The 112,007-nt window shown below is 41.2% G+C and overlaps 6 protein-coding genes, 1 long non-coding RNA gene and 2 pseudogenes across 8 annotated transcripts; 2 read left to right on the top strand and 7 right to left on the bottom strand.

Moving 5' to 3' along the window:
* Nucleotides 1-4,128: 4,128 nt before the first annotated feature.
* On the top strand, nt 4,129-9,478 carry LOC139783970 (uncharacterized; annotated as a pseudogene).
* A 3,667-nt stretch (nt 9,479-13,145) lies between these two features.
* LOC139783969 (uncharacterized) lies at nt 13,146-15,691 on the bottom strand. The gene is made up of 3 exons (XM_071723133.1): nt 15,498-15,691; nt 15,181-15,421; nt 13,146-15,077 (listed from the first exon to the last, which is right to left on the bottom strand). The coding sequence occupies exons 2-3, from the start codon at nt 15,394-15,396 to the stop codon at nt 13,146-13,148; spliced, it is 2,148 nt and encodes a 715-aa protein (XP_071579234.1). The 5' UTR covers nt 15,397-15,421; nt 15,498-15,691.
* An 8,919-nt stretch (nt 15,692-24,610) lies between these two features.
* On the bottom strand, nt 24,611-25,207 carry LOC139783968 (uncharacterized). Its single transcript, XM_071723132.1, has one exon. The coding sequence runs from the start codon at nt 25,205-25,207 to the stop codon at nt 24,611-24,613; it is 597 nt and encodes a 198-aa protein (XP_071579233.1).
* Nucleotides 25,208-26,712: 1,505 nt separating this feature from the next.
* Nucleotides 26,713-28,767, bottom strand: LOC139783967 (uncharacterized). The gene has a single exon (XM_071723131.1). The coding sequence runs from the start codon at nt 28,765-28,767 to the stop codon at nt 26,713-26,715; it is 2,055 nt and encodes a 684-aa protein (XP_071579232.1).
* An 805-nt stretch (nt 28,768-29,572) lies between these two features.
* Nucleotides 29,573-59,871, bottom strand: LOC139783966 (tectonic-1). The gene is made up of 3 exons (XM_071723130.1): nt 59,717-59,871; nt 34,393-34,583; nt 29,573-32,831 (listed from the first exon to the last, which is right to left on the bottom strand). The coding sequence occupies exons 1-3, from the start codon at nt 59,844-59,846 to the stop codon at nt 31,752-31,754; spliced, it is 1,401 nt and encodes a 466-aa protein (XP_071579231.1). The 5' UTR covers nt 59,847-59,871; the 3' UTR covers nt 29,573-31,751.
* Nucleotides 59,872-62,101: 2,230 nt separating this feature from the next.
* On the bottom strand, nt 62,102-64,765 carry LOC139783971 (uncharacterized). Of its 2 annotated transcripts, XM_071723134.1 has the most exons (3): nt 64,572-64,765; nt 64,255-64,495; nt 62,102-64,150 (listed from the first exon to the last, which is right to left on the bottom strand). In XM_071723134.1, the coding sequence occupies exons 2-3, from the start codon at nt 64,468-64,470 to the stop codon at nt 62,282-62,284; spliced, it is 2,085 nt and encodes a 694-aa protein (XP_071579235.1). In that variant the 5' UTR covers nt 64,471-64,495; nt 64,572-64,765; the 3' UTR covers nt 62,102-62,281. The 2 variants fall into 2 exon arrangements, with proteins under 2 accessions (XP_071579235.1, XP_071579236.1); XM_071723135.1 differs by having other exon boundaries at nt 64,255-64,765.
* A 14,694-nt stretch (nt 64,766-79,459) lies between these two features.
* Nucleotides 79,460-82,578, top strand: LOC139783965 (uncharacterized). Its single transcript, XM_071723128.1, has 2 exons — nt 79,460-81,622; nt 81,753-82,578. The coding sequence occupies exons 1-2, from the start codon at nt 81,237-81,239 to the stop codon at nt 82,300-82,302; spliced, it is 936 nt and encodes a 311-aa protein (XP_071579229.1). The 5' UTR covers nt 79,460-81,236; the 3' UTR covers nt 82,303-82,578.
* A 1,581-nt stretch (nt 82,579-84,159) lies between these two features.
* LOC139783973 (uncharacterized) lies at nt 84,160-85,566 on the bottom strand (annotated as a pseudogene).
* An 11,715-nt stretch (nt 85,567-97,281) lies between these two features.
* Nucleotides 97,282-98,152, bottom strand: LOC139783964 (uncharacterized). Its single transcript, XR_011721436.1, has 3 exons — nt 98,093-98,152; nt 97,748-98,033; nt 97,282-97,663 (listed from the first exon to the last, which is right to left on the bottom strand). It is a non-coding gene; the product is annotated as an uncharacterized lncRNA (long non-coding RNA).
* Between the last annotated feature and the right edge of the window lie 13,855 nt (nt 98,153-112,007).

Raw genomic sequence — 112,007 nt, 5'->3', positions numbered from 1 at the left:
TTTGAAATGTGAATGGATTTCAATAGGACTCACTTCTTCCACGGTAAAAAATTCAATCATCGCCTTTGTCTGCTACGCATATCTTATATACACACCAGTTTGAAATGCTCGTATGACACACTCAACTGATCACAACATCATTCAATATAATGCAACTAGAGACTTCAAGTAACAACTTAGTGAGACGCAAAATTTTTTATGACGTCAGATTTGAAAGAAAAAAATTAGGAGGAATTACTTTCGTTCCGATCCTCGTACTATTATAAACATGTCAGTTTTCGCGAATTATTTTCTCTATATTTTATAAAATATTTATGGTTTGCTTCCTGAGCATCTTCAGATAATTGTCCTATTGGTACGATAGCATTTTTTATAATATCACTGCCATAAATCAATAATTTGTGGACTGAGACTGGCATGTAGTACCATGGGTATAATGATACAAATAATTCGGGAGTTTTAAAAGCATAGGAAGAACGAACGTGTCAATTCTTAATGAGCTGAACATCACCGACCGACTGTCCACTATTTGCCGCAGACGAGCTCTCCAATACTTTGGTCACAACACACGTAGAAACCTGGACAATCTTGAAAAACTGATTGTACAGGGGAAAGTTGAGGGGAAGAGACCAAGAGGCCGGTCTCCATAGCGTTGGCTGGATCAAATAAAGGATATCACAGGCCAACCACTACAAAAGAACCTCCGAGAAGCGGAAGACCGCCATTGTTGGAAGACGGTGGTTCGCCACTGTACATGACCATAATGTCACGACTCTTCAGACATGAAGATACGACGAGAAAGAAGAAAAGCATAGGATTCGAATTCCAACACGTTAATCCTATTACCGCTAACGATTACTTGCAACAAAACTGCTCGGGGGGGGGGGGGGGTGTGAATCGCCCCGGATTCGCAAATTGGTCTAGAAATCTCGAAGGACCAGAGGGGGGTATCGGCCCCTCACTAAAGCGATAATTAGCTATTGGTGCACTATGCACTTTAACGAGCAAACGAAAGCGTGAAAGCGACTCACCGTGTCGGTGCCCCGGCGCCCTCCTGGGGATGCGCTCCGTTGATCTCGTCTCTCCTCGTGGCGGGCCTCCGTGATGCGGGAGGAGCAGGCAGCAGGCAAGGTGGAGCAAGGCAAAGCGTGCAACAGGCAGAGACAGGCAAGCAAGCGAAGCAGGCAGGCAAGGCACGACACGCTGGTTATACTCGTCGAAGGCGACTTAATGAAGAGTGTTAACTTGACGACATCCGAATGACGCGTCTGAACTTGACCGCATCCGAGTGATGAGTGCGTGCTCCGTACTCATCCGCTCGCGCACCTGTGGAAGTACGGCGCGAGCGAGTACCAATTTCTCCATAATTAGGCGTGCCACCCGCGGGCGGGCAGTACGAGTCGGGTGAGTCGCGCGAATATTGACAATACATTGATCGCGATCCGCCAACGTTTCGCGCGAGTCGTCCACGAATTCGGAGTTACCGACGGTAACATCGATCGTAATCCTATTTTACTGGCTAAGGCAAACAATTAAGCGAACAATTAGACGAACTATTAACGCAAGCGAACTTAAACTAATATTTACATGTGAGCGCCAAACAAAAACTCCAAATCGAGTTATTAAATTCTTATCTAAACCTGTAATGGCAGGTGATAATTTTGGATTAGCAAAAAATTTTCTGGCCCTGTTGCCATCATTGGATGTACCTTTTCCTTGAGTAGAGAGTATATGAGAGAGCTGGGCCGGGTGCTCCGAGGGGGGAGCGGGGCGGGGAGGACTCGAGGGCGAGGGGGGCAGGGGAGGGGGGGTTTGTCAGGGCGGCCAGCGCGTCGGGACGCGTTCTATAAACATTTATCATATCGATGTTCGGCCGATAGTATTTATAAACATTTATAAACATTTATAAACATTGAATAAACATTTATAAACATTTATAAACATTTATAAATACTTCAGATGCGAGCGCCTATGACAGGTTTTCTTTTTAGGAAAAGTCATCACGTGGGGAAGGGGGGGTTTACGTTTTAGGGCGAGGGATCCGCGGGGGAGGGGTTGTCATGTTACCAAAGCGAGCGCCGATGTCCGGCTGCTGTAAGTTTATCGACAAATGTAAACGTGATAAAATTTCTCGTCGTTGACGAATTAACCGTCGCGGTGCTTTCATCATGTTTTCTTCTAGGAAGAGACGGTGTCGTTGACGATTTAACCGTCGCGGAGTCCTCTTCATGTTTTTATCCAGGAAGAGACGGTGTCGATAACGATTTAACCGTCGCGGACTCCTCTTCATGTTTTTTTTTCTAGGAAGAGACGGTGTCGATGACGATTTAACCGTCGCGGCGCGGAATATCCCGGCTGTGCGCGGAGTGGCGCGGCATATTGTAAAAGCGAGCGCCGATGTCCGGCTGCTAGAATGTATAAACAATATTTTTTCTAACGGTAATTATACAAATGCATCGTCGCCAGGATGATTGATCAGTCTTCGGCTAGCTTTCGCGACGCGAACGTTCATATTCGAGGGTGAAGGTTTTTGTGTCAAGTGGGCGGTAATATAAAGGAAAAAAGTTTTTTTTCGTAACAGTGAGCATGAAAAAAATATGGAGATAGACAATAATTTCGATATGGATGTAGATTCATCCGACGAGGATCGGCCGATGTCACCGGACACTTATAACAGCGATGAAGACGATAACCGTAAAGAAGTTATCAATAAAACAGTGTCGCGTCCGGAAATTTTAGCGCTAAATAGACGCACGAAGTGTTGCGCCATTTATTTCTATTATATTGACAGTTCATATATCGTGTGTGCTTCGTGTATGATTGCTTATGCAGACACTGAATCTGAGCACATGTATGCTATTCGAAAAGATGTAACCGAGCCGTACGATATAATAAATGGTCGATTTTGCAAAAATTGTAGTACTCCATTATACCAAATATTGCCGTGCAATATGTGCCTGATTTGCACGAAGTGAAAAAAACATTAGCTTTCGCGACGTGAACGTTTTTCATAACAGTGAGCAAAAATGTCATCGGACAGTGATTACTTCAGCGATGAAGACGATGGTCATAAAGAAGTCATCGATAAAATAGTGTCGCGTTCGGAAATCGTTGCACTAAATTTACGTACGAAAGAGTGCGTAATATACTTTTATTATTCAACGGGTGGTGCATTTGCACTATGTCCTTCGTGCATGATAGCTGTATCGGACCTTGATATCGAGTACATGTACGCTGTCAGAAAACACTTCGTTGATTTACGCGATACGATGCATTACCGCGCCTGCTCAAAGTGTCGAGAATCATTGTACTTGACATTTTCATGCAACATGTGCCCAATTTGCACGAAGTGAAAAAAACATTATCGCAAGCGGGACATTATATATATAACGTGCGCAACATGGAATGGACAAGTAACGATAGCTCTACAGAGTTTCCAGATTCTGAGGATGAGTATATAATGGAAGATGTCACCGATGCTTTGCGTGAAGAAGATCAAGGAGTAAAATTGACGGATGTGCGACGAATATCACCGGTACAGTTTCTTCGCGATCGCGAACTAGGTATACGCGGGACCGGTCAACGCATCGTTAGACAAGGAGTCGTTATTAACGACGATCTTCCTTATAACTGGAGGTCTAACGTAAGACGGAAAGTGTATCGATGGCTGCGGGACAAGTGCGTTAGCGAGAAAGAATCACGTGCAGCTCGCTGTGCTAACGTTGTGCCACATTATATTAAGCCTATTGTTGACTATCACTATTGGGCGACTAAAATTTATGAGAAGCTCAAGTATGAGTGTGAAGTTGTATACATTAAGATTCATACAGGTATTGGGAAGTACGTCGAATTGGCGGTGATGAACAACTCGGCACATCTGTCAATGTACCCTAACCCTATCAATGATCCTAGCCGTACATTGATGCTTCAAAGAACTGGTGAACGTGAATTTTATGATTTTATTAATAATTGGCACTTTGGTGTCTCCTTCTTCAGTCTTCATCGTTTTATGCTTAAGCACTATTGCGTTCAACATTGCGAACGATATTGTTCAGCGTGTGATCGAGTCACGTGTAAGTGCTCTTCCGAAAAATGTGACGTGATATAAAAATAGTGCGTGAAAAAAAAACAGTATAAAAAAATGGAACATCCCGATGAAACGGAACGCGACCTGTTGGAACAATCCAACCAAATCGCTACCTTGAGCGAATATTTTGCATGGGAACAGCGATGTGAGGAATTTATTGAGCAGCTCGAAGAAGGCTGTCGTTTCAAGCGTCCGCGGCTCTCAATCGGACACAGACAATCTTTAGTGGCAATAATCGCGCGACTCGAAGGTGCAAAGACTCGATTACAGAGACGTTTCGTACATATCGGTGGTGAGTACGCGGCGGGCAGTAGTAGTGACGATAACGCGGAAAGACTCGTTTGGCGAGAGATCGATACCGCGTTCGAAAGCCGTGTATTGACCGGTGCGGTGATAAATATCAATCACATCGAACCGCGACAATTTCTCAAAGATGCTGGAGTCATCGTGCTCGATCGTGTGCGGAATGTCAAGCAAAGACACGCAAGTGTAAAGATAAACACTGTGTTCAACGGTGAGTTTGTGACGGGTGACAAACGTGCGAATAAATGTATCAACACGAGAAACTGCGAACTCTTTCGTTCGTCCGATCGGTCCGATCTGCGCGAGTGGTACAAGCGACACGTTATCGAGCCTACTTTATCATCTCTGGAGGAATTTCAGGAACGTGACAGCGGGGTGGGCGTTGTCGCGTATACTCAATTTGACAGTGAACGTGAACAAGTACAATCCTTTGCGCGCGGGATGTTACATCAATTTACCGCAAGAAATTAAATTGAAGAAAGCGGTGATCAACGTGCAATCTATGGACAATGCGTGCTTCGCGTGGTCTGTGGTCGCCGCGCTGTATCCTGTCAAGGACCATACATATCGGGAATCTTCATACCCTCATTACACAACAGTATTAAACTTACAAGACATTGAGTTTCCAATGACTTTGAAACAGATTAAACGGTTCGAACGACTCAACGACGTGTCGATCAACGTATATACTGTTGAGGGAGAGAAGACGCCAAACGTTCTCCCGATACGGTTCACCGACCGGAAGAGAGAAAAGCATGTCAATTTGTTGTACGTGCAGGACCCGCGAGATGACAACGTGGGACATTTCGCGTGGATAAAATATCTATCGCGTCTCGTTAGCTCGCAATTGAGCAGGCATTATGATCGAAAATACTTTTGCGATCGGTGAGTACTTATACTCCTTTTAATAAAATTATAAAATATTTTTTTAATATAAAAATTTACAAAAAATTGTGTTTTTCTTTTTGCAGTTGTTTACATTATTTTATTTCGAGCGAGAAATTGAAAGCCCACGGAGTAGACTGCCGAGAGATAAACAATTGTGCCATCCGACTACCGAGCGAGGATGACAAGTGGCTGAGTTTTAAGAATCACAGCAGGAAGGAACGAGTTCCGTTCGTCGTGTACGCCGACCTGGAATGTACACTCGAGAAGACGGATGCGGATCCGAGAACGTCCACGTTCAGGTTTCAACATCATCGGGTATCTAGCATAGGATACTACGTGCGGTGCTCGTACGACGACTCGTTATCCGCGTATCGGTTTCGTCGCGATAAAGATTGCATCGCGTGGTTCGCCGAGGAACTAAGACGTTTAGCACACGACGTAAAGACTATCTTGTCAGGTAATGTTCGCATGACAGAATTAACGCGAGACGAGCGGCAGATATTTCACAGCGCGACGCACTGTCACATTTGCGAAAAACCGTTCGAGCCAGACGACGTGCGAGTACGCGATTATTGTCATCTGACCGGTCGTTGTAGAGGTCCCGCGCATTCCAACTGTAATCTAAATTATAAAGATTCGCATTGCATTCCAATAATTTTTCACAATTTATCAGGCAACGACGCGTATTTTATTATCACGGAAATAGCTACAGCGTACGAAGGACACGTAGACTTACTTCCAATCACGAAAGAAAAATACATATCGTTCACGAAACACGTTAAAGATACCGCCGAAGAATCAGATTCGCGAAGCGACATAAAATTACGGTTTATCGATTCGTATAAATTTATGAGTAGCAGCCTCGATAAATTAGCATCTTTTCTATGCAAAGATAAGTTAAAAATTGTACGTTCTCAATTTTCAGACCGAATTATCGACCGAGGATTTTGATCTTTTGACGCAAAAAGGTGTCTTTCCGTACGAATACGTGGATTGCGTGGACAAGCTGGAGGACAGAAATAATGTAATAGATATTAATATTCTTTATTATGGTGGATATTAATCAGAATAGCTCGCATAAAATTCTTGGTGGTACGTGTTGTCCCACAACTACCATGATTTCAGGGTAAATTTTAAGAGAAAATTCTGTCCGTGTAGAATTATCTTTATCTTAAATAAGCAAGTTACATGAGATAAGAATCGGTGACATCTTCCATTATATACTCATCCTCAGAGTCTGGAAACTCTGTAGAGCTCTCGTCACTTGTCCATTCCATGTTGCGCACGTTATATATATAATGTCCCACTCGCGATATTGTTTTTTTCACTTCGTGCAAATTGGGCACATGTTGCATGGAAATGTCATGTACAATGATTCTCGACACTTTGAGCAGGCGCGGTAATGCATCGTATCGCGTAAATCAACGAAGTGTTTTCTGACAGCGTACATGTACTCGATATCAAGGTCCGATACAGCTATCATGCACGAAGGACATAGTGCAAATGCACCACCCGTTGAATAATAAAAGTATATTACGCACTCTTTTGTACGTAAATTTAGTGCAACGATTTCCGAACGCGACACTATTTTATCGATGACTTCTTTATGACCATAGTCTTCATCGCTGAAGTAATCACTGTCCGATGACATTTTTGCTCACTGTTATGAAAAACGTTCACGTCGCGAAAGCTAATGTTTTTTTCACTTCGTGCAAATCGGGCACATATTGCACGGCAATATTTGGTATAATGGAGTACTAAAATTTTTGCAAAATCGACCATTTATTATATCGTACGGCTCGGTTACATGTTTTCAAATAGCATACATGTGCTCAGATTCAGTGTCTGCATAAGCAATCATACACGAAGCACACACGATATATGAACCGTCAATATAATAAAAATAAATGGCGCAACACTTCGTACGTCCATTTAGCGCTAAAATTTCCGGACGCGACACTGTTTTATTGATAACTTCTTTATGGTTATCGTCTTCATCGCTGTTATAAGTGCTGTCCGGTGACATCGGCCGATCCTCGTCGGATGAATCTACATCCATATCGAAATTATTGTCTATCTCCATATTTTTTTCATGCTCACTGTTACGAAAAAAAACTTTTTTCCTTTATATTACCGCCCACTTGACACAAAAAACCTTCACCCTCGAATATGAACGTTCGCGTCGCGAAAGCTAGCCGAAGACTGATCAATCATCCTGGCGACGATGCATTTGTATAATTACCGTTAGAAAAAATATTGTTTATACATTCTAGCAGCCGGACATCGGCGCTCGCTTTTACAATATGCCGCGCCACCCCGCGCACAGCCGGGATATTCCGCGCCGCGGCGGTTAAATCGTCATCGACACCGTCTCTTCCTAGAAAAAAAACATGAAGAGGAGTCCGCGACGGTTAAATCGTTATCGACACCGTCTCTTCCTAGAAGAAAACATGATGAAACCACCGCGACGGTTAATTCGTCAACGACGAGAAATTTTATCACGTTTACATTTGTCGATAAACTTATAGCAGCCGGACATCGGCGCTCGCTTTGGTAACATGACAACCCCTCCCCCGCGGACCCCGCCACCTTCCCCATGGACCCCACGCCTTAAAACGTGGACCCCCCCTTCCCCTCGTGATGACTTTTCCTAGAAAGAAAACCTGTCATAGGCGCTCGTATCTGAAGTATTTATAAATGTTTATAAATGTTTATAAATGTTTATTCAATGTTTATAAATACTATCGGCCGAACATCGATATGATAAATGTTTATAGAACGTGTCCCGACGCGCTGGCCGCTCCACAGTGAGGCAAAATAGCACCTTTTCGTTCAAAATAACTTTTAGCCGAAAGTATACAACCGATTTTAATGATCAGGGTCTTAAATTAAAGCTTATAAAATTCCTCAGAAATCTGTCATGGCCGATTTTTGATAAACGTTTTTTCTTTCTTTTTATTTACGTGTAAATATGAGAAAACGGAAATGTCGTAGTTTCAAGATCGCGATATACATATAAACTTTGAACAATCACTCGGACTTTCAAACAATTTGCTACAAATTGATATTTTATATAAATTTACAAAAAGAAGTTAATCGAATGCACCAATGTGTGTGCAGAACATATATTACTCTGCGATTAACAAGTCCTGGGCTTCTTTATCGATAATGCTATCCTTAGTTTTCTAATTTTTATTTTGTCTGATGCTACCTATAAATGGATCAGAAGAAATCAATAATTTATGTATTATGTCAGCATTAGTAGCACCTCGATTACACTTCCGGGTATTATATTCGCGAAAGCGTTTGAAGTCCTTGTTTCTCGCTTCTTGAGCTTCTTCCGTCAATTGGCCAATAGGAAGAAGAGCCGATTTAATGACTTTTCCGCCATACACCAATATTTTATGCACAGATGAAGCCATATAATACCAAGGATATAGATCTACGTAAATCTTGGCTGTTTCTAGTGCATATGCGTCAAATTTACAAGAATCAATTTTTTTCCCGCAAGCCATTGTCTGGAGAATAATACTAAATCTCTTTATCAGTATTTGATTAATGCCTGTAATCATTGATGTTAATTGTGGATCTCGAAAAAATCTACGTGCAGTATTGCCGTCGTTCGATGTTCCAGAACCATGTTTCGGTACATTTACAATCAAACCCATATGCTCTTTAAAACCTCTTTGGATTTTTTGTTTTGCATTTTTTATTTGGTCTTTCTGTTCGGGTGTTTTTGCTGTCCATTCTTAAATTGTAGGCGATACGCTATATGAAGAAGGCATTCCATAAAACGTATCCACGCGTGTAAAGTGGAAAGACCAAATTGGAAATTGGCAACGATTTCATGTTTTTGTCTTACTTGATCCAAATTATTCATTTGAAAAGGATTGGCTCCGCATATATAGCACGTTGATGCCGATGCAGTATTAGAGAGAGCTTGGCAGACTTTGCCATCTACCATTGTGAGCAACATTTTATGATACACCAAAAAATTAACGCCATTTATTGTAATAGATGTTGGCTCAAGGTAATTAATTTCATCTTGTAAGGACCTCACTTCTGCCCTAGTTTTATCTGGCGATTCTTTCGCATATTCAAATTGTATTGGTCTACAATACCTAGGAAAAGCAGGATGAGGATTATTCCATAGTACCGAAGATTCAGATTCCAAACATATTGGAACCAGCGAAACCATAAAAATACTTTCATCCGATATACAATCATCAGCGAATTTCTGTTTATATTGTCCCTGATCAGAAGCCCCATCACATCCCCATTTTGTGATTAACGTTAAAGACACAGATTGCTCTTTTTCAAAATTGACAGGAACAACATTTTGCACTTGCAGTATTCGTGATCCTGTATGGTCTAATAAGGCTTGTAATTTAATTTTGACATCCGTTTCCGTGATACTAAATGCTGCTTCTGCAGGGTAGCACTGTTTTTTTGCGAAAGAAAGTTGTTTATATGGAACCAAAATATCTGCATTCCGCTGTTTTATTTGTGATCGAATTGTTTCATATTGATATTTTGTCAATTTTACGTCTTCTATTAGCGCTATAGCTTCAGTTTCTGAAAACGGAATAATTTTATTTTTTTTTAAGCTTTTAATGTCATCATCAGTTTTAAGTAACAGGTCGTTTATTATATTTGCTATTTCAGTCTTGCCACTATTGCGCAAGTTTTGCAAAAAGGCAAGTTCAATTTCAGTTTCTGAATATTTTTCGCGAATTAACTAGATTTTTCTTCCTTTTGTTGATGTAGAGCAGAGCTCGGCAAGAAATGCACATTTCGGCCGATTTTCATTTGACTCCGCCTCCCGCTCTCCTCTTACCGCGACGTCCCGCGCGCAGCCTACGAGCTTCGCGAGGCTCAGGACCGTGCCGTTTTGCGACCGCATCACCGTACCGGCACTCCGCGAATAGTTTTCCGCATCACCCATGGGGTACTATTATTGACGCGTTTTTTTTTAAGTGGTATCCCCTGTAGGCCTAATCCACTAAAGACAGACAACCCTTTCATAAATTTAATTAATTGGAACTTTAATTAATGAAGAAGCAGAATTATATGTGTATATATATATATATATATATATTTATATATAAATCTCTTAAGTGAAATAAAAAATACTCACATTCAGAATAACTATTTTCGGGATTTTTTACAAGCGACAGCAGGAACGTCGATCTGCATATTGCACGTAGCAAGACGCATAAGACGCGGTAAAGAATTGTCGCTTAAACAAGAACGTTTTTCATTTTTGATCAGTTTCATTTTTGAGAAAGAAGTCTCACACAAATATGTAGATCCGAACATAGAATAAATTCGGAGTCCAAAATCTCGAAGCTTGGGGTAGGATGATTTCGATAAAATTTTATAAAAATCTGCACCGGTTTCTTTAACCGTTTTAAAAGAAATATTATTTTGCAGATCACATAATTCATCCTGTAAATTAAGATGCTGTTCTTCGATTGGCGCTGTAAGAGGATTCTCAAAAAGAATTAATTCTGTTCGAAGTTTTTCGAAGCAGGTAAAACGCGTATCGAATTCTTCTATAACAGAATCTACGAAATGGATGTTTTCCTTGAAATTACAGCTACTGCCATGTTCTTCGAGAAGAATCTGGCAAGAAGGAAAGAAATGGAAAATGTTATTATTTAAATGAGATTTGAATAACTGTAATTTCCTTTGGAAAGAATCAACATGACTAACTAATTGGGAAATATTTTGATTTGGTTTTTGCAGCTTTAAATTGAGAAGCCTAAGTTGATTAGTCATGTCAGTAATAAAGGCAAGTTCGGAAAGAAATGTTATATCTTCTAAAACAGATATATATTCCTGAAATTTTGGATTGTTTATTTCTTGCAAGAAAAGGAGGATCTCTTTTCTTATTGCAAAAATATTTCCAAACATTTTGCAGCACTAAGCCAACGTACTGAACAATAAAGTGGGACATCTGTGTGGACAGCATTATGTTCTTGGAGAAATAATTGAAATTTTCGATGACTGAGGAACTTGTGTCCACCTTTAATTATATTAATGATTTTAGTAACAGTCTCCATAGCTGTTGACAATTTGATAACTTTGCCGCTTAGTGCTTCCTGATGAATTATACAATGTATAATAGGGATATTAAAATTTCGCTGCTTTAATTGGCCGGCAAATCCTATTTTTGAACCTACCATAGCTTTTGCGCCGTCAGTCGTAATCGAAGAACATTTATTGAAGTCTACGTCAAACTTTTTAAGCGAGTCTTCGACTGCTAAAAAAATATCAAGTCCGGTTGTTGTATCATGTAACGAGACAAAATCTAAGAGCTCCTCGACACATGAGAAATTGTCTTGCACGATTCGAATAAAAATACTCCACTGACTCGTATGTCGGATATCGGTGCTCTCATCCAAACACAAAGAAAAATACATACAGGACTTTAAAAGATTTTTTAATTTTTCTTCTATAGAATTACTGAAATCAGTAATTCTCGAAGTAATAGTTTTTGCACTGAGGGGAATACGCATTGCTTCGTCAAGCCTCAAGGAATTACCGAAAGCTTTTACTGCTTCGATGATACAGTTTTTCACGAAAGTACCTTCGGTAAATGGCTTCGAATTTTGTGCTATAAGCAAAGAAATAGCATAAGAGGCTAGTAGGGATTTTTGAGAGGAAGATTTAGAAGAAGATATTGCACCTTCTTCAAAAAATAACCATTCTTGATAAACTAATTTCAATCCTTCAATAATACTTAACTTTTCTGAATGTGAGTAATTCGAGTAATCGACTGAATGACTATTTATGAAATGCCTTTTTTACTGTAAATTTTTTTACTGCCGAAGGTTCAAAACCGCAAAGTAAACAAACCGTACGATTGGAAATGTAACTGAAGAAATAATTAACTTCCCAGGACTGATCAAATTCTTGAACATACCTTTTGTGATCCATCCTTAAGATAGATTTGTTAAAAGAAGAACAAAACCTATTTTTTTCCACTGCAAACGACAGCAACTTCTATCAGCCGATGTGTCCACTACGACCGAGAGAGTTTAAATGACTCTCAGGAAGCAAAATTTTTTAAACAATTGATGACGGCGACTGTTACGCGATCACGCCGGTTGCGTTGGGTTAAACTCTCTCGCGCCCACGTAACAGTCGCCGTCATCAATTGTTTAAAAAATTTTGCTTCCTGAGAGTCATTTAAACTCTCTCGGTCGTAGTGGACACATCGGCTGATAGAAGTTGCTGTCGTTTGCAGTGGAAAAAAATAGGTTTTGTTCTTCTTTTAACAAATCTATCTTAAGGATGGATCACAAAAGGTATGTTCAAGAATTTGATCAGTCCTGGGAAGTTAATTATTTCTTCAGTTACATTTCCAATCGTACGGTTTGTTTACTTTGCGGTTTTGAACCTTCGGCAGTAAAAAAATTTACAGTAGAGAGGCATTTCATAAATAGTAGGGTTCTAAAGCATGGAAAAATTTCCGGTAAAATTGGAAAAATTTCCGGTTTTTTTGGAAAAATTTCCCTTGTATTTTTTTCCAAGAAAAATATGAAAAAATATTTAATTTCTTTTTTTTGTATGTTTTGCTTCAAACCGTTACTTAAAAATCTTAAGAGACTGAAGAAAACTAATATTCTTCTTTACGTTGACATGAACTACATCCTACATCACATGCTATGCTATAATATTATTGTATATTGTATTACTTTTGATAAAATGAGGGGCTTTGTCAGAGAGAAAAAGTCATATATGTTATATGTATATCCAAATTCTCAAATTATATTTTTATTTTGAACAGACTTATATAAGTTTCAAAAATACATTAGTACTAATTACTAATGCATCACAATTGTCAATTGCACTTTGAACATCATCTCCTCTCGCTTATTTTACTTATTCTTATGTAATTGGCACATTTTGAGAAATTGAGACTCATGACTTCTGAGTAGTCTGAGTCACTTTCACTTTCAGTTTCAGACATGAAGTCTAGAGAATCACAGTCTAACTCAAAACTTAAACCTATATCGGCTATATCATTGGTGCTGTCAATAGGAACAGGTACATAAGAGGTATCATTACAACTACTATCACAAAAATCCTTATTTTTAGCTTTGGACGGCTTCTCAGGTAACGCATTTGCAGTGAAACGCAGGTTGGATTTGATTGCAACCTGCTTTTGAACTCGCTCATTAGTCAACCTGTTTCTTATCTTTGAATGAACAAAGCCATGGGTTGACCAGTTACGTTCACAAGCAGCTGAACTAGGTGGAACATTAAATAAACGCATAGCAATAGGATAAAGATTTTGATCTGAACAAAATCCTCCCCACCAAGTGGCAGGGCTCACATGAGCGGCAGCTTCCCAGATACTACTATCAGAGAAAAAACCAGTTTTTGTTCTAAATTCAGCTAAATTTGCCAAGACCAAACCTTTTTCCAAGTTCAGGAATTCACATTGCTTACTTATAAATTGAAAAGCTGATTGCTTTTCAACTAATTCTAAATCTTTACCCAATTTCTTTGGATCTAGTAAATTGGCTGCAAAATGAATTTCAGAGTTACAATTGTACAGTCTTTCAACAATAGCTTTATTCACTTTTATTTTCTCTTCACCGGTGAATATTGAAGAAGTATCGACTGCAAGAGAAACATTAGTACTAATCTGTTTTGTTAGTTGAGGCACCTCTGAAAGTACAGTTTTATCACTTTCTACTTTAGATATTGCTTTAGCGATTTCAATCAACATTTTGTATAATTCACTTATAAGTTCCCAAAAACCATCATTGTCCAAAACCATATCTCGTATTTCTCTTTTAACATCAAGATTTTCCTCAATTACTGTAGCCTGCATTGCTGCTTTGTTGGATCTGATTGAGTACAGAGAAATTACTAAGTAAAACCATCTGGTTTTTGGTGGCAGCTTGAGAGAAATAGCCTTAGACCCATATCTTTCTTTCTGCTCTGACTTGAAAACAGCATTAATAACATGATGATTCTTGAATTCTTTAATTACCTTTTTTACTTTTTTATTTATACACTGAACGCTTGGCTGTTTGATCATGTCATTCACAAGCAAATTTAATGAATGTGCACAGCAACCAATTGTTACAATGTGAGGATGTTTTTCATTTACCAGAGACCACGCTGCACGCATGTTAGCTGCATTATCAGTAACAATCAAAAATATACGTTTCACATCTACATCATCTTTGACAAGATCATCTATTATCTTAAGTATTTCACTAGATATAAACTTAGCTGTTTCTCGCTCTTTACCAGGTGCGACTGATTTCAAAAATATCGGTTCTGGAGTGGATATGACAAAGTTTATTAAATTCTCTCCCCTTATATTTGTCCATCCATCAGTTATAATACCCAAACACGGAGCAGCTTTAATCTTTGCTTTCACAGACTGCATAACCTGGTCATATTCAGAATTTAAAAGAGGGTTACTTATTTGGTATGCAGATGGAGGTTCATAGGAAGGACGCATGAGAGACATAGCAAACTTCCAGTATGGATTTTCAAAGATGGAAAAAGGAACACCAGTAATAAACACTGCTCTAGCCAAAGCATGATCAATTTTTGTCTTCATTTTATCCGTAGTCACTGAAACGAATTTCTCTAAGGTCTTATTAGATCTTGAGGATTTTGAAGTGCTTGAGCTTGACACTGAGGGCGTACTGGCTAGAGTTGATTCAAATGAAGGAGCAGCATTAGGTACGGACAAGGGCACGAGATTGTTATCCTCATCATCACTTGTATCGCTTTGAATTCTTAACCTCTTTGTACTTGAATGTTTCTAAAACATAAAAAGGAAAATGATTAAAATGAAATGTGTCACTGTTTTGGCCAATTTTTATAATTAATTTTTTTGATTAATTTTTTTTTAAGAAAAGACTAACCTGGATAGCTTTCTGAGTTTCTTTTCTTGCACTCTCCGGGCATTGTTTACAGTCTTTCGCAATGTGCTGAATCATCCGCGTAGCGTTGGCAAAGGAATACTTTAGGTTACAATAGCTACAAACTGCTATACAGGATAGGGAGGTTTTGGAAGAAGTTGATGGACCTTCTGATGTCACAAAATGTCGCCAAATACTAGCTTTCTTACGTCCCATCATGTATTTGAGTATTTCTGGCAAAAAACTGGGAAAAAATGCAGTTGTTATACGTAAAGTTCAGATTTAATTGGACAGATAATAATGTAGATAATTTTGCTTACCAAAGATTGTTTCTTTTGTCAACTAAAAATAAACTTCACCTCGCAGCGTCGTGGCCGCAGCTTCTTCCTTACATTTACACCCACTACGTCTCCACAGCCTCCTCCGCAGTCAAAACAACAGCTTCTTAGGTTATACCAGATGACAAATCGGTGGCCTTAGGCCCACTTCCACAAACGTCGGTTAACTTTTAACTTTTAACCTTAGGTTAACTTACTCTTTGTCTCTTTCCAACGTTCTCCTTAGAAAGAGACGACTTAGGTTAACTCACTCTTCGTCTCTTTCTAAGGAGAACGTTAGAAAGAGACAAAGAGTAAGTTAACCTAAGGTTAAAAGTTAACCGACGTTTGTGAAACTGGCCCTTCCTTACTCACACAAAAAATCTGTTTTCTATTGCTGCACTGCTGAACTAGTGCACACTGGTGCAGTAAATTAGAGTAAAACGTAAAACAAAATATAATTGTCCCACTACTACCACTCTAACTTACTGCACCAGTGTGCACTAGTTCAGCAGTGCAGCAATAGAAAACAGACCACAGACCTCTGGGGCTCGATTCTCTAACGAGAAACGTATGCGCAAACTCTGCTCTAACAGAAAGGCTGCAAATTGATTGGCTATCGCACAGTTTTTAGCCAATAAGCTTGCAACTTTTCTGTTAGAGCAGATTTTACGCATACGTTTGTCGTTAGAGAATCGGACCCCTGATGTATGTACGTATATACGAGCATACACTGCATACAGCTGGTTAGGCCGTAACTCGTAAGCGCGGCGCGCCGGCGCGCCAGATTCAAAACAATCAAAACAACCCGAAGACCCGAACTAATGACGTCAGAAAAAAATTCTACAGCTGTAGAAAGGTCAATTAAAAGCAAAATAAGAAAAAAAGTATTTTTCTAATTTTTCTTATTTTTCGGAAAAATATGAAAAATTTCACGGAAATTTTTCCCAAAAAATTTTTTTCCGGAAAATTTCGAACCCTAATAAATAGTCATTCAGTCGATTACTCGAATTACTCACATTCAGAAAAGTTAAGTATTATTGAAGGATTGAAATTAGTATATCAAGAATGGTTATTTTTTGAAGAAGGTGCAATATCTTCTTCTAAATCTTCCTCTCAAAAATCCCTACTAGCCTCTTATGCTATTTCTTTGCTTATAGCACAAAATTCGAAGCCATTTACCGAAGGTACTTTCGTGAAAAACTGTATCATCGAAGCAGTAAAAGCTTTCGGTAATTCCTTGAGGCTTGACGAAGCAATGCGTATTCCTCTCAGTGCAAAAACTATTACTTCGAGAATTACTGATTTCAGTAATTCTATAGAAGAAAAATTAAAAAATCTTATAAAGTCCTGTATGTATTTTTCTTTGTGTTTGGATGAGAGCACCGATATCCGACATACGAGTCAGTTGAGTATTTTTATTCGAATCGTGCAAGACGATTTCTCATGTGTCGAGGAGCTCTTAGATTTTGTCTCGTTACATGATACAACAACCGGACTTGATATTTTTTTAGCAGTCGAAGACTCGCTTAAAAAGTTTGACGTAGACTTCAATAAATGTTCTTCGATTACGACTGACGGCGCAAAAGCTATGGTAGGTTCAAAAATAGGATTTGCCGGCCAATTAAAGCAGCGAAATTTTAATATCCCTATTATACATTGTATAATTCATCAGGAAGCACTAAGCGGCAAAGTTATCAAATTGTCAACAGCTATGGAGACTGTTACTAAAATCATTAATATAATTAAAGGTGGACACAAGTTCCTCAGTCATCGAAAATTTCAATTATTTCTCCAAGAACATAATGCTGTCCACACAGATGTCCCACTTTATTGTTCAGTACGTTGGCTTAGTGCTGCAAAATGTTTGGAAATATTTTTTGCAATAAGAAAAGAGATCCTCCTTTTCTTGCAAGAAATAAACAATCCAAAATTTCAGGAATATATATCTGTTTTAGAAGATATAACATTTCTTTCCGAACTTGCCTTTATTACTGACATGACTAATCAACTTAGGCTTCTCAATTTAAAGCTGCAAAAACCAAATCAAAATATTTCCCAATTAGTTAGTCATGTTGATTCTTTCCGAAGGAAATTACAGTTATTCAAATCTCATTTAAATAATAACATTTTCCATTTCTTTCCTTCTTGCCAGATTCTTCTCGAAGAACATGGCAGTAGCTGTAATTTCAAGGAAAACATCCATTTCGTAGATTCTGTTATAGAAGAATTCGATACGCGTTTCACCTGCTTCGAAAAACTTCGAACAGAATTAATTCTTTTTGAGAATCCTCTTACAGCGCCAATCGAAGAACAGCATCTTAATTTACAGGATGAATTATGTGATCTGCAAAATAATATTTCTTTTAAAACGGTTAAAGAAACCGGTGCAGATTTTTATAAAATTTTATCGAAATCATCCTACCCCAAGCTTCGAGATTTTGGACTCCGAATTTATTCTATGTTCGGATCTACATATTTGTGTGAGACTTCTTTCTCAAAAATGAAACTGATCAAAAATGAAAAACGTTCTTGTTTAAGCGACAATTCTTTACCGCGTCTTATGCGTCTTGCTACGTGCAATATGCAGATCGACGTTCCTGCTGTCGCTTGTAAAAAATCCCGAAAATAGTTATTCTGAATGTGAGTATTTTTTATTTCACTTAAGAGATTTATATATAAATATATATATATATATATATATATATACACATATTCTGCTTCTTCATTAATTAAAGTTCCAATTAATTAAATTTATGAAAGGGTTGTCTGTCTTCAGTGGATTAGGCCTACAGGGGATACCACTTAAAAAAAAACGCGTCAATAATAGTACCCCATGGGTGATGCGGAAAACTATTCGCGGAGTGCCGGTACGGTGATGCGGTCGCAAAACGGCACGGTCCTGAGCCTCGCGAAGCTCGTAGGCTGCGCGCGGGACGTCGCGGTAAGAGGAGAGCGGGAGGCGGAGTCAAATGAAAATCGGCCGAAATGTGCATTTCTTGCCGAGCTCTGATGTAGAGCATTCGTCAAAATCGTCTCAAGATGGTCTTCCACATCTTCTGGTTTCCAAATTTACGGTAAAATAGGATTTTAACCAGGCTGTATTATTTTTTTCAAATATTTTGTCTCGATAAAATGCTGCCTTTCTTCTCTTTTCGAACGCAGGCATGAAATAACGACAAAGCTTGTCGCGTACGACATCGATTCCTTCATCATTTAGTTCAAACTTTGTACAAACATAATTTACTAATGAATCTACATTAGCTTCCTTGTCCCTGTAACCGTACGGAGGAGTGATGTCCCCCGCGATATTAACATAAGTGTCACCGACACGGTCGCCACTCGATTTTATCCCAAGAAACCGAGAAAGGATTATGAAATATATGGAGATTTTCCCAACCTTTCGACGCCCCGCTGATTCCTCTTTTCCCCTTCTGTTTCAGGTCGCCTTTTCGCCGTTGGATCTAGGATCGCCGCTGGACCAAGCTCTACGGACCTCTGGACTGCAGCTGTGCACCGCTGACTGGACGTCTCCGGATCGTCGCTGGACCACCTCAGGATCTCCCCGAACGGGCATAGGATCGCCAACAGGTAGGTATCGGGATCGGATAATTGTATCGGTAGGGTAAATTTACCGCACACGAGAGTTCAATAAAGGTATCTCTTTTGTTTAACAAAAACCAAAACTATATTTATTTTTCTATGTTGTAGATGATACAAGTGTTTGACTCGCGGATCTTATGATTTTACGCGTCTACCGCGGGATGTTCTACGCCGAGTACAAGTCCCTATCGCAAGGTGAATCGACCGTACTGTTCGGAGTCCGACGAAGAATTCCTCGAGTTATCGTCCCGGCTCCGGCTCCCGACTTTCGAGCTGCCGCCCTACTCCTGCCTGGGTACGCCCAGTCGCATGTACTTGACGCGTGATCGTCACGCGCCCGCATGTGGCGTTCGTCGCTTCCGCGTTCCTAGTCTATTGTTCGCCGTGCCAGATGTTACCGCGAACAAAAGGCCCATTGTACCGTTCAACCTGTTATTCACATACTCGTACACGTAAACAACTTTCTCCATACATGTGCGCGCATACCTTCTCGAATATTCTTTCGTACTTCCACGCAACGTTCCATTTCCCACAATTTATAGTTAATCTTGAATTAATTTATACATTAATTCCTCGGTTACAACTGTTGGAAAGAGAACTCTGCGTTTACATGTTCCATTCCTTACATCACCTACCCGGTAGATGCTTACCGCAATCTACGCCGTGATCCAATCCGCGCGCATCGACCGTGGATCGCGATCTTGCAATTCACGCGTTCAGCCTTTTGACCATTGGTCATTTCCCCTTAAACTCGATGCCTGGAACATGACTACGTCGCTGCCCCGCCGATCGGGCCGCTGGCTAGCCGAAATCGCTGACCGCTTCTCCGTGGCACCTCCATCTCGGACTTTACGCGTCCGCCCCGCCGTTTCACGGCGTTTCCCCGTTGGTCGCGACAACTACAACGATCCCACATCGGCGATATGCCGGTCGGGTATTTGGATCGCTCGATTCGCTTACCATGCACCATGGTACCTGTCTCTCGGGTTCTACGCCTCCGAACTGCCGACCGTTGGTGGCATTGTCTTACTTGCGGTGCCCGGAGTACTTGCATATCGATAACCCGTTGCCCGAGTCGATGGTTGGTTAGATTCGCCGACCACGCCCCGTGGTTACCCCATCTCGGGTTTTATGCCCCCGACAGATCGACTGCTGGCAGTATTGCCTTAATTGGGCTGCCGGTAATACCCTCACATCGATAAATCACCTACCATACCGGTGGTTTGCCTAAACTACTGACCATGTCTTATGGTCATCCCGTTTCGTGCGGTGGTTAGTTCGCTCGCGCGCTTGTCGCAAATTTTGCTAACGCCCGCCCCGCTAATACTTATACTGGGATAGGAATAGGTACACATATGCGAAATCACGTATTCGCTGTCCACGCCTACATCTTTACTACCCTTCTCCGCACGTGGATGTTCCATTCAACATTGCAGTCAGGTGTCGCTTCGCCTTGTCGGCACGCCTTTAACCCTACTTCATACGGCGCGATCCTACTGCCCGTTTTACGCCGCTCGCGCTACGATCTTTTCGGTCGTCCGCCCTTATGGCCGAGTTACTCGTGCGCCCGTACATTGCGAAACTTTTTTGGATTTACGTAATCCCTAAGTGGGCTCCGTTGGTCCTTACCCTTTTCCACCTTTGTTATACCTCTTACGCACACGGAAGTTCTTTCCGTTAAACCAAAACAAATCCCTTAGATTTCTTTGAATGAACAACAACACAAAATTCTTTAACTTTTAGCTTTGTTAAACTTAATCTTTTATTACAACAAACAAAAAAAACCAAGAAAAGGAAAAGGACGCAGGAAGCGAAGAAAAACTCAAACTTCTTTTCCATCACTTGGACTCGGTTAAATAAACTAATCACGCGCAACGCGTAAGATAATTCAATCTCCTTGGATTGTTGTGGGAACGAACACAAAAAAAACTAATGTTATTTATTTACACGCACGCATCTTACTATCTAAATATCCCTACTCGGCATCTTCCTTGATACGCCAGCCGTGTCGCGTATCGCCGCGTATATTCTTCTCCTTTGCGCCTGCTCCTCATCCGAGCTGGCTCTGCCGGTCGTGACCTCCGGCCGCTGGACTCCGGATTTCCTCTCTGTCTTGCCCCCTGGCGTGACGAGAGGCCTCGTGAGTATCCGGTCCTCCAGGATGGTTGGCCCCTTCTTCCGCATTGCTGTAGTAGGCACGACTGCAGCCGTCGGCTGCAGTCCCTAAGTAAAATGTCAGAAAAAATTTTATTTGTAACCTTAATGTTATTCATTATTTTTAATTTAATTATAGTATAATGAAACAAACTGTAATGAAGTGTAAACTATAAATGTTAAGCTATAAACTATAAGTGTAAACTATAAATATGTAAACTAAAAATAAACTAAGCTAAGACTAAATTGTACGTAAACTAAACAGTACCTAAACTATACTAAATTTATATGTAACTAAACTAAAATAGCTTAAGTAACTATAATATAGGAACAAAACTTAGAAGCTAAGATTTATAAACTAAATTGTCAATAACTGAATTTTCAACGGAAATGAATTACTTTTACGAAATGAGTAATAACTAAAATAAACGTATATATATATTTTTTTTTATTACGTAATAAGTACAAAAGTGGAACTTGTCACACAAACAGTTGTTTCTACATTGATTAGCTTAATAGAAATTCATTTGAAGCGATATTAGGTTGCAAGTCTATAATCAAGAGAAGCCTATGAAACATTCGTAAATAAGAAATCTCGCATGTATTAGTCAAGCTAAACGTAACGCATATGCGCGCATGTATATATTAAGCTGGGTATACACCTAGCGAACAAACACCGAACAAACAGGGAACGCGAACGTTCGTTGTTTACATTCGGTAAAGGCTACGTTTACACCACACGACCTGATCTATGACAATGGCTTGCGGGAAAAAAATTAATTCTTGTAAATTTGACGCATATACACTAGAAACAACCAAGACTTATATCCTTAGTATTATATGCCTTCATCTGTGCATAAAATATTGGTGCATGGCGGAAAAGTCATTAAATCGGCTCTTCTTCTTATTGACGGAAGAAGCTCATGAAGCAAAGAACAAGGACTTCAAACGCTTTCGCGAATATAATACCCGGAAGTGTAATCGAGGTGCTACTAATGCTGACATAATACATAAATTATTGATTTCTTCTGACCTATTTATTGGTAGCATTAGACAAAATAAAAATTGGAAAACTAAGGATAGCATTATCGATAAAGAAGCCCAGGACTTGTTAATCGCAGAGTAATATATGTTCTGCACACACATTGGTGCATTCGATTAACTTCTTTTTGTAAATTTATATCAAATATCAATTTGTAGCAAATTGTTTGAAATTCCGAGTGATTGTTCAAAGTTTATATGTATATCGCGATCTTGAAACTACGAACATTTCCGTTTTCTCATATTTACACGTAAATAAAAAGAAAGAAAAAACGTTTATCAAAAATCGGCCATGACAGATTTCTGAGGAATTTTATAAGCTTTAATTTAAGACCGTGATCATTAAAATCGGTTGTATACTTTCGGCTAAAAGTTATTTTGAACGAAAAGGTGCTATTTTGCCCCACTGTGCGCCCTGACAAACCCCCCTCCCCTGCCCCCCTCGCCCTCGAGTCCCCCCCGCCCGCTCCCCCCTCGGAGCACCCGGCCCAGATCTCTCATATACTTCCTACTTCCTTGTTTCACGAAGTCTATCAAGAGACCTGCTTTTGTTCTGAAGGCAGTCTGTATCTCTCTTTTTCTTTGCTCGACTTCTCGTTTATGACTCTCATTCCTCACTGACCAACATTTGATATTAATTTTATACGAAATATGTGATAAGCATTCGAAACAGCGAATACAGCAATGTAATGAAGAAGGTCCGAACGAAAAGTATTCATCTTTCACAATTTTTTGTTTCATTAAATTCAAATCGTTTATTTCACTTGGAGAAGCGCCACAAATATAACATTTCATTGATGATTTAGTATTTGTCATTATGTTACAGATTTTATTGTCGATCATAGTAAATAAAAGCGTATGCTGTATCGAAATACCTTCTTCGGAAACAGATGATATCAAAGAAGATATTTCTTCCTTAATTCTCTTAGTAATAGCTTTGACTTCAGTTTCTTCTTCCTTCACGAATTTGAATTCGATCGGTCTACAGAAACGAGTTGAGGAAGGGGTATCGTTTGACCACAATACTTCGCCATTTTCATTAGAATAAATTTTTATTGGTACAAAACTGCATATAAAAATACTAGAATCATCGTATAAGGGATGATCAAAATTCAACTTGTAACGCGATTGATCGGAAGCATCATCGCATCCCCATTTAGATATCATCGTTAAATTTGCAGATGCACTTAAACGAGGACGTAGCAGTTTAATGAATCTAAAAGCAGTATGATCCAAAAGACTTTGTAGAGAGACTTTAACACCTATTTCAGAAATTCTATCGTTTCTCGCTGTGGAAAACAATCTTTTTTCGATAATTGAGTTTGGTAATAACTAGGTAGTGCTCTAAATCTAAATTTGGTGACGTCACGAATAATATTATATTGATAGCGTGTTAATTTTGCAGAAATAAAAGTACTTAAGGATGTTTTACCTATAGCTATATGTAGTATAATTTTGTTTTCTTGATTGAAGACTTTGCATGTATGTCAAACAACTCAAAATTTTTTATATGTTAGAAGGGATTACCGTTAACAGTTTGCTTGGGGGGTTGTGAATCGCCCCGGATTCGCGAAAGGTCTAGGATATCTCGAAGGACCAGGGGGGGGTATCGGCCCCTCACGAAAGCAATAATCAGCGATTGGTGCACTATGCACTTTAACGAACAACGAAAGCGTGAAGCAATAAGCGACTCACCGTGTCGGTGCCCCGGCGCCCTCCTGGGGGATGCGCTTCCTTGATCTCGTCTCTCCTCGTGGCGGTCCTCCGTGTGGTGCGGGAGGAGCAGGCAGCAGGCAAGGCGGAGCAAGGCAAAGCGTGCAACAGGCAGAGACAGGCAAGCAAGCAGGCAGGCAAGGCACGACACGCTGATTGATACTCGTCGACGACTACTAATGCACTTGTCGAAGACGACTCTTGTATGTAACTTGACGACATCCGAAATGATGCGTCTGAACTTGACCACATCCGCATGATGAGTGAGTGCTCCGTACTCTTCCGCTCGCGCACCTGTGGAAGTACGGCGCGAGCGAGTACCAATTTCTCCATAATTAGGCGTGCCACCCGCGGGCGGGCAGCACGAGTCGGGTGAGTCGCGCGAATATTGACAATACATTGATCGCGATCCGCCAACGTTTCGCGCGAGTCGTCCACGAATCCGGAGTTACCGACGGTAACATCGGTCGTAATCCTATTTTACTGGCTAAGGCAAACAATTAAGCGAACAATTAGACGAACTATTAACGCAAGCGAACTTAAACTAATATTTACATGTGAGCGCCAAACATGCCGCCCACCAAAATACAACGCATTGTATTTTACTAATCCGAGTTCGCGGCCCGTGGTGGGGTGCCCATCGGCAAGGGGCACAATTTCACCAAGGGTCGCAAGATCGAGCCGTCCGCCACCCGAACCGTGGCGACACGCGGGACGCCATCGCTACCCAAATGTAGCGCCTCCACACGGCCGCGCTTCCAGCGCAAAGGGGACGCGTTATCGTCTTTGATAAGCACTAAAGAGCCCACGGTGAGCGGGTTGGCGGAGGTCCACCATTTGGGACACTGCTGCAGAGTATTAAGGTACTCCTTGTGCCAGCGCCGCCAAAAATCCTGTACTAGCTGCCATTGTCCTAAGCGATTCGTCGACAGCGGAGTCAGGTCGAGAGAAGGAACGGATACAAGAGGCTCCATGGTGAGGAAATGTCCCGGGGACAGGACCTCGAGATCCAGAGGATCTGTGCTTAGAGGGCAGAGGTGCCTGTAGTTCAGGACGGACTCGATCTGCGCGAGGACCGTCGTGAACTCCTCTATCGATAGAATTTGATCCCCTACCACCCGCCGAAGGTGTGTTTTAAACGACCTGACACCCGATTCCCAGAGGCCCCCGAAATGGGGCGCAGAGGGAGGATTGAACGACATTTGATCCTTTCTCGCTCCGCCGCGTGGCACATGTGCTGCTCGAGCTCTCGCGCTGCTCCCACAAAATTGGTGCCGCAGTCGCTGTACAAGAGAGAGCAGCGTCCGCGACGGGCGACGAAACGTCGCAGCGCAGCGAGAAAGGAGTCGGTGGACAACAAGAAAGCGACTTCTAAATGTATTGCCTTAACCGCGAAGCAAACGAATAGGCATACATAAGCCTTGAAGGAGGAGACTCCCCGAGCTCGACGAGGAACTATCGAGAACGGCCCCGCGAAATCTACACCGCTAATCGAAAATGGCTTGACTGCACTAACCCGTTCGACCGGGAGGTCTCCCATGGAGGGTTGAAGAGCGCGAGGATTCGCTCGGAAACATCTGTAGCAACCGGCAAGGACGCGTCGGATCGCGCGATGTACTCCGATTATCCAAACCCGATGGGCGAGCAAATACTGGAGCGTGCGTCTACCTGGGTGCAAATGTGTACGGTGTACCTGTTCTATAGCGAGCTCGGTAAGTCGATATTTATTTGGTAGCAGCACAGGGTGCTTGGCCTCGAAACTCAATCCCGAGTGGATGAGCCTGCCGCCCACCCTGAGAATGCCCGTTGGGTCAAGGAAAGGAGCGAGTTTGAGAAGAGGCTTGGGTAGTCTCTTCCTGTTTCGAATTCGATCGATTTCTTCGCGAAAGGATTCCGATTGAACAAGTTTTACTACAACTAATAATGCCGAATGCGCTTCGAGTTAATCCACGGCCAAGGTCGCGGGCACCGGCTTGGCCCTGGATCGACTTATAAATCTTCGGAGATACGCTACTATTCTACAAATCTTATCTAACGACGAAAACCTATCTAATAATGAATATATGGAATGAAGTGCATCGAGCGCGACGAAGGGTACGATCCGTTCCTCCTCGCGAGAAAGGGATTCCTCCGAAAGAACAGGCTCGGCGCGGGGCTCGAAATCCACCAGCCACTCTGGGCCTCTCCACCACATTGAATTAGCCACGAGTTCGCGAGGAAAAAGTCCACGTGAGCAGTGATCGGCTGGATTGAACTCGGTGGCAACATGACCCCAAGCCGATACCGAGATCTTCTCTTGTATCCGAGCAACGCGATTGCGAACGAAGGTCTTCCATCGGTGCGGGGAAGAACGGATCCAATATAGAGCAACCTTGGCATCGCATCAGGCGTACTCCTCATCAATTTCTATGTGTCCTCGCAGGACCAGACGGACGTAAGCGATCAGGTTAGCGAGAAGCAACGCAGCGCATAGTTCCAAGCGGGGTAGCGAAAGAGCGCGTAACGGAGCCACCTTAGATTTGGCACAAAGAATTATGATTTTAGTCCCCGAAGGAGTGACAATACGCAAGTACACTACGGCCTCATATCCCTTCTCACTCGCGTCGCAAAAACCGTGCAACTCGCGCCAAATGCTATCGCCCGCGAGAAAGGTACGAGGTATACGAAGGGAGGCCAGCGCGTCAAATTCCGCTTGATAGCGCTCCCACTAGCGACGAACATCTAACGGGGGTTCATCGTCCCACTCAAGCTTCAAGGTCCATAAGTGCTGTATCAATCGCTTCGCGGTAAATGTCAATGGAGCTAAGAACCCCAAGGGATCAAATATACGTGCTACCTCCGATAAAATCGTACGCTTAGTGCATTTTCGAGTCAGAGGGTTAAGCTGAAACCCGAAGCTATCTGACTGCGAATGCCAACGAAGGCCCAGAACCTTAAGTGCTTGATCCTCGGTCGATTCGAACGAAAGCATTTTTTGACTACATATTCCCGGGTCGAGGCCCTCCAACGCGGCGGGATGGCTGCTCGCCCATTTTCGCAACTCGAAGCCGGCGCTCTGAAATAATTCGAGTAATTGATCGCGAAGCGCGATCGCTCGTTCGACGTTGCGGACACTGGCTACGACGTCATCCACATACAGAGACTCGAGTAGCGCCCCGTACACCAACGGATACTTATCCCTATTGTCGTAAGCTAATTTAAGCAAGCAATAAATCGCTAGAAACGGGGAGGCCGTGTTACCGAATGTGACCGTCTTGAGTATGTAATCGAGGATAGGATCCGATTCCGAAAAACGCCAGACGATGCGCTGATAATTGCGATGCTCCGGGTTTATCCAGATCTGCCGGAACATTTGTTTCACGTCCGCGGTAATGGCCACGGGCTCAGCGCGAAAGAGAAGCAAGACTGTGACAATGTCAGGCTGCAATCTCGGGCCGCTGAGCAAGGTATCGTTTAACGATAGCCCATTCGGGCATTTCGACGAAGCGTCGAAGACGACGCGAAGTTTTGTGGTGGTGCTATCAAGCTTGTAGACGCCATGATGAGGCAAATAGTAAACGCGACCGTTCGCGGGAAGGGGGTCGCTCGCCAACTCCATATGGCCGCTCTCGAGATAATCTTGCATAAACGCATTATAGTTATCTCGAAATTCTTTGTTCGACTTAAATCGGCGTTTGAGTGCGCGAAGTCTATTGATCGCTATCGGCCGCGAGTCCACGAAGAAAGGAGAGTCCGACGCAAAAGGATACGAAACGACGAAGCGGCCCGAATGGTCGCGATATGTAGTTTGATTAAATATCTCCCTACAGCGTTTATCCTCCTCCGAATACGGACTATGCTCCGGAACTTCCTCCAACTTCCACAAATGCCCCACCGCGGCGTCGATCGACTCGAGCGTGGTAGCAAAGGAGTGCAGAGATTGCACCTTTAACGACGGAGAAACCGCGCCCATCAAAACCCATCCAAATACCGTATTGAAGGCGTCCGGTTCCCCCTTTTTTCCGGTACGACGGCCGTCACGCAGCACGGACACGAAAGATTCCGCTCCCAATAGAATATCGATAGAACCGGGCAAATGGTATTCCGGATCCGCGAGCGGAAGCCCCTTTAAATGGCTCCACGCTTCTGCGGCAATTCGGTTGGTAGGCAACGGCGAGGTTATGCGAAAAAGCACCGTGGCCTCGATGGGGAAGCAAATTTCATTGCGATTTTGCGCCCGAATCACAAAAGACGTGAGGCCCCTCGTGGTGGCGGCCTCCGTCTCGTTGACGCCTAATACAGTCACGCGGTGCTTCGTCCGAGCGAATCCGCCTCTTCGAAGGCAGCTCTCGGTAATGAAATTGACTTGACTCGCGCTATCCAACAGGATGCAAACCGGAAACAACCCGCCATGCACGTCGAAGGCCTCCGCGCGAACCGTTGACAGCAAGACTCCGCCATTTGAGACGCTAGCCATCGAGACGATAGGTTGATCGCCTGCATTCACAGGTGACGCGGTGTTGTTAACGACTGGAGTGACCGCCGGAGCGGTCGCGAGAGACGGGCCGCTAGCCTGCTCGAAATGCAGGAGTGAGTGGTGCTTCGCCCGACAAAACCGGCAGGTCCAAGAGCTAGGGCAATCCTTCAGGCCATGTCCGGCACGGAGACAATTTAGACACAGTCCCTTTTCGCGAGCAAGGTTATGCCGTTCCTTGGCTGAGAGCTGTAGGAAACCGGGGCATTTAGCCAACGGGTGCTGCTTCGTGCATTTAGCATTTAGCATGCGTGACCAGGGCACGTTGTCACATCAAATGTAATTGCATGCAAAATGTTATCCAAACTGTATTCAACGTAAATATCAATATATTATAGTGCGCTGCAATGTAAAAAAGTAATATCCTTTACAGAAACATTAATTTTATTTCAAAAAAGTACAAAAAGCACGAAGTTTTCGTCTTAATCTAAATACAAGAATTCCACTCGAATGCACAACTTATTGATCGTTAACATCAAGACGAATTACTTCTAGATCGACTACTGCGGCTCTCGCAGTTTTCCGTTTGTAGGAGCGCACCATATCCCAATTGCACCTATGACATTAAAATTCGTGACAACGTGCCCCGAGGGCATTTTTTTACTCCAAACAGCCTCATGGCCGACACGTTTGAGATATTCATAAGGTTAGGTATTGCACGCGGTAGGTAAAAGTACATACTTTAAGATAATATAAAGGTCTATTCTGAAAAAACATAAGCTTCATGTCCAGTACGTTGAATATTAGACAATAAAATTTTACTTACGGTCGCAAAAAACTTTCAAGTTGATTTTACGTCAACACGGCTGGAGCAATCTCAACACTGTAAACACACCAAAGATGGGCATACACTAACACGTTTTGGGAATGACGGGTGCTGCCCTCTGGTTATTAGTTTTTTAAATAAGGCCGATGTAACAACGTGCCCCGTGTGACAACGTGCCCCGGTCTACCCTAACCTATCGAATTACTGGAATTTCAGTATTCACGAAAATGTCATACTTTATCAGATTACTTTGAGGAAAGAACAAGGGATAAAATCAATTATTATAAAATCAATTAAGCACATTTATTTATAGTTTAGGATATATATTAACATAAAATCTCGTCGAAATTTGAATCATACGTTTTTAATTTTTTCGTCTAATATCCGGTTTCTGATAGATTCGCCCCACTGTGCGGCGGTCGTTCTCTATTAAAAAGTTATGAACAAAAAAGTTTAAAATATATAACAATTTGTGTTAGTGCTAAAGGAAGTAATTTGCTGATGTGTGTATAAACAGTACACATGTAGGCGGGGGAGTGGAGGGTGAACCTCCTTTCACGTGGAAAGTTGAAAACCTGAACCTCAATGATGCAATGATAAACCTCGTTTCGCCCTGTAAGCAGGAGTGAGGTGAGGTAGGGTAAACTTTGTTTTGCGTGAAAAGTACAATGCTGTCCAAACTTGACTTTCCTTTGTTTATATATGTACTATTTTCATATACATATTAGTTGTTTATGCCTTTCAAAACTCAAAATAACTGCTATATTTCTCAAACTTCTTTCATTAATAACTTTTTAATAAACAACGACCGCCGGCTAAAACCTTTCGAAGGTCACTCGGGATGATGACCTTGACAACATATGTCAAGGTCAAAGTCATCGGTCAGGTTTGACCTTTTATGCATATTAACCGTTATTTTATGTACACTTCCAACTAATAGGGGAACTGTGCCTAATATTGCACTCCATTTTCTAAAACCAGAATCTTGACTGAAAACTCCTATAAGAATATAACTAAACCTCATCATTTTATTCTATGATTATCGTAATATAATCTCCATGGCATGAATGTGTTCAAAATTTACTTCAACTATCTTTTCTGAAGGAAAACAGAAAAAGTAGCGTTTGACGACATCGAAAAGAAGTGTTCCTAATATCGCACCCTTACACATTTTTATTAAAAATACAATTATGACAAACAATATATGCTGGAAATAGAAACAACTCAAAATAAGGTACATAAGGTTCGTTCTTAGTACATACCTTTTTTGCTATATTAATAACGGAAGATATTTCTTGCGAAATTTCGAAACCTCGTTAAAATTATGAACTGTTACGCAACTTTTTATATCACAATTTCAATTGAAATAAAACAAAAGATCGTCCAAAGCAGTATTGTTCAACAGTTTCCACTGTTCACTGATAGAATGCAACACGTAACAGTCTCAATATCGTAGGTGCGGAATTAGAAACAAGGCGATATTAGGCACAGTTCCCCTATATTCGTATCAGCAGCAATAGCATGAATCGATGTATGTGGATTTACATGAAAATGAGCCAATACTATTGCATAACTATCATTATTTGTACATGACTTTAATTAGGACGTTTTCCATCAGAAAATTTTCCAGTTTCTCGCAACTGCTGTTCAATGTTTCTGAAAGTTTTCTCTGACGGATGATTTCTATCTGAATATTGCTCCCTGTACAAGACTGCAGTTTTACGAGAATTTCTTTTACATTCACCAAATATTAATAACATACACATATGTCACTTTTTCTGAATTAGAATAATGATTCATTGCTGCTATAGAAACAACGATTAATATCCACTTCAAAAGAAGACGAAGAATACTGATATTAAGTAGTTATAAGTTGTTTCCAGACAACTTTCAGTGTTTATGTTTACACTTTTAGTCAGAGCTTATAAGTACTGCTATTCACACAAGATAATGTTGCAAATTTAATATTAAATATAAATAGAAGTGACATTTCTGATAGTGTGTTGAATTTGTCTTAAACTCCCCTTAAATATTATGAAAAAAATAGTATGGTGCTATTTCAGAAGGTGATATTAATTTTTTTCTGAAAAATTTTTTTAATTTTTTTAATTGCGAGTTGTAGCTTGCATAAAGCAGATAAATGCTTATCTTACAATCTTTTTTTTTAATTGTCGAAAGCGTCTCAAAAATCGTGCGGGACTGTTACGCTAAACACCTTGTATATTATTTCCCTATTTAAAACTTTAAACCTTGTCTTCTATGAATTAATAATAATAGAGATACGGTTCTTTACCTCTAAGATGCAGATATATCATTCTAAATATGAGAATTCTAGAATACAATAAATATTTAGGTTAATGTTAATATTCGTAGTTTTAGATGTACATATTTTGTAATTTGCATATACAAAAATAAAATAACTAAAAATGAATAGAATTTAATCTTAAATTAATGAAATAAATATGCACTAAATTAAATACATATATAATATCCATAATACATATGTGATTAAAAAAATCGATATATTTGGTATTTCTATAATTCTTGAATCATTTAAGAAAGGATAGAAGAAATCATAAGGTAATGTGATATCTAAATTAGGCCCGCCAGCAAAATAGTATTTGGATGGCTTTGAAACATCATGAAAATTGACATAGGAAATAATATTGACATGGAGGACATCTGTACAATTCTTTAATGCACATTTGGTCCAGCTAACGTCTTCTTCCTTGCTGAATGCAATTCCAACACCCAATATTTTATAATTCGTCAATGTTTTGGGCTTTGACAACATAGAATAAAGGATATTCAAATGCATAGATGTAACTAATCCCGAACATAAGATTCGTTTTCCGATTGTATGCGCAGTTACTATATTTCGTGGTATCCTATCAAACACAACACGCAACCAATCAATAGCATTTTTGCTGGAAAAATTACCCAATTTTGAGACATAAGAACTATAATGTTGACTTATATTTAAGAAAGAGTCCTTTAGCAAAAGACTCATAGTCAGATTTTGTAGCTCCGCGCAAGATATTGTAGTAAAATTCTTGATAAATAATTTGACAGAGCATGTTAATCTAATATCTTCACCGAATACGATGATATGTCTATTAATTCGGTCACATTCTCCATTTTTTTCAGCCAAAGGCAATGTAAGAAATCCATCAGTTCTGTTGAAAAAAATATTATCGCTTTTATTAGCATGAGAAACGCCAACAATGATCGGCTTACCCATTACGTAGCCAGGATTTCCACTACGAATGAAAACTTTTGTATCATTTGAATCTATCCAATTGTATTCGATCTCGAAATATTGATAAAACGCATGAGAAGCATTTCCTATATTAAAATATGCATCAATAGTGTTGATACCAGCGGAACCATTGTGACCAATCACATATTTCAAACCCTTTACAATGTTGATACAAATCGAGTTCATGCAAAATCCCGATATGCTGGATATGTTGGTTCTGTTACATGCAGAAAATGACTTCAGACAGTAATGAGTTCTTACTGGCAAACAAATGTTGCTTTGACATATCTGAAAAATAATTTTTAGAATTAAGGCAAATAATAAATGTAAACAAGTAGAAGAATACCTCACATGAAGAAAAGTAAAAAGGTCTGGAACTATGGAAAAAAAATTAAGTACAAAAAGTTCAATTATATAGTATTCTTTATTGAATACCTAAATATAAAAATTATTTTATATAGTATTATCATATAATAAAATAACAATTTCACAATAATAATATAATATATAATAATATAATAATATAATAACAAATGTCGATTTTGCATATAATATATTATTAATATTTATGTTAATTTTAAGGATATAATTTTTGCAAAATAATATTATTAGTCCAGTCAAAATACGATTAGACCTAGAAAAAATTGCAACACAAGGTTTTATTACGTCATTGTGTTCAGAAAAATATACTGAACAACATATTCAAATTCCGCCATTTTCCGCTATCCCTAAGTATGTTTTTTATTAACAATTTATAAACAAATTTGTTTTTCTCCACAAATACGATGAATTTCGAAATTTTTGTAGAGATCAAAGTTGTAGAGCAGACAAATATCTACAAAAAATGTTCTTATGAATTTTTTGAAATATCTCATATTATTTGAGATATTTGCAACAAGAGCTACTAGGCTACGCGCGGAGCGGAGCGGAGAGTTCTAACAAGCACACGGCAGTCTCTACCGGTCGCTGCTAGTTATCTAGGTTCTACAAGGAACTTGAGTTGGTTCTCGATACTAGTATATGTGTCTATGTATACACACACATATATATGTATATATGTACATTCATATTATATATATATATATATATATATATATATATATATATATATGTGTGTATACATAGACACATATACTAGTATCGAGAACCAACTCAAGTTCCTTGTAGAACCTAGAGAACTAGCAGCGACCGGTAGAGACTATGTACATTCATATTATATATATATATATATAATATATACATATATATATATATATATGTATATGTGTGTATACATAGACACATATACTAGTATCGAGAACCAACTCAAGTTCCTTGTAGAACCTAGAGAACTAGCAGCGACCGGTAGAGACTGCCGTGTGCTTGTTAGAACTCTCCGCTCCGCTCCGCGCGTAGCCTAGTAGCTCTTGTTGCAAATATCTCAAATAATATGAGATATTTCAAAAAATTCATAAGAACATTTTTTGTAGATATTTGTCTGCTCTACAACTTTGATCTCTACAAAAATTTCGAAATTCATCGTATTTGTGGAGAAAAACAAATTTGTTTATAAATTGTTAATAAAAAACATACTTAGGGATAGCGGAAAATGGCGAAATTTGGATATGTTGTTCAGTATATTTTTCTGAACACAATGACGTAATAAAACCTTGTGTTGCAATTTTTTCTAGGTACCCCCCCTTTTTTCCGTATTTTGACTGGACTATATATATTATTGTTAATGTTGCTGTATTATATTTGCTTATTTTCTATTTTAATTTTTACAAAGAAATTTTATATTAATTCATGAAATTAATGTAGAATGTTATACAGAATAATATTCTTCATTATATTTTTACACAAAATTTACCTGTTTCATAGTAAATGTATTGTTGAATAACGGCAGAGATTTAATAACTGTGAAATTACTGTATGTCACAGTGAATAAAAATTGATTAACATTTGTTAATTCATTTTGTATGCATGTACCTTTCCAATTTTGTAAATATCTTAAAATCTTCTTAAACGTACATATTCCAGTAAATCCAGACTGTAGAAACTCTGAAATAATATTATTAAACATTTTTAATAATGATAATTATTATAAATCTGTAAGAGTTTGTTATTATTAAATTACTGTGTAATATTAATAGTAAAACTCCTATGTAGGGGAAGCAGCTCCTATTACCTTGACCTTGACATATATTATAGAGGTCATCCTTTAGAAGGTTTTAGCTGTCGCTTGTTTTTTTATTAAAAAGTTATTAACAAAAATAGTTTGAAAAATACAGCAGTTATTTTGAGTATTGAAAGACATAAACGACTAATATGTATATGGAAATAGTACATGTATGAACGAAGGAAAGTCTTTTAAAGCAGTGAATTGTTAATATGTTAAACAGTCTTTTTGTTCAAGCAGAGAATAATTGGCATAGAAAAGTATATATGTATACAATTTTATGTGTTAGAAAACATGAATACAAAGTATTTTCTGCTTTTACCATAATTGTATGATTATAATTGTAAACATTATTTATTGAATGCATGGGCGGAACAGGAGTTCCGCCCACACGTACATACACGGAATAGATCTATAAGGGAATTAATTTGCTAATATGTTTGTATAGACAGTATACATGTGGGCGGGGGAGGAACTGTCGTCCCTCCCCCGCAGACAGGAGTGAGTGGGGGTACACCTCGGTTTGCGTGGAAAGTTGGGGAAAACCCCAACCGTAAAATAATAGACCTAATTTCGCCTTTAAGCAGGCATAGGATAGAGTGGGATGGACCTCGCTTTGCGTGGAAAGTACAATGCTGTCCAGAGAACCATCCATGTGAAACGAGGTCCACCCCATCCCACCCCACCCCTACTTACAGAGCGAAACGAGGTCTATCATTGTACGATTCGGGTTTTCAACTTTCCACCTGAACTTAAGTCCAACCCCATCTACTCCCACCTACATGTGTACTGTCTATACATACATGTCAGCAAATTACATCCCTTAGTACTGACAAACTATTATATTTTTTAAACTTCCTTTATTAATAACTTTTTAACAAACAACGAGAGACGGCTAAACCTTTTGAATGTTGCTTAGGGTCATGACCTTGACAACATATGTCAAGGTTAAGGCCATTGGAGCTGCCTCCCCTAAACAGGAGTTTCACCATATTAATGAAATAACTTCTATGAATATATTTAGTTATACAATATAAAAATTATAATATACATTTTATTTATAATATACATTAATAATTTATATAAATTATATATATATTTAACTTAAAAAATAGATAAATTTGTAATTTTCTGTAATGTATTGGCATGTATTAGTAGTATGGAAAATTACGTGATTTCATATGTTGTGTTTCGTGTTTGCCTCGTGAATCACATAAACTCGTATTAAACAGCGTGACCAAGCGTGACGAGTCAGACAGTTGCTCCGTAACTGCCGACACGTTTAGGTGAGTGTAGCACCCATTTAACCACGTTTGACTATCGTCCCGGTTGGTCACGTTGATTTTGACCACTGAAGATGGGGGGGGAGGGGCAGTGTGGTCTAGTGGCAAAGGTGCCAGACTTATAACTGCGAGGACTTTGGTTCGAGTTTATCTGACCACAGTTGAAATATTTCATCTTTTAGAAGAAAGACATTAACCTACTGGTTTTCTTCCAGAGTTACACATGTGTACTACACACTACATTTCTTTCAAAATATTTAGTATTAGTACGAATACTAAAATTGTGTAAAACCACGAATGGCGAATGACCACGTCCCAATTGACCACGGTCCCGATTGACCACTGTCCCGACTGACCACAATCCCGATTGACCACGGTCCTGATTGACCACAGTCAATGCGCAGTAACGTAAAAGTGCGCGAAATTTAAAATATAGGGGAGACCGGGGCGAAGTCGTCACCGGGGCGGAGTCGTCACTACAATTATCTCGAAATCTGTATGTTGTGTGAACTTGTAAACGCTACTTATGGTGCCCATGTGACCAACGGAGTTTAGTGAGATTATATGCCATGTTGTGATTTTCATTAAGGCAAACGTGTTTTCGAAAGTTAAAAGTGAAATTTTTTGGGCGTCCAAAATTTTTAATATTTTAAATATTATTTTCTTTCCAAATCTCGAGATAAGTGATTCTGAAGAGAATGCATGCTAAACACGAATCCAGTGAAGTGTTTTTATTTTCGTTGATTTCTAATATTTCATGAGCGATCAAATTTAAAATCTGTGTCCGGGGCGAAGTCGTCACCAATCCACTGGGGCGGACTCGTCACTGTTTCGACTTTATCCCGGTGGTTTCACTCTATTTTTCGTCGCAAATGCGCGATTGTATTTCTCAATTGCAAGAAAATGGTACGCACATACCATCGCAAAATGACTCCCGTCGACAAGAAGCAAGAAGCAACTCAGGAAGGCAGTTCTCGCGGTGAAAGAAAATAAAATTAAGGGGGTATGCCACCTTTGGGCATGAAATTTAACCTTTTTTTTTTACGATTTTTTTTAACATATAAGGAATAGAGCAATCAAAAATCGGCTTTAAGGGGTCTTTTTATTATACATTGAAGATGTAAAAAAAAATTTTTTTGTATATAAAATTATTCGTATATAAAATATACACCCTGTCAAAAGAGGCCGTGTGCGTCCAACTGGTGTACACAATTTCGGCTGACTGGTATGACCTAGAACAGAAATCCAAAAAAATTCTTAATCTGTGATAGATTGGCTATGGAGGTACATAGGATTTTTGAAAAATACTGATTTTTGCGAAATTGACACTAATTTGAACAAAAGTGTCCAAATTTACACTGAAAAATCGTGTATAAAATTGGTTCCCAAAAAAAAACTAACAATCCAATTTAAAAACGGCTATGTACCTCCATAGCCAATCTATCACAGATTAAGAATTTTTTTGGATTTCTGTTCTAGGTCATACCAGTCAGCCGAAATCGTGTACACCAGCTGGACGCACACGGCCTCTTTTGACAGGGTGTATATTTTATATACGAATAATTTTATACACAAAAAAATTTTTTTTTACATCTTCAATGTATAATAAAAAGACCCCTTAAAGCCGATTTTCGATTGCTCTATTCCTTATATGTTAAAAAAAATCGTGAAAAAAAAGGTTAAATTTTATGCTCAAAGGTGGCATACCCCCTTAAGACAAAGTAAGATAAAGTAAGACAAAATTAAGACAAAAGATAAAATTAAGACAAAAAGTAGCCGCAATTTGGAGTCTCGAGAACTACGTTGAACGACTGGCTGAAGAAGAAAAATGATAAAATAGCACACGGACTTCCGGTTGAGTAAGAAAGGCGGGTGGTTGCTCGGAGAAGAGAAGGAGGAATTAGGGAGGGAATAAAGGAGTAAGAAACGAGGAATGTGACGAAAGAGAAGAGACGTATAAAGGAAGGACGGAGGAAGACGAGCACATGGAGGAGGAACCGGAGTCGTAAGAGAATCGGAGCAAGGCAGGATGGAGAATACGTGGAAAAGTGAGGTTAAGTCGGAGCGAGGCAAGGCCAGGAGAGAAGGCGAGAGAAGAGGGAGGAACACCAAGGAGAGGGACCGGAAACGCGTGTGGTGAGCGGAGAGGCGAGATGGCGCTGAACCGAGGGTCGAGACGGCGCTGGTGTTGGCGATGGGCTTGGGCTGGGGCCGAGACGGCGTGGGGTGCCGGCCCCTCCAAAAGAATGGGTTGGCGCCACTGCGGAGCGTCGAAGCGCAGCACTTGAGCTCGCGGTGCCTGCGCGCACGGAGAGGGCGCGCGGACAGGTAAGAGGAGAGGCGGACGAACAGCGGGTTGGCGCCACTGCGGAACGGCGAGACGGGGTTTGAGAACGCGCGGTGAGACTGACAGTTGAGAGGCAGTTGAGTAATAAGTAAGATAGCACGAGGGCTAAGAGAAGACGCAGAGGTTGAATTGAGAATGCGAAGGAGGAGAGACGTTGAGGAATACGCAGAGGAACGTAAGTGGCAGAGTAGGCTAGAAGTGTATGACAAAGAGAGGGACGAGAGTGATAGGAGGAAGGCAGAGGCAAGCACGAATGGACAGGTTAGAAGTACAGCACACTATAAGGCTCTATGATATAGTGACAAAAAAGGAGAGGATGTCGAGAGTAGGACAGAGGATGGAGGAGGCTGAATGGGCTAAGGAAATCGTGAAGGAATTAAGAGAGATAGGGCAAAGAATCATGGAGGAAACAAGACGAGAAGGAAAGGAGGTTAGAAAGGAAATGAAGGTGTTAAATGATGCAGATCAAGGAAAGCGAAGGACATAGAGAGGAGGAAGAGAAGGAAGCGGATTAGAGTAGCGGACGGAGACAGAAGGAAAGAGAGATAGAGAAGATGGAGAAGAGCGGAAGAGGAATGGCGAGGAAGGAGATGTCAGAAGAGGAGAGAAAAGAGAGCAGCGAAGGAGGATGGAGTGAAAAAGGATGGGGAAGAGATTGGAAGGAAGGAAAGGAAGGAAGACTGAGAAGAAAGCCGGGGAAATATTAAAGGAATAGGGGGGGGGAGAAGAGAATCTGGCATTAAAGTCTCTAGGAGAAAGGAAGAAGAGATAAGGGAATAGGGGAAGAGGAGCAGACGGAAGGGAGCCAGAAGGAAGGAAAGGAAGGAGGACTGAGAAGAAGGCCGGGGAAGTATTAAAGGAATAGGGGGGAGAAGAGAAGCTAGCATTAAAGTCTTTAGGAGAAAGGAAGAAGAGATAAGGGAATAGGGGAAGAGAGGGGAGCAGCCGGAAAGGAAAAGGATAAAGAACGAGAAAGGGAGGGAGGGAACGAGAATGTATAAGGCCGAGGGCCAGTTCGGGATAGGAAGAGTGAAATGTACAGGGTTGGGTACGTCCCTTTAAAACGCCAATGTGTATGTTGGAAAAGATGTTGGAAAAGATGTTGGAAAAGATGTTGTGAAACTGTACAGGGTTGGGTACGTCCCTAAAAAACGCCCTTTAAAACCCCTTGTGGGTAATAAAGTATCCATTATCTATCTATCTATAAATAGCACACTTGGATGACGTGGCCGTACGATATCATGGAGGCTTCGGGCGAAAATCAAAGTCAAGGAAGCAGCAGTGGTCGGGTTCCGACGAGAACTTGGATAATATGTGCTGCGTGTGCTCAGAGATGACAGAGAACAGAGCTGACGAGAAACAGTGCATTTCGTGCGAGCGTAGGGTACATAAGTGCGTGCGCTTTTCTTGTAATTATTTTCCGCCATCGTGTTTTCAATTAATGTTTCTATTTTTCTATTAAAAAATAATTAATAAAATGTATCCTATCATTTTTTATGATCGGAATTATGAATTTTCATTTAAAATCTAGTCCGAGAATGGAGTGACGACTCCGCCCCGAGGCCGTGGGTGTAACGACTCCGCCCTGGCAATTTTAACATTTCAATTTTTGCGCTTTTGTCGTTTTTACTCCATACCAGTTGAACAAAGCGACGTAGACCAAAAATGCCTTCATAAATTTTGTAGCCAAGGGTTTACTCTTTACAACGGTATGACACATTTTACTGAAATTATGGGGACGGCAAGATGACAATCTCAGCGCAGAGGGCAGCACCGAAAATGGAGACGTGTCATAATGTTTACGTTTAATGAGTGGAGAGGTTTGGAGAATTTTTTAACATACCGGAAATGTGTGTGGCATATGGATGTAAAAATAAGGGAGGGCATCGATTCCCGAGGGACAAGATGATGAAAAAACGGTGGATCACTGCTATAAAACGCGAAGATTTATGTCCAAATACAAATTCGCTGTGCACAAACCACTTTAGACCTGAGGATTATATTACCACCGGCTTTGAAAGTGATGAGTTTACAATAAAATTAATAGACGTATAATAAAACATATGTTTAGTCGCGAATTTGTATTCGGACATAAATCCTCGCGTTTTATAGCAGTGATGATCCACCGTTTTTTCATCATCTTGTCATTCTTGTCCCTCGGGAACCGATGCCCTCCCTTATTTTTACATCCATATGCCACACACATTCCCGGCATGTTAAAAAATTCCGAAATATTCACGTTTATGTACACAGATTTTCTCGTTAACGATATGCTCGGTACTCGGTGACAGCTCGGTGCGTCTCCAATTTTGCTAGCGCCCCTAGCGGCTAAGAGTGGCACGCGCCTTCCCCATTTGTTTTGTTGTTATAAATCGGCATCGAAAAAATAGTGACGACTTCGCCCCGGTCTCCCCTACTGTTACCTCTTACATTCTTTGTGATTAAAATGTTTTTTTTGTAATATTATAATTTTGTTAAAGAGAATTAAGAAGTTATTATCATTTAAGTTGGAATAGGAAGATTCTTGAATGGAAACACAAAGATATATACCACTTGGATTTTAGTTATGACTAAATTAAAAAATTTGACATCAGCACTCCCCTGAACATTTTTCATTAATTTTCAAACGGGATACGATTGTCTACGATTTGTCCACGTTTGTTTATTCGAAATTTTCGTTTGTCCACCCTACAATAGAAAGTTACAAAGAAATAAAAAAAACAATTATCTTTAGAAACAACCTTAACTGCAAATTACATACTGGAATCGTTTGTCCACTCGTTAATTTTGTTTGTCCATTCCTTATTCTCGTTTGTCCACCCTACAGAATCGAGTTATTAACAAACACAAAAAAATAGACAATAACTGCCCTGAGCACTTCCGACTGCATTTTCTTCAACTTAAGCACTGGAATCCTTTGTCCACTCATTATTTTCGTTTGTCCATTGCTTATTTTCGTTTGTTGATAAAAATAAAAACTATATTAAATTGTAGATGTTATGCATACACACACACACACACACACACACACACACACACACACACACACACACACACACACACAGACACAGACACAGAGACACACACACACACACACACACACACACACACACACACACACACACACACGCGCGCGCGCGCGCGCGCGCGCTAGTACATGCTAAGACTGCGGTCCGATTCACACTCACAGCGCTAAAAGCATCGCTCTATCTTTGTTTGATATTTGATGTGCAACGAAGACAGAATGATACAACGCTGTAAGTGTGAATCGGACCGCAGCCTTAGCATGTACTTTAAGTTGTAAAGCGAGGTCCACGCTGCCTACCGGCGGAGGTGGGTGCGAAAGGGGGGGGCCGAAAGTCCCCCCTTGTACCCCCCTGCGTGTGTGTGTGTGTATATATGCATAACATCTACAATTTAATATAGTTCTTATTTTTATCAACAAACGAAAATAAGCAATGGACAAACGAAAATAATGAGTGGACAAACGATTCCAGTGCTTAACTTGAAGAAAATGCAGTCGGAAGTGCTCAGGGCAATTATTGTCTATTTTTTATGTTTATTTGTTAATAACTCGATTCTGCTAGATGGACAAACGAGAATAAGCAATGGACAAACAAAAATCATAATTGGACAAACGATTCCAGTACGTAATTTGCAGTCAAGGTTGTTTATAAAGACAATTGCTTTTTTTTTAATTTCTTTATAACTCTCTTTTGCAGGGTGGACAAACAAAAATGTTGGGTGGACAAACGTGGACAAATCGCGGACAATCGTATCCCGTTTGAAAATTAATGAAAAATGTTCATGGGGGTGCTGATGTCAAATTTTTTTATTTGGTCATAACTTTTTTTTAAAGGGTGGACAAACAAATATGTTCGGACAGACTTCTGACATCGCGATATTTTAAGTATTAATTAGAAACAAACGGGACATGAGCGACGATTTTCCTTCTCAGAATCTTTTTTACTACACAAAATGTAATACTAAAAAAAAATTAACATACTTTGGAAAAATCTTTATTACGCGATAGTGTTTGTCACACGTGCATATAAACACGTGCATATAGATACAAATAACTTTCTCGTTCTCGTTAACTTTCACAAGACAGCATATATATGGGCAATTCCACGTCAAATCGGACAAGATTTGACCTCGTATTTTTTAAATCGATTGAAACTTTTTTTACATGAAATATACATAAAATAAGCAGATACGTATTTTTTTGTTTGTCCGAAAAATTTTTTTTACAAAAGTTATAAACAATACAATTTTCGTCAAAAATGAAGAAGTCGTCTACTTTACAAATTAATATCTCTGGTTATATTTGTCGTAGAGAAATATTCAAAAAAGCATTTTAAAGCTAAGAACGCAATCTTTGAAAAAAAAATAGTTTAAGTTATAAGAAATTGCAAATTCCAATTGTTATAAGCAATTAAAATGTTTAATTAATTTTTTCATTAAAAAGTACATTTAAAAATTTTTTTTTAAAAATGCTATCTTATTCTTTATTTCATTCTGAAATACACATATTTTTTATTTTATGGAGAAACGATGGATTCTATTTTTTATATAATTTTAATGACTGAGGCGCCGCGCCGCGTTGCGTCGCGCTGTGCTCGCGTCTCTAGTTCGACCATATTAGTCCCCAAAATACAGATGGCGAAGTAATCGACGGCATCGATGCGCCGCGCTACTTGGTCGAACTAGAGACGCGAGCACAGCGCGACGCAACGCGGCACGGCGCCTCAGTCATTAAAATTATATAAAAAATAGAATCCATCGTTTCTCCATAAAATAAAAAATATGTGTATTTTCAGAATGAAATAAAGAATAAGATAGCATTTAAAAAAAATTTTTTTTAAATGTACTTTTTAATGAAAAAATTAATTAAACATTTCAATTGCTTATAACAATTGGAATTTGCAATTTCTTATAACTTAAACTATTTTTTTTTCAAAGATTGCGTTCTTAGCTTTAAAATGCTTTTTTGAATATTTCTCTACGACAAATATAACCAGAGATATTAATTTGTAAAGTAGACGACTTCTTCATTTTTGACGAAAATTGTATTGTTTATAACTTTTGTAAAAAAAATTTTTTGGACAAACAAAAAAATACGTATCTGCTTATTTTATGTATATTTCATGTAAAAAAAGTTTCAATCGATTTAAAAAATACGAGGTCAAATCTTGTCCGATTTGACGTGGAATTGCCCATAACGTATGCAATTGTTGTGCCCCCTTTTTGCGGAGGGCACTTAAATGCTTTTTGGTCCACGGAGGATACGGAGTCGATGGAATTAAATAGCACTTTTTGAATAAAGGATAACTTTTAATAGTCACTCTGCGTTACAATCGTTATTCGCGTTTGATGCCCGTCACTGCTCTGGTTCCCGACTCTCATTGCCCTCTCGTCTGCTTCTCTCCTTCCGTTTTGTTCGCTCGTCCGTCCTTCGGTTTTGCTGAGTTGCCCGATCGGATGTAGGCCGATCGCGCAACTCATTGTTTTGATTTCTCTTTGTCTCTCGGTCTTGATTTCTTTTCACGGCCTCGTTTATAATAAGATCTTTACAATACATATCTTTAAATAACAATGTTTCTTAATCCTATTTTGTAATATTAATTTGGGGTCGCAACATCCCTCCCCCTTTGAGAGAAGGAAACTACGGTCTGTAGTTTTAGTTACACTTTTCGCTGCTTATCCTATTTTTATTTCTATCGGGGTGCTTCATTCACTTTTATTGTTTCCTGAGGTTACATTTTTCTTATCTTCTAATATAACATCGCTGGATCGCTCTGTATGTGCGGTCGGGCGCTTGCTTGTTTCTTATTTCTTTTTATTACATAGATACTTATTCCTATTACGCTTAATATAATTACAATCGTCAGGGTCGATCCTACGGGATATATGACATAAGGATTTTTTATTATGCTATCTTGGGATTTTTCTAATTCTTTATTTATTTCGTTTATGTCTAAACTTAATTCCATTAATTCGTTCGGATTCCTAATTACCGGTTCTAATCTAATTTCCTTCTTCGCTTGTTCGTTAATATTTTTATTTTCGTTTGTTAGTGTTAAATTAAAATCTGCTAAATGCATTTGTATTTGTTTCATAGTCGTTTGTCTTTTTGTTTTTATAATAATGTCGGGTGTAGTTAGTTTACAATTTTCATTTATACTTATTTTTCCTGTTCGCTCTATTTCGATTTTTTGTTCCGCCTGATCATTACATTGTATAGTTAATTTTTGTTTTTTTGGCGTTGAGAATAGCCACGTTTGTGGTTCGATTAATGTTATCCATAAGGTTACGTTTGACATTATTTAACGTTTTTCGCAGGTATTTACATATCCTGGCGTTTTTACATAAACTTGCACCTCGCATGGTGCATCGGCTTTTATAAAGTATACCGGGTAGTTTCGGTTACATATATATTTTATTCCGTTTCGTTTACAATCATTTAAATCACGCTCCGCTAACGTTATATAATTATGATTCTCTTTATTTATCGCTAAGATGTTGTGAGTAATTCTTAAAAATGTAAAAATATTCGCGTGGTTGTAGACAGGTAATGGTGTCGTTCTTATTATTTCATACATGGGGTATGCTACCACGGGAAATTTAATTATCGTGTAAATATTCGGATTATCGTAATACGCGTTAATTTCTACGTAACTCTGTATATTGTTCCAATTTTCTAATCTAACTTTGAATGGGAAATGAGATCCTCGCGTCAATTGTGACGTCGCCTCTTTTAATTCCGTAATTATTTTTTCTATCGGTAATAAACGAGTGAGTATGATTCCTTCTCGCGAATATGTAAGGTAATCTATCGTATCTTTCACGTCTTCTATTAGATCTTCTGTAATTGTGGTTATTATTAATAACTGTTCGTCTATTTCTTCTCTTCTTGCGAACTTAGCTATTTCCTGCTGTATTCGTGTTGTGACGTTCGTCAGCAGTTGTTCGTTATAATATAACGATTTTTCTAAGGCCTCCATGTGACCTATTGTGGCATTTATCACCTTTAATTGATTTTTTGCGGTGTGCCGTAGAGTCTGTTGCTGATTTTGTATCAGTTCGAGCTGCTCATGTATGTGTTTTGCGTCGTCGGCATTCATAGTACCGAACAGCGTTTTTCTGGTCGTGCCGATTGCATCTATTAAACCACGTTTGTTATCGTTTGTTTTATATATAGTTTGTAATCGCGTTAATAATTGCGTTAATTTTTCATTATCTTTCTCTATCGCGTATGGAGAATATTTTTACACATCTGCTGCGTGTCCATTGCGAGTATCGTTTCGCATAATTCTTCGGTTTGCTGCAAAAATTCTTGAAGTTCGTGATATCGGTTTCCTAGGGCTGCTACGTCGATTTGAATCGTTAATCTCCATGTAGCTTCTACCTGTTGTAATTGTCCGGTTCTTTCAAAGTATATTCCCGGCTCGTTGCTGAATTGTCGTACCTCGTACGATGGTGCTGTGTCGGGTTTCACTTTTTTCGCGAAGTGCTGAACGACGATCAGCGTCCTGTAAGATAAGGACTCGAGTTACTTTTCTCCGAATTTTTTATCTTGGCTTTATTATACCTTCTCCTTGCGTTTTTTCTCTTCTCGCGTTTAGTGTGTCTCTAGGTTTAGCTCTGAGCACATTATTTGATTGAGCGAGATCATAATGAGGTGCATACAATGTAATTTGTATTTCGCGCCGGCGTCTTGCGACGTCTGTATGCGGACTTATTGGCTAAGGGCGGCGCGTGCGGGTGCCCTAAGTGTGCGTGGTGCGCCTAGTTCTGGTGCGCGTTCAAGTGCGTGTGCGGGGCCCTCATCGCCTCGCTCACCCCCGCCTGCCTATGAGGAAATAGGCCGCCCTGGCACGTGGGTGCCTATCTTGCCCTTGCAGATTTCATTGGACGTCACCACCGGTCGGAGGGCGGTGAAGTTGGTTCGTCGCGTGTGATTTCTTTTGGTAAGTACTAATTATTTTATTTTTTGTTATTCTACTTTCCTTATTGCCTATTACTATCGCCTACTTTCTATCGCCTATTTTTGTTCTTTTGCATGGTTGTTATTGTTCTATAAAGGGCTTTAATCGGTTTACGTGTACTCGCGTAGTTTTCCGTCCTTTTTTTAATCGTATAATTGACGTCTGAATGTTTTTCGGTTATTTCGTACGGTCCTATCCACGGGGATTCTAATTTTTTCGATGTTTTTCTGCGCACCGTCTCGTCGTGCAACAGAACTTTGTCTCCTACTCAGAAATTGATTTCTTTCGTTTTCTTATCGTACGTCTCCTTGGCCTTAGTTTTTTCGTTTCGCAAATGTTTCTTTGCCACCCGTTGTGTCGCTCTTAATTTTTCTTTTAATTCCTGCGCGTAATCATCGTAAGTATACATCGGTTTCGGTGGTTGCGACAGTGCCGTAGGTAGTGTTGCTCGGTGCCCGTATACTAATTCAAAGGGCGTAAACCCGGTCGCGGCGTGTGCGGCGTCGTGTTATACGCGAACATTGCGTATGGCGTCCATTCGTCCCAATCCGTCTGGTCCGCGTTAATATAATGTCGCAAGTATTCCTCCAATGTTCGATGAGAGCGTTCTAGCGCTCCATTGCTCTCGGGATGATATGCCGTTGTTTGAATTTTTTCTATCTTTAGTAATTTGCAAGTGCTTTTAAATATTTCGCTAAGGAAATTCGTTCCTCGGTCCGTCAGAACTTTTTCTGGAATCCCGTATTCAAAGATTATTTTTGTAACAAATTCTTTCGCGATCGTATTCGCTTCTTGATTAGGTACGGGTATCGCTTTACTGAATTTCGATAAATTATCCTGAAACGTGAGGATATATTTATTTCCGTTTTCGGTCATTGTCAAAGGTCCTACTATATCTAGAGCACATTTTTCAAACGGTTTATCCGCGGTGTCTGTAATTACTAAAGGTGCTTTACTTTTTCGCGATAACTTATTCTTCTGACGTAGTTCGCATTTAGTAATATAATCTTCGACGTCTCGTGTTAATCCTCGCCAATTATGAATCAATCTTATTCGATTTATGATGCGTTCCACTCCTTGATGTCCTTCTACAGGTGCATCATGGTATTCGTAAAGTATACGTTGTTTCTTTTCCTCGGTGTATCTTCTTTCGATGTCCTGGTCGTTGTTCTCATCCTTCTCTATCTTATTGATATCCGTCGGCACGTGTCGACTCAGCGCGTCAGCATTTCTATTCGCTTGACCGGCCTTGTGTGTGATAGTATAATCGTATTCTTTTAATTTTAATCTCCATCGCATTAATCGCGATCCGGGATCTTTTACGTTGAATAGCCAAACCAATGATTTATGGTCTGTCACTATCGTGAACTTCGTTCCATAAACGTATGGTCGGAAATGTTTCACCGCCCATACTATCGCTAGTAATTCTTTCTCAGTAGTATTGTAATTTTGCTCGGCTTTAGATAGTACTCTGCTCGCATAAGCTACGGGTTGATCTTGATCTATCTTTCCTTGTGACAGTATGGCTCCGATTGCGTAATTTGAAGCGTCGGTAGTCACTATAAATTCTTTCGAGAAATCCGGGTATTTTAATGCCGGTGCGGTAGTTAATTTTTCTTTAAGTATTTCGAATGCGTTTTGTTGTTCTGCCGCCCACACGAATTTGGTATCTTTTTTGGTTAGTTTCGTAAGTGGCTTGCCAATCGCTGAGAATTCTTTAATAAATCTTCGGTAATATCCGGCTAATCCAATGAAGGCCTGAATATCTTTTATCTTTGCTGGTGTCGGGAAGTTTTTCACTGCTTCCAATTTTGAAGGATCGGGTAAAATTCCGTTTTTCGTTATTACATGTCCGAGATACGTCACTTTTTTCCGAAGGAATTTGCATTTATCGGGCTGTAATTTCAAATTATATTTTCTCAGTCTTCTTAATACTTCGATTAATCTTTTATTATGTTCCTGTAGACTTGCTCCATATACAATTATCAATTATGTCGTCTAAATATACTAGACATTGTAATCCTACTAATCCTGCTAATACGGCTATTATGGCTCTTTGAAATGTTGATGGTGCATATTTTAATCCGAAGGGCATTCGGTTGTGTTCGTAATGCCCGTACTGTGTAGAAAAAGCAGTTTTTGTCTTTGTCTTCTTCTTCCATCGGAATTTGGTGGTATCCCGAGGCAAGATCTAGCGTGGTGAAATATTTTGCATTTTCTAATTGATCTAAAATATCGGTTATGTTGCGCAGTGGGAAAGAATCTCCCATCGTTAAATCATTTACATACCGAAAATCTATCACCACTCTTAATTTTTGTTTTCCGGATGCATCTTTTTTCTTCGGCACAACTAGCAACGGCGCATTCCACGGGCTCGTGCTAGGCCTAATAATCTTATTTTTCAACATCTCCTTTACTTGCCTATTTACTTCTTCCTTATGTTTTTCTGCACTCTAAAAAATATGGGTGTGAATTTAACACCAGTGGTGTGGATTATAACACCCATGTTTATATAATTCTCACCGGTATTGGTGTCAAAACAATACTGTCTGCTTGGTGTGGAAAATTCACATTGTTGCGGTGTGAATTAACACTACTGGCGGTGTGATAAACACAAACCAATAACCTAACCTATACACGATAACCTAAATGCTGTAGCAATTGGTTGCTTGTAGTCACGTATCGCGTTTTGCCAGGTATTCACTAGGACCGTGCAACGCAATGATTGCTGCAACTAGTGAGTACGTCTTATTCCGGAACAAACACATCGTGAAATAATCGTAGCAACCGTTGCGTTGCACGTCGCACGGTCCTAGTGAGTACCCGGCCTTTGACACTTTGACACCGAGTTTGTCGGTGTGAAAGATTATCAACAACTTTGGTGTTAAAATTCACACCGAATTATTTAACTACATGTGTGTGGTGAAATTTTACACCGATATTTTTTAGAGTGTGGCAATCGGTACGGTCGGATGTTGACCGGTACGCTGCCCGCCTTTGTTGGAATCTTATGCGCGACGATATCAGTGCATGTCAGTGGTTCTCCTTCCAGATGCAATACGTCGCTGAAATCTCGGCAAATTTCCATAATAGTCTTCTTCTCCTCTTCATTTAAATGTTGTGTGCGTATCAATTTTGCGATTCTTTCGCTACGCGGCATCGTTTCTTTTTCATTATTTATTTGATTTACTTGCATGTCTTCTGTTTCCTTTTGACTGATCTCCTCTAATGTCACTTGAGGCATCAGCATTTCGACCGTCTTCTCACTCAGTCGTATTTAATATGCTTGCTGGACATAGAAAATTTTCTGGCATCACTAGGCAGTTTCCTATGAACACTCCTGGCATTGTTTCTTCAGCTTGTATTATGCCTAATGAATTCTTATCGGTCGCGACTTGTATTATTGTTTCGCTTCGTGGTTTCAAAGTCATTTTCCTATATGGATACAATTTTAGTGTACTATGACCTATTCGCATTGAGTTCGATTCGTAGCTGTATAACGCTTGATGCTTCTTTATGAAATCTATTCCTAGTATCCCGTCATATTCAATCGGGAAATCATCCTTGACTACATAAATCGTGTGCTTGATTTTTCTATCTTTTAAATCAATAGTAGCTCTGAATTTTCCAATGGTATGAGCCTTATGTCCTGTTACTTCTGTAAGAGCCATTTCATCTTCTTCTATTAATGTTTCGCCTTTTAAATGCTTTACTTTAATTATAGATACGGCCGCTCCTGTATCGAACAGCAAATTCATTTTCCCGCGCTTCGCTTCTCGCATGGACAGAGTGATTAGGTCCAGCCCTGCATGCTTTCGCGGCTTATTCGTCATGTGTGACACCTGATACTCTATAGCAGGTCGGCGCTGCTTTGTTTCCTCCTTGTCTTCTTCATCGTTATTCGGTGCAGAATTACTATTCTTTTTTCTCGGGCCATTCGTTTTCGGATAGTTTTTATTTTGTCCTCGAGAATTATTAGGCTTATCGTGATTTGATCTCTCTTTAATTGGTCGTCCGTTTAATAGCCAACATTCCTCGCGTATGTGTCCTGTTTTCTTACAATATTTGCAGAATTTATCTATCGCATTTACGCGGGGTGTCCTATCTGGTTTCGGCAAGGAAAAACGGTTCGCGTATCTGCTTGTACGACATTCTCTTCCGTGATGTCCGTATTTTCCGCATTTTTGACATTGTATTATCGGTCGGTTATCACGCGGTTGCGGCGAGTACGCATAATTATTTTTGGAACGCGGCGGATTGCCACTCGGTCCGTTTACCTTTTCTTCTGCGCTCGCTCCGACAATCGCTTCTTGCAAGGTTGCAAAATGCTGAGCTCGGACGAGTAACTTGATCTCGTCTCTCAATCCTAATTGGAAATTCTGTAATGCCTGTTGTTGAATCGTTTCTAATATAGTTTGCTTGCTTTCTATGGTGTGATTTCTTCTTTCTATCATGGAATCGTATAATTCCATAGCTAATTTATCTGCTCTTAAGGTAGTTCTCCGGTCCTTATACTAGAGAAAATCGATTTTTTCTAGATTTTCTTGAAACTGTGAATATACGTTAATTTAGGTGTGCTTTATGCGTGGTATAAATTTCAGTACCTCTTCCGGTATAAAAAATAAAGATACTGAGCCTCAAAGTTTCAATTTTTACCAAAAAACTTTTTAAATTTAATTTTTTTTTAATTTTGGCATTTTTTCCTTATAGAACTCGACGAGAGGAGCAACTTTGGTCCTCTTGGCCAACCTCGTATCTCTTACCGTTTGGCCTGGAAAACCTTTTCATTAGTAAAAGTTGAAACTTTGAGACTCAGTATCTTTATTTTTTATACCGGAAGAGGTACTGAAATTTATACCACGCATAAAGCACACCTAAATTAACGTATATTCACAGTTTCAAGAAAATCTAGAGAAAATCGATTTTCTCTAGTATAAGGACCGGAGAACTACCTTAATCTGAATGTTCTTGCGCTTTCTCCGGATTTTTGTTTGAGTATATTAAACTCTAATTGCAAGTGTGTTGTACTCTTTCGGCTCAAATAACAAACTTCTAACTCTTTCTTTAATTGTGCGAAATCTCGTATCTCTCGCGTTTGGAAATCTATCATTGCTCTTCCTTTTAATTTTGTACATACCACTGCTTCTAACAATGTTCCTTCTTCTATCGGATTTATGTTTTTTATTGCGTATGACGCGGCGCTCAAAAATTCTTGCAATTTACTCGATGTTCCGTCGAACTCGGGTATCATGTCTCGTGCTTCTTTTAAACGTAGATATCCGATAGCGCGTTCCGCTTGATTCCGAATATCGTACGACGTTCGTCCGTACGTCACTTCGAACGGTGGTTACTTGGCTCGAGTCTCGCGTGAAATTCGCGGCGTTCAGGATTCGCCGTTTCTAACTGATTTACGCAATCTTGTAAGTTGCGGATTCCATGTAATATCTCGTCGAGAATGGAATCTCTATCGTCCGTCTGTAATCCGGGCATTCGGTTACGATTATTCGCAGGGGCTCTCCTTTGAGATAGCACTCTATTAAGACGGTTTATTTCTTCGTCTATTTCCTCTGGGGTAACCGGCGCATTTTCATTGTTCGCGTCGCGGTTGTTAATTGCTGCTTCCGCCATCTCGATTACGTTTACGTTTCTTGATGCTGAGTAATATTCTTGCGGGTTGAATACGCTGATATCATACGAAGTCAATGAGAACTCTCGTCTTTGTGATAGTCTACTGGTCGTATTGTCCGCGTCTTCAGATTGTGCGTACGCGTGTGAGGGGTGGAGTCTATTTTCCTCGGGGCAGTTATTTTGTCCTATTAAGCTCGCGTCTAAATCGTCGTATTGAAATTCGCGTTCGACTACGATGTTAGGATGTAATTCCGGTTCTGATTCGCTTTTGCTTGAGTAGTACGCGTCTAAGTTTCTACGCACGGTTTCGCGATTGTCGCTTACGACTTCTTCGGTCGTTTGAACGGAACTTAACGGGCTATTTCTACGCGCTCGTCGTGACGTCTCGCTATGGAGCCACGATTGGTTTAGTTCCGCAGATGGATTATCGCTTTCCGACATCTACGGTAATTGCGCTTTACATAAATTGCTTAATCGACTTACATTACGGTCGCTAGTCGCATGCTGCTGGTCGGTGCTCGTGCCGCTTTATCAGTTGGTGAGCCTTCGTTGAGGTAGGTCGGTGCCGTCTCGGGTTACGCTGAACGTTGGTCCCTCGTCGGTCGCTACCGTGTGTTCCGCTGTTGTCGAATCTGGCTGCCGTGTCTCCGTTGAGGATGTTGCACCGCCTTAACGATTCACTTTTTCTGTTTCAGCTGCCGTTCCCGTCTTCCTGCCAGTGGATCTCTCACGCTGCCACCAGTTGTTGTGCCCCCTTTTTGCGGAGGGGCACTTGGATTCTTTTTGGTCCACGGAGGATACGGAGTCGATGGAATTAAATAGCACTTTTTGAATAAAGGATAACTTTTAATAGTCACTCTGCGTTACAATCGTTATTCGCGTTTGATGCCCGTCACTGCTCTGGTTCCCGACCCTCATTGCCCTCTCGTTTGCTTCTCTCCTTTCGTTTTGTTCGCTCATCCGTCCTTCGGTTTCGCTGAGTTGCCCGATCGGATGTAGGCCGATCGCGCAACTCATTGTTTTGATTTCTCTTTGTCTCTCGGTCTTGATTTCTTTTCACGGCCTCGTTTATAATAAGATCTTTACAATACATATCTTTAAATAACAATATTTCTTAATCCTATTTTGTAATATTAATTTGGGGTCGCAACACAATTTTGGATACACCTTCCTTCTTAAAGATCTCGGTATCAGCTCCCTGCGGTCAAAATCACTATGTCACTATCTGTCACGACGGTCACGACTGTTACTACACTGATAAATCCAACCCGCTAATATTTCGTCTCTTGTGACGCCCATCTTAATTTTGTGACACTTCGATCCTTGCGTGACGCGACCGAAATTTGGAATTAAACGATCGTATTTAATGATGAGAGATCACGGTGTTGCACGATACATATTTTTAGGTTATAAGTAGCTGACTGACAGCGCGCTAAACGCGCTAAACGCACTGTCTGCACTGAGCGCACACGACGCACACGTACGTATATGCTGTCTCTTTGTCAAACACTCGAGGTATCTCAAAAACGCCATCTATCGATGCAAAAGCAACCGTACGGCGATGACGACGATGACGACGTATCTTAATTGTAAAATTTAACATTTCAGACTTTGTGTCGTAATATCTCCGCTCATAGGGCACGTAGAAAAAAACTAAAAACACTTTTATTATATAAATCGACCCCAAGCTATCGATCAAGCCTACTTAGAACTTGATCCGTTTACTCGTTATTGAGATCTCAAAATCACGGGTACTCGCAACTCGTGCGTTCGCGTAAAAGAGTCACGGTGCGGTCTCGCTTCGCGTGTACTTGGCGCGAGACACTACCGTGTCTCTTGATTGACAAACAATGTTATAAGAATGGTATCAAAAGACACGACACTGTCTCGCGCTATGGAGCGGCAATATTTTTGTATCAGTTGTATCGTGGAGTCCACTCTTATAATAAAGGCATACTTAAAAAATAACATTTAAAAATAACAATTTTTTGACACTGATTTAAATATGTATGTCTTTATATATAATCTTATATAATTATATATGACCATATAAGCTTTTATCAGGCCAAAATTCACATATGAGCATATAAAATTGCTTCTTATACGAGCATATAAGACATCATAAGAGTGTTCGAGAGCCCGCGGTAGCGCGAGATAGCGCGAGGTAGAAGACGACACAAATAACGACACAGCAAGTAACCGAAAAATAAAGTGTGTATTTACAAACGTATATATGTACAGAGTTCGTTTCCTTAGAGAAAGGAAGCCGTGAGCGCGCACAGAGTTTAGCACGGCAACGGCGGCGGAAGCTATCAAGCAAGCGAATGCGTGTTGCAACGCGAAAAGCGGCGTTAAGCGGTTTGCAAAGGCGGTCGTATAAAGATACTAGGCGATATCGGCGAGAGACAAGGCGAAAAAGCAGTTAAGCAAGCGAGTGTGATAGCGGTATAGAAAAGCGGTGTACTAGCGGTGATCTGCGAGCGAAATCGATCCCGCGACGCGTCGGCGGTCCCTTTATTACCTCCGAGTCGAAACTCCCTCCAGGCTGGTTGCAAATGATTTCGGGAGGGTGATTGGCCATCAGTGGCCAACGTCATCGCGCTTACGTCACGGTTTCGGTTGAAGATCCGAAGTGCTCGTTACATGTTTTCGATTGCTATGTTTACAGCAAGGATCTTTCCTTTGTGTACTTGACTTTGTTTGTCGTCTGGTTGACCGTGGCAGCGTTATTGTAATGTTCGCGAATGTTCAGGAACGCGAAGAAGGGAAAGATCCATGCTATACTTGATGCGATATCTTCATGCGATTGCTTTAATAATCTCTTAAATGCGACTTCACTTTACATTTTAACGAAAGCGTGTTTGCGCTGACACGCGATTATCATGATCTCGAACATCCCGCCCGCCTCGGCAAGTGTTGACGAAACGACACGGTGCGCTCGATGGGGCGACCGAAGTCGCGGCAAGTATCGATTTTCGATCGATTCGCGATGATCGCAATACCGGCGCGAGTGTTGCGGGGCGCGCGTCTGCGCAGTGTCATTACACGCGGCGATCTCGAGCGAGAAACATAAACACGCGAAATGCAACGTGACGTGAAGTGTTCTGTGCCCGTGACAAGGGTGAAGTGAAGTGACGCAAAATTACGGTAAATTGAGGCGGAAGGCCGAAATGCGCGATTACGCACGGTGAACTTTGAACAAAGGCAGACGGCCGATAAAGACAATTAAGTGAAGAGAACATAAAATATTGGCGGAAAGCCTACAAGAACAATTAAGTGACAGTGAGTACCGGTGGTCTCACGCATCCCTCGGCGGCGGCTAGTATCGCGGCGGATCGAGGCTCGCGCGAGCGACGGCGCGACGGCGGTGAGCGACGACGCGCGAAGCACGTGGTGATCACGTGTATCGTTGCGAGCGTGAATTCGAGAGTGTGCGAAAGTCGCGAAAGTGCGAGTAAGTACGCGAGTGAATTACCGTGGTAAACGTTAGTGCGGTGATCGGTGAACTGAGCGTTGCAGTGCATTGTGATCGCAGGAAGTGGTGGCAAAAGGCCATGAACAATTGCTTGCCGCCTACGCAAGCGACAAGTGTGACCGGTAAAGTGAACAGAGAAAATTGACAAGTGTAAACTGACACGACGTGAAACGCGATAAGTGACAAGTAATACCGCGAAACGACGGACAGGAATAAACGCGAGAAAGCGGACAGTACTATACGGAAGAAGACGAACAGAAATGTACGCGAGAAGCCGGGCTGAAATACAACGGTGCAGCGAGGAGAATCGACGGAGGGTGTAAGGCTCCGTTTCGATCCTCCCGACGGCGGATTGCACGGCGACCTTCCGCTCAGGCAGCTCGGCGTCGGGAATCTTGTCGCTCTCGTCCGGCCATCAGGGTCGGTTCTCCTGCAGCCACGTTGGGCCCGTCCACCTCTGGGGATGACCGATCAGCTCCCGGGGAGCGATTCCCTTGGCACGAACGACGTCCTCCACCGGGGTGCGTGGCCTTTGACCCAGTGAAGGGTCATGACGCGGGCGTCTGACTCGAGGGAGATTGGATCTGTGGACAAACCTAAAGTATCGCGAGCGTGTCGCGTGAACTTGGTGAGCATCGTGAAGTGTGGTGGAGCCGTGCCTCGTGACTCGGAGGTCGACGGCAGCGGCGTAGCCTCGCTCGGATGCGTCGGCGAGGCCGTGGATCGTAAGTGCGCGATAACGACGGTGCTTCTGAGGGATCCCGACGGGAATGTCCTCAGAGTTCGCGGCCCGTTTCCGCAACGGGATCCCGCCCGCCGTGCAGGGTTCGCGCGGTTCGGTGTGCACGGAGGTCGCGTCGTCGACGGGCTTGCGGGTTTCGGCGAGGTTCTTCGGCGGCGAGGAGACCGGCCGTTGGACGACGTACCGGCCGGCGGATGTGCGCTCGTTGGTGCGCACGGAGTGTCGCTCGCACTCCTCTTCCTCGGGAGTGAGCTCCACGGAGGCGGAGTGAGCTTGGAGTGAGCTGCGGTGACCAAGGAGAGAGGTCGCACCGCAGCCCCCTGACAGAATCCATCCCAGGATAGTCTTTTGCGCGATCGGCGCTTGCGGTTTTCCCTTGCGGAGACCATCCTCCAGGATGGCCGAGAACACCTCAGCGCCCAGAAGCAGCTCGACTGGGTCGTTGGCGGCGAAGAACGGATCGGCTAGAGGAAGCCCCCGCAGGTGAGGCCACGTGGTGCTGCACTTGATCGCGGAGCCCTGGTAGAGCGAGAGGCGCGGAAGCACGAACGCGACAGCGGTGAGCGTGGCTCCGGTGGTCTTCGACGTGAGGCTCATTGACACCTTGCCCTGAGTGGATCCCGATTGTGAGCCACCGATGCCGAATATGGACACTCGGGTGCGCGATCGCGGTAGGCGCAGCCGTCGCACCAGGGACTCCGACACGATCGACACTTCGGAGCCTTGGTCGATGAGAGCCCGAACTTCGTATGGGGCACCTTGACGGTCGGCGACGATCACGCGCGCGGTCGCGAGGAGGATCGCCTTGCGGTCGTCGGTCCTTCCGACGGCGGAAAGCGTGCTGACCTCAGCGGCGGGTTTCGGCTCGGAAACGTACGCGTCGTGAAGCATCGTGTGGTGACGCGAGTTACACGTCATACAGTTCCTGGTGGACTGACACTTTGCCACCGTGTGGTTGCCGAGACAGTTAAAGCATAGCTTGTTTGTCTCGGCCACTGTCTTTCGCTCACTGGCCGGCTTGGCCTTGAAGTCGGGGCACCCCATGAGCGAGTGCTCCCCGTTGCAGAGCGGACACTGCGAAGGCTCCGTGCGCTTCGCGTTGTGCGTTTTCGCGGACCGTGATGGCTCACTCGCGGTGTTAACTGTGTTTTTCGGATAAGCGGCGTTCAGCGTGAGAATGCGTTTAGTGATAAAGTTCATTAACGTGTCGTGAGTCGGCGGTTCGAAGGAGTCTCCCAGGGAGGATTCCCACTCCAGACGCGTTCGCGAGTCGAACAGTTCAACGACGAGATGATTGAAAAGATCCATGCCGTGCGCGTTGATGGGTCTTCCAATGCTCTCCTGAGCGTTGACGGCGGACGTGACGGCGTTATGGACGCGGCTGAGCTCATCGGCGGTAGCGGCTTTCATCTTCGCCACGGCGGTAAACGTGGCGAAGTTGGAGCGTATCAGCTCCTTCTTATTTTCGTTATGCTTACAGAGTAGCGCCCAAGCGCGGTCATAATTTTCGCCCGTAATGGTTAATGACCGTATCAATTTTTCAGCCGACCCTTGGAGGCATGAGCGAAGGTAGTGCAGCCGTTCGACTTGCGAGATGGACGAATTGTCGCCGATGACCGACCGAAAGAGATCGCGGAAGGACGGCCAGTCCTCGTAAGCACCCGAAAATCTCGGCAAGTCTATACGGGGCAGCGAGATTCTCGACGCGCGTTCGCCCCCCTGCTCTGACGCCGTGACGGTCGTGGAAGCCGACGCGGTCTTGAAGCGTTTCGCCTGTTCGGACAGGACGCTACGCTGAAGCACGTAAGCACTCTCGGCGAGGTCGAGTAATTCAGATTTGGCGTACTCACTCTCTGCGTAGCGGTCCTTGTAGCAGGCTCGAACCAGATCATGCTGGCTCTCGAACTTTGCCCAATGGTCGTCGAGGAGGCGAATGCGAGTCTCGATGGCAGAGAGGTTGATGTTTGCCTGACCCATCTTCTTCAGGTTGTCGACGGCTTTGGAGATGCGTACGAAGAGTTCGTGTTGGCTGTTCAGCATGGCGCTCTGGTCAAGACTCATGGTGTCTTCTGTTTTAGGCACTCCCGATCGCGGTTGCCGGCGATGATCCGGCTCGAAGGACCAGAATGTTCGAGAGTCCGCGGTAGCGCGAGATAGCGCGAGGTAGAAGACGACCACAAATAACGACACAGCAAGTAACCGAAAAATAAAGTGTGTATTTACAAACGTATATATGTACAGAGTTCGTTTCCTTAGAGAAAGGAAGCCGTGAGCGCGCACAGAGTTTAGCACGGCAACGGCGGCGGAAGCTATCAAGCAAGCGAATGCGTGTTGCAACGCGAAAAGCGGCGTTAAGCGGTTTGCAAAGGCGGTCGTATAAAGATACTAGGCGATATCGGCGAGAGACAAGGCGAAAAAGCAGTTAAGCAAGCGAGTGTGATAGCGGTATAGAAAAGCGGTGTACTAGCGGTGATCTGCGAGCGAAATCGATCCCGCGACGCGTCGGCGGTTCCTTTATTACCTCCGAGTCGAAACTCCCTCCAGGCTGGTTGCAAATGATTTCGGGAGGGTGATTGGCCATCAGTGGCCAACGTCATCGCGCTTACGTCACGGTTTCGGTTGAAGATCCGAAGTGCTCGTTACATGTTTTCGATTGCTATGTTTACAGCAAGGATCTTTCCTTTGTGTACTTGACTTTGTTTGTCGTCTGGTTGACCGTGGCAGCGTTATTGTAATGTTCGCGAATGTTCAGGAACGCGAAGAAGGGAAAGATCCATGCTATACTTGATGCGATATCTTCATGCGATTGCTTTAATAATCTCTTAAATGCGACTTCACTTTACATTTTAACGAAAGCGTGTTTGCGCTAACACGCGATTATCATGATCTCGAACAAAGAGATATTTTTTACATGTCCTTATATAATCTTATATAATCATATATGACCATATAAGATCTTATCAGGCCAAAATTCATATGCATATAAGATCGCTTCTTATGTGAACATGTAAGGCATTATAAGAGATATTTTTTCCCGGGATCTATACTATACTTCTTTCTATTTTATAATACATATATTACTTTTAGAATTCGCATAATCGTTGAATTTATTATTATTATTTATTCTTAATTTATGCTAAAGAAGACCAAGTAAGGTCGAAACGTCCACATGTGTTATTGATCTTTAGATAATAAATTATCGAATATTTTTATAAATTATAATATTCTTTAATTGTTTGATATATCTTATTATTTCGACAATAATTGCTTAGAATATACGGTGTATTTTGCAAGGTATTTCAAAGAGAATCAAATTGGTTCCGAACAGTTGTAATATGTATCTCGTTAAATTAAAAGGAGACTTTTGAGTAGGAATGTGAAGATACGTACTACTTGAATCGTAATTCCTTTGTTTATATACATTGATCAGAATATGAAGTAACTAATCAAATATTTTTATTAGTGGTATTTTAAAAATTATTTAAATAAAGAAAAATATAAGTGTTTATTTTTTATTAACTGCAACCTATTATTTTTATTATCTTTTTTTACCTATTGTTTCAACAGATTTATCATGTAATTTCCATAATATTTCTCCATGTTGATAATATTTTGACAAATTGTAGTTGGACAATATTTTGCTATGTTCCGTTTTCCATTTGTAGTTTTCCATTTGTAACATTTTCCATAGATCTTCATTAGATAATACCTAAACAAAAACATTTATTAAGAATAATAGGTTAATACATATTTGCAATATAAAATAATGTTTTGTTATGACAATTTTGAGTAATCATAATAATCATTCATAAAATTTAACATGTACGTATTAAATACAATATTGTAATTCACATTACATATATCTATAATATCTATAATATAATTTAAAAAAGCCATAGAAAAAAATTATAACAAATTCTGGTATATGCCTAAGCTAAGAACAAATAAAAAAAATTTAATAAGTAACTCAAATCATATAAATTAGGGTGTATATTATGATTGATTTCAGCAAAAATTGCCATTCTATTTTTTAAAATACAGTAAGGTGCATTAATTCGCTGGGTGATGGTAACCTAACTTATCTGCATAAAAAATGCAAGTGAAATAAAAAGAGAAAACTAGTTACTTCTTATTCTTCTTATTATACCCGGGAAAAAAAACCTCTTATTTGTTCGTATTAGTTCATATCAGTTCATATTAGTAGATATACGAGGTGTGCTCAAAAAGTTCGTGCCATGAATTTTTTTCTGCCGACGTGGCAACACTGTAGGCTTCTATGGTGGTTTGGCGTCTAAGGGGAAGCCTTACGAGTCATCAGTGCAAATTTGATCACAATCGAGTGCATACGTATTTTTCTGTGCCAGTATTTGTGAACGCAGTTTTTTTGCGCGGTCGAAATGGAACAACCCAAGAAACATATCGCAATCAAAATAACGCCATTTTAACGTTATGTTGACCAAATTTACATCATTTTTTGGTCAATATGATGTCAAAATAACGTAATTTTATAATTGCAATGTGTTCCTTGAGGAGATGTTTTATCCGAGGAGAGAACCAACATCAAATTTCTCGTGAAACTCGGTAAAAGCATTCGCTCGATTTAGCCCCTTGCGACTTCTTTTTGTTCCCTAAAGTTAAAACAATTATGCGGGGTGAACATTTTGGGGATGTGGAGAGCATTAAAACATCTTGCTTCATTTCGACCGCGCAAAAACTGCGTTCACAAATACTGGCACAGAAAAATACGTATGCACTTGATTGTGACCAAATTTGCACTGATGACGCGCAAGGCTTTCCCTTGGACGCCAAACCACCATAGAAGCCTACAGTGTTGCCACGTCGGCAGAAAAAATGCATTGCACGAACTTTTTGATCACACCTCGTATAATATAAGGTCATATAAAAAATGTGTTAGAAAAGTATCTAAAGACTGTGCGAAAAGGCTATTTTCTGTTTATTTTTCCCCGCGCGCTAACACGTCACCGACTCGCGGCTCGAGCGATAGGTAGATTGATAGGCGATCGATGTCCCCACCTTTCTATCTGTATGTACGAGCCGTTACACAGAATAAAGCTCTCTCTTGTATAAGCAGCGAATAAGTAAACACATGTTCGTTTCCTCTTACCGCTAAAGGCCTTAAATCATAACAGGTTATGGGCCCAGGTAGTTATCAAAAGTGAGTCCGCCGCGAATTAAAAGTCGAAAACAAGAGAGCGCAATAATTCCGGAGTAAAAGGTAATAAAGGTATTAAAGAAAAAAGTGAAAGCGCGCAGCACACTACGAGCGACGACACGAGGCATCAACCATGTCGGAGGCCGGCAAGCCTAGACTAAATCGAAAAGTTGATAGACCGAGAAAATTACGGAACGTGGAAATTTGCTATGCGAGCGTGTCTGGAAGCCAATGACCTGTGGAGCTGCGTACTCGGAGATGAGGCGTATGTAACGGACATCAAGAAGATGACGAAAGCAAGAGCGAAGATCGTCCTGTCGGTGCAAAAGCAAAATTACGGGTACATACAGAACGCAGAAACTAGGCGGCAGTGGGGTCTAGTGGTAGAGCGCCAGACTCGTAATCTGAGAAACCAGGTTCGAGTCCACTTGAGCACGTAAACATGGAATTTATTTTCCGAAAGCTGCGCCCTCCGAGCAAGAAAGACTAGGGTTCTAAAGCATGGAAAAATTTCCGGTTTTTTTGGAAAAATTTCCCTTGTATTTTTTTCCAAGAAAAATATGAAAAAATATTTAATTTCTTTTTTTTGTATGTTTTGCTTCAAACCGTTACTTAAAAATCTTAAGAGACTGAAGAAAACTAATATTCTTCTTTACGTTGACATGAACTACATCCTACATCACATGCTATGCTATAATATTATTGTATATTGTATTACTTTTGATAAAATGAGGGGCTTTGTCAGAGAGAAAAAGTCATATATGTTATATGTATATCCAAATTCTCAAATTATATTTTTATTTTGAACAGACTTATATAAGTTTCAAAAATACATTAGTACTAATTACTAATGCATCACAATTGTCAATTGCACTTTGAACATCATCTCCTCTCGCTTATTTTACTTATTCTTATGTAATTGGCACATTTTGAGAAATTGAGACTCATGACTCTGAGTAGTCTGAGTCACTTTCACTTTCAGTTTCAGACATGAAGTCTAGAGAATCACAGTCTAACTCAAAACTTAAACCTATATCGGCTATATCATTGGTGCTGTCAATAGGAACAGGTACATAAGAGGTATCATTACAACTACTATCACAAAAATCCTTATTTTTAGCTTTGGACGGCTTCTCAGGTAACGCATTTGCAGTGAAACGCAGGTTGGATTTGATTGCAACCTGCTTTTGAACTCGCTCATTAGTCAACCTGTTTCTTATCTTTGAATGAACAAAGCCATGGGTTGACCAGTTACGTTCACAAGCAGCTGAACTAGGTGGAACATTAAATAAACGCATAGCAATAGAATAAAGATTTTGATCTGAACAAAATCCTCCCCACCAAGTGGCAGGGCTCACATGAGCGGCAGCTTCCCAGATACTACTATCAGAGAAAAACCCAGTTTTTGTTCTAAATTCAGCTAAATTTGCCAAGACCAAACCTTTTTCCAAGTTCAGGAATTCACATTGCTTACTTATAAATTGAAAAGCTGATTGCTTTTCAACTAATTCTAAATCTTTACCCAATTTCTTTGGATCTAGTAAATTGGCTGCAAAATGAATTTCAGAGTTACAATTGTACAGTCTTTCAACAATAGCTTTATTCACTTTTATTTTCTCTTCACCGGTGAATATTGAAGAAGTATCGACTGCAAGAGAAACATTAGTACTAATCTGTTTTGTTAGTTGAGGCACCTCTGAAAGTACAGTTTTATCACTTTCTACTTTAGATATTGCTTTAGCGATTTCAATCAACATTTTGTATAATTCACTTATAAGTTCCCAAAAACCATCATTGTCCAAAACCATATCTCGTATTTCTCTTTTAACATCAAGATTTTCCTCAATTACTGTAGCCTGCATTGCTGCTTTGTTGGATCTGATTGAGTACAGAGAAATTACTAAGTAAAACCATCTGGTTTTTGGTGGCAGCTTGAGAGAAATAGCCTTAGACCCATATCTTTCTTTCTGCTCTGACTTGAAAACAGCATTAATAACATGATGATTCTTGAATTCTTTAATTACCTTTTTTACTTTTTTATTTATACACTGAACGCTTGGCTGTTTGATCATGTCATTCACAAGCAAATTTAATGAATGTGCACAGCAACCAATTGTTACAATGTGAGGATGTTTTTCATTCACCAGAGACCACGCTGCACGCATGTTAGCTGCATTATCAGTAACAATCAAAAATATACGTTTCACATCTACATCATCTTTGACAAGATCATCTATTATCTTAAGTATTTCACTAGATATAAACTTAGCTGTTTCTCGCTCTTTACCAGGTGCGACTGATTTCAAAAATATCGGTTCTGGAGTGGATATGACAAAGTTTATTAAATTCTCTCCCCTTATATTTGTCCATCCATCAGTTATAATACCCAAACACGGAGCAGCTTTAATCTTTGCTTTCACAGACTGCATAACCTGGTCATATTCAGAATTTAAAAGAGGGTTACTTATTTGGTATGCAGATGGAGGTTCATAGGAAGGACGCATGAGAGACATAGCAAACTTCCAGTATGGATTTTCAAAGATGGAAAAAGGAACACCAGTAATAAACACTGCTCTAGCCAAAGCATGATCAATTTTTGTCTTCATTTTATCCGTAGTCACTGAAACGAATTTCTCTAAGGTCTTATTAGATCTTGAGGATTTTGAAGTGCTTGAGCTTGACACTGAGGGCGTACTGGCTAGAGTTGATTCAAATGAAGGAGCAGCATTAGGTACGGACAAGGGCACGAGATTGTTATCCTCATCATCACTTGTATCGCTTTGAATTCTTAACCTCTTTGTACTTGAATGTTTCTAAAACATAAAAAGGAAAATGATTAAAATGAAATGTGTCACTGTTTTGGCCAATTTTTATAATTAATTTTTTTTGATTAATTTTTTTTTAAGAAAAGACTAACCTGGATAGCTTTCTGAGTTTCTTTTCTTGCACTCTCCGGGCATTGTTTACAGTCTTTCGCAATGTGCTGAATCATCCGCGTAGCGTTGGCAAAGGAATACTTTAGGTTACAATAGCTACAAACTGCTATACAGGATAGGGAGGTTTTGGAAGAAGTTGATGGACCTTCTGATGTCACAAAATGTCGCCAAATACTAGCTTTCTTACGTCCCATCATGTATTTGAGTATTTCTGGCAAAAAACTGGGAAAAAATGCAGTTGTTATACGTAAAGTTCAGATTTAATTGGACAGATAATAATGTAGATAATTTTGCTTACCAAAGATTGTTTCTTTTGTCAACTAAAAATAAACTTCACCTCGCAGCGTCGTGGCCGCAGCTTCTTCCTTACACTTACACCCACTACGTCTCCACAGCCTCCTCCGCAGTCAAAACAACAGCTTCTTAGGTTATACCAGATGACAAATCGGTGGCCTTAGGCCCACTTCCACAAACGTCGGTTAACTTTTAACTTTTAACCTTAGGTTAACTTACTCTTTGTCTCTTTCTAACGTTCTCCTTAGAAAGAGACGACTTAGGTTAACTCACTCTTCGTCTCTTTCTAAGGAGAACGTTAGAAAGAGACAAAGAGTAAGTTAACCTAAGGTTAAAAGTTAACCGACGTTTGTGAAACTGGCCCTTCCTTACTCACACAAAAAATCTGTTTTCTATTGCTGCACTGCTGAACTAGTGCACACTGGTGCAGTAAATTAGAGTAAAACGTAAAACAAAATATAATTGTCCCACTACTACCACTCTAACTTACTGCACCAGTGTGCACTAGTTCAGCAGTGCAGCAATAGAAAACAGACCACAGACCTCTGGGGCTCGATTCTCTAACGAGAAACGTATGCGCAAACTCTGCTCTAACAGAAAGGCTGCAAATTGATTGGCTATCGCACAGTTTTTAGCCAATAAGCTTGCAACTTTTCTGTTAGAGCAGATTTTACGCATACGTTTGTCGTTAGAGAATCGGACCCCTGATGTATGTACGTATATACGAGCATACACTGCATACAGCTGGTTAGGCCGTAACTCGTAAGCGCGGCGCGCCGGCGCGCCAGATTCAAAACAATTAAAACAACCCGAAGACCCGAACTAATGACGTCAGAAAAAAATTCTACAGCTGTAGAAAGGTCAATTAAAAGCAAAATAAGAAAAAAAGTATTTTTCTAATTTTTCTTATTTTTCGGAAAAATATGAAAAATTTCACGGAAATTTTTCCCAAAAAATATTTTTCCGGAAAATTTCGAACCCTAAGAAAGACTCTTGTGCGGAGCAAACTGGGCTCCGTCTTTCGGGAAGAGACGTTAAGCCGTTGATCCAAAGGGTTAAGTGAGAGGAGAAGGGTAGTGATGAATGAGAATTGTAACCCTACGGGGATCGATTAAAACTTCTATTATTCTATTCCAGAACGCAGAAACTCCGAGGCAAGCGTGGGAGAGTTTGAAAAATGCGTTTATAGACAAAAGACTTACGCGCAAGGTAGGCCTATTGCGTACCCTGACGTCTACCAAGTTACATGACTGTAACTCCGTGGAAGAGTACGTCAACACAATAATGATATGGCCCATAACTTTGAAAGAACCTGATTTCGAAGTTAAAGAAGAATTGATGGGCGCGTTGCTACTATCGGGATTACCCAAAGAGTACAAGCCGATGATCATGGGCTTAGAAAGTTCTGGCACGATCATAACGGCAGACGCGATGAAGGTGAAGCTACTCCAAGAGGTCAAATACGGCGGAAAACAATCAACAGAGACCGAAGAAGCATTATATTCAAAAGCGAAAGCGACACGTAAGAAAGGGCAAGAGAAGGGGAAGATCAGATGCTACGCATGTGGCAAAACAGGACATTTCGCAGCCAAGTGTCGTAACAAAGCGAGAGATGACGCCAAGGAGAAGGACAGTCCGACACAGAAGGTATTCGCAACGTTCACCACGCGGACGGGCAAGAGGAGCGAAGCTTGGTACCTTGACTCCGGCACATCGATACACATGACGGGCTGGGCAAGCTGTCTGAAGAAGATGAAGAGGTGCAACAAGACCATAATGGCGGCAAACCATGGTCAATTAAAGGCAGTGGCTCGCGGAACGGCAGAAGTCAAGGTCACGGGAAACGGGGCCGAAAGAATCTTCGTGTCGAAAATGTCTTATATGTTCCAGGGTTAGCTGCAAACTTACTCTCCGTAGATACAATTGTACGCAAAAACTATAAAATCAACAAAAATTTATATTTATAAGGCTCTCGTGATCAAATCAAGTAAAGGGAAAGAGGCAATAAGAGCCGGCGCGGTAAATAGGGCGCAAAGTTGTATATATTCTTCTAACCGTCAATACATAAAAAATTCGCGAACGTTTCGATCATTTTTTGTGGTCATCTTTAGCGCAATGTGTACGTAGTCACAAGAACAAATTTAAACATTAAAAAATATAGTTAATTACCGGTTATTGCGATAAATATTACCACATGCCTCGGTGGTCGAATTGGTACGACGCCCTACACGGAATGAGGGAGGTTCCAGGTTCGAATCCTGGCTGAGGTAATATTTTTCGCAATAAATTCTTTACGTTTTTTTAACAATTAAATCGTTTAGATTTAATTCCGGTGTAGGGAAGGGTATTAATTTTCCAAGATAGCTGTGTTTCAAGTCCGACAAATTTGCGGCGCGCAGTTTATTAAATTGAAATATATGTATATGTACAGTATGTACATTACAATTCGTTAATTCTTTACGGTAGTATTGAATATATGAACACCAACACCTTGTTACGGCTCTACGCTCCATTTTTCTTTCGTTTGATTGATTAAAAAATATACTATAACGCGGTCATGAGGCTAAATTACATTGTATACTCGCACGCTCCTTCTTCTATCTATTCAGTTTTGCGGTCAGTCAGGTGTGTGTGTGTGTGCTACGATGCAGGCAAGCAACCTTGAAATCCCTCCCAAGTTGGAAGGCCAGGAGGACCATGGTGCATTTGACATTTCACTATATTATATGATACCTGCGTACATACGGAGCGGCACACTAAATTTACGGTTCACATTGATATATAAATGATTTATTTTTATATTCTTTATAATTTTTATAGATGATTACAGTTACAAGAAATTCGTGTATTTCTTAAAACATAAAAGTGAGGCAATTGAAGCGTTTAAAAACTTTAGGTCGTACGCGGAAAATAAACTGGAAAGAAAAATAAAATCGTTACGGACGGATAACGGTCGCGAATATTTAAGTAAAGATTTCAAAGATTTGTTACGATCGTTAGGGATAGCACATCAGACAACAATTCCGTATAGCCCACAGCAGAACGGTCTAGCCGAGCGCGCGAACCGTAGCATTGTAGAGCGGGCCAGGTGCATGCTAATAGACGCGAACCTGCCAAAAGGTTACTGGGCTGAAGCGACGTCTACGGTGGTTTATCTGCTTAATAGAAGTCCGGCAAGCGCACTACCAGGAAAAACACCAGAGGAACTCTGGAGCGGAAAAGGACCTAGTATAAAACACTTACGAGTATTCGGTAGCAAAGCTCTAGCGTACATTCCACGGGAAAAGAGAGGCAAGTGGGATTCGAAGGCGCAGGAGCTAATATTTATCGGTTACGATGAAAATATCAAAGGGTATCGGCTATCGACCCAAGGACGAAGAAGATAACAGTAAGTAGAGATGTTGTATTCCGCGAAAATCACCATAATAAAATTTCAGAGAAAGGTGAAAGAATGCAAGAAGCTACAATTTACCCGTTAACTGAAGAATCACAAGAGCAGCGCGAACAAGACGTAGACCCTGACTCAGATCTTTCAAGCGAGGAAGACGATGAGGGCGGAAACCAAGTCAACTCTCTTTCAGACCTCGAAATTAACGAAGATGTAGAAGAACTTCAAGAGCCCGCGCAGGAAAGAGAACCTAAGCAAGTAGGCGAACGCAGAACGCAAAGAGACGTAGCCACTCCCAGAAGGTCCGAACGAAAATGGAAACCAGTAAGTAGGCCCTGATAGCATACATGGCATCAGAAGAGCGCATAGATGATCCAAATACATTAGAAGAAGCGATGGCCAGCCCTGAGCGCGAAAGCTGGATAAAAGCGATGCAAGAAGAAATTCACTTGTTGAAGAAAAACGATGTGTGGGAAGAAGTGGATCGACCACCCGGAGTGAAGCCACTGGCGGTCAAATGGGTTTATAAGAAGAAACTGACCGAATCTGGAGAAACGCGATACAAAGCCCGATTAGTAGCAAAGGGCTGCGGACAAATAGAAGGAAGAGATTACAACGAAGTTTTCTCACCGGTGAAGGTATGAGACCATAAGATATCTCTTATCTCTTGCAGCAAAAAACGGATTGACGATAGAGCACATGGATGTCATAACAGCTTACCTAAACAGCGATTTAAAAGAGGATACATATTGTTACGCCCGTGCTGTGCGCCTAAGCCGTGCGCTCATGCGAGTCGCCCGGTAGTAGAGAAGTCGCGAATCGTCCTTAGCGACGGTTGTTGACAGATAACGATGTTCAGCTTTGGCTCCGGGATTCCGTCTCGATCGGACGTGTCTGCCCGAGTCTCTCGTTGTATTAAGCGATATAATAAACGAGTTCCTTTTTCTTAAAAGGACTGAGTCATCTTTTCTTGTGAGAGTGTCGGGAACGCGTCGCGCGTAAGTGAGGAAGTGCAGCGGACGCGCGACGAGCGTAACATTTGGGGGCTCGTCCGGGATAGGACGTACGACAATGAGCATACCCATGGCTACGAGAAAGAGACTCCGGGTGGAGACACCCCAGCGGGATGCCGCGAAAGCGACGGCACCCTTATGAAAAAGTACACTCAACTTTGATGATTAACACTCAAATTGAGAGTTAACACTCAAATTTGGGCGTAAGTTTAGTGTTTGTCATCAAAGTTAAGTGTCAACACTTAAATTTAGGTGTAGATTGAGTGTTGACCATTAAGGTTTAGGTAAATTGTGGGTTTAATCCTCAATGATGAGTGTATATTGGGAGTTTATTCTCAATGATAAGTGTAGGTTGGGGATTAAGCCTCAATGTTTAGTGTAGGTTGGAGATTGATCCTCATCGTTGGATGTTGGTTTGGTGTTAACAGAGTGTTAACCTTTAATGTTCTATGTCGATTTAATCAGTGTCGCCATGATCCCTTTATCATTGGGTGTCGTTTAAATGTTATTGTGTTAATTTTCGTTAAGTGTCAATTGACGGCTTGGTTTATTGGAAAAGTGTTTCAAATAAAAGTTGAAAGGTTTAAAGGGGACCAATAGACGATCTTATTGGATTTTGGATCCAGGGCTGTATTGAGCCCAATAGGGCCTAAGTGAAATTTTTTAAATGAAAACTCCTATTTTTTATTGTACCACCTTTCTATATAATACTTTTATATAATATATAATACTTTTTGAGATATTCAAGGAAAACTTGGTAACTTTTCCAATATATATTTAGCTTGATATCTTAATGATTGTTTGCCAGAGTTTGCCAAAAAAGTGGTACAGAGGACTTTTTAACTTAATTTTATTTCAAAAATGTGCTGTTGCAATAGTATACTCCAATTTTTTTTAAATATTTGTGTATGCATCTTCTTGGAGTGTTTACAAATATTTAAAAAAATTGGAGTGCTATTGCAACAGCATATTCTTAAGACAAAATCAAGTCAAAAAGTCCTCTATACCACTTTTTCCTCTGGCAAACAATTATCAAGATATCATAAGCTAAATATTGAAAAAGTTACCAAGTTTTCCTTGAATATCTCAAAAAGTATTAGGCAATAAAAGAATTTTTCAAACAAAAGTTGTTCAAATTAATTTATAGAGAAAGATGGACAATAAAAAATAGGGGTTTTCATTTAAAAAATTTGACTTAGGCCCTATCCAGCGAGAAATGACCCATCGAATCGACGTCTAATTGACGTCGAAATCATCGATATTACATTATATCGAAATAATGCTCGAAATTTGAAGCTTATTTCGATGTTTGTGCTATATGACATTTTTTAAAAGAAGAGATTATTTGTGACATACATTCATCGCGCCAGACTGTAAACAGGCAAATTATGTATTTTTTGTTAAGACATCGATATTTCATCATTTCGATAACGATTCGAAGCTATTTTGATTTGCCTGTCAAATATATAATAACATTGCCATTATATAGAATGCAATATGAATAAAAAATTATATTGTATTGCAGACATGGATAATGTAAATATTTTATGATTTGAGCATTATAATAGATAGATAGATAGATAAGTTTATTGTATATCCCCGTAGGGTTTAAAAGACGTTTTTGTGAGGAACGTACCCAAACCTCTTACAAAAACTTCCCTTCGCGCCCTGGCCATATGCGACCTTACATTTCATTTCCCCTCCCTTGCGACCTTACATTTCATTTCCCCTCCCTTCGTCTTCCATCCGGCCATCTCCTTCCGCCTCCCTTGTTTCAGCCACCTCTTTGCTTCCCTCCTTTCTGCCACTGCTCTTCCCCTTTCCTTCCGTCTCTCTCCCTCCTCTCGCTCGCCGCCTTCCATCTTTATTCCACCTTCGCTCTGGAAACAAATTGTGTTATACCTTTATCTTATTTCGCTCTCCTCCTCCCCTCCCTTTCCCCTGCTACTTCTTTCTCAATCTCCCTTCCTTTCTCCTTTCCATCCTACCTCCCTCTTACTCTCCTTTCTTTCTATAGTCCTCGTCCTCCTCCGTATCCATACCCTCGTCTCCACTGATTTATCCTCATCCATTTTCACCCTTAATCTGCTCCCTTCCTTTCTCCTTGCATCTAATACCCTCCACTTATCCTCTTCACTCCCCATCTTTACTATTATCGTCACCCATTCTCCTCTCTGACCTATCACGCTTACCTCTTTCACCTCCGCCTTTACCTTTAATCCTTCCGAAAACAAACAGACTCTCCTCCATCCTTTTCGTAATCTCGTCCTCCTCCGTCCTCTTCCAACTCCTACTTTCCTCCTCTCTCCTTTCGTTTCTCCTTTCTTTCTCCTCTCTTTCTCTTATCCTCGTCTCCACCGATTTATCCTCGTCCATCTTCACCCTTAATCTACTCCCTTCCTTTCTCCTCCGTTCGCTTTCTCTCTTTCTCTTTCTATTACCTGTCTATATGGCCGGCTCCTTCGATCGTTCGATCCATCGATCTGTCGCGACGACTCCCTGCTCCGTTCCGCACCTGCCGCGCCACCATCGACAATTCCTCTGTCTCGCGACAGGTCGATCGATCGCCCGATCGATACTCCATGCTGCCAACTCGCTCAGCTCCCTCGTCATGTAACCTGGGCTGCTACCTTTGTTCCTTCAATCCCGCCCTTCTCCCTAACCTCACTTTCCACGTGCCTCTTCACTAACGTTTCCCGTCTCCTCCAGACCACCTTCCGCTTCACCTCCATTCTCCTGTCTTCCTTTTGCACTCCCTTATCTACTCCCTTCATCCAACACCTTCCTCACATCTCAATCTCTCCCTTCATCTCCTTTCACTCTCCTACTACTTATCCGCCTGTTCCCCCGCCGAGGGCTACGGGGGACCTCCGATTTGAGCATTATAATAATTGCGTTACAATATTAATTTTTTTAGGCTTCCGTTTCCATTAAATAGTTACTTTATAACTGTAAAAGTCACAACAAAATTCCTGTTTGTAATTTGACTTTTTCGAAAATTAAAATATTATATAATAGGTACATTTTCAGTACTACATCCGCTCATTTATTAAACAAAAAGTTAAATTAAGCAACTAATTAAATTATTAATATTAAATATTAATACAATAAGATATTTGTATTCACATTTATCAAAATAAAAAATAAGTTCAATTATGAAAATAAATATTAATAACACAGGCCCACAAAAAAAAGTAGGTTGTGCTGAGGATCTGACTATGCTATTCCTACGTATTTTGAGCCGCTGAAAACGAATATGAAGTCAGAATTGCTCCATCACCCTCCAGTTTTTTTAAACTTTAATTAATATTTTTTAAAATTAACCCTTTGAGTCGAATTATTCTTCTTTACCAATTTTAATAAAACTTTGCATCCAGGGGTTTTTTGGGGCGCTAATTACAAATCTGTTTTCGAATTTTTAAAATTCAAAATGGCGGATTCAATATGGCGGACGTAAAATCAAAAATTTAAATAATTTCCGTGAAACTTTGCATCCAGGGGTTTTTTGGGTCGCTGATTACGAATCCGTATTTGGATTTTTAAAATTCAAAATGGTGGGTCCAATATGGCGGACGTAAAATCAAAAATTTAAATAATTTCCGTGAAACTTTGCATCCAGGGGTTTTTTGGGTCGCTAATTACGAATCTGTTCTCGAATTTTTAAAATTCAAAATGACGGATTTAATATGGCGGACGTAAAATCAAAAATTTAAATAATTTCCGTGAAACTTTGCATCCAGGGGTTTTTTGGGTCGCTGATTACGAATCCGTATTTGGATTATTAAAATTCAAAATGGTGGGTCCAATATGGCGGACGTAAAATCAAAAATTTAAATAATTTCCGTGAAACTTTGCATCCAGGGGTTTTTTGGGTCGACCCAAAAAACCCCTGGATGCAAAGTTTCACGGAAATTATTTAAATTTTTGATTTTACGTCCGCCATATTGGATCCGCCATTTTGAATTTAAAAAATTCGAGAACGGATTCGTAATCAGCGCCCCAAAAAAACCCCCGGATGCAAAGTTTCATTAAAATTGGTAAAGAAGAATAATTCGACTCAAATGGTTAATTTAAAAAAATATTAATTAAAGTTTAAAAAAACTGGAGGGTGATGGAGCAATTCTGACTTCATATTCGTTTTCAGAGGCTCAAAATACGTAGGAATAGCATAGTCATATCCTCAGCACAACCTACTTTTTTTTTGTGGGCCTGTGTAATTGGACTTATTAAAAATTAAATAATTTGTTCAGATATTGCGCTTGAATTCTTTTCGCGTTTTACAACGCCCGATCGTTTCACATTAGATGGCGCGACGCGCGAGTCGCCACTCTCAAAGAGCCCCCGCCTCCTTCCTCACTCGTTAGGTGTCATGGCCGCACTTGCTTGCGTTTCTTCAAACGTGTCGAGTCCGTTACCTCTTTCTTGACGGATTGATCGTTGCGGCGCGTGTTCTGGAGACCAACCGAGCGAGAGTCAGATCACCAGGGAGAGCTCACTGCCAGGAAAGGGAGAGCTGCGGCAGCTAGCGTCCGAGAGGGAGGATCGAGGCGAGGAGTCCGGTTCAGCGAGCGGAGCCCTTAAGAGATTCTCATTGAGACGCCATATTTGTTACTTTCATTTGAGGGTTCATATTTTTAGGGTTTATACCGTCATTTGTAAGGATTAACCATTAATTGAAGGTTAACTATCACTTGAAGGTTAACCATCATCTAAAGAAAAACCCTTAAAGTTGGGTGTGATTTTGGACCGCCAATTGAAGATTAACCTTCAAATGATGGTTAACCTTCAATTGGCGGTCCGAAATCACACCCAACTTTAAGGGTTTTTCTATGGTGTTTTTTTAACGGTTAACACCAAAAGTTGAGTGTATTTTTCCATAAGGGCAATGACGACGATCGCAGAAACTCTCCGGACCGTCATCCAGGAAGTCCGTCTCTTGCGCGAGGAGCAGGCGCGAAGGGAGAGAGAATATATGACAACGTTCCGCCGGCAGGAGGAGGAGCTCCGCCGTCTCCGAGGGACGAACTTCGGGGGCATTTCCCAGCTAAGTCCTTCCTATATTAGAGCTTCCGGGGACTCGGAACTGCGAGTTGCGAACGGCGTGGGGGCGCGAGTCGCACGCGAGGGGGACGCGGACACGAGCGGCGCGAGTGTTAACGTTGTGCGCGCGAGTGAGAGAGACGCGATCGCGAGCGTTGACGTCGTGCGCGCGAGCGAGAGGGGCACGATCGCGGGCGGTGCAGAAGCACAAATCACGCGCGCGGGTGAAAGAGTCGCAATCGCGGGCGGCGCGTACTCGGGTGACCGAGACGCGGTTGTGAACAACGCAGGGGAGCGAACCGCGCGCGCGGGGGAAAGTGTCGCGTACGTGAGTGACGGTGCCGCGGGCGCGAGAGTCGGGCTTGGTTACAAGCTCAAGCCCGACACGTATGACGGGACAGTCCCGCTACAAGAATACATCTCGCAGCTTAATCTTATTGTGCGAGCGAATAGTTGGGACGACGCGACAAAAACCGTCGCATTAGCCTCAAGTTTAAGAGGAAAGGCGCGCTCGGTTTTGGAGACCGTGCAAGATGTCGAGCGCCTAAATTTCGCGGAGCTGAAAGCGAAGCTCGAGTTGCGTTTCAGGGAGGGACACTTAACACAGAATAGTTATTCCGCGCTCACAAATCGGAGACAGAAATTTGGGGAGGATCTAGCCACTCTCGGCTCTGACATTGAGCGTCTATCACGCCTCGCATACCCCGAATACCCTTATGAAATACGAGATAAAATCGCTTGCTCGCAATTTGTGACGGCCGGTTCGGATCATTTTATTTGACGGACGTTGCAAATAGAAGGGATAAGCTCCTTGAGTCAGGCTGTTGAAAGAGCGAAAGCATTAAAAATAATTCAGGGGGAGGGCTATGCTCGCGAAAAAGAAAAAACAAATAAGAATTTTTCAAAAGGAGGGCAGAACAGTAATACGAATAATGAGAAGAGGGAGACGGAGAAGAACAAGGAATGTTGGATGTGCGGCAAGACCGGACATTTCTGGTCCGAGTGCCCCGAAGAGGGGGAGTAACGCGATTTAAACAAACTCAGCGGGGAGGGTTTGGCTCGTGTTTATAAAGAAATGAGTTTGATTTTAATATTCCAATATTTGGTTCCCGTTTACTGTGCGTAATGTTTATTTTCTTAGAGGAAGTGGGCGGTACGCGAGGAGTTGTGGATTACCGCGGCAGAACATCGGCCGAAGACTTCTTCGAGGAAGTTTCGTTTTTAAAAGAAGACTGCCTCGCCCACGGTTTTTTTGAACTGTGGTTTTTCCGTGGGACGGAGAGCGAATGCTGAGGCAGGGACTTGGGGAGTCTGTTTAGACGTTGGGTCCACATATATAAGTTCCCCCCCCCCCTTGTCTAAAGATTAGGAGGAGCGGCGTCGCGAGAGGTCGGCAGCGGGGGAGTCCACTTCGGGAAAGCGGAGCTTCTGCGAGGTCGTCCTTGTACCGACTGAGGGAGGAGCCTGGCCAGCTCTCTCCAGAAGAGGATCGGTCGGGGACCTAGTGTGCGGCTACCGGGGACCAAAAGAAACGGGGTCCGTAACTCAGAGCAGCAGCTCGAGGAGGGCAAGTCAACCGTTCGGTGCCCTGGAGCCCACGGTGCAGAGAAGCTATAGACCGCAAGAAACTACCCTCCCAGATTGTCGAGGCGACAATCTTGGAAGAGGGGGGGGTAGTGTTACGCCCGTGCTGTGCGCCCGTGCCGTGCGCTCATGTGAGTCGCCCGGTAGTAGAGAAGTCGCGAATCGTCCTTAGCGACGGTTGTTGACAGATAACGATGTTCAGATTTGGCTTCGGGATTCCGTCTCGATCGGACGTGTCTGCCCGAGTCTCTCGTTGTATTGAGCGATATAATAAACGAGTTCCTTTTTCTTAAACTGAGTCATCTTTTCTTGTGAGAGTGTCGGGAACGCGTCGCGCGTGAGTGTTAGAGTGAGGAAGTGCAGCGGACGCGCGACGAGCGTAACATACATAATATCGCCAAAAGGTATCGGAGCAGAGAAGGAAGGAAAGCTTTGGAGGCTAAAGAAGAAATACAAGTTGTATGGACTCAAACAGAGTGGATGAGCGTGGAACTATATGATCAATAAACTAAACGCAGATCCGTGCGTATACGTGAAAGAAGAAGGAAATAAAATTTTGATAATCGCTATATATGTAGATGTACACGCCCCGAACGGAACGTGAGCTCTTATTGATGTTAAGGATACAAGAATTCGATATAGTTAAGAAAGTTTAATGAATGTATTTACCGAAAAGTATATTCTTTAGTAGACTATTAAGTATTCTGAGAAATTATAACATAAGTCAGAATTCCAATATATCATAAATCACATAACGCAGAAATCACATAAATCAGAAATTACATATAAATAAGAAATCACATATAAATCAGAAATCACATATAAATCAGAAATCACATATAAATCAGAAATCACATAAATATTAACGGCCAATTTACTGCAAAATATGTAAATTTATTCAGGATAATTAATTGTTTAAATGTTATCAACGAAAGAAAGATCGCATTATATTTCAATCAGAAAGTAGCACATTTCATGAAAATCATTGAAAATAATCAAGATGTTATTTGAAGTCATGAATATCTAAAAAAGTTAAAGTGACCATTAATAAGAACAATGTGAGAAAACATAAATGCAATTATAATCTACCAAAATAAATACAGATCTATAAATCAGTAATGGAATAATGCGTTACTCTGATTTATAAACTTATTCTAAATAGAACGGATAATTGCAGAAATTAATGAGTAAATAATTCTAAATTATTTATATGTCGCAAGTTAAAAGAGAATCTTATTCAAAACTATATTTGTCGAAAGTATTAACTTATAATAAAAGACGAATTGATATGTATCAAGTAAACGCATTAATCCATAAATTTAATGAACAAGATGATATAGAAATTATAGATAATGTATAATATATTGCATCTCAGCAGCATAGCATTCGCGACAATTAGTAATTGAAAAAGAAAGATCGCTCGAAATCTAGTAATTAAATCTAATGAAGGAATATTCAGATTACGCTCGTAATATATTTACTGTAAAATTGATAAATAGTGTTGAACGCAGTAGTATTGATACTATTTTGAATAATTAACGCAATTTAACACCGCACAAAAGGTTCGTAATGAAAACCGGTAGAACTCGTTATTATTTCACAAGAAATTAACGCGTGGTTGCAACCATATAATTGTTTGAGTATTCAAACGCATGAGAAGGAATCTTCTCGTCCGGCCTCGTCAATTTTATCGAGAAGGCTCGGGGATGGGATCGCAACGCTTTGCGCATTGCAAGAGCTAACTTCAAGTGATCTCCATCCAAGCTAAGAAAGCTCTCGAAAGTTCTGGAATCAAGGATCGCCATTTAGCTAACAACGTTTAGCCACTCAAAGATCGATGATTCTTTTAATCAAAACAACGAGAGTTACCTGTGTCGGGACTTCCACTTTTTGTGGAAGAATTCTCCGCAGTGGAGGAATGTGACCTCAATATCAAGAAGAATCCAATAGTAATTCAAGGCCCTTATATCGCCTTCGTCACTCGTATCGGCTGCAATGGCGGACATCTATTATTTATAGAGCGAATGGCGAATGCCTCTCCTCTTCGTCCGTTGTGTATATATCGGCGTCGTCTAGCCTCTATATAAGTCTTCTCTTTTGAAATTAATACCGAGCATAACCTGTCGGTATACAGAATAAGCCGATCTGATCACGCAATTAGTTTAAAAAGCAAAAAGCTACGAATCCGCTTGACTCGACACGCGTGACTTATCACGACCAAAGATCGATGCGTAATGAACGCACGCTCACTCGAAAAACAATCTCGCTTCCGTAAAGAACCCGGAAATCGGGTAGCGCTACATCGCCGCATGGCTGCGCCGCGGCGCGCGCAACCCTCTCTTTGCATGTTACTGTGGGCCCGCATCGGCCCCACTAGAGCTTTTCACGGACTCGGTTGTTGACTCGAAAATTGTAACAGATGGCAGCACACCACTGTCTCTATGTCGATATAGCGCGGCATTTCAAACAGTAGACGATTTGCTAATCTTAAGCAATCACGATGGCGAAATGAGAAAATTAAAGAAATTCCTGAATCAATCCTACGAAATAAAAGACTTGGGAGAAGCGAAATATTTCCACGGTCTAGAAATCCACCAAGATAAGTTGAAGGGCTAAATGAAAATTACGCAAGAAAAATACATAGAGAGGGCACTCAGAAAAATTGGAATGAAAGACTGCAAACCAATTGGAACCCCGGTATACGCGAACGTTAAACTGACGGAAAGTAACAAGAAGCATGACGAACTCAATGACGACGAATTCAGAACCCAGTATCTTGAGGCAATAGGTTCGTTATTATATATAAGTCAGATCAGTCGACCGGACATAGCGCAGGCAGTAAACGCGGTCAGTAGTTTCTGCAAAAGTCCTGAGAAAATTAACTGGACGGCTGTAAAGCGAATTTTCCGATACTTAAAGGGCATCGCGAATTATTATCTTAAATATAGTAAAGATAACGATAGCGACATTGTAGGTTACTGCGACGCTAATTGGGGTAACGACAAGCGCGATAGAAGGTCCATAAGTGGTTGTGTTTTCATGTTAAATGGAGGAGCCATTATTTGGCACAAAAAAAAGAACGCACTGTAGCGTTATCCACAGTAGAAGCAGAATATATCGCGCTTGCCTTTACTTGCCAAGGGGCTCTATGGTTAAGAAATCTCTTACACGAGATCACAAAAATTACTAAGGAAACGTTAGAAATTAAGTGTGGTAATAACGGAGCGATAAGCCTGTCAAAGAGAGAGAGAGAGAGAGAGAGAGAGAGAGAGAGGAGAGGGAGAGGGAGAGGGAGAGGGAGAGGGAGAGGGAGAGGGAGAGGGAGAGGGAGAGGGAGAGGGAGAGGGAGAGGGAGAGGGAGAGGGAGAGGGAGAGGGAGAGGGAGAGGGAGAGGGAGAGGAGAGGGGAGAGGGAGAGGGAGAGGGAGAGGGAGAGGAGAGGGAGAGGGAGAGGAGAGGGAGAGGGAGAGGGAGAGGGAGAGGGAGAGGGAGAGGGAGAGGGAGAGGGAGAGGGAGGGAGAGGGAGAGGGAGAGGGAGAGGGAGAGGGAGAGGGAGAGGGAGGGAGAGGGAGAGGGAGAGGGAGAGGGAGAGGGAGAGGGAGAGGGAGAGGGAGAGGGAGAGGGAGAGGGAGAGGGAGAGGGAGAGGGATGAGGGAGAGGGAGAGGGAGAGGGAGAGGGAGAGGGAGAGGGAGAGGGAGAGGGAGGAGAGAGGGAGAGGAGAGATGAGGAGAGAGAGAGAGAGAGAGAGAGAGAGAGAGGAGAGAGAGAGAGAGAGAGAGAGAGAGAGAGAGAGAGGAGGAGAGAGAGAGAGAGGAGAGAGAGAGAGAGGATGAGAGAGAGGAGAGAGATGAGAGAGAGAGAGAGAGAGAGAGAGAGGAGAGAATAATTATAATCATCATAGATATACACCACCAATTTGTACGCGAAATCCTTGTACAAAAATATATAAAGATAACTCATATACCTAGTGATGAAATGGTGGCTGATATCTTAACTAAGCCTTTACCAAAACCGCAGCACGTAAAGCTAACTAGCGAATTAGGTTTAAGCAATGTTTGAAAATAAAATAATACTTTTCGTGTTAGGAAAGTCTCTAAAGACTCTGCGAAAAGGCTATTTTCTGTTTATTTTTCCCCGTGCGCAAACACGTCACCGACTCGCGGCTCGAGCGATAGGTAGATCGATAGGCGATCAATGTCCCCACTTTTCTATCTATATGTACGAGCCGTTACACAGAGTAAAGCTCTCTCTTGTATAAGCAGCGAACGAGTAAACACGTGTTCGTTTCCTCTCACCGCTAAAAGCCTTAAATCATAACAAAATGGAAAATATAATCTTAAATAATATTATATGGCCATATATGAGAATATATAATTATATAGGGCCATATATATGAGCATATATGATTATATATCGGTATATGTACACGACCCGAATAGATCGTGGGCTATGGCGGTGAAGGAAACACTGAGTTTGAATCTTTGACAAATATAATAAGATATATAAAGAAAATATAGCAGAGTAAATTCAAAACATTCTTGAAAAGCCAGTATGGCACAAGTAAATAATCATAGAAATTCAAGAAATGATAATACAATTCACATTGTAATAGTCCGTTCAATGAAAGAAATGTAAACATCACTGTGTTCAGGAGTGCGGTAGTCAAGCCCAGTGAGGTGGCAGCACCTCCTGGACGATCGTGCGGATCGTTTCGAATAGCGATGGCACGTGATGCTAGCATGCTCCGGCCTTCGCCTTGCCGATATCGCCGGCATTCCGGCAGTTACTCTCTTGCTTTCGTGAACAATGGCAGTCTAAATTCTAACGCTCGCGTAATCATTTATTCTGTCGGGCACTCAGTAAGGATAAACCTCATCTTTGAGGCCAATGGACCTCATTAAGATTGTTACGCGGATTAATTAAACTGAGGTCCAGTGTCTCGTTGGTTAATCTCGTGAAACGTCTCATTTTCTAAAGCCACGTGGCTGCTGATTGTAATCGGAACGATTCAACGGCCTCACGTTGCACTCTACGCAAGTAAATCAGTTTAGCACGGTACTCATCGTTATTGTATAAACCGCTCACGCTCAGTTAATTAGTACATAACGCAGTGTATATAGTGTATATAGTGATTTACGACTCTGTGAAAGAAATAAATCCTGAAACTCAGTGCCGATCTGTTCATTTCAATTACCCCGTTGTATGATCTACTCATTCGTGTGTTAGCATTCTATCAGCCAAGCTCATTCTCAAACACACTGAAAGTATGCTCTCCTGTTTGAAACTTGAAACGTAAAGTAAAGGAAGACTTTATTTCCTATAAAGCCGGGATTACGATGAACTTAACGTAACGGGACGCGACGGGACGCGAAGTAACGTAAAACCTAAACACATTGTTTTTATATGCGGCTGATTACGATCGACTTTACGTAACGTGACGTGAAGTATCAGAACTCAACGCGACGTGAAAGCTTGCCAATGTCAAGTTTCACGTTTCGTCGAATCGGGCTGTTCACGTGACTCTTTCAACCAATCAACGTTCTCGACTCTTGACTCTCGACGCGCGGCTGCATTCAAGTTCAAGTGTGACATTTGACATTGTATTGCGCATTCAGAAATAGCAGAGCAATATTTAATATTGAATATGTCGATCAACGACACTTTATTAGTAGAGTGTGTGCGGGCGCATCCCGAAATATATGATAAGGCACATGCAGGATTCAAGAATGCCGGAATAAAAGACTCTGCATGGAAGAGTGTGGCCGAAACAGTGAATGGTAAGTTGTTGCAGTTATGTTGCATTTTTCTTGATTGGAAACAGTTTATATATGTTTTCTATATCTTTTGTGTCATGATTTTAGCATCGGTCACAGATTGTACGGCCAGGTGGCATACTCTTCGTGAGAGGTTCGCGAAGGAGAAGCGTATTCTTGAGCAGGAGGGGAGGTCTGGAGCAGCGGCCTCAACCCGTCCAGAATGGCCCCTATACATTGTCATGTCGTTTCTGACACCTCACATTAGGAAAAGAAAGTAAGTTTAGTATATGGTGATTTGTGAATTCCCGGGAAAAAAGATTATATATAATTATATATAATCTTTTTTTCTCGGGTTATTCTACGTATTTTCGAATAATTGGGTAATTTTTTTATTTCCGGTGCAGATCTGTGAATAATTTCCCACCAAAGGCGTCGGTGTCCGCAGCCACATCTTCACCAACTTTGTCGCCAACAGATGAAGAGCTGTCGCTTCCGCCGTCATTGGCATCTTCAGGCAGCATAGAAACAATATTGAGCGAGCAGACTGTGGATGATGTTAGTGCTCCATTTAGAGTGATTGCTACCTGCTCTCCTCTCTCGTCACCTTCACCTGGGTGTAGCTTATCATCAGCTGCTGCAAGTTTGCCCTACTTAGGACCTACAGGTCGGTGCAAGAAGTCAAAGGTGGACGAAACGGCTGAAATGTTCAAAGAGACTCTCGTCAATCTGAACAAATCCATGGCTACATCTAGTACTGCTGCTCCATTACTACCACCTTTAATTGACATTAATGATCCAGACATCTTGATCGGCAAACGTGTTGAATCTTGCCTCAAGAGTCTAACAAACATGGGTTTGAAACTGAAGTACAGGAGGAAATTTAGGTCTGTCATTCAAGATTGTGAAGAGGAAGCTGAAGATTTGAAAGTAGTGCCACAAACGATAACGACGTGAAACGTATATAGTTCGTTCGTCACGACGGCGTTATCGACGAAAAACTTTCCGTTTGTTAGACATTTGTTAATTGTTCGATAATGTTGGTTTTTTTATAACACGTATTCTGTGCAAAAAAAGCCAAATGCGAAGAATTTACTTCGATGTGTAATGTGTGTTTTTGCAATTTTTTCTATCTTAATTAGCAATCTAAAAATACAACTTTACCTTCCCTTTATACATAATTCTAATATTCTACAATACAAATGATATGTTTCTTTCAACTAAGCTAATTAGCATACTGTTTATTATCACATAAAGTTTAAAATAAAGGCAAATCTTTATTATTATTATATTAGTAGATAATTTATATTATATTAGTAATATATTACATATTACATATTACAAGTATAATATAAATTACTAATATAAAACATAATACTAGAGTAATATTACAATATTAAAATATTATACTAGTAATATTACAGCTTGAGTTTTTCCTTTTTCCTAACGTTTTGAACATTGACATTTGCAACTGAATTTCCGTATTTTAATCCGCGCAGAGATTATCTCGAAAATGTCTCATTTATTCACTTATCTGTTTCGACGTAGAACTTGATAATAATTTATATAAAATAATACATTTCTCTTTAAAATACCATAGCGATTACGACGTTGTGCCGGTTTCGATGTACAGTTGAGCGACGTCGCTCGTAATTGCGTTTCGACGTCGGTCAAATTGGCTCGCCTGCTTCTCGTCGTCGGATGCCTCTCGTCTTCTCTCGTTCGAATGAGAGCCGCGGGAACCGTGGCCGAGACACGGAAACTTTTACTTGTATATACATCGAATTTCGTAACCCCCTTACGTTTCATGTCCGGTGCTCCGCGCGGTAGTTCCGAGCGGGATTCGATTGAAACGGACATTGAATATCCGTAGAAATATGTGCAGATGAATTGTTAGGTATATATGCAAACCTTAATATTCAGAGTAAGCGATAGTTTCAAATTGTCATAATTCTCTTTTCTCTTTTCTCCTCTCTTTTCTCTCGATTTATCTTTGCTTCTATTAATGATCAAATGTTCAGAGAGCCTTCTATATATGTCATAAAAAAATTTTAATGTGATTTATTTAAATGTGAGAAATATAGAAAGTAGTAATTTAATAATTTATTAGATATGAATAATATATGCGTATTAATACTCAACTAATTCTTTTTAATGCACGCATTTTTGCAGGCTAAATAATTAAGTTTCTGCAAAAAGATTAAGTGCTCTGTAAAGTCTTAGGTAGCGTCGTATCTTGAATCAAAATAAAAATTATATTGTTTAGAGAAATGAAAGATTTCTACACACATAAAAATATCATTCTACAGCCAAGAAAAGCAATTACTTATTTTATTTTATTCGTTTTAAGTAATACTTTTCTTCAACAGAGAATATTTTCTTAATAATAGTTTTAAGATGTACTTGGCACAAGTCTTAGAAAAGCTTATCATTTTGTGAAAGCGCAACTTTCACGCAAAACAAGAATTTTCTTCTTTCAAGAATATTATATATGTAAGTATACGCTTCTCTTCCGTAGACTCTATGTAGTAAATAAACCGAATTCCTGTATATTAATTAAATATTCTTCTTTAAAGTACTAAACTTGCTAAGATAAGAATATGTTTTGAGTAAATGTAATCTGTGTGTATAAAAATGTTTTTGATGACTTTATACGGTAGATTTGCTGATATATAAACTTATCAAATACTTAAAACAAATAATATTTACTTGCAGGTAGAGTATGTACTTTTCTGTGTGTATAAATATGGATTAAGAATTTTGTGTAATATCTTAAAAATAGCGAACGCAACTGAACAACTCTTGATCAATAAAAGCGAGAAACAACATGACGCACCATAATAATAAATTACACTAGACAAATTATCCGAATCTACAGCTACTGAAGGGAGATAATTCCTTGCCGGATCCTCACAATATTGTCTTGATGGCGCATAACCCCAGGCCCATTTACAAACTCTTTCAGTGTATCTCTCTGTTGTAAAACTCGAAGAGCAGCATTTCTTGCTCCCATCCGTGGACCATCAATGATGGCTCCATTCTCCCCAGCGACAATGTCATGCCATTCTCCCTCTACCAGTATCGCCAGTTGGCAATTTCTGGTCTACAAAAGAAGGGGGGCAATATTGTAGGTTGAGTTTCCTGTCGCCTGTCTTGCAGATGAAATTGTGGAGGCAAACAGCACATTCAATGATGCTTTCCACATTGTCTTCTGTAGTAATAATGGGGTGACAGAAAATACTCCAACAAGCCGCTAAAATACCAAAGGCATTTTCAATTACTCTCCTTGCTCTGCTCAACCTGAAGTTGTACACAGACTTGTCATGGGGTATGTTGCGCTCGCTATAGGGTTTCATTAGGAAAGGTTTTAAAGGAAAAGCTGCATCTCCTACAAGGAAGTAGGACATGTCAACATTAGTTCCTAGTAGGTGACTTGAATTCGGCAAGTTAAGGGATTCATCATTCAATCGCCGACCCATTTCAGACGATTAAAAAACTCCGCCATCACTTTGTGAGCCTTCTGCTCCTACATCCAGCATGATGAAATTGTAGTGTGCATCACAAACTGCCAATAGAACCATGATAAATGTCTTTTTATAATTAAAATAAACACTTTGGGAAGCTTGTGGGCCTATATTTGAACGTGCTTCCCATCGATGGCCCCCACACAATGAGGAAACTGCCATTCTTCCCAAAATCCAGCACTCACCTCACGCCAATCCGCTTCATTTGCTGGAGGGTTCACAAATACACTCTTTAATACACTGACAAGTGGTCGAGTGGTTTCGGCCAGGATCTGAGAGACAGTGCTCTGGCCACATCGATAGGAAAAGCTCAGAGTATGCTGACTGTCTCCTGCTGCCAAGAATCTGCAAAACAAATTTACACATTGAATCGACTCCTGAGAAATTGATAAGATAAGCAAACATTGATGATCTTACCTCAATGTCATAGCAAGCCTCTGAGTGGGTGAAAAAGCAGTGTACATTTCTCGCTTCTTTATCAGTGGACCAACCAAGCTCAGGAGATACTCGAATCTAAGAAAACAAACATATAATTTATAAAAATAAACTCTGTACCAGAAAACTATTTATCTTTCACGTTTCTTTATCAGTAGACCAAGCAAGATCAAGAGGTACCAGAATGTAGGAAAGCAGACATTAATTTGTAAAAATAATTATATTTTGTACTAGACAATCATTAAATCTTACCTTTCGACATTCATCCTTGTGTAATTAAAAAAAAAGAGTGGATCACGGAAACGGAGTTCTTCTAGTAAATTATGTCCATCACCAAACTGGGTTCTTCTCCGAAAAATCTCTCTCACACCAACGGTTCGTACTCGTTTCTTCTTCCGCAGTTGACGATACAAATATCCGGCCAAAATTTAGTTAAAAAACTGATAATGCCTCATAGCAAAATTCATTTGGAATTACCAAGCAGTAACTACCAACGAGAATGACAACAAACCTTCTATTCACACCACAACCTTTTAACAACGCTGTCAAATCATTTTTTAATGCACGCTGCTTCACGTTACGGCGATCGTAATTTTACATATGTACTTTTGCCGTTAAGTTCACGTCATGTTACTTCGCGTCCCGTCGCGTCCCGTTACGTTAAGTTCATCGTAATCCCGGCTTAAAGTAATTTGCAAGTATGAATGATTATTCGTATGAGAGCCTTGAACATATGTTCATAAATAGTTTTAACCACTGAAAGGACCATTAGACATTATATAATATAATACCGATTCGATATATTCAAAAATATCGTGCAAATATAAACAGACAAAGTCATATGAGGAATAATACGTTGAATGATAAATCATAAATAGAAATTGAATATCTTAACTTAAGGAAATATAAATATGTACAAGAAAACCGTATCATTAAAGATGACCTTGAAGAATCTCATTGTGAATAGTAAATATAATGTGAGTAGGTAAGCAATATATGTTCTAACCCACCGCGGGAGTATCGGGTTACACAAGGGTATCGGATTTCGCGGGGGGGGGGGTGTACCGCTTTACCGAGGGGGAGGGGGGAACCGCGTTTTCGGGCGCCACGAGGAGGGGGAGGGGGGAACCGCGTTTCCGGCGCCGCGGGAGAGGGGTTCGCGGGGCGTGGGGGGAACCGCGTTTTCGCCGCGCCGCGGGGGGAAAGGGGTACCGCGTTTCGGGCGCCGCGGGGGAGGGGCGACCGCGTTCGCGTTTTCGCCGCGCCGCGGGGAGGGGTGACCGCGTTCGCGTTTTCGCCGCGCCGCGGAGTCCGCGTGCAATGGCCGCGTCGGTCCGCGTGACGTCACACGGCACGCTCCCGCTCGCGTTATCTCCCCCCTCGTAGATGTTCTCTCGCGCCCCGTCCCCCGTTCACACGCGTCTTCTCGTTCGCGCGGTCTCTTTCCCCCGTTCGCGCGGTCTCTCTCGCTCCCGGCCCCCATTCTTTCTCCCCCTTCGCGCGCGTCTTCTCGCTCCCGGCCCCCATTCGCGTTCTCGCTCACGATCGCATATCTTTTCTTCGCCAACGATATTTAATCGTTTAGATCTTAATATTTAATTTTTAATATTACATTTAATTAAACGATAAACGAAGACAGCTTAATGACAGAGAACGGTAAATAAAAAGGAAAAATAATTAAAACTTTTTAAATCATATTATATGCATTTATTTATCATGTAGCGCATTATACACAATAGTATCTGCAGCATACACCAACAGTTCCCAATCAATAATCAAGTTTTCATCATAAAATTCATGCAAGATTCTAACTGCATTATATTTATCGGTGATACAATTTTGGCGTAAAATTGTTACAAATTGTTTAAATTTGGCATATTATGTTATGCGAAAATAATTCTCGCGAGAAAAAAGACAGCTATTGAACAGCCATCAAACTTCTTTAAAACATCTTTAAAAACAACTATCAAACAGCTATCAAACAACTAAAACAGCTATCAAACAACTAAAACATCTTTAAAAACAACTATCAAACAACTAAAAACAGCTATCAAACAGCTATCAAACAACTAAAAACAACTAAAAACAACTAAAACAGCTTTAAAAACAGCTATCAAACAACTATCAAACAACTAAAAACAGCTTTTGAACAGCTAAAACAGCTTTTGAATAGCTTTTAAACAACTAAAAACAGCTATCAAACAACAACTAAAAACAGCTAAAAACAACTAAAACAGCTTTAAAAACAGCTATCAAACAACTATCAAACAACTAAAAACAGCTTTTGAACAGCTAAAACAGCTTTTGAATAGACTTTAAACAACTAAAAACAGCTATCAAACAACTAAAAACAGCTAAAACAGCTTTAAAAACAGCTATCAAACAACTATCAAACAACTAAAAACAGCTTTTGAACAGCTAAAACAGCTTTTGAATAGCTTTTAAACAACTAAAACATCTATATTATATTACAAACTATGTGGGAAAAGGAAATAAAACATTTTATATATACATATATAGTTTATTTAAAAAAAATCATAATTTTTTCTGGTGTCGCGACCACCAGTTACATATTTTTAATACATTTTGTAATGCGCAATTCTTAACATGTTCTTCACATCTTATAGTATTAGTAACATCTAGATTATTTAAAGATTCGATATCTTCGTAATCGGCATCCAAAGTCTCAATGTTTAGATTTTTTCTAGCTTTATTCTCAAGTAGATCCACCAGCCATTCTCGTTTCTGGCATCCCTTGACGTACACAAGAGTCGACGTCTCGTCGCCCTCTCCAAGCACGGCCGATGTAATTAAATGTTTCGCCATGCTGTATGGCACGTTTCCATCCTCCCATCGTAGTCCATGGTGATTTGCAATCAACCAAGAAGCGCATGATTTGTCGGATTTCATGAGGAGACTCCATGGCATGGGACATGTAAAAATGTAATGCGCCAAAACGGTCCCGTTTCTCAGAACCGCCACCTCCTTTACGACAAATTTCATCCCGACGGTGAAGCCTTGCAGATCGACAAACGTTGGTACGATCATGACAAAACAACGGAGCAATCTGTATCTTATCGCGGTACATCAGTGTATCTTATATCGCAATATCCGCTGATATTGCAATTTACATGATTTTGCGCACTACGTTCGACAATGGACAGTATTCGATTACGCGATCATGCAAGATGAGACAATAGGCGGTAGTATTTGCCGGTACATTCTCTTTGCAGTCGAATTCTATTCGCACATCCACGGTGGCGCTCTTGACAGATTCGTTTTGTCGCGAGCAATCGATGACAACAAAAGGTCCTTCCATCAGGAATGTATACAAGCTGCAAAGCGTATCACTGGAATCGTATCCGTAATAAGCTTTACGAAAACGCGCATACATATCGAAAAGGACGGCGTATCGATTTTTGCCAAAATCCAGATTCAAGTCGTCGTACGGATAAAATTCAGAGTTTAGATAAAGTTTCACGTTGGTCAAGTTACAGTCATCGAATACGCTAACATTTTCAGACATGATATTCTTGCGCCCGGTCTGCAGCGCAAAGATAACGTATCGCGGCTTCTCCAGCTGAGTCGCCGTTTTGACGGCCCACGAATGCTTGGTCGTGCTCTGCAACATGGGGTACTCGTACAGATCCCACGAACGGAAACTAACACTAAGATATCGCCCGCTTTCCAAGGCCCGTAGCATGGATAGCTTATTGATCTCGTTTAATGTGACGTGAGGCATTCGCCACTGTACTTTAAACAATTCAATTTCCGGCTCCGTCGCCGGATTTCCTACAATGCAATTGTTGTCGCTGCGCGCTCGTATCAAAATTAATTCGTGACGAGCGTTAACAACCACGCGTTTGTAATCCTCGCAAAAGCCCAGCAACCTCTTGAGTGGTATGCAAAAGTTGAAGTATCCTTCCGGTATGCTCGATGAAACGTCCCATCCAGCATTCCGCATGAGTTGAGAATCATTATACGATAGCGATACATAGTTCTTGATGGTACTGGTTATTCCAACGTTTCTGTTGCGATCAATCTCCACACCGTTGAGCTCGTATCGAATCTCATCGAACATGAAAGCTGCACAATTATTCGCAAGCGTTGCCTGAGACTCGTCATTCCTTTTCTTTATCGTCAATCTTCCTTCAACGTAGAGAAAGCTCTCGCACGGCAACGTGTATAAATCCTGCTGTTGTATGGGTATTCTTATCTCATCGTTATGTCCAAACGTTGTGTTGGCGTATGGATTGTACGTGTGTGTCTCAATCTTGACGACGCTGTCGTCAAAGATCGGTTCACCTCCAATGTTTAAGATATTAGCCATTTCGTACGACGAAACTCAATGATTTCAGAAATTCAACGTTCGACGCAGTGAGTTTCTTCTTTGGCGATCGGAGTGTCTCTCTAATTTTGTTTCTCGTCTGTTGCACCTGCTCAGCTTCGTTCAGTACGAGCATCTCACGTTATCGCTGTCGTCTTCGTACATGCAGTCTAACGGTGATCTCCTCTCCACGAAAATCAATCAATCGGCTGTCCTGATCCACGACGCGAAGCGTCAAGTCCGAAATGCTCCGTACGATGATCGGAAGGTAAATGATCTGTGCCGGCGTTTCCGATATCTTATATCCTGGAGGCACACTCGGTGAAAACTCGTGTATCGTGTGCACGTACTTGTCGTTGCTGTACGCACCCGCGGTCACGTTACACTCTATGCGAATGATGTTTACGTTGATGATATTTATCGGAACATCCGATTTGTGCCATTGTCGCGACTCCAGCACGCGATTCGCTGAAAATCCCAGCAGCGATCCAATGTTGTTCGGTTTGGTAAAATTTATCCGATAAGCGCACTTGATCTCTCTCTTCATCGTATTGTTATTAGCCCGAATAATCAATGGGTGCGGTTCATCTTCGTTTATCGAGACATTATTGGATTGATCCCATAAAAGAGCGCGTTTCAGATACATGTCTATATCACGCAATTCGTACGATCCTTCGGGAATGGTAATCTCCTTGTCGTCGTCATAGTAGAATTTATTGTTCGACGAATTTACATTCGGTATCGTGTGATAGGTTTCAAAATCTGTCAGACCGAGCTCGTAATCGCCATCGCTCAAATCCACGGCGGGAAAGTAGCTTACCGCGAGGATGCTGCTCTTGCCGGTGAGCGTAAATGTCAGTGACATGTTTGAATGAGTACTGAGATTAAACAGCGTAACGCCGGTCTTTAAATTGATTGTCAGCCGACTGTAGAAAACGCAGACACAGTTGTCCACAATTGCTCTGATTGTATCGCTGATATGGCGTGCGATTGTACTCTATTACATTGTTCTTTAGATACTGCGCCAATTCTCTCGGCGGTCGAAGATTGCCAAAACTGTCGAAATATATGGCACGATCTCCCCTCTTCGCGTACGCCACCCAGTGAGTACCCGGTCCCTCAGTATTATCCAAATTCACGATACCGCTCTCGTTTCGACGTACACCGCCAATCGGTAACGAGTCGCGCATGAAAATACTTCTAAAATATGGAATGCGCATACGTTTTGCCAGTTGTTGCAGTTGTACGTTGGTAGTTACGCCCTTGGGGATTTTTAGCGTCTCTTCGACGTTTTTTTTTCTCGAGACTCCCCGTCCGCGTTTGTACGGAGCGAGATAAAGTCCGTGACCTTCCATGGCGCGATTGTGACGTTGCATCTCTTCCAGCTGACGCCGCGCGGCTTTGTTATCGTTCACGGCCTTTGCGACTCCCGCCGCTCCGCCGACCAACGAGCCGAGAACCCCTAATAACGGCAGGATCGGTAGGATACCACCGCGTTTCGCTACCGGAAGTATTCGCTTGTTCTTCTTCTTTTTCTTCGTTTTCAAACCCATAGCGAGTTTCGTTTTAGCCTTCATGGCCGCCCAGACGGCTGTAGCTGCAGCTCTCTCTCCGAGAGTCGAATCGTTCGCGGTGACACGTTTTCGCGCTTTCGCGGCAAGTATATTGTCTGCCACGTGTCGTTCTGCGAGATCGCTGCTACGCGAGTAGGCTATGTCGTGCTCGCGACACGCTGCGTCCAATGGATTAATACCCCGATCACCTCTTGCCAATCGTGTTTCTAAATGAGTTCCCGGACCGCAAAATTGATAGCCGGGAATGTGTAATTCGATCGGAAGCGCGTTTATCGCGCGATTCAACAGACCTCGACCTATCTTCGGCGGCATTCGCCGCAGTTTTTTATCAACGGCGGCGGACCGTCGATGTGCGTTTGCTGACACGGCAAATTATAATGTATTAAACAGCGACGGTATTGCTGAACCTCCGAATCTGCCTTGATATGTTCGGGAAGCTTATCCCACAAATAATCTATATGATTATAAAACTGCCGTAGTAGAATGACCTTTGGTATATACTTTAACTGCTCGGCGGTTAAATTGTAAATATCGCTGTTATCCGACACGAGCAAAAACATTTTAAAGACTGAGCATCTCAGCTCTACGCGCCTCTATAAATAGGCCAGCTTTCTTGATACTGTTTTTCATTCGTTGTGGAGGGGAGGTAAAATGCGGTTCGTACGACAATCGTGGACGATCAAAGTGACAAACTTTGACGATAGGATACAGTTAACGAAAGAGGTACGCAAACATGGAGACATGCTACCGATTTCTATACGTGGTATCATCTGCGGTCCGTCGAATTGCGGCAAGACAAACGTCTTGATAAGCTTGCTGGAAAGTCCGCACGGTGTACGTTTCGAGAACGTGCCCAAGTAGAACAAGTTAATCACAGAAACGTCAAGGTGACATTAAAATGATGAATTTTATGTCATCATATGGTCAACGTCAAGAATCAGTTTGAAATGACTGACTTATGACATGCTGTTTTACGAGACTCGCGATATATGTAACAGTATATATTGTTACAAATTGCATGATCAGTCATAATTTTCTTCAGTTCTCATAACATATTTCGAGTATATTCTTAAATAGAACGAAAAGATCAAATAAAAGTCAAAGAGAAGTAGTGATTAGTCAAGATTAGATGCTTCTAATGGGCCATTTTGACGTCACGATGACGCGTAAAAAATGATTACAGAATGATGTCATTTTGATATTTTCATGACTGATTTGTTCTACTTGGGTGTATGTGTACTCGAAATCGTTGCAACAGTCGAAATACCGATATTTGGAGAATATACTAACACCGATAGAAGAAATTGGCTACTTTACGTTCTCGAATAACAGTGACGTCATTCCACCGAGCGAGGCGCTCCCGAATTCTATTTTTATCTTTGATGACGTGGCATGCGACAAGCAGGATACGATAAGAGAATACTTTGCAATGGGCCGGCACGCGAACGTTGACTCCTTCTATCTTTGTCAGACGTATGCAAAGATACCGAAGCATCTTATACGCGACAACGCGAATTTATTGATTCTGTTTAAACAGGATGGTACCAATATAAAACACATATTCAACGATCACGTAAACACAGATATGTCATACGATGATTTCAGTAAATTGTGTCATACATGTTGGCAACAAAAGTATGGATTCGTGGTGATAGACAAGGACAGCGCGATTTTGAATGGTCGATACAGAAAAGGATTTAACGACTTTGCGATACCGAAACGTGGTTAGTTGTTGTCGACGCGCCGATTGAACAACGTTATCGCAACATGGACAGCAGCGAGGAGATTAGAGAGCGCGAGAGGATAGCAAATCAAATTGCGAAAACGAGCGATTCGATTCGCAAAAAGTATCACGCCTTGAAAACTGGTAAAATGGAGGAAGATATCGCGTTGGAGAGACACTTTAAGCCCATCATCGAGCCTCTAAGGCAGATTGCCGAAAACACCGTTGGCAAAGAATCTGACATGTCAAAGATTGAGAATGAAACGGCGTGGGAAGACGAAGAGCCAAAGTTCAAACGAAAACGACCAAACGCCTCGTTTAACGACTCTGTAATGGCTTCAACTCCGGTTACGTTGAAACGATCGATAAATGTGCCATCTAATTTGAGCAAAATAACCAAAATTTTACAACCGCATAAATCGAAACGATCGACAGGTCCATTGAATGAACCACCGATAACCTCTGCGCCTTCCGTGCAACCCACAATGCTCGAATCACTCGCAAACGAAGATGTTTTCGAAACCACTGATGACTCACTCGTGACGTCCGTTCGACAGCAGTTGCAAACATCTGAGGGTCGAGAAACGCTGCGAGATCACTTTGGTCTATTGGGCCAAAAGTACGTCGGGGCAGTTCTGAGCGGCGATCAAGAAAGCGGTATAGACACCGTATACGGTGTTTATTTCAGCAACGATGGAATGATGCTCGGTAATAAACGTTTTGACGTGAACAACGCGGACAACATAATTATCGACGGCATACGATACGCTGGCACACGCGGTCTTTACGAGTTGATCTTTAAGAAATTTCCCAATGACGATATCTACACGGAGGACGATATGCAAACATACAAGAGCATTCTGTTGACGACGAGTGCTCATAAACGCAATTATGATGCTCACGCTCGAATAAATGGCAACAGGGGATACAAGTACACATAAATAATCGCACCGTTGATTTCGGGTAAAAAAGCTGGAAAAGGTATACCGCGTGCCATGACATTAAACGGCAACAAGATCGACCATATAATTGCATCGTCGATTTCGGGTAAAAAAGCTGGAAAAGGTATACCGCGTGCCATGACATTAAACGACAACAAGATCGACTATGTTCATTGGGACGATCCCAACGAGCTTGTAGATCGTCTCCGATTGCTCGAAGCTTCGCGCCTAGCGGGTCACACCGGTCACGATAACGAGATCCCGTCGATTATCGAGGAACTTCGCGAGGCTGGACTTATTATAAATTAAACCGCGCGTCGGCGAGTCATTCAATCAACATCGAAATGCCGATCAACAAGTTTGGTATATCGCTCGGAAGAGGCGATGCGGAACCGTACTATCAATGGAGCGGATTAATCAGAAATTACGTGCGCGATAACGCTCTTTGCATGGTCGCCACCGACTTTGACGCGAAATCGCGCAAGATTCGACGGATAGCGCCACCTGTAGATGATAGCGATGCAGCCAATAAACGTTACGTGCAGCAGAGCGTGCAAATTTTGAAAGATCAGCAGGATGAAATCGAGAGAAAGATGGCCGCATTCCAGAATAACGTGCAAATTACCCTAAACGAACTTCAAAAGATGATTCAAGATGTAATTGCGAATCATCGCGAATAGATAAGAACGTACATCTGATCTCTGCGTCAGTTGCGCGTCAGCGTCATGGCTAGTAAGAAGCAATCAACTGAGAAACGGAGGCTGGTGGAAGAATTACACGCTCCTGCGAGAAGAAATTTTTCGCGAAGACGCGTCATAGTGCGCGGATACGATGACCTGTGGCAGGCGGATGTGGTCGAGATGCGTCCATACACGCGATTCAACAGAGGCTACTACTACATACTCACCGTTATCGACGTGCTGAGCAAGCACGCATGGGCCGTACCGCTCAAGACCAAGAGCGGAACCGAGGTTACTACGGCGATAGCGAAAATAATTCGAGACGGCGGAAGATGTCCGAAAAATCTGCAGACTGACAAGGGCAAAGAATTTTACAACGCAAACGTGCAGAAACTCTTGAAGAAACATAATATCAATCACTATTCGACCTATTCCGTAATGAAGGCATCGGTCGTCGAACGATTCAATCGCACGCTCAAGAACGATATGTGGAAAATGTTTACGCTCAACGGAAATTACAAATGGATCGACTTGCTGCCGGGTCTCGTATCGGATTACAACGCGCGAAAGCATCGAACTATCGGCATGCGACCCATCGATGTTACCCCCGCGATCGCCGACAAGCTCCTAAAAACGGTGTACAGCCACGTAAAGATCGCTGCTCCCGCGCGATTCAAAGTGGGCGACTCGGTACGCGTGAGTAAATTTAAGACAATCTTCGAGAAAGGATACACGCCAAATTGGACCACGGAGGTGTTTAGAATCGTCAAAGTGCAGAAAACTAATCCCGTGACGTATCTGTTGGAAGATTCCTGCGGAAAACCCGTCGCCGGCGGCTTCTACGAATACAAGTTACATTGCGTTGCCAATCCCGACGTGTATCTCGTTGAAAAAGTTTTGCGCAAAAGGAGGGATGAGGTTTATGTAAAGTGGTTAGGATTTGATAATTCACACAATTCATGGATACACAAGAATAATGTATTGTAAAAATTTATTACAATATAAAAACATATTATACATACAAATGAGTCATTTATTTTCATACATATCTAAATGTATTTACAATTGTATTTTACAATGATATTTTATAATGCCCCCATGGCAGTGTCTCGGTAGAACCGGGTATAATGTATCGTTTATCATCGTACGGACTTATGCCCGATTTCTTCACCTCTAGATAAGTTCTAGATAACTTTATCCAACAGATATCTCCCAGAATCGGTTTTCTTCACCTCTGTAAAGTTGGTATCCGACGGATAAAGTTATCCTCTACCCGAAGTAGCGGATATCTGGCAGATATTGATTTCTGGCAGATATTGTAACCTAAAAAGTTACAGTTGTAACCTAAACAGTTACTGTTTTGAGAACGCTTGTGAAAAGACAAACATATAATAATGGATTTGCTCGTGGATCTTATTTTTGAATCTGATGATGATATTGATGATAATGATGAATTTGTCGAAAGAAGACCCTATGTAATAAGAAATAAACCGAACAATTTTCAAGTGTGGGATGACAAAGAATTTTTCGATCGATTTCGTTTGAAAAAGGATACAGTACTTGAATTGTTGCATGCAATTGAAGACCGACTGATAATACTCCGGAACAAGTATGATTCTGTTCGAATAATAAAGTTAATTTATGAGATAATGATGTATTATTACTTAACGAGTAGTTGTTGATTGAAATTTTTTTAATGTAATTATAGGTCAAGATCATTGACACCGATCAATAAGTTGTTGTTAACGTTGAGATTTTATGCCACGGGCAATTTTCTGCGTGCCTGCGGTGATTTTAGTGGAGTAAGCATTAGTACAGCTTCCCGAGTCATCGCAAAAGTATCCATGGCCATAGCTTCGTTATCAGCAACAATGATCAATATGCCTCAATCTAATGTGGAAATTCGTACAACGCAACAGGCATTTTATGATATGTACAAATTTCCAAGGGTAATTGGATGCATCGATGGAACCCATATTAGAATACAATCTCCCGGTGAGTTTATAAAACTATGAAATATAAATTATGAACTGTAACAAAATATATAAACTATGTAAACTGAGAATACTGTATTTACTGTACTTACATTAAGTTCACAAAATAATTTTGAATTCTTATTTACTCCTTTTAAGCAATGACATTCATAAGAAATATTTTTAGGAGGTGAACACGCAGAAGAGTTTAGAAATCGAAAAGGATTCTTTTCTCTTAATACCCAAGTTGTTTGCGATCACAATATGAGAATTATTGACGTTGTGGCTAGGTGGCCGGGTTCTGTTCATGATGCTACAATCTTTCAACACAGTCGACTACGCCGAAGATTAGAAGAAGGCGAGTTTCGTCCGGGAATATTACTTGGAGATAGTGGATATCCAATCAAGAAATATCTTCTTACTCCTCTTTTGCATCCAACTACTGCAGCAGAAAATAGTTACAACAGTGCTCACATACGAACGAGGAATATTGTTGAACGGGTATTTGGAGTTTGGAAGCGTCGATTTCCAGTTTTAAGTTTAGGTATGAGAGTTAAAATAAGGACTGTGCAAGACATCATCGTAGCTACAGCAGTTCTACACAACATAGCCAGAAATAAAAACGAAGAAGAACCTCCTGCATATGTAGATTTACCTGACGAGGAAATTGGAAATGGCAACTGGAATCAACGAGAAGTTCAAGTGGGAGATAATAATGTCAGACAAGCACTCATCGATGAGTATTTTTCAAGGTAAATTTAATGTTTTTAACGAAAGTATAAAATATTCATGTTTTAAACTAAAAATATTTATGTTTTAAACTAAAAATAACTTTTTGATGAGTATTTTTCAAGGTAAATTTAATGCTAAATTTAACGAAAGTATAAAATATTCATGTTTTAAACTAAAAATATTCATGTTTTAAACTAAAAATAACTTTTTTGTATCTGATCTTTGTTATGTAATATCTTACAAAGCTTCTTTATATATAATCTTTTCTTTATATATAATCTATTCTACGGAATATCACATAACTTCTTTGGCACTTTACAGAAATGTATCACTCTTATTTTGTAGATTACGCAACTAGAACCTGCCTAACGGTTATTCCAAGTGGTGCCATATGGTCCATTATTAATTACTGCAAATAAAGAGTATCATGTTAACAAATCTATTATACTACACGAATTGTATATTGTACAAATTATCATGGAAATATACTTACTAATCATCATCAATAACCTCGTCATTCTCGTCATTCTCGTCATTCTCGTCAATTTCGGATTTTGTGTTGAATTTATGTAGTGTTTGTCTCTTAATCTGCGCATCCAACTTTAAATTTTCGATTGTCAGTTTCGTAATTTTTGACTTATCTTCTATTTCTTGCACTAATAATTTTTTTTGTAACACCAAGAGTTCGTTTCTCAACTGCAAGTTCTGTTCCGTAATTTGAGGATTTTCAGTAAACGGCTTGGTCCGTTTGTTTTTAAAAATAAACTTAGCATCAGTTCCTACAATGATTAATTATGGTTGTAAATTATTTCTTTTGATATTCTGTGATATTTTATACCTTTTCGTTTATTAATCTCGCGAACAGAATCCACAGCATCGATTTTCTTTTCCATGTGGGTTTTTCGGTATTCGCCGATTTTTCTACAAAAACACATTACGTTTAATACTTTTCTTAATATTCCTTAAGAAAGGGGTTCTTAAGGACTCTTTCTAACATCTTGTGAGATTGTCAAAGGCGAAAAATGACAGGCTGAGAATTCTTGAATGCTATTTTCAAATAAAAAAATATTTGCATAAAATAACACTTTAGATCACTTCAGCATACTTTAAAAATATTCCGAGCACTATTCTCTTTCCTTGACAGTTAATAAACAGCCGTAAAATGAATGTAATACAAGCCTAGCCACGCGCATAAACCTGCATTTGTATTATATTCATTTTATGGCTTTATGGTTTATTAACTTTGAAGGGAAAGGAATAATGCTCCGAGTATTTTTGAAGTATGCTGAAGTAATGTGGTGTTATTTTATGCAAAAATTTTTTTATTTGAAAATTGCATGCAAGAATTCTCAACGTGTCACTTCTCGCCACTGACGTTACGATCTCACAAGATGTTGGAACGGGTCAGGAACCTTAATATTTAAATGATGCAAAATTAAAACAAAATCTTTACCTGAACTTATTAATGGCGCTTTAGGTACTCCCACATTTTCTTTGCCAACATTTTTTGTTCTTTTCAAAAACTGAAAAATATCTTTATAAAGTGTTAAAATAAAATTCATATTGTTTTCCAGATCAATGTTAATACTTTCAATAACTAACCATCATTTTCGTCGTCTACAAACAAAATATCTGCATCCGCGATATTAGGTTCTGATTCTAAAAGAAAATGTAATATTGTTACGAAAAAAATCTGACCACTTACAATTAAACATTTAATAGCATTACAGATTATTAACCACCTTCTTCTGCATCCTGTTGTGTCGTCCACTGTGTTGAACCACTTTGACCTGGCTCTGAAAGAAAATGAGATACTGATAACGTGATATGTTATATGAAAATGTTTTTCTTATTTCATTTTTCTGCTATTATAGAGTGTGGTAATTACCTGCATACTGTGAGTCTTTATCAAATCTGGACTGGAGACCCACCATGGTGTTTGGTGTCAATGATAATATTTTTTCCTCACAGGGAGTCAAAGGCACTGGGCACTAACCACCACCAGTTTTCGTTTGTTCGCTTTTGAGCAACGAGCATTTTTTGCGGATATTTTTTTTTACCGTATCATATTTTGCACGAATTGTTTTTGTGGAGCGAGGAAAATTTCCCGAAACAGCATTAAATTCGTTGCAAATTTTTTTCCCAAGCTTCGTTTTTATCTTTCCACGTTGTTGCATCGGTTCTTTTATTTTCGACTATATGTTTATATTTTAATGTAATGTCGATTAACAAATCGACCTCAGTCTTTGTAAAATTTGCTCCTCTTTTCTCCATTTGAGCCATTTGATAATTGTTTTCTTCAAGAGACCGTAACGTAAGAAACCGGGCATTAATCGCAAAACACACAATTATAACCTCACCTCGCTTATTCGCTGACAGAACGGTATATTCGCGGACAATACGGTGTAATTTATAGTGACATTCTAGTACCTTTTGTGTCGAAAGTGTTGCGTATTGACCGGAAGTATAGCATTCAAAGAATAGCTATTCGTTAGATACGTAACCAGAGGTTTCAATGAAGAAAACTAATTTTAAGTTATCTAACGGATATCTTTATCTGGAAGATAGCTGTTAGGAGGTGTGAAGAAATCGGGCATTAGAGCTATTTTCGTTTCGGACACGGTGTATACCTCGTGCTGTTTGGATCTTATGCAGGTCTGCTGTCGCGTCATTTCAATTTCGTCGCGCAGACACCGCGTGTAATCGTCGAACGTTATCGACCTGGCTACGACGTTACTCTTAACACCTTTAGCCTTTTTCGTATCTTTCTTACCGTCTACTCGCAAGGCGTACATCTTTGCTCTAAGCCCGACGAATTCGGTCATTATCGCACCGTTATTTTCGTCTTTCATTAAGCCCGGAACTTTTTTATTGGCGAGTGGGATACCGTACGCATTATCGACCGCGTAATCGCTAGTGTCAAATCTAATAATGTGGCGCTTCATGGTGTCATACACATCGTCGCACTCGATGTGATAAATGCGACTGTCAGTATCGGTGTACGTGACTTTACACTTGTCGCGATACAACGGTAACATGTACTCGTGATGAAATTCGTACAAACATGTCTTGGATATATCGAGGATGCACATACCCACGTAGATTGGTTTGTCGAACTTCACCTCGAGTTTTCGCATTTCTATTGCTACTAAATTCTTTGAAAAGACGCTTCGGCTATGAAAATTTGGTTTCGCGATCAATGCCTCCGCGCCGTATCTACCCTCCCAATGAGTCACGAGTCGCACGTCAACGTGATTGCGCACATTCTCCATGGTTTTGCCAAACACAGCATTGTTCATCAATTTGTATAAATTTTTCTCGAAATCATTCTTGGCCAATGTTCTAAATTTCGTATTAAGTTCTATATAATCGCGAAGCCATGGAGATTGCGCGAATTTCAATATGCGGTGAATCTTTGCTACACGGAGACCGTGACGAGTACACTGCTGCAGGTTGCGATAATGTATTACATAACGTTTCTTATCGTATAATGTTGCGAGGAGCTTGTCCTGTCGCTTACCGGGTGGTTTATCGCGCGTCGGACAGAATGGTAGGTTAGTGTGCGCGTCGTGAAGATGTTGCGGATACTCCAAGTCGACTTCGAGAATGTAGCCTATCGTGGAATCCACCGCAACATCCATAACATTAAAATTGGTTACGTCGTCGACCCATTGAAAATCTGCGTAAGGCAATGGTTGACACATTGCCCAGCCGTATAAGTTGTTTACGTCAAAATACATCAGATATGACGACGGTTTCGATGGATCGTACGACTGCATGTACTTGTTGTTGGCCAGCGCGTATCTGTTTGAACATTGACTCAAACCGCCGCGTATGCCGCGTTCAATAAACATGACCATGTCAATGTCGGTGAGCAATTCGAAATTGATACGTGTATGCTTCAACATAGCATCCCACGTAAAACCCGGTAGAGTATAATAATACGCGGGATCGAGTCCATAACTCGCGACGCAACTATCGCGAAAATTTTCAAAGATATCGGCCAACAGCAAGACATCGGTTTTGAGATATAAATCGCTGTAGTCACCGAGCGTTCGAATGGAGAACCGCTGCCAGACGTTGACGGCGTGCGCGTAATCGCTCTCGGATACGGTGTCACCTGTCAATGAACTATAAAACGAGTCGCGCGGCGGTAAACACGAGTCCTCCAACTTTTCGACGCAGTCAATGTACTCATACGGAAATACGCCTTTTCGTGTCAGCAAATCAAAATTTTCTGCGGATATTTTACAAAATTCGCGTTGCAATATTCGCAGTTTATCCTTGCTTAGATAAGATGCCAATTTGTCGAGACTAGCGGTGAGAAACTTGTACGAATCGATAAATCGCAATTTGACGCAAGTTTTCTTATCTTTATCTTCGGTGCTTTTAACGTTTTTTGTAAATGAAATGTATTTCTCTTTTGTGATTGGGAGCAAGTCTACATGTCCTTCGTACGCTGTTGCTATTTCCGTTATAATAAAATGCGCGTCGTAGCCAGATAAATTATGAAAAACTATGGGAATGCAATGTGAATCTTTGTAGTTCAGATTACAGTTTGAGTGCGCGGAACCTCTGTACTGACCGGTCAGATGACAATGATCGCGTACTCGCACGTCGTCTGGCTCGAACGGTTTTTCGCACACGTGACAGTGCGTTGCGCTGTTAAACTTTTCCCACTCGTCTCGCGTGAAATCCGCCATGGGTATATTAGTGGACAAGATTGTCTTTACGTCGTGAGCTAAACGTCTTAGCTCCTCGGCGAACCACGCGACGCAATCCTTATCGCGACGAAACCGATACATTGATAGCGAGTCGTCGTACGAGCAGCGCACGTAGTACCCTATGCTAAACACGCGATGATGTTGATATGTGTACCTGGACGTTTCCGGATCCGCTTCCATCTTCTCCAGGGTACATTCAAGGTCGGCGTATACGATAAACGGAACTCGTTCCTTCTTGCCGTGATTCTTGAAAGCCAACCACTTGTCGTTATCGCTCGGTAACTTGATCGCGCAGTCGTTCATCTCCTGACAGTCGACGGTGTGGGCTTCCAATTTCTCGCTCGTGTAGAAATAGTGCAAACATCTGTAAATAATGAAATTTTTTTTATATATCTTTTATGTAAAAATTATTTTTATTATTTATTCGGATGTATACTCACCGATCGCAAAAGTATTTTTTGTTCGTATTCTTGCTTAATTGCGAGCTCACGAGGCGGGATAGGTTCTTGATCCATGCAAAATGTCCCACGTTGTCGTCGTGCACGTATAGCAGATTTACATGTCTGTCCATCTTTCGGTCGGTGAGCCGTATTGGCAGGATTGCAAGTTCCTTGTTTTTTTTCTCGATACCGTACACGTTGATGGAGATGTTGTTGTGACCTTCAAACCGTTTAATTTGATCCAACGTCATTAGAAACTTAATGTCTGTAAGATTTAGCACCAACGCGTAATGTGGATACGACGATTCTCGTTCTGCATGTCTCTCGGCTGGATTCAGACTGACCATGCAAAACATGCATTGTCCATTGATCGCACGTTTATCACCGCTCTCTTCAATTTAATTTCTCGCGGTATTTCCACAAGACACCCCGCGTGCAATGGATTGTATTTGTTTACGTTAACTGTCAAATTAAGTATACGCGACAACGCCCATCCGCTATCACGTTCCTGGAATTCCTCCAGCGATGTTAGGGTAGGCTCGATGACGTGTCGCTTGTACCACTCACACAGATCGGACTCACGAAAAAAGTTCATTGTTTCTCGTAGCGATACTTTTATTCGCGCGTTGTCACCCGCAACAAATTCACCATTAAACATTGTGTTTATCTTTACATTGTCATGTCGTTGCATAACGTTCCGCACATGAATGAGTACAATGTCTCTCGCATCTTTGAGAAATTGATGAGGGTCGATGTGTTTGGAATTTATTACCACACCGGTCAGTATACGACTTTCAAAGGCCGTATCTATCTCGCGCCATCTGAGTCCTGTCTCACTCGCACTGTATCCGGCACCCACATGCACGAAACGTTGACGTACCGAGTCTTTCAGACCTTCGAGTCGTGCGATACAAGCGACCAACGACTATTTAAGACCGATCGACAATCGTGGCCGTTTAATTCGGCTTTGTTCTTCCAACGATTCGATAAACTCGTCGCATCGTTGCTCCCACGCGGCAAAGTCTTCCCTCGAATTTAAAAGGGTGGATTGCTCCAACAACTCTTGCTCCATGTTCCTCTTCCTGACACACTTTGTTGCACTCACGACTTCCGATTCTCGACTACTGAGCGTATCCCCCAGATTCGTCAATTTATATTCTACTAATGTCGCATCGTATGCTTTTTTATCATATCTAATTTCATCTCAGCATCCATACAATTGCGCCTTCCGAAAAAATGCAAAATTTGCAGTTTTACACGTGTGCGATGAAATCATTGCGAGACACGCATGTTCTTGAAAATGATATCGCGCCATTGACTTTCGGTGATTTGATCTGTATCAATGCAGCAGCTGTACATCGGTGCTATTTGCAAAATTTGCAGTTTTGCACGTGTTCGATGAAATCATCGTGAGACACGTCGCGACATGTTCTTGAAAACAATAATGCTCCAATGACTTATGCGAAATTGCAAAATTTGCAGTTTTGCACGTGTTCGATGAAATCATCGCGAGACACGTATGCTCTTGAAAAAAAAATCATATTTGATGCCCGATGAGGTGATCTCATCACGAATATTCTTGACAAAGATATTACATTAACATATATGTGGTGTGGTCACCATGCAGCAGCCGTACATTGGCGCTATTTGCAAGATTCGCATTTTTTGTACGTATAATGGCTGCGAGGATTCTAGCGCGCAGTCGAGAGTTTGAAACGCATGTTGACACTGTGTTAAAAATATGGATAACGCGGGAACAGACAAACGTTATTGTTCATCGATGGTGCGTTGCTTCGTGACAGAGAACTAGGATTTCGAAATGTGCTCACTCGCACTAACAAGTGGTGCCCAACCATCATGCATTGCAGAAATATCATATTACTGATACAAGTGAAGTGCATCCGATTTGGCCTATTATTTTTCAGATTGTCATGTGTAGTGGCAGAATTAACGATTATTACGTATCGCGATACAACCCTGAGGATGATGAGTATGGCGATGATATATATATTGGCCATCGGGATGATACTTATCTGAACCACGCTCACGACTGAATGTTTTAGCGGGTCATTGGTATTATCATTATGTAGATGACCTTTGTGAGTTTATCCCTGATACGCAAATAGCAATCCGCTACATGGAGCGGTGTCCTCAGCATCGTATCAGGGAGCCTATTTGGATTTGGGGAACATACATTTGGACAAAGGATGGTGATTTATTTAGTGCTACACGTGACAGGTAAAGTGTGACAAAGGGTAGCGAAATGTAGTAGTAGAGTTATTTTTAATATATTTTTTTCTGTTTAGTGCCCCTATAAGTCCCATTATTGAGATAGAGATAGAGGTGTGGTGGCGAGTGCGGATCTGCAATTGAAATGGCATGCTCGCAGCAGCAGCCTTACATCGGCGCAATTTGCAAGATTCGCATTTTTGTACATATAAGTTGTCTACGAGGATTCTAGCGCGCGCAGTCAAGAGTTTGATACGTTTCGAGTCGCAAACAGCCTCCAGTTACGATGAACACTCACGGTGCGAACTACTACGTTCCGATTCAGGATGAAACGTGCGAGAAACAGCACAATGAGTAAGTACTGCTAATTTTCGTATATACTTGTGCAAAAAAAAAACTTTTATAAACATAATTGTATTTTTTCAGTTTTGATATACCCCGCTACACGCCTCGTATTTTGGGAAGGAGATTTGCCTTAACATCGACAGCGTATAAATTTTTGGATGTTGGAATCAACGTGGGACCTATGTCCTCTGTGGATATACTTATTGGCGATAACCGAGGCAATCGGATAATTCTGCCTCATGCAACGTGGGTGACATTCATCGAAAACGTGCAGATATTCAGCGATTCGTGCAGTCACCGGCGCCTTCATCGCTAGCGTTTCGAGATCTGGAACTAGTTAAAATACGTGACGCAGATATTGTAAAATTGAAATCGTGCGACACCAGCTTGTACATGAAACCGTCAACCGTACTCTTCCTGTTCGAACTAGAACATTGCGCCGAAAATGTGTATTTTCAACTATGTCAAAATGTTCATGGCGTAAGTGAAAAATTTAAACAATTTGTAACAATTTTACGCCAAAAATTGTATCACCGATAAATATAATGCAGTTAGAATCTTGCATGAATTTTATGATGAAACTTAATTATTGATTGGGAACTGTTGGTGTATGCTGCAGATACTATTGTGTATAATGCGCTACATGATAAATAATGCATATAATATGATTTAAAAAGTGTTAATTATTTTTCCTTTTTATTTACCGTTCCCTGTCATTAAGTTCGTTTATTGTTTAATTAAATGTAATATTAAAAATTAAATATTAAGATCTAAACGATTAAATACCGTTGGCGAAGAAAAGATATGCGAATCGTGAGTGAGAACGCGAATGGGGGCCGGGAGCGAGAAGACGCGCGCGAACGGGGGAGAAAGAATGGGGGCCGGGAGCGAGAGAGACCGCGCGAACGGGGGAGAGAGACCGCGCGAACGAGAAGACGCGAACGGGGGACGGGGCGCGAGAGAACATCTACGAGGGGGAGATAACGCGAGCGGGAGCGTGCCGTGTGACGTCACGCGGACCGACGCGGTCATTGCACGCGGACTCCGCGGCGCGGCGAAAACGCGAACGCGGTCACCCCACCCCGCGGCGCGGCGAAAACGCGAACGCGGTCGCCCCTCCCCCGCGGCGCCCGAAACGCGGTACCCCTCTCCCCCCGCGGCGCGGCGAAAACGCGGTTCCCCCCACGCCCCGCGAACCCCTCTCCCGCGGCGCCGGAAACGCGGTTCCCCCCTCCCCCTCCTCGCGACGCCCGAAAACGCGGTCCTCATACCCCTCCTCGCGGCGCCGGAAAACGCGGTTCCCCCCTCCCCCTCCTCCGCGGCGCCGGAAACGCGGTTCCCCCTTCCCCCTCCTCGTGGCGCCCGAAAACGCGGTTTCCCCCTCCCCTCCCCCGCGGTAAAGCGGTACACCCCCCCCCCCGCGAAATCCGATACCCTTGTGTAACCGATACTCCCGCGGTGGGTTAGAACATATATTGCTTACCTACTAATGTGTTTCGTTAATTTAAGAAAAGAATGTGAACCTTGTATCAAAGCATTAATCCAGAATCAATTCATAATAACGTAACTCAAATAGTAAATTACTTCGCAGAAATCTATATATATTGTACATTACGGAGAAAGAAAGTAGCAGCGTATCGCATCTTTGTGTAACTTTATATTAAATGAAGATCGGAATTATCAGACGAATGTTGACTCGAACAAGTGACGCAATATAAATCGTATAGAATAAGAAATGAATCTCTTCGCAAATATATACATAATTACAAAATGTAATTATCACTATGGATAGAATGCCTCGTGTCGTAAACTTTCTTAGATATCGTAATTTGGCCAAAGAAAAGTAATGCGAATGAATATTACAAAATTGGTTGCAACCATAAAGAAAGCTTGAGTACTCAAGTGAAACTGAACGTGTAACGTTCCTCTCAATGAAGTGCCTTCGCATCAGCGCAGAAGCCTCTCGAATGAATCTTTCTCTCTCAAGTCCATTACTTCAGACGGTAGATCTCTCGAGATTTCTGAAAACCAAAGATCGAATAGATTGTAGACATATTCTACAATCTCTAGCTGGGGGCGTGATCTATGGCTTTTATTCAGAAATCTAAGAGTTACCTGAATACTAATGTCCACCGTAGTGTGAACGAAACTCCTGAAAGGTGACCTCAATGCAATATGCCCGTAATGGCTGCTCTCGTTCGTCTTTCTGGAAAGTGCCGTCGTCATCGGGCTGAAAGCGTAATGGCGTCGATCTCTCGTACGTCCGAGAATGAAATGAGGCCTCGCGTCCTGACGTTAGCAGACTGTCACCGTTCGTACCCGTTCGTATTCTTCTCGTACAGAAAATGCAACCGCTTAAACGTTCAGAAAGATTCGTAACACTACGTATACTGCGTAATATAATTATACGGCAGAGGCCAGAAACGTGTCTTTACTGATAGACGGACAAGAATCGAATGGCGCCGGTCGCCCGGGCAGTGAGCTCGTGCATGCACGCGCGCCTTCTTCTTCACGCGGCAATCACTCGAACTGAACATCGGTACGCCGCGCCGCTTAGCGCCGTACGCTATACAATTCTCTAGGGACACTAAGTCCGCCAACGTGAAGCGAGTTTCCAGAATCGCTAGTACTTTACGAAAGCCATAGATGGCGCAGCACTCCTCCGTCTCTCCTCACACTTTCTGACCGTATTTCAAACAGTATATATGATATATATACCGATTATATATATATATATATATATATATATATATAAATACTCTTATTTATTCATATTAGTAGATATATAATTATATATGGTCATATAAGAAATGGAAATATAATCTTGAACAATATTATATGGCTATATATGAAAATATATGATTATATATTCCATAAAACCTTTTTAACTATAAACTTATATAGCCATATATGGTCTTATATGCTTGTATATTATCATGTCTGATCATGTAAAAATATATTTACTAGGTGCGCAACTAAGTTTCCAGGTTTCACACATAGATGGCACCAATAACACATGTACTTGACTTACATGTCTGAAGTTGTCTGAAGTTATAGCTTGGACATCTGTTAACAATAACCAGTCGTTATATAAACACATATCGCAACGCAAAAATATTTTTCTAACAACGGAGATGTCGAGTTTTGTGCCAAATAAACAGCATTTGCGGGAAGCTTTGCTTTTCTGCTTTAACTTGAAAAAAAATGCAGCTGAAGCACGTCGTTTGCTTGAGGAGGCCTACGGCGAACATGCACCATCGAAAACTACCTGTGAAGATTGGTTTAAACGCTTCAGAAGTGGCGATTTCGACACTGAGGACAAGGAGCGCTTTGGTGGGACCAGAAAGGAATCGTGTACTATGAGCTGCTGAAACCGGGCGAAACTGTCAATGGGCATCGCTCCCGACAACAACTGATCAATTTAAACCATACATTGCTCGAAAAACGGCCAGAATGGGACACGAGACACGAACGAGTGATATTGCAGCACGACAACGCTCCGTGCCATCGCAGTTCCATCGTCCAGGACACCATCAAACGCTGAAATGGGATCTGCTACCGCACCCGCCGTATTCGCCAGAACTGTCGCCAGAACGCTAGCGCAAGGAGAAAAGAGAATGATTTAACGCAAGTAATAATCTAATGCAAATAGGATTCTAACGCAAGTAATAATCTAACACGAATAATATTCTAACGCAAGTAATAATCGAACATAGGTAATACGGATATTGCGCGTGAGACCTATTTCCCGGCAGCACGAATTACGACGCACAAGGAAGCGCGCGGCGACGCACGCGGTCGCGAACACGAAGGTCACGCAAAATGTCGTATTCGCGGTCTCGAAATCCGTTGCTGACGCTTCTACCGCGATCTCCAGGAGCTTGCGATTGTTGGTCGCGATCCCGTGGCCACGAGACCATCCCGGCGCCCCTCGCTCTCGCTGTCGATCGCTAAATATACGCCTTGTCGGCGAGCAACACTAATTACCGAAGCACTGTTCGTTCCCGAGCGAGAGCGCGCCCGGAGGGCGGTGTCGTGGCCTTATATATGCGAATCTACGAGGCGACCTCACCAGTATTCGGCTCTTTCCCGAGGGCTCTCCGCCGTCGCCAAGGGTATGGCCACCAAGAACGGGTGGGCTCTGCGGCCGGACGAAATCGCAACTCGATTCAACAGTGTAAAATTCGACGCGTCGACGTTGGAGGATGATCCGGGAGTGCTCCCGAAAATCCGCTCGATAGGAGAATCGATGTTGCGCCCCACTCGGGCGTGCGCGGCCCTTCAGCGCGATAGCGCGGGCCAATTAGGGGCAGGCTCGCGGGCTCGTGATAGATCTTCGCGCAGGGCGGTCTACAGCAGATCCTGCGGGGCGTTTTCTGGCCCCTTTCTTTGGCAGTCCCTCGGCATCCTTAATTAGCGGTTTGGACATGCCGATTCCTCCTTGAGACCCAGGGGTGCTGGCCAGCCACCCCCGGAGTCCGGTTATTGCAGTGAAGGTTAGCCTGGGAAAACTCGTTCCCTCCTGGCGCCGGGGCTCTGCCGCGCCCAGCTCCGTTCGCTGTCGTATCACGCCCCGCGCGCGTGCTTTCCTGCGCTCCTTCGCGCTCAGCTGCCCGCGAGCTCCGCTGACGATTGTTTCCGTCGGTCGATTCCTCGTCTTCGCCCTCTCGGTCGACCTCCACGCTCGGACTCCTCCGCATCCCGACGGAACGTCCGTGCCGAGTCTCGGCGAGGTGCCGGTAGTAATACAAAAAAGAAAAAAAATGCAACGGGATCAGAAAATGATAACGCAATATCTAATATGCCCCTGGAGATCTCGTAATCGACTCCCTGGACCGTCCTCGGGCGCGAAACCCGCGCCTTGTGACGGCGGCGGAGACGCTGCCACGATGCAGCGAAACTGCAACGTCACAGAACATATACTCGGATCTATCCATAAGTTTGTATAACTGTTATAAATATTTTTTTAGTATATTATTTTACTTGACAATAAAATTAATATGAGAGATTATTTTTAGTTTTAGTTTACACAATTGCGTTTTAAGTCCGACAAAGTCTATATCGGCACGCAGTTTAAAAAACTAAAAAATGTATTTAATAATAATTGTTATTGTAAAATATTATTAAGCACCAAAATCCGCTTCGACCGAAAACAACACTTCTCATTGCTTGTGTTATTTTAAGTTTTCTTTTTTTTTTAATTTTGCATAAGATACTTAATTTTTTTAAATTGACGTACATTAATTTTTATTATATATTTTCGTTAACAGTGAAATTACCTGTAATAATTCGTAAAAAAAACTGTTATTTAATGGTATATTATAGTTTTTATAAATAAATATATTAATCGTATTATTTTGCAAATATACCTTATAATTTAAACTGAAAATAATATAATCATATATGAACTTATATAGTCATATAAGATTATATATGATCAGATCACAATATTGCATCTCAAAGTATCCGATAGATGGCATTTGATGGGATCTGTTTCTCGTATTTAAAATTTGACGAACAGTGTTATAAGAACAGTAGGGGAGACCGGGGCAATTCGTGACAATACGAAAAATTTCCCGCGCGGATAACTTCTATGCATTTGCTGGTAGAAACCTGTATTACAGACCATAGATGGGTCTAATGGTCCTCTATATTAGAACAAAATTCGGTGTGCGTATCTACTATGTTTCGTTGTCAGTGGCGGAAAAAGTGTTTACCTCGTGTAAAAGTAAATTTTTGAATCCACGGATATTTTGTATTCAATACGAAGCAATTGCTTCCAGATTTGAAACGGTAAGTTTTGCTTGTTCACCTGGCATTTACACACACATGTGTAACGCAGGTTGCAAGCATTTATTTCTTGTCTGGGTTTTTCGGACCACGAAAGATAAAAAGGGACGCTGGGGCATTTCGTGACATGACCGCCTGGGGTAATTCGTGACACATTGCGTGAACAATCCTGGGAAAACGATGACGATATATGACATCCCTTCGATCGTCACCGATTCTTTGCCTTTAGCCACAACAAGTACAAACATCAGGGCCGGATTCAAAGCAGAATCTTTTTTTTCAATCCTGACGTTTTTGGTGAAATCGATTTTTTACCCGGTCAAGTCACTGATCGAGCATGGAATGGATATGACCAACCGCAGCCAGGTACCTCAACTAAAAATGATGTGTCAAGGGCCTCAAACAATTCCTTCGATCGTTTCCAAAAGCGGGCAAAAGGAAAGTCACGACAAGAGGACGAAAACGAAAGAGAAGTGCAATTTTGACTGACGCTAATGAACTCGATGCACTTGTTGACGAAAATGACGAAAATGACGAAAGAGTACAAAATAAAAAAAAGAATATAAGGATCAAGCCCCCCAAGAAACAGCCAGCTTGCAGAGGACGTGGACGCCCGAGAAAGGTCGTTACTCGCAGTTCGGAAGACGACGAAAGCGAAGCCTAACGATTTTTTGCCCTTCCTATTCCATTTAATGTACAATTTGATTAATAAAAACCCTTTTTGAGTGAGTAAGTGTACGTTTTAATATAAATCATGAAAATAGGACGAATTCGGATATTGAAACCCGTTGAAAGAAGAATTGTCACGAATTGCCCCGTGTCTTGTCACGATTTACCCGGTATTGGGGCAATTCGTGACACGAGACAGAGTGAGGCATTTCGTGTTTACTTTAAAAGTAATGTGATGAAAAGACACAAATAAATATTTTTGAAAACTAGAAGGTGCACGATGACAAAAACGGCTAAAACGTATTTTATCTCAAATACTTATCTCAGAAAAAATTCAAAACCAAAAAATGTCACGATTTGCCCCGGTCTCCCCTATCAAAAGACACGACACTGTCTCGCGCTATGGAGCGGCACAATTTTTGTATCAGTTTATCGTGGAGTCCACTCTTAAATAAGGGCACACTTAAAAAACAACATTAAAAAATATACAATTTTCTGAAACTTATTAAACATATATAATATATGTATATATATAATCTATATGACCATATAAGCT

Source organism: Temnothorax nylanderi, unplaced genomic scaffold (genome assembly GCF_030848795.1).
Source record: "Temnothorax nylanderi isolate EJ_2023f unplaced genomic scaffold, tnyl_v1.0 TNYL_tig0565_pilon, whole genome shotgun sequence".
NCBI classification, from domain to species: domain Eukaryota; kingdom Metazoa; phylum Arthropoda; class Insecta; order Hymenoptera; family Formicidae; genus Temnothorax; species Temnothorax nylanderi.
This window is presented reverse-complemented; position numbering and strand designations above follow the sequence as displayed.

What these genes read in the sequence shown, in the direction of transcription:
- LOC139783969 (XM_071723133.1), bottom strand. Translation starts at nt 15,396, where the DNA reads ATGATGGGACGTAAGAAAGCTAGTATTTGGCGACATTTTGTGACATCA. An exon ending in AAACTCAGAAAGCTATCCAG is followed by an intron (nt 15,078 to 15,180) that starts GTTAGTCTTTTC and finishes TTTATGTTTTAG; the next exon opens with AAACATTCAAGTACAAAGAG.
- LOC139783968 (XM_071723132.1), bottom strand. Translation starts at nt 25,207, where the DNA reads ATGTCGTTCAATCCTCCCTCTGCGCCCCATTTCGGGGGCCTCTGGGAA.
- LOC139783967 (XM_071723131.1), bottom strand. Translation starts at nt 28,767, where the DNA reads ATGCTAAATGCTAAATGCACGAAGCAGCACCCGTTGGCTAAATGCCCC.
- LOC139783966 (XM_071723130.1), bottom strand. Translation starts at nt 59,846, where the DNA reads ATGTTACAAATGGAAAACTACAAATGGAAAACGGAACATAGCAAAATA. An exon ending in TAAATCTGTTGAAACAATAG is followed by an intron (nt 34,584 to 59,716) that starts GTAAAAAAAGAT and finishes ATATTATTTCAG; the next exon opens with AGTTTCTACAGTCTGGATTT. An exon ending in ATACATTTACTATGAAACAG is followed by an intron (nt 32,832 to 34,392) that starts GTAAATTTTGTG and finishes ATTATTTTTCAG; the next exon opens with ATATGTCAAAGCAACATTTG.
- LOC139783971 (XM_071723135.1), bottom strand. Translation starts at nt 64,470, where the DNA reads ATGATGGGACGTAAGAAAGCTAGTATTTGGCGACATTTTGTGACATCA. An exon ending in AAACTCAGAAAGCTATCCAG is followed by an intron (nt 64,151 to 64,254) that starts GTTAGTCTTTTC and finishes TTTATGTTTTAG; the next exon opens with AAACATTCAAGTACAAAGAG.
- LOC139783965 (XM_071723128.1), top strand. Translation starts at nt 81,237, where the DNA reads ATGTCGATCAACGACACTTTATTAGTAGAGTGTGTGCGGGCGCATCCC. An exon ending in CCTCACATTAGGAAAAGAAA is followed by an intron (nt 81,623 to 81,752) that starts GTAAGTTTAGTA and finishes TTTCCGGTGCAG; the next exon opens with ATCTGTGAATAATTTCCCAC.